This window comes from Petromyzon marinus, chromosome 40, assembly GCF_048934315.1.
Source record: "Petromyzon marinus isolate PM22_M1 ecotype Great Lakes invasive population chromosome 40, UKy_Petmar_22M1.pri1.0, whole genome shotgun sequence".
Classification (NCBI taxonomy): domain Eukaryota; kingdom Metazoa; phylum Chordata; class Hyperoartia; order Petromyzontiformes; family Petromyzontidae; genus Petromyzon; species Petromyzon marinus.
This window is the reverse complement of record NC_133706.1, coordinates 6,001,505-6,145,683: the sequence shown is the minus strand read 5'-3', so window position 1 is coordinate 6,145,683 and position 144,179 is coordinate 6,001,505. Positions and strand designations below refer to the sequence as shown.

Genomic DNA, 144,179 nt, shown 5'->3' with positions numbered 1-144,179 from the left:
CACATTGGACACTATTAGACACATTAGACACTATTAGACACTATTAAACACATTGGACACTATTAGACACATTAGACACTATTAGACACATTAGACACTATTAGACACTATTAGACACATTAGACACTATTAGACACTATTAGACACATTAGACACTATTAGACACTATGAGACACATTGGACACTATTAGACACTATTAGACACATTGGACACTATTAGACACCATTAGACACCATTAGACACTATTAGACACATTAGAAACTATTAGACACTATTAGACACTATTAGGCACATTAGACACATTATACACTATTAGACACTATTAGACACATTAGACACATTAGACACTATTATACACTATTAGACACATTAGACACTATGATACACTATTAGACACTATTAGACACTATTAGACACTATTAGACTCTATTAGACACATTGGACACTATTAGACACATTAGACACTATTAGACACTATTAGACGCATTAGACACATTAGACAGTATAAGACACATTGGACACTATTAGACACTATTAGACACTATTAGACACATTGGGCACTATTAGACACTATTAGACACTATTAGACACATTGGACACTATTAGACACTATTAGACACTATTAGGCACATTAGACACATTAGACACTATTAGACACTATTAGACACATTAGACACTATTAGACACATTGGACACTATTAGACACATTAGACACTATTAGACACATTGGACACTATTAGACACATTAGACACTGTTAGACACTATTAAACACTATTAGACACTATTAGACACATTGGACACTATTAGACACTATTAGACACTATTAGACACTTAGACACTATTAGAAACATTAGACACTATGAGACACTATTAGACACTATTTGACACATTAGACACCTATAGACACATTAGACACTATTAGACACATTGGACTCTATTAGACACTATTATACACTGTTAGACACTATTAGACACTATTAGACACATTGAACACTATTAGATACATTAGACACATTAGACACATTGGACACTATTAGACACATTAGACACATTAGACACATCAGACACATTGGACACTATTAGACACTATTAGACACTTAGACACTATTAGACACATTAGACACTATGAGACACTATTATACACTATTAGACACATTAGACACTATTAGACACTATTAGACACATTGAACACTATTAGACACATTAGACACATTAGACACATTGGACACTATTAGACACATTAGACACATTAGACACATCAGACACATTGGACACTATTAGACACTATTAGACACTTAGACACTATTAGACACATTAGACACTATGAGACACTATTAGACACTTAGACACTATTAGACACTATTAGACACATTGGACACTATTAGACACTATTAGACACTATTAGACACTATTAGACACATTGGGCACTATTAGACACTATTAGACACTATTAGACACATTGGACTCTATTAGACACTATTAGACACATTAGACACTATTAGACACTATTAGACACATTAGACACTATTAGACACTATTAGACACATTAGACACTATTAGACACTATTAGACACATTGGACACTATTAGACACTATTAGACACTAATAGACACATTAGACACTATGAGACACTATTAGACACTATTCGACACTATTAGACACTATTTGACACATTAGACACATTAGACACTATTAGACACATTGGACTCTATTAGACACTATTAGACACTGTTAGACACTATTAGACACTATTAGACACATTGAACACTATTAGACACATTGGACACATTAGACACATTGGACACTATTAGACACTTAGACACTATTAGACACATTAGACACTATGAGACACTATTATACACTATTAGACACATTAGACACTATTAGACACATCAGACACTATTAGACACATTAGACACTATTAGACACATTGGACACTATTAGACACTTTTAGACAGTGTTAGACACTATTAGACACTATTAGACACATTGGACACTATTAGACACATTAGACACTATTAGACACTATTAAACACATTGGACACTATTAGACACATTAGACACTATTAGACACATTAGACACTATTAGACACTATTAGACACATTAGACACTATTAGACACTATTAGACACATTAGACACTATTAGACACTATGAGACACATTGGACACTATTAGACACTATTAGACACATTGGACACTATTAGACACCATTAGACACCATTAGACACTATTAGACACATTAGAAACTATTAGACACTATTAGACACTATTAGGCACATTAGACACATTATACACTATTAAACACTATTAGACACATTAGACACATTAGACACTATTATACACTATTAGACACATTAGACACTATGATACACTATTAGACACTATTAGACACTATTAGACACTATGAGACACTATTAGACTCTATTAGACACATTGGACACTATTAGACACATTAGACACTATTAGACACTATTAGACACTATTAGACACATTGGGCACTATTAGACACTATTAGACACTATTAGACACATTGGACACTATTAGACACTATTAGACACTATTAGGCACATTAGACACATTAGACACTATTAGACACTATTAGACACATTAGACACTATTAGACACATTGGACACTATTAGACACATTAGACACTATTAGACACATTGGACACTATTAGACACATTAGACACTGTTAGACACTATTAAACACTATTAGACACTATTAGACACATTGGACACTATTAGACACTATTAGACACTATTAGACACTTAGACACTATTAGAAACATTAGACACTATGAGACACTATTAGACACTATTTGACACATTAGACACCTATAGACACATTAGACACTATTAGACACATTGGACTCTATTAGACACTATTAGACACTGTTAGACACTATTAGACACTATTAGACACATTGAACACTATTAGATACATTAGACACATTAGACACATTGGACACTATTAGACACATTAGACACATTAGACACATCAGACACATTGGACACTATTAGACACTATTAGACACTTAGACACTATTAGACACATTAGACACTATGAGACACTATTATACACTATTAGACACATTAGACACTATTAGACACTATTAGACACATTGAACACTATTAGACACATTAGACACATTAGACACATTGGACACTATTAGACACATTAGACACATTAGACACATCAGACACATTGGACACTATTAGACACTATTAGACACTTAGACACTATTAGACACATTAGACACTATGAGACACTATTAGACACTTAGACACTATTAGACACTATTAAACACATCAGACACTATTAGACACATTAGACACTATTAGACACATTGCACACTATTAGACACTATTAGACACTATTAGACACATTGGGCACTATTAGACACTATTAGACACTATTAGACACATTGGACACTATTAGACACTATTAGACACTTTTAGGCACATTAGACACATTAGACACTATTAGACACATTAGACACATTAGACACTATTAGACACTGTTAGACACTTTAGACACTATGAGACACATTAGACACTATTAGACACATTGGACACTATTATACACTATTAGACACTATTAGACACTTAGACACTATTAGAAACATTAGACACTATGAGACACTATTAGACACTATTTGACACATTAGACACCTATAGACACATTAGACACTATTAGACACATTGGACTCTATTAGACACTATTAGACACTGTTAGACACTATTAGGCACTATTAGACACATTGAACACTATTAGACACATTAGACACATTAGACACTATTAGACACATTGGACACTATTAGACACATTAGACACATTAGACACATCAGACACATTGGACACTATTAGACACTATTAGACACTTAGACACTATTAGACACATTAGACACTATGAGACACTATTATACACTATTAGACACATTAGACACTATTAAACACATTAGACACTATTAGACACATTAGACACTATTAGACACATTGGACACTATTAGACACTTTTAGACACTGTTAGACACTATTAGACACTATTAGACACATTGGACACTATTAGACACATTAGACACTATTAGACACTATTAGACACATTGGACACTATTAGACACATTAGACACTATTAGACACTATTAGACACATTGTACACTATTAGACACTATTAGAAACTATTAGACACATTAGACACTATTAGACACTATTAGACACATTAGACACTATTAGACACTATTATACACTATTAGACACTATTAGACAAATTAGACGCTATTAGACACTATTAGACACTATTATACACTATTATACACTATTAGACACTATTACACACTATTAGACAAATTAGACACTATTAGACACTATTAGACACATTAGACACTATTTGACACATTAGACACTATTAGATACTATTAGACACTATTATACACTATTAGACACTATTACACACTATTAGACAAATTAGACACTATTAGACACTATTAGACACATTAGACACTATTTGACACATTAGACACTATTAGATACTATTAGACACTATTAGACACATTAGACACTATTAGACACTTAGACACATTAGACACTATTAGACACATTAGACACTATTAGACACTTAGACACTATTAGACACATTAGACACTATGAGACACCATTAGACACTATTAGACACATTAGACACTATTAGACACTATTAGACACATTAGACACTATTAGACACATTAGACACTATTAGACACATTGGACTCTATTAGACACTATTAGACACTGTTAGACACTATTAGACACTATTATACACATTGAACACTATTAGACACATTAGACACTATTAGACACATTGGACACTATTAGACACTATTAGACACATAGACACGATTAGACACATTAGACACTATGAGACACTATTATACACTATTAGTCACATTAGACACTATTAGACACATCAGACACTATTAGACACATTGGACACTATTAGACACATTAGATACTATTAGACACATTGGACACTATTGGACACATTAGACACTATTAGACACTATTAGACACATTGTACACTATTAGACACTATTAGACACTATTAGACACTATTAGACACATTAGACACTATTAGACACATTAGACACTATCAGACACTATTAGACACTATTAGACACATTAGCCACTATTAGACACTATTAGACACTATCAGACACTATTAGACACTATTAGACACATTGGACACTATTAGACACATTAGATACTATTAGACACATTGGACACTATTGGACACATTAGACACTATTAGACACTATTAGACACATTGTACACTATTAGACACTATTAGACACATTAGACACTATTAGACACATTAGACACTATCAGACACTATTAGACACATTAGACACTATTAGACACTATTCACCTGACGCCACTCTTCCGACGACACTCGCCATGCACCGCATGCCCCGCAGTGATGGACCGACACGTGGCGAGTGTCAAGGCCACCACAAGCAGCTTCCCACGTCTCACGTCACATTCGTCTTTCCCGCCGCCCGCAAACACTCGAGCCAGGTGTGCATGCCAAGTGGTCACGGCGTTTTGAGAAAATTCCAAAATTCGGCCAATCGGGCGGGGATGGGTGCCGTGGAGAACACGGAATGGGGGCACGCGACCTTTGACGGCGATGGATCGATGCGTGAGAGTGTTCTGATTTCCCAGTGATGCCCAATCAGAACAGTTGGACACAGGTCGAGAGCTGGGACAATTGAAGCATTTGGCGGGACCCCGGGGTCCCGCAAAAATCAGGTCAATAATAATTATTATTTTTCAGTCCGCCCCACTCGTGATGCCGACATCAACGCGCCGCCCGCCCGTAGACTCGCGCCAACAGCAGCAGCAGCAGGCGGCGATCACCACGATGGGCGCCACCCCACCGGCCAAACGCAAGCCCCGGGGGGCGTCCGCCCGCAGTCGCCCTCCGGTCAGCCGTCGACCCTCAGCTTCTTTGCCAAGGCGAGCCCCACCGCCACCCCCCCAGGCAGTGAATTTAACGTGCTTGTGTAATTTTTCAACTTTTTACGAAACTTAGTGTCCCCGAGTAGCTCTCGACGAGGCCAATCGATTGACCACTAGAGTTTTGTTGTTGTCGGTAAGGCGACAAGACTCGTGTCGCTACGCGGGTTTGTCCTACCCCGGGGCAGCGATGGAACCCCGGGGTCCCGCCAATTGCTTCAATTAGCCGACGCAGTCCATTCATTGACTGAACGGTATTATCCATTATTTGTTATGGTTGGTGACGCGGCCACGTGGCGGCGCGTCCTTCAGCCGCTCAACCGCTCCCTAGCGCGCCGTCAGCCAGCGGCGTGCTAGAGAGTGGGGTGAGCGCCACGTGGCTAGGGGCAGCGAAGCCGCTTAGGCGGCGTGCGTCCGTAGTGCGAGTGAGAAGAGACGAGAGACAACCAACTGTTCCGACGATTTATTCATAAACGATTCAAGTTCATACCGCGTCGGAGCCACTCGTTACATACGCAATGAGATTTAGAATAGAGATGCACGCCAGACATAGATGACATTGATTTGCCCTTTTCTTTTGACTTATAATGTGCGACTCAAATTTGAGCCGATGGTTGACGCATTCCCAAATGTTTCACGAATCGCCTCCAGCCACTCGGGGCCCTGACCATTGGCTTGGTGGGCTTTATGCTTTATAGTTGTTGCCACCACCGACCGCAGATAGGGCATAAGGTAAAGCACAGGAATTTTTCCCAAAAGATTTCAGTGAAGTCAGCTGGCCCAGGGTGTCATCTGCTAAACGCTTACAGTTAAAACTGTCTTTAAAAAATATATTTTCCCCAAATTCTCCATCATGACCCTTTATTCATGGAATTAGCACCTCACTATCCGTTATATATAAAAGACGATTTCCTCCATTGACTTCTATGCCTTCAGGATCATGTTGCGAAATGGCAGCTTCAATCTCTTCTTGCGATGCAAAGAGATCTACCACCAATTCGCTGTCGACTTGTACGCCACAATTCATTCGATTAAACCCACCAGATGACAATACATACAACATTTTCTATCCTCTCCAAGAGTTACAAATTTAAAAGCTGTCCTCATATAAAACAAATACGCCCTGTGACTGTATCACACAACCAAAAAACATAGTAAAATACACACATTGACCGATTTCATTTGCAGCATTCAATTATTCCAAGAAAGATAGCATGCTCTTAACATTTGATTACCGAGACCCGTACGAAGCCGGATCATTTAACTAGTTATATATAAAACGTACAATATATACAAACGCTTAAAAACCATATACCACCACCATTAAACATTGTCATCACAATATTTTTTCACTTGATAACTTTCTTATCGGTTATTAAAAAATATTATCTAATTACACATTTTAAAAAAAACACACACATTGTATTTCTTATAAACCATTGGGAGGGTACATTTTAACAATCAAATGCTTGCGACAATCAGCACCAACCTATACTGTGAAAGGCACCATTGTCAGAGCCGATGCTATGAAGAGAACAACAGCTAAGTGTAAAGTTATTCCCGTACTGCGACGACAAACACCTTTTTTTATATAAATTATGAATACTGCCACTTGTGAATATAACACCCTTTATCCAGGAAAACCCCACTAGTGTTTGGTAATCCCATTGATGAGTGCTATGATTTTCAGGATAAGTTGGACACTAAAGCCTTTCACTGAACCAATGAGAGATGCCTTGAACAGAATAATGGATTGCCCCCCCCCCCATTGCCATATCAATGGGGGGGGGGGGGCGAATATTTCATAGCGAATATGATTATGGCTTTTCTCTTATGTTAAACATAATGTTGATGTGCCCTGACATGTCTACCTGGACTTATTGCATTTGGAAGCACACGTTATTGCACAGCACCAGGCACTGAACCCAGCCATTATTGCCTTCCAGGATTTGTGAGACGTGTACATATTTAAATATTTGATGGATCGCAGTTATGCGCCAGATGTTGCGCCATGGCGCTTGGTTGTACAGCAGAAGCAGGGGGAGTAGCTGACTCTGATGCGGCTGCCATAGTTCATGAGCTCCCATGCCCTGACGCAGCGAGATTTAGTAGATCTGGTGTATTGGCCAAGAATCCTGAAGAGGCCCTGCTGGAATAGAGGACTATGGACTGCAGTACTTTCACCAGGAAGCAGCAGTAAAGATTTTGAGCCGGCAGCGTGAGTGTATTTTGTTTTTGTTCCAACCAATTGTGGCGAATTCATAGTGGTCTCAAGATTTGCCCTTGGATCGAGGAGTAGGCACGTGATAGGAAACTATTCCTGACCTATGATGACGCTTGAGGTGTACGTGGGCCAGATGGAATGAATACCTCCAGTCCACCTGGCCATTTACATATATTCAACCATTGGTTAGCTTCAGCAGTTCTCTCGGATTCCATATGGATGTAGTCATTGGTACCTTCAACTTTACGTGCAAGGTAAGTATTACCCTTTAAAAGATTACTGATTGCTTCAGTTTCTGCACAATTGCCAAACTCCCAGTATACTTTTTGTATATTTTCTACCATTGTCTCCGGACAAGGCATGAATGTGCAACTCGTGAAGAGTGTCACGCATCTAGAACACGGTGGGCACTCGTCAAGTTTCAGATTCAAGTCGTTGTGCTTGTAGGCCTTGGAGGTCACCGTTGGAGGGAATTTTAAAATGCCACTTGCATCTGGGTTGTTTCGTGCGAATGTGACAGCTTGTGCTACGAGTGGATGCCAGTTAAACAGGCAGTTGAGGGCCAACATTATTTTTGACGCTTCTTTTCCTGAAGAGCTCAAGGAGGCTCCCCAGAAAGGCATCGGTGGGGCATTTATAATGTCGTCGCCTTGCTCTTCATCACAGAAACAACTTTGTGATACTACAGTGGCAAAAAAAGGCAGTTTTGGCTTCGTTGGGGAATAAGGCTTCAGAATTCTTTCAGCAAGGCCCTCCAGAGTCGTCTTGATGGCATTGCTGTTTCCAGGACCTTCAGCACGCACGACCTGTGTTCAAAACATATTATGAGAGGGATGGGAGAGTTGATAACGTTACCACAAGTTTAGTTTCAGAACAATGTACAACAAATAACCAGTTAATGTTAGCTCAGATTCTGAATATGTGTGAATGCTTCAATAGCCAAACTGTTTCGTGGTATCTTCTGAAACCCATTAACCTCGTGCTGCCAACAGCTCTGCAGAACCTTTAGCTTTACAAGATAATTATATACACACTCACCATCTCTAGCAGAATCGAGTATGGTGTTGTCCTTGGCACGTGGGTTTTGAATGCATCCGGGGTTGCTGACGAGCGTCTGAATGTCTCAAGTACAGGCATGTCTGCAGGGTTTACGGTGGGTTTGTGGATTTGTCCAAGGAATAAAATGGAATGCCGAACCTGTAAAACATACATTCGGTTTCGCATTTTGTACGTTTAAGTGTTGTCCCACATTTGGCACGGTAGTATTAGCTTAATATGTTAGGAATAATTGCTAAATGGATACTTAAGAAACCCATGTATAGATGCAAAGGCAATAAACCAGTTTTGGGTCCTTTTAAACGTAATTTGGAATATACATTGCATACGAAGTTTCAAACTATACCATATGAAATTATTGTTAAATGTACACGTTTTTAACACTTTCAACATAACAATAACCAACAGGGGCATTCTCAAAAGCCCATTCTCGTATGCGCTATGTAATTTTGGACTGGTTAATATCTTTGGTTAGTTGGCCATTGTTTTCTTTGTTGATATTGTTGCCCTACCATTTTGACCTTATTTCAATGAAATATGCATTTCACATCCATAAGCAAAAAGCTAACTTATTAAACTTTATTCGAAGCTTTCGTGACTGCAGGAATTACTCTTTGGTTCTTTCGGTAAAGTCACGTATGTCTCGTGTGTGTCTCTCTGCATGTGTGTCTGCCTATGCTGTTCCCGTGTCTGTGTTTTATCATTCATTATTACCTGATGATGGTTGCTTGTGTTGCAGCCGAAACGTCGTATTCTATTATTATTTTATTTTCTACGTGACTTCACTGAAAGAACCAAAGAGTATCATTACACTTGTTTACCCAGGAAACCTCACCGAGCCCCATGACTCTTTTTTTCAGGATGATTCCTGTCAAGTTTTCTAATTGGGAGTAAATGATTGATGTCTATATTCTAATTGAGTAATGTTTCAAGTTTGGAAAATTTGGACCACAACACGGACACACAGTTGCCTAATGTTGCGAATGACATCACAGGACCTTTCACGTCCTCTGCGAAGCAGATGGCGCGTATTTTTATTTTTGCAGGCAGTATTAATCAGGGCGGCCGCTGGACTTGAACCGTGAACCTCTGCAACGAGCAGCAAACCCGCAACCACGAGGATAAGTCTCCACCCTAATCAAACTTGTAAAGGATTGGATCACCCAAATAATACGTTGACTACACTTCCAGGTCTTCTGTGGCTTTACAACACAGAGGACTATACATAAGGTAGGCTGATATTGCTTTAGCAAAGCATTCTAAATGCATCTTAACCCTTTCCCATTCCGATGACGTACGCGTACGTACATCATCTGTATGTCATTTATGCGGCACAGAATTGGAATAAAAACCTCAAACAAAATGTATCAGTACCGAGGCTCCTACAATGCCATGCGGGAGGGCGTTTGGCACAGTTTGGCGCCAGGGATCATAGAGTGTGGTCGTGTCGCTACAGTTCTCTGTGGTGAGTACTGCGTCTTTAAAAACAACGGTGGCTACGCCTCTAAAAAATTTTTAACGCTCATCTGCTTACCGAGATTCAGCGGTGAACGAGACAACCCAACCAGCGACTTGCAGTCGCCTTGCAACGGGGAAAGGGTTAATGAGGAAGTAGCAACGTATCTGTTCATGCTTACCTCATCGAGGTACTTGTGGACATCACTGCGCTCGAGTTTTTTTTGGAGAATTGATGCCCTTCCGTAGTCTGACATTTCTTTAAAGAGGGCAGTGTATGTCCGACGGAAATACTCCTTAAAATCTCCGATGTAATTGAAACCGCTTCTTTTCTTCGTCGTTTTGTTCCCTCCTCTGCAAATTATGAAATATGCACACCGCATTTTTTTTTTAAAGATACCAATCCAAAACATTTATTTAGATTTTTAATGTTGAAATATTGCATTATATCTCCATGCACATTTCATACCATTGAACATTTACGAAGACAACATAATTCTCCACGTCAATGACTTTGCGTACAAGGCTCCATCCACACTCTCAGGTTTCCTTCGCAATTGTGCGACTGTATATCATATGAACCCCTAACCTGTGACCCATATGTGATGTAGCACATGTTTTCACCTGTGGGCTACCACATTTGTCATCATCAGAAGCAGCCATGGTCAATCTACTGCTGGATGAAGCCTCCCTAGGCCACTGATATATCTCGAGATCCTGCGATGTAATTATCCATCCAGCACATGCACATGGGCCAATTTCATTATTCCATCTCCTCAAAGGCTGCTTACCCACTCGGGATGTGTTCCATCGCATCAACATGTCTTTATAAACTAACGTTTTTGAAGTACACGCAAGTACAATGCAGTAGCTCATTGCTTATGTGTGGTACCAAATACTGTTTGTGCCTTAAGATGTTTCATTTGCCGTCACGCATGCTTCCTTGCTGAATTTAAAAAGTTTCAACGCACTCTCAGATGCGTTTTCGGGTTGTACCGTGTGTTGTTCAGCATCATGTCTGACGATTTGCTCCTTGTGCTGACAGCTGCTGCGGTGGCTAGGAGATGTTAACTACCTCGCCTGGTATACAGGAGGTCGTGGGTTCGATCCCAACCCTGACGCCTGCTGCTTTATATTTGGAGTTTGCATGTCCTCCCCATGATCGCGTGGATTTTTCTCCGGGTCCTCTGGTTTTTCCCTCCGCATTTAGAATCAACATGCGTTTAAAGAGTGTTTGTCTGCTTATAAATGTGAGCTATCATTTGTGGCAACGTCGCTTCTGAAAGAAAACGATATAGCTCCGTGCGCCTTACCTGGTAAAATAATAAAAAAAAAATCCCCGTTTGAGTTAATTTTTTTATTTAAAGCTTTCGTGACTGCAGGGATTCATATTCTTGGTTCTTTCGGTAAAGTCACGTAGAAGGGAAACAATAAAATAATAAAAAAACATAAAACAATAAAATTCTCACGACGTTTCGACTGCAACACAAGCAATCATCATCAGGTGTGAAAACCACAGCAAGAAAAAAAAACGCCACTTTTTTTCAAATTTTCTAGTTGTGGTTTTCACACCTGATGATGATTGCTTGTGTTGCAGTCTAAACGTCGTGAGAATTTTATTGTTTTATATTTGTATTATTTTATTGTTTCCCTTCTACGTGACTTTACCGAAAGAACCAAGAATACGTTTGAGTTTAGTTTAGTCTCCTCGAAATAACGTGGACAGAGGTATTTGGCTGCTATATGTTTCCACGCGGTAAGCCAAATCGTTGGGCTCATCACTTGTGGCAAGATCGCTTCTGAAAAGGAGCGATATTGTTCAGTGGGCCTTGCCTGGTAAAATAAAAAAAAATTAAGTTCAGCTTCTTCAGGAAATGAGTGGAGAAGCTTTCTGTTCTCCAGTGCACTTGGCAGTATGAGGGAACGTTGGCCAAGTTGCTTAAATACTTTTTTTTTCTCAAAATGACAGCATAAACATGCCTACACAACAAGGTAAGTGAATCTAAAATCTCCTTCTACCCCAACCCATGTAGACTCCCACGGCAGCACGTTTGGAAGTGTTGGAGGATACTTTTCGATTTAAAGGTTTCGTGACTGCAAGGATCCATCTTCTTTGGTTCTTTCGGTAAAGTCACGTAGAATGAGAATAAAATAATAAAATAAAACAATAAAATTCTCACCACATTTCGGCCACAACACAAGTGGCCTTCTTCAGGTGAAAGGGACAGACCTGTTGTGACGACAGAGCTTCAATAAACGCTGTTAGGATTCGTAGCGCCCTTTTAAGCTGCTTGAGCGAAAGTCAGGCACCCAAGCAGTATAATTTAGCATTGAAAAAGGTTGAGGAATTAGCTTGTGACTGGTCACAGAAATGGCTATGTAAATTCAAAGCTTACACAACCACAGAGGCACCTAGTACAAATCAAACAGGAGAATTTAGCATTGAAATAGCTAAGGGGATTAGCTTGTGACTGGTCACAGAAATAGCTATATTAAAGTTTAAGCCTACACATCCACAGAGGAACCTAGTACTGGTCACAGAAGTAGCTTTGGTAAAGTCAAGGCTTGCACATCCACAGAGGTACCTCGTACATGGACGCCAATGGGTGCTGCAACAAATCAACTATCATACAGTAAACTGATGTGAAAAAACCTAAGTCTAACTTACATCAATATAATAAATGTGCTCAATATATTCTTCAATAAGCTGAGCTATTAACAGCAACTGGGTATACACTACACTATATAATGAATACCACATGGTAAACCAATGAAAACGGAAATATAAACTACCTCAATGTTATCAATGAACTCTATATATTCTCCAAACAGCTGAGCTACCAACAATAAGTCGTAATATATCACAATGCTGTATGGCGAAAAATGGGTGGATTCTTATCCTCAACTTCAGCACCACGGAAGGTACGTGCTCCGTTCAGACGGACGAGTCATCCATGGTCGGAACGGAGGAGGGAGGAGGGAGACGGCTGCGAGGCGCTGTTATACTCCATGTTGTACGCCATACCATTGACCGTGGTGTGAGAGGTATTAAGAGTCATTGCCAGCGAAAGAGCTGCGGTCTGAAGGTCATCGTAAAATACAATTAATTAAGAACCGAAATGGTTTAAAACATCTTTCCAGTGGTTACTAAACCAGAATCCATCTTCTCGGTTGAAATTGTCTCTGTGCTTGTATATGTGGATGGCCTCATGAACGAATCTCTCATGGTAGCCGGTTGGCTTGCAAAGAACCTCCGTCTTGGAGAAGTCAATGTCATGTGAGCTCACTGAATTATAACAGTGATCTGCCACGGCAGAGGAGTTCGTTCTGCCGTGTTTTAAGTCTGCTTTATGTTCGCGGATGCGGTCCGAGATATGTCGTTTGGTTTCTCCAATATAGTTACTGCCACAGAGGCACTTTAGTTTGTTAACGCCCGGGTACTGTATGTCTGGAACAGCATCTTTTACAGATGGAACCAGATCACGGATTTTATGTACTGTGTTGAATCGGACCTGGATCTTGTGTTTATTCAGAATTTTGGAGATCTTTTTAGTGACCCCTGCAATGTAGGGCAAGGTGATGGTTTTGAGTGGCTCCACAAAAGGATCCTTAATGAAGTATTAAAGCTTTCGTGACTGCATAAAATTTCTCATTGTTTTTTTCGGTAAAGTCACGTATGTAGAAATACAATAAATTATATTAAAACAAAAAACAATCACGACGTTTCGATCACAACACAAGCGATCTTCATCAGGTGTCAAGAACAGATCACAGAGGTAAATACAACAAAAAGATGAGAGACGAAAATTCAACAAACCTGAAAAAACATTATGTGAAGCACATCCAGTCAGGCCAACAACACAGTTAGACACTTCCTGACGGACCACGAATTTCAGAAGTGTTAAATTTCGTGTTCAACCTTTGGATTGCACATACCAGCATAGATATAATGAAAAATACGAGGTACACGGTCAGTAGAAATACATATACAAGTCCACCAAGAGGTAAAGAGGGAGGAAAGACGGACAGGGAGGAAGATGGAGAGAGAGGGGGGGTCGGAGGGATGAACAGAAGCTTAAATAGGAAATACGGTTGCAGGGGGGGAGGGGCCAGAGCGAGAGCGGCAGCTCAAACACGCACATCTTACACATACAAAACGGCAGCTCAAAAAGGACCACCTCTTGTAAATACAAAACGGCAGCTCAAAAAATGACCACCTCTTGTAAATACAAAACGGCAGCTCAAAAAAGGGCACATCTTACACATAATTACAACGTTAACTTTCATACTTTATTATCACACTTCTACGGGGAAGTTACCGTTGTAATTATGTATAAGATGTGCCCTTTTTTGAGCTGCCGTTTTGTATTTACAAGAGGTGGTCCTTTTTTGAGCTGCCGTTTTGTATGTGTAAGATGTGCGTGTTTCAGCTGCCGCTCTCGCTCTGGCCCCTCCCCCCCCCCCCTCCAACTGTATTTCCTATTTAAGCTTGTGTTCATCCCTCCGCCCCCCCCTCTCTATCTGCCTCCCTGTCCGTCTTTCCTCCCTCCTTACCTCTTGGTGGACTTGTATATGTATTTCTACTGACCGTGTACCTCGTATTATTCATTCTATCTATGCTGGTATGTGCAATCCAAAGGTTGAACACGAAATTTAACACTCTTCTGAAATTCGTGGTCTGCCAGGAAGTGTCTAACTGTGTTGTTGACCTGACTGGATGTGCTTCACATAATGTTTTTTCAGGTTTGTTTAATTCTCGTCTCTCATATTTTTGTTATATTTACCTCCGTGATTTGTTCTTGACACCTGATGAAGATCGCTTGCGTTGTGATCGAAACGTCGTGATTGTTTTTTTTTTATATAATTTTATTGTATTTCTACATACGTGACTTTACCGAAAAAACCAATGAGTAATTTTATGCAGTCACGAAAGCTTTAATACTTTATTATCACACTTCTACGGGGAAGTTACCGTGGTAATTATGTGTAAGATGTGCCCTTTTTTGAGCAGCCGTTTTGTATTTACAAGAGGTGGTCATTTTTTGGGCTGCCGTTTTGTATTTACAAGAGGTGGTCCTTTTTTGAGCTGCCGTTTTGTATGTGTAAGATGTGCGTGTTTGAGCTGCCGCTCTCGCTCTGGCCCCTCCCCCCCTCCAACCGTATTTCCGATTTAAGCTTCTGTTCATCCCTCCGCCCGCCCCCCCCCCTCTCTCTATATCTGCCTTTCTGTCCGTCTTTCCTCCCTCCTTACCTCTTGGTGGACTTGTATATGTATTTCTACTGACCGTGTACCTTGCATTTTTCATTCTATCTATGCTGGTATGTGCAATCCAAAGGTTGAACACGAAATTTAACACTCTTCTGAAATTCGTGGTCCGCCAGGAAGTGTCTAACTGTGTTCTTGACTTGACTGGATGTGCTTCACATAATGTTTTTTCAGGTTTGTTGAATTCTCGTCTCTCATCTTTTTGTTGTATTTACCTCCGTGATTTGTTCTTGACACCTGATGAAGATCGCTTGCGTTGTGATCGAAACGTCGTGATTGTTTTTTGTTTTAATATAATTTTATTGTATTTCTACATACGTGACTTTACCGAAAAAAACAATGAGTAATTTTATGCAGTCACGAAAGCTTTAATACTTTATTATCACACTTCTACGGGGAAGTTACCGTTGTAATTATGTGTAAGATGTGCCCTTTTTTGAGCAGCCGTTTTGTATTTACAAGAGGTGGTCATTTTTTGGGCTGCCGTTTTGTATTTACAAGAGGTGGTCCTTTTTTGAGCTGCCGTTTTGTATGTGTAAGATGTGCGTGTTTGAGCTGCCGCTCTCGCTCTGGCCCCTCCCCCCCTCCAACCGTATTTCCGATTTAAGCTTCTGTTCATCCCTCCGCCCCCCCCCCCCCTCTCTCTATATCTGCTTCCCTGTCCGTCTTTCCTCCCTCCTTACCTCTTGGTGGACTTGTATATGTATTTCTACTGACCGTGTACCTTGTATTTTTCATTCTATCTATGCTGGTATGTGCCATCCAAAGGTTGAACACGAAATTTAACACTCTTCTGAAATTCGTGGTCCGCCAGGAAGTGTCTAACTGTGTTGTTGACCTGACTGGATGTGCTTCACATAATGTTTTTTCAGGTTTGTTGAATTCTCGTCTCTCATTTTTTTGTTGTATTTACCTCCGTGATTTGTTATTGACACCTGATGAAGATCGCTTGTGTTGTGATCGAAACGTCGTGATTGTTTTTTTTTAAATATAATTTTATTGTATTTCTACATACGTGACTTTACCGAAAAAAACAATGAGTAATTTTATGCAGTCACGAAAGCATTAATACTTTATTAAGGATCCTCTTGTGGAGCCACTCAAAACCATCACCTTGCCCTACATTGCAGGGGTCACTAAAAAGATCTCCAAAATCCTGAATAAACACAAGATCCAGGTCCGATTCAACACAGTACATAAAATCCGTGATCTGGTTCCATCTGTAAAAGATGCTGTTCCAGACATACAGTACCCGGGCGTTTACAAACTAAAGTGCCTCTGTGGCAGTAACTATATTGAAGAAACCAAACGACATATCTCGGACCGCATCCGCGAACATAAAGCAGACTTGAATCACGGCAGAACGAACTCCTCTGCCGTGGCAGATCACTGTTATAATTCAGTGGGCTCACATGACATTGACTTCTCCAAGACGGAGGTTCTTTGCAAGCCAACCGGCTACCATGAGAGATTCGTTCATGAGGCCATCCACATATACAAGCACAGAGACAATTTCAACCGAGAAGTTGGATTCTGGCTTAGTAACCACTGGAAAGATGTTTTAAACCATTTCGGTTCTTAATTAATTGTATTTTACGATGACCTTCAGACCGCAGCTCTTTCGCTGGCAATGACTCTTAATACCTCTCACACCACGGTCAATGGTATGGCGTACAACATGGAGTATAACAGCGCCTCGCAGCCATCTCCTTCCTGCCTCCTCCATTCCGACCATGGATGACTCGTCCGTCTGAACGGAGCACGTACCTTCCGTGGTGCTGAAGTTGAGGATAAGAATCCACCCATTTTTCGCCATACAGCATTGTGATATATTACGACTTATTGTTGGTAGCTCAGCTGTTTGGAGAATATATAGAGTTTATTGATAACATTGAGGTAGTTTATATTTCAGTTTTCATTGGTTTACTATATGGTATTCATTATATAGTGTAGTGTATACCCAGTTGCTGTTAATAGCTCATCTTATTGAAGAATATATTGAGCACATTTATTATATTGATGTAAGTTAGACTTAGGTTTTTTCACATCAGTTTACTGTATGATAGTTGACTTGTTGCAGCACCCATTGGCATCCATGTACGAGGTACCTCTGTGGATGTGCAAGCCTTGACTTTAACAAAGCTACTTCTGTGACCAGTACTAGGTTCCTCTGTGGAAGTGTAGGCTTCAACTTTAATATAGCTATTTCTGTGACCAGTCACAAGCTAATCCCCTTAACTATTTCAATGCTAAATTCTCCTGTTTGATTTGTACTAGGTGCCTCTGTGGTTGTGTAAGCTTTGAATTTACATAACCATTTCTGTGACCAGTCACAAGCTAATCCCTCAACCTTTTTCAATGCTAAATTATACTGCTTGGGTGCCTGACTTTCGCTCAACCAGCTTAAAAGGGCGCTACGAATCTTAACAGCATTTATTGAAGCTCTGTCGTCCCAACAGGTCTGTCCCTTTCACCTGAAGAAGGCCACTTGTGTTGTGGCCGAAACGTGGTGAGAATTTTATTGTTTTATTTTATTATTTTATTCTCATTCTACGTGACTTTACCGAAAGAACCAAAGAAGATGTTGGAGGATACGTTTACCAAGCGCTGTTCAGCGTAGACTTTAACTTCGTTTTAAATGGTTTAGAGTGGCACTACATCGTGGGCAGTGCAAAATATATTGTTGTACTGTACTATGCTTTGATGTGCATGCTGCACAGCTTATGGAGGCCCCTTATTCAGCAGTGCAATAACCAAATAAACTGTACGTGGAATTCTCTACCGTTCAGCTTTTTTGCAGTTTGGATTTTTTTGTTGTTTAAGTTGTGAAAGGAAACATGATTTTTTCCACACTTGCATCGCATGCGCACAATTTAACCGAAAGAGTGACGACCCCTTTTGACGCAACATTTCTTACGCTGTGTCCATCGCCGTCGTTGAGTGTTATTCCGTTGTTCTCTTCGTCTTCAAAAACCTGAGGCAGCACCCTGCAATGTGCACAAGACCGAACACACCGTCAGCACCTTGGGAGAGAAAACAAATATCTATGAATTAGTTCCGCGGTTGAATTATTTCGTCATTGCACCCTCCAGAGTTGCAAGCGGTTCAACCGAGCAATTCTCGGGCACAACCGAGAATGGGCGTCTTTGATGCCACTGCAAGCCATTGCGATTACCGCCGACAGTGCCACGCAGCGGTGTTAATTCTGGTCACGAAAATAGTGGCCAAAAAATATTTGTCATCACGAGGAAAATGCACCGACCACGATGATTGCGACTGCCCACCAGAGCATGACTGACGGTGAGACATGAACAGGTCTGAATGAAAGTCGCCGAGTAAAGATGCTGATTGCGACTGCCCACCAGATCATGACTGACGGTGAGAAATGAACAAGTCTGAATGAAAGTCGCTGAGTAAAGATGCTGATTGCGACTGCCCACCAGAGCATGACTGACGGTGAGACATGAACAGGTCTGGATGAAAGATGCTGAGTAAAAATGATGTCACAAGAGACAGCAGTGCACCGAAGAAGCCCAACGATGGTAATTGGCGGGACAGTCCATGGCTTACAAACATTTACTGAGGTCCACAATAGAAGTTTTTTGGATTAGATTGCATGAATGTCAATGTGTCGTTAAACCCACCACCACCCGACACAGCCAATTAGTAAGGGTTGTTACGTAAACAGAACGTGGCCAATTCGTCACTAGTGCAGCACACCGGTGTGTTGGAGAGTCAAGCCACAACATTTACAATCCGAGTACGACGTTTCGCCAGCAATTACAACTAGCTTCATCAGGCCGACAGCCAGATTTGTGTGTTAAATTTACTGAGGTCACCCTTTTGCCTTGGAGAGCGATAGAGTGCACACCCGTCCAACATTTAACGAAGCGCAGAGAAATTTGTCTGACCGCTTGAGTCGACTACTCAAATGAAATGTGCAGGCAAAGACTCGACTAACAACGCACGGCTGCCACCCAATGAAAGGATAACTATGACTAAAACATAATAATCACCACCTTGTGGAAAGATAACAGCGGTTGTTATTTGGATATACTGGGTCCTGTCATAGCAATGTGGATTTTTCACCAGCGGCGGTTCGGACCGAGGAAGGGCAGTGAACTCTTACGGAGTGATCATCAAAAAAAAACAACACGGCAAAGTATTGGTCAAACTAAATTTTAAAAACTTGATTTGAAGCTTTCGTGACTGTAGGAATGACTCTTTGGTTCTTTCGGTAAAGTCACGTAGTTGTATTCTAGATTTGAAGCTGTTGTGTCTATGTTGTGTGTCTCTGTGTGTCTCCGTGTTGTCTCTCTCTCTGCTTGTGTGTCTGTCTGTGTGTTTGTGTTGTGTGTCTCTCTCTGCTTGTGTGTCTGTGTGTTTGTGTTGTGTGTCTCTCTCTGCTTGTGTGTCTGTCTGTGTGTTAGTGTTGTGTGTCTCTCTCTGCTTGTGTCTGTCTGTGTGTCTCTGTGTGTGTCTCTCTCTGTGTCTCTGTATTGTCTCTCTCTGCTTGTGTGTCTGTCTGTGTGTTTGTGTTGTGTGTGTCTCTCTGTGTCTCTGTGTTGTCTCTCTCTGCTTGTGTGTCTGTCTGTGTTTGTGTTGTGTGTGTCTCTCTGTGTGTCTCTGTGTTATCTCTCTCTGCTTGTGTGTCTGTCTGTGTGTTTGTGTTGTGTGTGTCTCTCTCTCTGTGTGTCTCTGTGTTGTCTCTCTGCTTGTGTGTCTGTCTGTGTGTCTATGTTGTGTGTCTCTCTGTGTCTCTGTGTTATCTCTCTCTGCTTGTGTCTGTCTGTGTGTTTGTGTTGTGTGTCTCTCTCTGTGTCTCTGTGTTGTCTCTCTCTGCCTGTGTGTCTGTCTGTGTGTTTGTGTTGTGTGTGTCTCTCTCTGTGTGTCTCTGTGTTGTCTCTCTCTGCTTGTGTCTGTCTGTGTGTTTGTGTTGTGTGTCTCTCTGTGTGTCTCTGTGTTGTCTCTCTCTGCTTGTCTGTGTGTTTGTGTTGTGTCTCTCTCTGTGTGTCTCTGTGTCTCTCTGCTTGTGTCTCTCTCTGTTTGTCTCCGTGTCTGTGTTTTATCTCTCTCTCACATTTAGCAATCATTGAAAGAACGCAATCAACCAGGTAGGGTGTTGACTGTTATGTTAGCCGACTCTCTGTGTGGTATTTCATTGTATTTCTAAGTGTATTCGGTTTGTTTTCTCTTTCATTTGTACCTGATGATGATTGCTTGTGTTGCAATCGAAACGTCGTATTCTATTATTTAATTTATTTTCTTTCTACGTGACTTTACACCTAAAGAACCAAATAATAAATTTACAAAGCCATATATGTCTACATATTAATCTGGAAAATTAATGATCAAACACACGGACTTCCGTAACACAACCAACAATCAATTTGACTTCCTTAACAATGACAAAGATCCCCCGTATAGCCTTAGCAGACTGGAGGGGCAAGTGCAGTTAGCGACCACCTATAAAGGCGGTGGCCAGCACCACGCCCGGCCGCCTTTGTCTCCCCAGTGGCGATGTTTACACACCGCACCGGGCACTCAGTTGATGCTGAGTCGACCTAGGGGAGACGCAGCACCACCGTTCCCCGCTTCGCAATGACACAACAGCAACAACAACACAGGATGTCACCACGACGCTTGTGCCAGGCTATGTGCACGTTGACACACGCACACACACACACATAAACATGTACAATTAACACTCAAGCGTTCAGAAGGGTGCAGAAAGCTATACATGCCTTGTTCTCGTGGTTCCTTGTAAATGGATGGTGGACAAACTTTGAGGAAGTCGCTCTATATATATGGGGTGGTGTGTGGGTGGTGGTTTGCTTTGGCGGAACGAGTAGTGTCTCGTTTCGGAGAAGTGACGGGAGAATTCGTCATCGTTATTGTGAACGAATAAGTGACGACGTTCCCACGGGTTTCGTTCGAGCTGTAAGCTTGTGTCTTCCATGAGATGGCGCCTCTCAACCGGCGCACTTAAAAAATTAATGATTAAAGTGTACGGAGCATCACGAATTCGTGATCGCTGGAACGCTCAAGGCAACGAACGTTTTTTTAAAATAATATTCACGTCAACACCGTAATTATAATATTCAAATATGCTCAAAATGTGCCCCCCCCCCCCCAATATATTGCTATAAAACATTGCTATGCTATGTAAATAAAAATAACACTTGGTTATACCTTGGCCACAATATCTGGATTTGTCTTCATATAAATAAATGCATAGATTTCTGTTTATATGATTGTGGTTATGGTTGTACTTTATTAATCCCTAATCTCTGCCATTACATACAATGAAACAAGAAATGGTACAAAAGAAAAAAAAACAGAGCAATGTAATACAATACACTATTAGACATTATTGTAAAAAAACATATCAAAAGTCCATCACATGTGCTATGAATTTTTTTTTAATGTTTTAGGCAGGAAATTAGTTTTCAAATTTAGATATTTTTCTGGGTTGGGATCCCCAGACACCCTGGAAGATTTGGACCCCCCCCAATGTTGACTCCATGGCTACGGCCTTGATTCACGTATTATACTTTAAAAAAATAATCGCATCCGCACAAACCATTTGATGCAATTCCCACCACTTATTGAACAATCTGTGTTGCGTATATACATTGTTATTTTTTTTGGTGTGGCTTTCACATAAGCCCTCTTGGGTTTCCAACCTCACCTGCGCACTTTTTTTACCTTGTTTTTTTATTTTGCACTGTTTGTCTTTCACTTGGTCTTTTTTGTGCGAATAATAAAAGCAAATTCAATGTCATCCCCGTTGTGCAATTGGCATCACGGCGTGAGACAAAGGACCCGCCAGGATCTCTCCCTGAGCAGTGAGATCCTTCCGTGTACAAGAACCCCGCATGGAAGTGGACACTACAGATCTACCTCTGAGACCTGCTCCATTCCCCCACGGGGCAGCGCCATCCTCCCTACTCGCTCTGCGTGTCATATTGTTGTGACGTTCATCGCACGGCAGTCGACGCGATATGTTTCACTTATCAGGGCTGTAATTTATAAAAAAATAAGTGCACACTCAAATGTAATGTGATGGCTGTTTCTGTGTCGTCATTGGTGACCGGAGCAGAGACCATTAACGCACTGCTGCACTTGAGAACCAAGTTTGGTTCGGGCAACTGAAACCTGCAATGAAAATCCAGGAGATAAGCGGTGCACTCTGGCCCACGTTGGCCATCTTCCCAATTATTTCTTAGTCATTATCCACAGGTTGTACAGGCCCGGCCCAACCACCACCACCACCACCACCACCACACCTCACGGTCCTGCCTAACAACCACCACCATCGCACCTCATGGCCCTGTCAAACCACCACCACCACCACCACCACGCCTCATGGCCCTGTCAAACCACCACCACACGATCCTGTCCCAAACACCACCACACCTCATGATCCTGCCCAACAACCACCACCACCACACCTCATGGCCCTGCACAACCACCAACACCACCACACCTCATGATCTTGCCCAAACACCACCACCACCACCACACCTCATGATCTTGCCCAAACACCACCACCACCACCACACCTCATGATCCTGACAAACAACCACCACCACGCCTCATGGCCTTGCCCAAACACCACCACCACACCTCATGGCCCTGCCCCAACCACCACCACACCTCACGATCCTGCCCAACCACCACCACACCTCATGATCCTGCCCAACAACCACCACCACACCTCATGATCCTGCCCAACAACCACCACCACCACACCTCATGATCCTGCCCCAACCACCACCACGCCTCATGGCCCTGCCCAAACACCACCACGCCTCATGGCCCTGCACAACCACCACCACCACTCATGATCCTGCACAACCACCACACCTCATGGCCCTGCCCAACCACCACCACTCATGACCCTGCACCACCACCACCACCACCACACCTCATGATCCTGCACAACCACCACACCTCATGGCCCTGCCCAACCACCACCACCACTCATGACCCTGCCCCAACCACCACCACGCCTCATGGCCCTGCCCAAACACCACCACGCCTCATGGCCCTGCACAACCACCACCACCACTCATGACCCTGCACCACCACCACCACCACACCTCATGATCCTGCACAACCACCACACCTCATGGCCCTGCCCAACCACCACCACCACTCATGACCCTGCACCAGCACCACCACTCATGGTACCGCCCACCAACCTCAACCCCCTCGTGCACAAAATTGGAACCACCACCACCCCCACGACGTCGACGGCGCCTTCAGTGCACGTGACCCGAGTTGCTCACTCGCTCGAGTGGCGCTGATAGCGGCTGCGGCGTCTCTGTGGTTGTAGAAGCACGTCTGCGTGTACACAAGCACGTCTGTGTACACAAGCACGGCTGCGTGTACAAGCACGTCTGCGTACACAAGCACGTCTGCGTGTACAAGCACGTCTGTGTGTACGAGCACGTCTGCGTTTTGTCCTCACGCCCACCAAGAAAGCCGCGTCCTGAACCTGGAGACAATGCCCGAACATCGGGCAGAATCTTTCGCCACCGCCGACGAGGAGACGCGGCGCAATGGAGGAGGCCACGGGTCTCCCTCGACAGGCGAGGACATTGCTGCTGCTGCTGCTGCTTGCGTGTGATGGTGATGGTGGTGATGATGGTGGTGGTGGTGATGGTGGTGGTGGTGATGGTGGTGGTGGTGATGATGGTGGTGGTGATGGTGGTGGTGGTGATGATGTTGATGGGAGCGGTGCTGGTGGTGATGTGGAAGTGGCTGCTTGTACGTCCAAGGGGGTGCCGCTGGTGGTTGTAGCTTGTAAAATGTGATGGTTGTTGTTGTTGGTGGTGGTCGTGGAAATAGTTTGTTGATGGTGGTGGTGGTAGAGGCTTGGGGAGGTAATGGTCGTGGTGGCGATGGCGCTCGTTGTTGTTGATAGTCGTGGTGTGGTAAACATCTCGCCGTCGCGTGTTATTAGGCATGATGTCCGACGTTTCGTGTCCACTTCGTGAAGAAGCGCCCAGCATTTCGATCACCGCCAGCATCATCACCATCACGCGCGGCCGGCGCGGCTGGAAAGCCCCACGGAGTAGCGGGCACGGTGGCGACTTTTCGGGGTGATGAAGATGTTGATGGTGGTGGTGGAAGCGATGATGATAACGATGTTGATCATGTTGGTGGTGGCTGTGGCCATGGAGGGTCGCAGTTGTTGGTCGTGAGAGTGTTGAAGGGCAGTGCCGGATTAAGCTAGCGCGGGGGCCTGTAGCATACGTTATAAAGAGGCCTAAAAAAACTAATTAAAACACATTTTCAACTTGCATAGTAAAGTAATTGTATTTTTTCATTTGCTATGCAGCCAGATAATACGACAAATCTGTAACATTAAACACCCAGTCGTTCATAAAAGGCGGTATAGTACTATAGTAATAGAGCAAGTGCAGAATCACTGGACCGGAATTGATAGCTTTGAAAGCGTTTAGCGCGGGGCCCTTGAAAGTGCAGGGCCCGTAACTCCTGCATGTGTAGTAGCTACTTTTGCTCCTGCATGTGTAGTAGCTACTGTTGCTCCTGCATGTGTAGTGGCTACTTTTGCTCCTGCATGTGTAGTAGCTATTTTATCTCCCGCATGTGTAGTAGCTACTTTAGCTCCCGCATGTGTAGTAGCTACTTTAGCTCCTGCATGTGTAGCAGCTACTTTAGCTCCTGCATGTGTAGTAGCTACTTTTGCTCCTGCATGTGTAGTAGCTACTTTTGCTCCTGCATGTGTAGCAGCTACTTTTGCTCCTGCATGTGTAGTAGCTACTTTAGCTCCTGCATGTGTAGCAGCTACTTTTGCTCCTGCATGTGTAGTAGCTACTTTTGCTCCTGCATGTGTAGCAGCTACTTTAGCTCCTGCATGTGTAGTAGCTACTTTTGCTCCTGCATGTGTAGTAGCTACTTTAGCTCCTGCATGTGTAGTAGCTACTTTTGCTCCTGCATGTGTAGTAGCCACTTTTGCTCCTGCATGTGTAGTAGCTACTTTTGCTCCTGCACGTGTAGTAGCTACTTTTGCTCCTGCACGTGTAGTAGCTACTTTTGCTCCTGCATGTGTAGTAGCTACTTTTGCTCCTGCATGTGTAGTAGCTACTTTTGCTCCTGCATGTGTAGTAGCTACTTTTGCTCCTGCATGTGTAGTAGCTACTTTTGCTCCTGCATGTGTAGTAGCTACTTTTGCTCCTGCATGTGTAGTAGCTACTTTTGCTCCTGCATGTGTAGTAGCTACTTTAGCTCCTGCATGTGTAGTAGCTACTTTAGCTCCTGCATGTGTAGTAGCTACTTTAGCTCCTGCATGTGTAGTGGCTACTTTTGCTCCTGCATGTGTAGTAGCTACTTTAGCTCCTGCATGTGTAGTAGCTACTTTAGCTCCTGCATGTGTAGTAGCTACTTTTGCTCCTGCATGTGTAGTAGCTACTTTTGCTCCTGCATGTGTAGTAGCTACTTTTGCTCCTGCATGTGTAGTAGCTACTTTTGCTCCTGCATGTGTAGCAGCTACTTTTTCTCCTGCATGTGTAGTAGCTACTTTTGCTCCTGCATGTGTAGTAGCTATTTTGCTCCTGCATGTGTAGTAGCTACTTTAGCTCCTGCATGTGTAGTAGCTACTTTAGCTTCTGCATGTGTAGTAGCTACTTTAGCTCCTGCATGTGTAGTAGCTATTTTAGCTCCTGCATGTGTAGTAGCTACTTTAGCTCCTGCATGTGTAGTAGCTACTTTTGCTCCTGCATGTGTAGTAGCTACTTTTGCTCCTGCATGTGTAGTAGCTACTTTTGCTCCTGCATGTGTAGTAGCTACTTTTGCTCCTGCATGTGTAGTAGCTACTTTTGCTCCTGCATGTGTAGTAGCTACTTTTGCTCCTACGATAATCTGGCACTGGTGAAAGGGGGTGGTGGGTTTACTACCCGCAGTGATGGCGAGGGTGACTTCCACTGTCAGTTGTGGTGTTGCTTATGGAGGTGGTGTTAATAATGGTGGTGTGGTCGTGCTCTCGACCTGGACAAATTCCCATCGGTGAGCTCCTCCGGCAGGCAAGGCTGCGTTGGGCCGGGTCACGTAGCCCGCATGCCCAAAGCAGCTTCTTCTGTTTGGCCGCATAGAGGGGAGCTAAATGGGCACGACACGGGCTGGAGAAGAGATGAAGCTGATGCGCTACGGGCAGGAGGATGTGGAGCTGAGTGGACTTGCCAACTACTGGTACCGGTGGTGTCAAGATCGGCCCCTCTGGAGGAGTCTCTTGAAGGATGCTGCTGCTGCTGCTGGGCAGTTGGAGGCAGTCGCCCTCCAGCAACAACGGGGGGCAGAAGAGCGACGCTCACAACAACGAGCGGAGCGCCGGGCGGATCAAGTACAGCAAGTTGGCACCGTAGGGGGTACAGCTGGTGGTGCATCTACCGTTAATCGCAGCGAGCCTTCGACACTTCACGTGGCTTCAAAGTGCACCTAGCCTGGCACAGGCGCCGTGGTGAATATCCCCGTCACTTTGTGGCGAATGGCGCTGGTTGTTGGTTAATTGGCCGTGCGTTGGTGCTGGCCACCCACCCTTCGTGTGCCGTGCCGGCCTTCATAGGTGCTCGCTAACAGCGCTAGCCCCAACAGTCTGTCACAGACTATTGGTGATAGCAGTGATAGTAGTGATTGGTAATGGTGAAGGTGGTGGCGTCTCGTTGGTTGTCGTTGTCTTGTTAAAGATGATGATGATGGTGGTGATGTTGCTGAGTGTGGGAGAGTGGGAAGGTCGTGGTTATTAATGATGTTGATGGTGGTATTGATTGTAATGGTGTTCGTAATGGCGGTTGTGGTATTCATGGTGTTTTTAATTACTGTATGGTGGTATTTGATGGTGCTGCTGGTGTGACCCCGTAGTATGATGATGGTGGTGGTGATAATAATGCGGATAGTGGTGTTTATTGGTCATGGTGTTGAAGGTAGTGCTGATGATGATGGTGTTGGTATTGATCATGGTGGTAATGACAGTGGTTATATCGATACTGATGAATTAATTGATGATGGTGGTGGTGATGTTGATGGCACCGAGTGATCGTGTTGGTGGTGGTACTACTGATGGTGATAATGGCTGTGATATTGATGGCAATAATGGTCAAAATATTGATGAGGGTGATGATGTTGGTGGCATAGATTGTGATTGATGATGATGATGATGAAGAAAATTATGGTGATGGTGGTATTTGTATCGTTTGTTGTAAATCACTGACCCCCCCCGCCCCCCCCCCGCCCCCCCGCTCCCCGACTTGACATCTGGGAAAAAAAAAAACTTCACAGCTCATTGGATTCCTCCAGTCTAAATGAAAAGATTCTGATTCTCAGTGGTAGCATTAACTGGTGGTGGTTATCGATGGTAATGATAGTGGAGGTACGTTTGACAGTGTGAGCATGATTATTATGGCCGCCGCTGGTGCTATCCTTGCGGTGTGCGCGTTCCACAGAAGCGGGAGTCGCTCCACCACCCCTGCACACGTCCACCAGCAGCCCAGAGAACGACCCGCAGGAAGGCCGTCCGTGCGGGAAGGCAGAGCCCCGTGTCACGAGCCCGAGCCCCCGTCGGATCGCTGACATACCGCTGACCGCTACGGTCCCGGCAAAGACCGATGACTTGAAGATGACGTTGACAGTAAAGTTGAAGAAGCGGAAGATAATACCGGCGAAGGAGGTTGAAAGTCCTGAGAGCAATGGCACTACAGAGACCTCGGGCTCAAGCTTCCAGAGCATCACCATAGACGAGGCTGAGAGTCCGAGCCCAACGCCCAAGCAGGTGGTGCCTAGCACTGGCTGGGGGTTCTTATCCAGGTAATAGAGATATCAACGTATACCTATTGTCCATCCGCTGCTGGATGAGGGCCTCCCCACGCCGTGTTGATCTCGTGGGGCTTGTCTGTGGTGGATGGGCAGGACCGTGGGGTGTGCGGGTTGTCGAAGGAGGGCTGCGTAGATGTGGGTGGCACGTAGTGCAGGTATATATTATTTCGCACACAAACTCGATATGAGTTTAACACGTAGGTTTTTTTGGGTTGGATCACATAAATATAAAAATATGTCGTTAAACCCGCCACCACCCGACACAGCCAATTAGTAAGGGTTGTCACGTAAATCTGGCTGTCGCCTGATGAAGCTAGTTGTAATTACTGGCGAAACGTCGTACTCAGATTCTAAATGTTGTGGCTTGGCTCTCCAACACACCGGTGTGCCGTACTAGTAATGAATTGGCATGTTCTGTTTATGTGACAGCCCTTAATAATTGGCTGTCAGGTGGTGGTGGGTTTAACGACATATTTAGGCGATCTAACCCAAAACACCTGTATTATGGATCAATATGAGTTGCTGTGAAGTGCAAGGGGTAGTGTAATCTTATGAGCAGAACTTGGTTCGAAAGTTCCACGTGTAAATACAAATATTATTTTAGTCCATCAGCCTATTGGCTGCCCGGACAATATTATACAGCAGCACTTGCTTTAGCAAGAAAACACGGGTCGCTTTTGACCACCTTGGTCTCCTCAGCGGAGTCGGCCTTGTTCAACGAAGGCTGCTGGGTTACCAGATATTACGTGCAAGAGCACTCAATCTAAACTATGGGGCCCTGAGGAAGTTGAACTTGATGAAGGACCCTGTGACGTCAACTGATTTCCGAAGTGTCCCAGGTAAAATCCGCGGCTCCTTTATCAGCAGGAGCTTGAGGAGTCCACTCACCGGGCCCGCATGGTGACAGGCGAGTCACGGTGGGGCTACCGTGGGAACGCTCGCCAAGCCGACGTCTATCCCAGTGGTGGTGGTAACACAGCATTGAAGGAAACTGCAGTTTTTCAGCTCCTACATCTTTTCCACTGTACAAACGGAGCCGCGCCGGGTGCTGTGGCAAGCCGGCCTGGCGCGGGTTCAGGAGGCACCAGGTTGTTTTCCACTGCAGTAACCGCGAGGCGTGCCACCGACGTTGCACGCAATGAGCGAGTGGAGATTGCGTGATTGATGACGTGGTGGGATGCCGTGCGCTTCCTGACTGATGTTACGCATCCACGAGACCCATGCCCCCTGAGCCAGATTAAGATAGCCTCTTGTGAGTGCCAGTGGTAGCACGGTTTGGGTCCGGCTTGGCACGGCAAAAAGCCATCAGGAAAGGTATTGTGGGGGCTCCCACGCTGGTTTTGCTTAGATGTGCCAATGGAAAAGATGTATTGAAGACCACCCCATGTCACCCAACTCGTGCTTTTTTGCAGCGGTCTGTTCTCAACAAAACAGAGCGATGACGCTCATGACACAAGCAGCCGAGTTGGAGCCTGGCCCTGGAAGATCCTCAAGAGCACCTTCGGGCACAAGGATTCCACTGCCGGCGGTCGCCAGGTGAAAACGTAAAACCTCTTGTGCCGGGCAAAGTTCGGATCTGTGCTGTTATTCGTATCGATAGAATAGTGATCGCCTTGGCAAGCTGTTGGATATGTTGGGCAATACATACTCGTTGATGGGATTCTACCGTGGTCGAAAGGTTAGCACACTAGACTTGCAATCTAGGTTCTTCCATCTTCTGGGTTCGTTCGGTAAAGTCACGTAGAATGGAGATAAAATAATAAAAATAATAATAAAATTCTCACGACGTTTCGGCCACAACACAAGTAGCCTTCCTGAGGAGTAGCCTGAGGAAGGCTACTTGTGTTGTGGCCGAAACGTCGTGAGAATTTTATTCTGTTATTTTTATTATTTTATCTCCATTCTACGTGACTTTACCGAAAGAACCCAGAAGATGAATCCCTGCAGTCACGAAAGCTTTAAATCGAGGTTCTTCCAATTCGTTCACCCGGTGCAGCAGTTAAAGGAATGGCCAAGTTGCTTAAATCCTGTTTGTCCACCCAGCATTAAAAGTGGGTACACCTCGGTTAATCGGCAGGTCGTGTGTGGTGCAGTAAAGTGTGGGTACACCCACCTATTGCAAGGCTTCTAGCCAGCGTGGCAGAGTAGGACAAACTACCCCTTAGAGCTTCTTATAGTGGAGGCCCTTCCGCCAGCAGTGGCGTGACTAAGCAATTTCAGGGCTGCACCTTTATCTTTTACACTAGATGGTATAATCCTTTGTGGTACAGGAGTTGCGAGAGTGTTTTCGCCAGGCATTTGCGAACTACTGGCGTCACCTGGTATAAATAACCGTATTGAATTGGACCTTCACGTATCATTACACTGGTGTAAGCTGCAAGGTGACCAGAAGATGAAAGAAAAGCAATGGTTTCTCTAATCTGTGTGGGTCTTTTGAGTGTTATCCCCCCATACGTGTTGGTTTTCTCCAGGTTCTTCAATTTCATCCCACATGAAGCCCAAACACTTATTACTGACCAAACATCCCAATGAGGGACCCTCCAAAATATAGTCTTGAAGCTCAGGGAGGTTTTTTCTATCTAATTAAAAGACATTGTGTTATTGCGGTTGTAGGGCTTCATTGCCAGCAGTAGGCACAGCGAAAATTTATATGGTTGTACTGTACTATACTCTCGTGTCTATGCTCCCCACCATCTCTGCAAACAGACGGCATGGCGCTGTATGATCAACACAACGTATGGGTAATCGGTCGACCGATCACTCTTCATCCGTAATTTCTCCCGACGCTGCCTTGCAATCTCTCGTCCGTGTTGTCTCTTGTGGCGGGGAACGAAACCCCCCACCGTTGTTATTGTCACCATTGCTCGCCGTGCGCGCGTGTGAAGAGCGAGCAAGCCGGGCCAGCGGTCGACCATGTGCCCGAGTTGACCTGGCCGAGGCTGTGGCGGAGCAGAGTGGACCTCTGCACGGCTGAGTTCACCTCTGCGGCGACCACCGTGATCGTCCTTGAGCAGCGGCCAAAGTACGGCCCTTGTCTTTTTGTTGTTGTTGTTGTTGTTGTTCTTCGTTCTCCAGATTGTTGCGTTGTGAGTGTAATCAGTCCGGTAATTCACGGTGGCTGCATGTGGATCGGTTGACTGCGCTGGTTGTGATGGTGTTGATGGACCAGTTCAACATACATACATGCGCTTGATATTTGTAATGGGCGTGATAATATGCATAAGGGATTTTGCAGATTTTCTCCATTATTTTGGAATCTCCAAAAAACATGTATCATGTGACGAATTTTTTGACGATATGTGACGTCACTTATAAAGAATATGAAATGTTAAATTCAGTGTATAAATAATGAAATGCACTTAAATGTACATACCAAAATACGTAACAAAATTTGCAATCCGGCCTTAAAAACCGATATCTAAAAATATGTAATCTGAAACTCATCCTGAATATGCATAAATCATGTTATCCGCTCTGTCGATATTGACCTCTGCTTTACGCACTGATTATGTAAATAAGGATTTTGACTTCCCATTATCGGGACGGTGGCGATATAGTCAACTCTCGATCATCTGGAGTGATTGGGGGGGAGGGGTGCCCGGGTAAAACAAAAACAGATAAATGCAAAACACACGTAGCATTAGGGTAGTAAAGCATATGAATTGTTCACCTATGTAGAATGGGGGTGAAGATGTAGAATGTCAGCTTGCTTTTATTGCCCTTCGGAGTAATCGCTTTTTTGGACTTGTCAGCGTGTGTTTGTGCTCACGTGGGTACTCCGTCACGTAGGTAGCCGAGGCCCGGCAAATAATAGAACCAGCGTCCGTAGAGACACAGACGTCCCGAGAGCACGCCGAATCGGGGGGACCGTCCTGGACCCCTGTGTGCTTTGGGGGACCCCTCGCTTTGACTTCACGGTGTCTGATGGTATACTTCCTGTTTAGTTTGAAGGCATGAGGGGTGGACCCACACAGTGTGATTTGCCCTGGGCCCAGCACGCCCCTTTGGATGGCCCTGCGTAGAGAAATGGATATTTTAATTGCAAGCACTGTGAATAAGCAACCCGGATTATCCACCCATGGGTGTTATGTATGTTGAACTTTTTTGCATGGTATGTAGTTAACCGTGCTAATTGAGAGGTGCGGGGGAAGGACAATATACTAAACACAAAAAGCAATAAAAAAAATCACGACGTTTCGATCAAAACACAAGCAATCGTCATCACCTGATGACGATTGCTTGTGTTGTGTTGTCATCACCTGATGACGATTGCTTGTGTTGTGTGTGGAGAAACGCCGGCCTCTCTTTCCTGCAATGTGCAAGTCATGTGCGTGTAAACGTGCGAGCGGCTACAAACGCTTATTGCGTTTGTGTGATTTCCAGTAGGGTCGCTGCGAAATGGAGATACGCCGGTGTATCGTAGAAGATCCGCCACGATAGTCGTACTTTCCGTTTTGCAAATAATGTGGCCATCATGATTACCGTGGCTCATGTTATATTTTAAACATTTAAATTTCCTTACAAGTTATTCACGGCATATTAAACGCAATAATTACATTTCCTGAATAGCTGTTGCCACTTAAGTTAGCGCCTTACAAAGCAGTTGTCTGGAGTAATTGACGTCTCCACTATTATATCACATCATCATTGTTTTAGGTCTTGTTAATTATTTCATTAGTTTTTGTTTGACTGGCAGCATGTGCATTGTGAGAATTACAGATTCTAAATCTGTACTACTCACAAGACTTATGGCAGGCTTGTGTTGACTGAACTGCAGTTGGGAAAACGTTTAAGTACCATAATCTTTATTTGCACTGGGAGCACAGAAAAGTGTAAATGCTACACGACAAAAAATGGGAACTACAATTACAAAGTTATGGAAAACTGATATGGTGAAAATTGTTATATAATGAACATTTATATTGCACTGTATCAAGAAAAAAATATATCGCGGCAACCTTATTTATCACGTGATAATTGAATTGCTTACGCCCGATGTTTTGTGCCACTTAATGTCGGAGTGTAAATAATAATTTATCTGCTTGTATGCACGTGCTGGGTCCCGCAGAAATCTGCCTCCGAAGCCCCTTGCTGAGCAGCAAAGGCACAGAGTGCAGTACGAGGCCATGCTTCGCGAAATACAGAAGCAAGGTACAAGAACGGGCATCTTCACTCGCGCTGCGATTACGACAGGAGGCAAACGGTTCTTCTCGGAGGCATTGTGTGTCCTCATTGCAGGACCAGTTCAGGGGTGGGATGACCCAGCATATCCATTTTCTAAACGCACAGCCCCATTATTTACATAAAGACCAAATTTAGCCGATTCACAGCTTGTAACGTGTGCATTGCTTTCAGGAATTACAGTTGCGAATGCTCTGCTATAAAGAAATATGCAAATATGAATATACATGTCAAAGATTAAAGGCACACTTAAATCATCATAGTGGGTCAAAGGTATATTGTGCTCAAATGAGAATTGAAGCAGTGCTCATCACCTGTGTACAGCCCTGAGCCAGCGGTGGGAATTCTCCATTCCTATGATGGTGGTTGGGGGGGGGGGGAGTCACCTCATAGGACATCCACTGTCAACTTCCGTACAGTGGTACTCATTTTATGGACCCCAGAGGGATGATGGACTAAATCGGGGGGTTGGCCACCAAAATAACAAGAAGGGCCATTTTCTTTGAATTGGGTGCAAAAAAAAAAAAACCCCCAACTCTATTTCAATGGCCGCGATTCAATGTGAATGACGTCACGAAGCGGTCCTTAAAAAGAGAGCCGCGTGCGGATCCGGAGACAGCAGGTTGGCCGCCCCTGGGCTAAGTCAACCCCCAACCAAGATGTGAACTCGCAACCTTTCCGATTGCGAGCCGACGCCCTCAACCCCCCCCCCCAGCCACCTGGCCAGATCCGGTTACCGTGCAGCACGCCCCAAAACTAGGACTGCCTTGGTATGACATTTCCGCACAGCTAACAAAAAGTCAACATTTCTTTGGACACTGGTCAATTCTTCAGCGTAGAGAGTGCGAATTTTGTTTTAGATAATGAGGTGTACCCCAGATCCCACCACCTCCACCGATTCACACGGGATACAATATGTCTAGCCACGTTATTTCGAGGAGAGTAACCTAAACTGTAAGCTTTTTTATTTTACCATTGGTAAGGCCCACTGAGCTCTATAGTTTTCTTTCAGAAGCGACCTGGCCACAAATGAATGCTCATCTATAAGCAGCCAAACACTATATTGTATTGTTTTATATATATTTTATTATTTTATAGTTTCCCTTCAACGTGACTTTACTGAAAGAGCTAAGAATATGAATTACTGCAGTCACGAAGCTTTAAATCAAAATTCAGCCAAACACTCTTTAAACGCTTGTTCATTCTGAATGTGGAGGGAAAAACCAGAGGACCCGGAGAAAAATCCTCGCGACCACGGGGAGAGAGAAACGCGCAAACTCCAAATATACAGCAGCAGGCGTCAGGGTCGGGATTGAACCCACGAACTGCTGTATACCAGGCGAGGTAGTTAACATCTCGCCACCGCGGCGCCCCGGACACTGTGCGGGGTGGGGGATGGCCCCCTTGCGTCTCGCCTTGTCCTCCCTCAGAGGAGCGAGCGTGTGAGCGGCGGCGGCGGCTTGAGGAGGAGCGGTGCCGCCGGGAGGAGGTGGCGACGCGGACGACTGCCCTGTGGAGCCGCGGCGTGCTGCCGCGCTGGCAAGAAGTGTGCGTGTACCACCCCACTGCCACCTGTGTTACAGAATTCCTTAACGTTTCACGACATGCGGTTCTTTCATATAAGAGTTCCCGTTGCAGAGCACAGGCCCAGGGAGGGCCAAATTGGCCAAGCGGCCAGCAACAAACATTAAAGTTGTATTAGATAACAGTTAATAGGTACAGTACGTTGAACTGTAAGAACCTTGGCGAGAGTTGGCGGGAGAGAATTCCAAAGTGGGGAGCAGCGAGAGGGTAGAAGCAGGAAGAGAAGGTGCTTTGTCCTGCGGGTTTGGTGGTTGAACGTCGTGCTGATGAACGCTGTGTTTATGAGACTAAACAGTCTGCTAGTAGAGGGACAAGGCGGAGACTTGCCACCAGTGAGTGAGTGAGTGAATTGATAAGTGCTGGTTCATCGGTGAACATAATTGCGTTATGTGGAACTCTACGAAATACAGCAAGGTAGGAAACTGGGTGCTCCTCCACCCCAGATTTGACAACGGTGTTCCAGCTTTGTCTTTGGAGGTATTTGTTTGCAGTTCGTCATCACAAGTGTTGAGTTATCAGTACGGAAGGTGAAGAAAAAGAACCCTCTCACTGGTGAAACCAGTGGGGGGGGGGGGGCGTGGGGTGGCACGTGCCCCCCCCAATGATCCGATCGCAAACAGATTCTGTCCACGCTTAAAGACTTAAGTTTGTCTACAAAAACTAGTGGTGCTCGGATTACGTTCAAAGTTGCAGCTCGAGAGACGTGCGCGGTAATGTCACGGCGTGGTAAAGAAAGTCGCCCCGGCAACCCGACGGCGTGGGGAGGCCCTCCTCGCCCAGCCGTGTGGATTGACCGATGATAAAAGGGCCGGTGAGTCTGTAGCGCACCGTCACAATAATTGCGAAAATCTTGGTCGTTGCGCGAGGCAATGTGGTGGTGTTTGCTGAACAGGTGCAAGAGCCGCAAGGTGCGCAGCTTGTGGTGGGAGGGCATTCCTCCGAGTGTGCGTGGTTGGGTGTGGCAGCACAGCATTGGCAACCAACTCAACATTACACCTGGTGGGTGGATAGGTATATTGGGTGGGTCGGTTGATATTGATCAAAATTTTTTTTTTTACCAGGTAAGGCCCACTGAGCCCATATAGAGCTCTGTCAAGCTAGCTGGCAACAAATGATAGCAAAATGAAGTGGCTTATCACGTGGACATTGATAGCAACCAAATACTCAAAACGCATGTTTCTAAATGTGGAGGGGAAAAACCGGAGGACCCGGTTAAAAAATCAACGCATCAACAGGGAGAACATGCAAACTCCCAAATATTCAGCAGGTCGGGATCGAACCCACATCCTGTATATCAGGCGAGGTAGTTAACATTTCGCCACCGCAATACATTGGGTGGGAGGGTTGGATATATCGGGTGGCTTGGGCACTGTGTGGGCGGCTGGGTGGGTGGATGTTTGGCCCGCTGCATTTCTCCAGCACCTCTCGGATGGAGTGGCCCCAATGGGAGCTGTTAAGTGGGGGGCCACCGTAACAGTGATCCGCCACCAAGGAGCGTGAACTCGGGTTGGCGCTGGACCCACCAGAGCACCCCTCCCCCACCGAGCGCTGGCACTGGTTTTGGGGGGCCCTCTGTTTATTAAATTGTTTTCCTTTCACAGTTTTAACCATCACCCGTGCCCAATGCCAAACTCCACGATTGTTCACCTTGGTCATTTGAGTTTTAGTTTTTAAATGTTACGTACAAATTGTGCAGCCAAGTCAAAATAAAACTTTTGAAAAAGTTTTCATTTTGGCTTTAACTACTGCGCCTTGGGACTGTTATTAAGTCTGTTTTTTTTTGGGGGGGGGGGCTACATTTCTGAGGCCCTGGGCTACAGCCCTGAAAGTCCCTGCATGAATCCGACCCTGGCTGTGTGTGAATGTTTTTTTCCTTCTCAAGAACTGTACGAAATTTTCCTCGCCCGGTGGAAGGAGCTTGAAGACTCGTGCGGGGACTGCTGCTGCTATATGGATGGTAGCGTGTCGCACGCTCAACACTCTGCCCGATCTCAGCGGAGCTTCAGGCTGTGCTTTGCAGTCTATTCGACGTCTTTTTTTCCCACATTTAAATGCGACTTATTCAGCTTCGTCGTAATCATGGGCACGTTCGATTGAATGATGAAAGCCTCCAAAAGCCATCGCCATCTCTCAAGCTCTCGCTTTGCAACTATCCCGTCTGGTTCCTGCACACGAGCCGATTTCAATTGCTCAATCTCCGCGGTGAATGTACCCTCAGGCACCTTTCGCTCATTTGGCTGTAACTCCATTGTTAGTCTCAACCACCGGCCATCGTTGCTTTATAACAGTGTTCTTCACTCATTTTCAGAGGGGGCCACTTTCACCGATAAGACATTCTCTGTGCGAAGGCCGCCACACATTTGAAACCATTGGGGGTTTGACAGCAGCACGGTGATGATGATGGGTGTTTTCACATTTGTGTATTGTCGGCGGCTGTACATCACGTGCTACACTGAAGGCCGTCAGGGGCCGCTAGTCGCCTGCGGGCCTTGCAATGAACACTTTGTAACAACGTTTTCCTGCCCAATTCCACTTTTATTAACAGTCAATATAACGTCCTTAAGTTGATGTATGGTCTCTAATCCGTGTGCTCCCCTTTCCTGTCTCTGTGTAATTCCAATCGTGTGTATCATATCTCCCTACTTGGCGCATTTGTATCAAACACAAGTTGTGAAGAATCTCAAGGTACTGAACCAGCGGCTCTACGGGTTGTGGGTTCAACTCCCTCGAGCCAGGTGTCTGCAATGGAGCTGATCGTGTAGAAGTCTTGCACCAACACACATGAGCCTGTAGGATGAAACCCTAAGCATAACTGGCAGCAATCTCACGACTCGCTACTACTACAAATCGCTTGGCCTTTGGGGCGTGACCACTTCCTTCGCCAATATTTCTCCCATTGCAGTTTGTCCAAATTAGCCTCTCTGCTTTTTCTGTGCATCGCTGTGTCTTTCAACCGAGCGAGCTTCCATCCCGTCCAGTGATCGATGTTTGACGTCCAACCCAAACCCTCTTCTTACCCCTTGCACCTTCCAGTGTTCCCTGCGTCACAATCCTCTGCAGCCGGTCACCATACTGGCCACGTGTTCGAAAATCTGTTAGTTTCTTGTACCTGACATTCGAGTTTATATTTATACGTAATTAATGTACGGCGTCATGGGATGCAATTAGCATTACCGACGCTATGCGAAATGAAAGTATTATGTAAGCTTATGTTGAACAGAGGACTCAAGCGACAAGGATATTCTCATTTGAAAGAGTTACCTTGAAAGTTATGACTTGGCAGCCTGAAGTTTTGGGAATTCTCCAGATGGCTTTCATTTCAGAGGCATTAATGCTCTTTCTCAAAAGTTACAAGGAAAAAAAATCCATAATGTTTTTATGGTTATATCGCATAAATATATAAATGTCGTTAAACCCGCCACCACCCGACACAGCCAAATTAGTATTCGTTGCTCGTACAGCACACCGGTTGTGTGTTGGAGAGCCAAGCCACAACATTTACAATCTGAGTACGACGTTTCGCCAGTAATTACAACTAGCTTCATCAGGCGACAGCCAGATTTACGTGACAAACCTTACTAATTGGCTGTGTCGGGTGGTGGCGGGTTTAACGACACATTTACGCGATGTAACCCAAAAAACCCGTATTATGGATGATATTGGTCGCGAAAAAGCCTCCCTGTCAAACTTGAGGGGAAAAAATATATAAAAAAAACATTGCTCCAACATTGTCCAAATTAGCGCTCTGCTCCGTAACTGATTGTGACAGAACATTGGCAGAGTGTTTATAGATTTTTTTAATTTACATTTTTTATTGTCATGAAAGGACCCAGAATTCAAAGTAGATTTCAAAAAGAGTGGAAAAAACTGCAGGTAACCCGTAACAAACTTTACGTAATTCACCCTAAAAATTGGGGATTGATCGAGGGCACATCCGGACTCACCGCCCTACCGCGGTAGGGGTAGCGCGGGAGAGTTAACGATCGGGAGCAGTGTATTTAAGGGGAGAGGGGGGAGGGAAGCCAAACAGAACCAGGAATAAAATAACAAACGCGATGTCCAAGTTTTTCACTCTTGTTTTCTCCCAGGAGCAGCGAATTACCGTGTGTTAACGCGGAGTGGGTGGAGCCTCCAGAGTCCATCATCCCTTCTCCCCAGCCCCCATTCTCGCGGCCAGTCACAGCCATACCGTCTATTTTTTTTTAAAACACTTTTTTTTTAAATGTTTAAAAAGATCTCCACTGATAAGAATTCCTTTCTCCCTCCCGGTTGCCATCAGGACTGGGTGCGTCGGTGGCACCTGGAAACCCCCAATTGGAAGCCATGACCCTGGACATTTTGAGCACATTTCCTGACCTCCACATCTTTCAGAAGGTGCGCTGCCAGTGCTCGTAGCGATGTGCCCCCCCCCCCCCCCGCAGCCTGGTTTTGCTCTCCGCCAAGTCGGACAGCCGTTGTCGTATAACGCGCCAAATTTTTTCCTTCCACAGATATCGTCAACGATGGTGTTCTGGTGCGGAGTGACCCCCCTGTTTTTTTAATTGCATTCGCACGAGTTCTGTAGGCGTCGCTCACTTCTCCGGGGTATTGGTGGGGGTGGACAGATAGCCCAGATGAATACACGAGTAACCCGTATTAACGTGTGTTGTTTGAGCTCTAGTGACGGAAGCCCGTTCAGGAAATCAGTAATATATTCCCTTCGAGAGAGAATTGTCCACCCGCAGGTCATGAACGCACAGTCTTAGCCAGAAATTTACAAAATATCCCACAGGTGTCTCCCCTGTATAGCCTTAGCAGACTGTTGGGGAAAGTGCTCTCAGCGAGCATCTATGAAGGCCGTGGGTGGCCAGCACCACACCCGACCACCTTGGTCTCCCTAGTGGCAATATTTTACACACCGCACCAGGTACTCATTTGAGGCTGAGTCGATCTAAATGAGACCCAGGAACGGTTCAGATAATTGTCACTGGTGTTGTCCGTGAGTGAGATTTGAACTCGGGACGACAGGTTCGTAGCGCAGCGTGCTAACCACTCCGCCACCGCCCGCCATACTTATGAATATGTTTTCACACATAATGCCGTTTTCATTGATCCATAATTAACCTGATCGCCTCAGATCGCAGAAGCTCAGCAGGGTTGATCCTAGATAGTCAGTGGATGGGTGCTCATGATGCACAACTGGTTGTTATAGGCTGTGGGACTACGTTATTTGCAGCAGGAGGGACAGTGCAGTAACAGTCATTGTTGTAGTCTACTTTTAAGCTCTCACATCTATTTTCACCAAACCACATGGACCAGCATGGTGAAGTATGCTCAGGTAACCCCCTCGAGCCACCACACATGGCGTGGCAAGGCCCTCATCCAGCAGTGGATTGACAAAGGAACTGTACATGCACAGTATTGTACAGTTTTTTTTCTCTGCAAATGCGATGCGTGGGCCATTGCCACAAAGTGGGTCACCCCGTGACTTGCTTTCTCTTCCGCTTCCTCCCAGAGACTTCTTGACCTCTCGTTAGTCATGACCATAAGTAAACAACAATTTATCAAGATGAGGCTCTATTGGTTGTAGTAACACAACCGTGTTTAGGTCCATTTAAAAATAAAAACCTGTTTGCCTCTTAAGTTCCACCTCACTGTACTTGAGTCCCATTCATTTCGTGTGATTTGCAGACTTGTGTAAATATTGGAATGTTTGAGCCCCATGCTGCCGAGTTGATTCAGAGGCGGTGTTGATGCCCCCTGGTTTCTTTGCTCTGCCCCCCCCACCACCTCACTTGTTGAGCCAGGGAGGACCCTACCATGACTCTCTGCGGAATGTTCTGGGTGCATACGCCACATACAGACCGGACGTCGGCTACGTAGGCCCCCCCCCCCCGCACGGACACTCTCGCACGCCGCCCAGCGGACATCCTGCTTTAGTACAAATTAGGGTTGTCGATTTTACTAAATTCAGCCTTAATATATCATACAGGTTTTTTTGGGTTAGATCGCGTAAATATGTAAATGTGTCCTTAAACCCGCCACCGCTCGATACAGCCAGTTAGTAAGGTTTGTCACGTAAACAGAACGTGCCAATTCGTCACTAGTACAGCACACCGGTGTGTTGGAGAACAAAGCCACAACATTTACAATCTGAGTACAACGTTTCACCAGTAATTGCAACTAGCTTCATCAGGCGACAGCCAGATTTGTGGAGAAATCCTGTTTTGTTCCATAAATAGAGGGGCAGATGTGATGACATGTGAGCACTTTTTGAGTGAAGAGAGGGGTTATTAATGAATGTATATTAATTACAATGGTTATCCATTGCCGGTTGGGTTATTTATATGGTAATCAACCTACATTACGCATGCACATTATGCAAGTCTATTTTGGACCTACTGTCGAATCTGTGCACTAAAATAGCAGTACCTATTATTGTCTGTTCAACGGTAATCCCCATTGAAGTATGGTGACCTGCATAGGCATGCATTTAAACGATGTATTATTTGAGGATTCGCTTCCAAGCAGCATTAAGTCTGTAGCTATCTGAACATTTAAAATTATTTTTAGCCGTTCAACCTGGCGCAGAGGTCAGCAAACCTGCGGCTCTTTAACGACCGCTTCGGGGGAGCTTTGTCTTTTATATGGGTGACAGAGTGGGGAGCACAGGTGGTTCAACTGTCGGGCATCTCAGGTAACCCATAACTCCTGCGTCTGCCCTGTCACCTGCCAGCGAGCATTCGGCACTTCACTTTGTAGCCTCGGTGCACCTAGCCTGGCACAAACGCTGTGGTGATGTCACCGTCACGTAGTGGCGAACGGAAACAGCTGCGCGTGTGTGGCCCAGTGCCGGATTATCCTAGTAGCAAAAGTAGCATATGCTACGGGCCCCGCACTTAGCTCAATTCCAGTTCAGTGATCCTGCACTTGCACTATTACTATAGTACTATACTGCCTTCAACTTTATGAATGACTGTGTGTTTAAGGTTAGCGATATGTCGTATTATCTGGCTGTATAGCAAGTTAAAAATTAGTGTTTTAATATTTGTTATTTTTTTTTATTTTGGGCCGCTTTATAATGTACGCTACAGGCCCCCGCACTAGCTTAATCCGGCACTGGTGTGGCCGCGTCTTGTCAGGCCCCGATGACGTCGTGGCTGGCGGCCATGCTGCTGCTGTACATGGATGCAGTGGAGGCGTTTGTGGTGCTCGCCAATATCCTCAACCAGCCCTGCATGCTGGCCTTCGCGCTGCCTCGCCCGAACCAGGTGCGCAGCACAGCGGCTCCTTCGAGTGGAGGAGGAAGGCCCTTCGTCCAACGGTGACGTGACCAAATCGGCATGGTTGGCTACGTACGGCGCGAAAGAAGTCCAACATTCATAACAGTCATTATCATCGCAATCCATGGGGCAGATAGCTCATAGGTGTCCACCGCACATTTCGCCATTTGCTTCCACTTTCCTCTGTCGTGTGCCAATAAGGTCAAGTAGTGGCCACGTCTTTCTGGCACCAATCTCTTATGTCGCCGTCAAGACTATCTCTGCGAGGTCTTCCGCTTTTTTCCCCGTTCCGTCCATTTTTACCGAACGACACACTTAATATGTTCCTATTATCCATCCTCCAAAGGCGGATGCACCTTTTACCTTTTGTCTACCCGCAGGTGAAAAGGTATCTTGCCACCTTCGATGTATTTTTTGAAGAAAACCTTCCAGGTTTGTTTGCGCATTTCAAGAAAATTGGTCTACTCCCGGACGTTTACCTCGGCGACTGGTGAGCCATCATCTTCCCTTTTTACACTCATCACATTTAGCAACATGCATTGAGATTACTTCGATTATTTTGCTGCGATTAAATTTCCACGTGATAGAAGCCTTCTTTTTGTTGAGCTATCATTTGTGGCCAGGTCGCTTTTGAAAAATAAGTTAATACCTCAGTGGGCTTTACCTGATAAGATAAAACATTTTTTAGTTTTATTTTGTATATTTTTGAGTGATTTGTTTGCCTTTCCTTTCCTTTTGCACTCCTATCGTGTGTTTTTTATTGTTTGCTGTTGTAACCTACTGACCCGCACATACTGGACATCTGTGAAAAAAGAGCTTCATAGCTCATCTGATTCCTCCTGCAGTTGAACTCAAGATTATCATTCTGACGTGACAATTGGCTATATAGTCACTTACTGCCTGACCTTAGCGGGGTGGGAAATGTACAATGCCCCTCGCCAGCATTTATTAACCAAGAGCGGACGAAAATGTTGGACTGTTTCAGTTACGGCTGAGATAATTACTAAGTGGAATCTACAAGGACTCGACTAAAATGCACAGTTTTTTGTCGACTAGATCACGAATATAAGAATACAAATTTAAAGAATGCCGATTAAATTCACAATGCTCAGAATCTAGCCTCTAAAACTAAACTGTACTATCCTATGGTTCTTTCGGTAAAGTCACGTAGATAGAAGAAAAAATAATAACAATTAAATAAGAAAAATTAAAATAAAGTGAATAAAAAATAATAAAAAACATTAGCTATCCCGCCCATCTCTAAGCCTTTATAAACAGCCTTCCTCAGCAGCTTTCCCCTATTTTTTCTCCTGATGGCGATTGCTTGTGTTGCGATCGAAACGTCGTGATATTTTTATTCTTTTTTTATTCACTTCATTTTTATTCTTTTGTTATTTTTTTATATCTACGTGACTTTACCGAAACAACCATATAATATGAATTCCTGCAGTCACGAAAGTTTTAAGTCCAAATTTTAACTATACTAAACATTTTTTGTTATCTCACCAAGTAAGGCCCACTGAGCTATATAGCTCATTTTCAGAAGCGACCTGGCTGTCACAAATGATAGCTCAACGAAGTGGCTTATCATCGCGTGGAAATGTAGAGCAGCCAAATACTCTGAACGTGTGTTGATTCTAAATGTGGAGGGAAAAATCGGAGAAAGCAGAGAGTTATCCACGCGACCATGGGGAGAACGTGCAAACTCCTGCATACCAAGCGAGGGAGTTAACATCACGCCACCATGCGTTTGACCGTGACGTCTGCCAGGACAGAGTCTCGTGATTTTGAAAAATGTATCCATCCGGAGTCGCATCTTATGAACCGAGTGCTGAAAACGTGCTTGTGCTGCTTCCTCTTAGCTCTAGGGTGCAGTATAATGCCTTCAACACTAGGGAGTGAGTCACTTGGCTGGAACGATGTCCGTGTTGGTGTGGCGGCAGGGTGCTCGTCCTGCTGGCGCACGTGCTTCCACTGGAGTGCGCGTGCCGCGCACGAGACGTGTGGTTCCGTGACGGCGAGGAGTTTGCGTTCCGCGCCGCGCTGGGCAGGCTGTCGCTGCTCGCCGACTCCCTGCTGACCCTCGACAAGGAGGGCGCGGCGGCACTCCTGCTCGCGAGGTCGTCTCCCGCTGCCTCGTCCTCCGTTGCCGCCGCTCCCTTTCCAATTCCGGCGACGCAGGAAGAGGCGCTGTTCTCCGCCATCGCCGGCGTCCGCATGGTCAGCCGCCGGCGATCGTGGGCTCAGGTCCTCGCCCTTCAGGGCAGCGGGTGGGGGGGGGAACCCGTGTGACTCGTGACTTTGTGCAGCCTGGGACTTCAATCACACTGCCGTCAACTTTGTCATACAGCCTATGGGCCACATGAGGCCCACAACTTGACTTATCACAGCCTGTGACTTAATTTCATGCGGCTGGTGACCTTCATTTTAGACAACCCGTGACTATCTTTTCAGGAGCTTACGCCTCAATTTCATATGGCCTACGGCCTGGCAGATGTCCTATCGCTTCTAAATGGCCTGCAAATGATATTCATCCATATTCTATGGTTCTTTCGGTAAAGTCAAGTAGATAGAAAAAAAATACAATAGAATAAAAAAATAAAGTTAATAAAAATATCACGACGTTTCGATCGCAGCACAAGCGGCCGCCATCAGGCGCCCATACTTCCGTTGCTGTTGATGCACTTGGGCTGCGCCCACCCCCAAAACTTTATAAACAGCTTGCCTTGAGAAGCTGACTCCTTTGCCTGATGACGACCGCTTGTGTTGCGATCGAAACGTCGTGATATTTTTTATTAACTTTATTTTAATTTTATTGTTATTTTTTCTATCTACGTGACTTTACCGAAAGAACCATAGAATATGAATTCCTGCAGTCACGAAAGTTTTAAATCTATATTTATCCATCCGCGTAAATTAACATGACTGCAACTTTTTGCGTAATTGTGTTAAGGCAGGATTTTTAAAAAAATGTATTCTCTGTGAATTTGTTCAATAAAGACCAAGTAATATCTGTTACTTTCTGCAGAACTCATATTTTGAAAAAGTTGAATTTACTGCCCTCTGTCAATTCACCACTGGATAACCCCCCCGCCAGCCTGCTGTATTGGTCATGGGGGTTGTTTGACCATACTTCACCACACTGGTCAATGCCGATTGGTGATGATGGAGGATCGAGTGGGTTCACATCGGGCTGGAGAGTAATATTTTCTACTTGAAACCTGGGTGTGCAGTCAGGCTATGCACATCGTGACCTGAGTTTTATTTTCATTTTATTTCCTGGCCATGGCTAACATCAGTTGTGAGTGATATCTGAACCAGTTCTCTGGGACCTCCAACCACGTTTAAGGTGAAGTATGGTCAAACATCCCACACATCCGAACCTGCATACAGCAAATTGATTGGTAAAGGGCTCTAAACATGGAACCCCGATCGTACGAGAGAGCGTTGCATTATGATTCATCGTGGAAATATGTGCAAGTCATTGGGTGGCCAGGTCTCGCAAGTACGTAGCGACTTCCAGATTTTGCTGGATGTTCTCTTGATAGTCTGGAAATTTCTATATTTTCTGCATATTTAATATACTTTATTTAATACGCAAGCTAATTTAAAACGCTTGCTAAAAATAAAATCTGCGTATTGTTGTGCAGTTTAACATTCAACATGGTCATTTTACCTTAACATTCACCCCGTTTTAGTCACACCACTCCGACCGTCAATTTTTGGATCGCTCATCTACTTTAATAAAATACCTCGTGCCTCCTTCCCATATTCGTCTGAGTATGAAAACAAATTAACGGTTCAGTATTATTTTTTTGACACAACCCCTATGAAAAGCACATTGTCAGCACCATTTGATTCAGTACGAGCAAACTCTGGACTGTTGTCGACATACGGCGTCTCGTCAGCAGTTGGGCTTACTTTGAACCAATGCTGGTGAACTGCCCGATTTGTACATGGTGGTCCAGATGTATTGTGACCTCCCCTCCCTCCCCCATTCAATTCTCTAAAACGTAATATTTTTAAAGGTTTATTTAAAAAAATGTTTTTATACACAATTGAAAACAATGTTAGGGATTAATTAATTGTGGGATCACGACATCGGTACCACCCTGTATGTAGCGACGCACCCTCCAAAACACGAGTCTTAGATTGATGCATGACTGAATTATACAGAACACGAAATAATTACCTACTAAATTGCATAAAATACATAACTACCACTTTATACAGCCAGGTAGTTGTGGTGTTCTGAACTATTTGCCAACTGCTTTACATTGCCATAATCTCTCCTCTCCAGACTTTAGGGAAAATTCTGGGTCCATGGGACATATGCAGTTTTGCTAAATTCTGTCAATGACATACCATGTCGACCCATACCGTTTACCCGTATTCTTGTACAGGAAAGTTGAGTTTTCAGTTCCATAGAGTGTGCAGCCGTTTCAATATGGGAAAAACTACATGTTTTGTCAGTATTTTTTCACTGGTGATGGGACTTTGTAGGGTGAACGTTGAGATTTATAAGGGCACGGGTTGACCATTAAGGTCTGAATTGGTCTGTAATAAGGTAGGGCACTGATAAAGGGTTGACAGGTATGTGTGTGGGTGGGTGTGTCATACCTGTCAACCCGTCGACCCATACGGTTTACCCCGTAATCTTGTACAAGGAAATTGAGTTTTCAGGTCCACACGACGTACAGCCGTTTCAGTGCTGGCAACAAAAATGTTTCGTCTGTGTTTTTCCCTTGTGATGGGACCTTTGTAGGGTGAACGTTGAGATTTATAAGGGGCACGGGGGTGACCAACAAGGTATGAGTTGGTCTATATTCTTTGGTTATTTTTTTACCTACGTGACTTTACCGAATAGAACCAAGGAATATGGATCCTATGAGTTGGTCTGTAATAAGGTAGGGCACTGATAAGGGGTTGACAGGTATGAAATGATGATGAAGGCGTCATCGCAAGAGACAAAGCAGAGTAACAACTGCAGTAGTACAGTACTTCATATCTACGTCGTGGACGAGCTCTTGTCTTTGCGGAGGACTAAATCGAAACTTTCCAAACAATTAAATGGGGAAGTAAGGCTTCTGAGCCAGTTATTTTTGTCGATAAGTTGTTTACCACATGCAGTTTTACTGTACCCCTAAACTTGGGAACATAGAAAATGCGACCTTGCCACGAGTTCGTGCGGTTAAAACTAGAAATGTAAAGTATTTTGTAACACAACGGGCAAGTTGTTCAAGACAAACCGGTATACTGCACACGTATGGAAGCGCAGTGTACTGCTGCATGCAAAGACCTTACTATAAAATGGTTAGAACTAAGTTGATAGATAACTATTAAATATGACACATACACTGAAGAGGTATTAATATATGTGGCAGTGATTAACAGGTTGATTTAAACGTTAATGTAGTTTACGTTACAGATTGACGTGTACATGGTAGTCCAGATGTCTTGTGACCGCGATTAATTAAGCCCTAACATCATTTCCTTTGCTTAGTCATTTTGGTTTTCACACCGTCATTGGTATGCAAAAATGTTAAGTTTTAGAGAATTAAATGGGGGTCCCAAGACATCTGAACTACCCTGTATAATGTTTTAAAGTGCCTCTGGCACGTGTGCCGTAAAGAAGGGCCATTGCCCAAAACGTTGCCTATTATATATTTTTTTTATTGCCAAAATGTGAGATTGTTCTCTATATAAAGACTTTAATCTGAATGTCTCAAAATACCTCTAGGGTACTTTGCGACAAGGTAGAAATATGAAATTTGGTGTTTAGGTAGCTTTTAGGACACAAACAACAGGAAAATCTGAAAATCCGAAATGTTTCATTTTAAGGCCCCCAAATCTCGATATTAAGTGCCCCATAAACACGTTTGTGCGTGTCATTCAGAAACCGTTCTAAATATGATCGTGGTTTTTTTGTTTTCTGCTGCTGATGATGCTGTTTGCTGATGATGCTGTTTGCTGCTGATGCTGTTAATGATCATGCTTATGATGTTGCTGCTTCTTGGTTCTTTCGGTAAAGTCACGTAGAATGGAAAAAAAAATGAAACATAACATTGTTTTATTTTTGGAAATAAAATAAAATATAACATTGTTTTAGTTTTATTATTTTATTTCCAGTCTACGTGACTTTACCTAAAGAACCAAGAAGATGATGTTGCTGCTGCTGTTGATGACGATGATGATGCTGATAATTATGATGATGCTGGCGTTGCCGTGACGCGATTTCCCGTAAATTGCGTCACATTTACGGGAAAACGCGTCACGCGCCCTGGTCGTCAGACGTTCGCGGACTCTCGCGATTGGTTGAGGCCGGCGGCGGTTGGCGCCTCGACCAATGGCGACACGCGGCACACTTGAGTGACGGCCGCCCCGCCCCCTCGGCAAGCCCGAGTTGCTTGACCGAGCGAGTTGTTGATCAGACGCGGCCACTCGGCGTTGTTGATCGGTACTTAGTTGTAGCTTTATTTGTAACTTCATTTGAGGCTTTCGTGACTCCACGAATCCATACTCTTTGGTTATTTCGGTAGAGGCACGTAGGTAGAAAAAGTAAAATAAAGCAGAAAATAATATATTACGACGTATCGTTCGTGGCCGCTTGCGTTGCGAACGAAACGTGATAAATAATATTTTTGTTTATTTTATTTTTCTACCTACGTTCCTTTACCGAAATAACCAAAGGAAGTGTAGCTTTGTAATTTAAGGTGTAAAAAAAAAGAATCTGTTAAAGAGTGAGGCGGTAGGGCGAGTTTTATCGTCGTTCCTTTGAATCTATTTCGTCGATTAGGGCCTTTTGCGAGGTTGTTTAATAGTTTTTTTTCTTGCTAGGTGGTTTTTCTTAGCTTTGTGTTTAAAATACGCCTGTGCCGAAATGACGACCGAGATGCTGACCCCGCTATCCAAGAGCAGCTTGCGTGTCCGCCCGAACGGGTAAGGTGGCTTCGTCGAGGGGGGATTTTTGTTCGTTCACCACGGAATCGACTTTTAAACGGGACGACGACGACGAACTCGTTCGTGGTATTTGCTCTCAGAAATGGTGACCGCGTCTCTGTTGTTACCAACACCCCCCTCACCCTCTGTCTCCTGCATCGTTCTTGGGTGTCATCGTTAGGGTGAGGGTTCGCCACGGTGTGGCTTTATGAGAGAGACGCTAACTCACTCGCCTGCTACAACACACACACAAAGTCGTCGTTTCGATCCACACCCTTGACGCCTGCTGTACGTTTAAACAATCCTCGTGTGTAATTTCGATTTAAAGCTTTCGTGACTGCAAGGATTCATCATCTTTTGGTTCTTTCGGTAAAGCCACGTAGAATGAGAATAAAATAATAAAATAAAATTCTCACGACGTTTCGGCCGCTTGTGTTGTGGCCGAAACGTCGTGAGAATTTTATTGTGTTATTTTATTATTTTATTCTCATTCTACGTGACTTTAGCGAAAGAACCAAAGAAGATGAATCCTCGTGTGTTTTTGTGTCTCGTCTCAGCCACGTCGGGTTTTTTCCTCCGGGTAATTTCCCATCCCCCCCTCCGCATTTAGAATCGTCGACACGCACGCGGGGTTTTTTTAATTTAAAGAGTCAATTGGCTGCTATACATTTGCTGCGCGATGATAATGTAAAGCCACTTGGTGTTTGAAGCTATCGTTTTGTGATGGCCAGGTCGCCTCTGCAAAAAAAAGAGCGACGGGACAGCTCTGGTAAAGTGAAATAATAAAAGAGTATTGGCGGATGGGGAGGTAAAAAAATATAACAAATTGGCAGCTTTGCCACGTCAAACACTTCCACGTGGGACGTTCATACGGTTCGCGTAGTTGGTGTGTATTGACAAAGTACGTCAATGTGTCGTATATCTTTTGTTTAATATACATCCCGTATAGAGAAATGCGTCGAATTGTGACAACGTGGCGCAAAGATGGATGACGGGCGGGGGCCTTTGGTGGCTCTGCTCGCCAGCGCCTCGGCGTGGCCGAAACTGCGAAGTGAGGCGGAGGAAGTGGAACTTCCCCATTCTGCTTCCACGTGGGGTCGCAGGGCCCCACGGGCTCCGATCCACTGCTGGCTTGAGACGTCCTTCGTCGCAACGTCGAACCTCCTCTTATCCCCCTTAACGCCGTTGTGAGCGCGCACGCACGCACATCGATGTGCTGTAGCATCCCAAATCTCGCGTCCGCACGCGAAGCTGGTCCCATTCGCGCGCTCCATCTCCGCGGGGCACGTTCCGGTCTGGTGGACGGTGGTCGAAGAATGGCTTTGGAGGGAGCGGAGAGGGATCAATTGATGCCGCCAATGGATGGGGAACGTGTGTCCGAGAGGACATGCGGAGAGATTAAATGTAAATGGGCTCGCGTGCAGGCGCCCGGGTCGTTTTTGGGACGTCCTCGGGTGTCGTGATGGGTGGCGACGGCTTTAAGTGATGTGACCTTCGGCCAGCGGTTGATTAGCCGTGACTTGATTGTTTGCTGATGGGAATCACGTGGTCTTCCGAGTCGCAGCGAGACGCTTGTTATACACGAGCCAGGTGCGTGATTCACATACTAATGGACTGTGATACAACCCTTAGGGTTTTTGTTTGTTATCAAGTAGCTTACAGAAGCACGGCTTGGTAATGAAAATGCCTACATTGGATACTATTTACGGGATGAACAAGAGTAAACCTTTCAAAAACCGTCATGAGTATTTTCAGTTTTAATTACGCCTGGGTGCTTTATTTACTCGTTTTATTTCCCTCCCTATGGGTTAAAGCCATGTCGACCACTTATCTTAAAAATCCATACCACACGGTAATGATACATTTGGGGTTTTTTTGTACAAGTTTCTCGGAAATGTCATGGCCGTGAATGTGCAGAATATAATACGTACGTGAGTCATGGAAGCCACAGTGGAATTAACACGAACCGCAAGTTCCCCTTGAATGTTCCATTGGATTAATAAAGCCACGGCTCTTGTGTCATTGTGCAATGCGTGTTTCTCTCCCATAGGAGCTTCAAACTCAGTCGGGTTAGCCAGAGACGCATCACTTACGTGTACATATGGCACTTAAATTGTGTGAACTCGTTGACCATCTCAAATATCTGGACGTTGTCCTAGGTTCCAAAATCAATTTTCCATGCTCACAAAAGAACAATTCGAAGAAAAAAATTGGTCTTTTGTATAAATTCATTAATTGTATTCCCCGCTGTCTCACTAGTGGATAGTGTCCCTCCACGTTTAGAAACGTGCGCGTACAGTGAGGGAAAAAAAGTATTTGATCCCCTGCTGATTTTGTACTTTTGCCCACTGACAAAGAAATGATCAGTCTATAATTTTAATGGTAGGTTTATTTGAACAGTGAGATAACAAAAAAATCAAGAAAAACGCATGTCAAAAATGGTATACATTGATTTGCATTTGAATGAGGGAAATAAGTATTTGACCCCCTCTCAATCAGAGATTTCTGGCTCCCAGGTGTCTTATACAGGTAACGAGCTGAGATTAGTAGCACACTCTTAAAGGGAGTGCTCCTAATCTCAGCAAAAAAGGAGTGGCTCAAGAAGAAGCACATTAAGGTCCTGGAGTGGCCTAGCCAGTCTCCAGACCTTAATCCCATAGAAAATCTGTGGTAGGAGCTTAAGGTTCGAGTTGCCAAACGTCAGCCTCGAAACCTTAATGACTTGGAGAAGATCTGCAAAGAGGAGTGGGACAAAATCCCTCCTGAGATGTGTGCAAACCTGGTGGCCAACTACAAGAAACGTCTGACCTCTGTCATTGCCAACAAGTATCAAGTCATGTTTTGCAGAGGGGTCAAATACTTATTTCCCTTATTAAAATGCACATCAATATATAACATTTTTGACTTGCGTTTTTCTGGATTTTTTTTGTTATTCCATCTCACTGTTCAAATAAACCTACCATTAAAATTATAGACTGATCATTTATTTGTCAGTGGGCAAACCTACAAAATCAGCAGGGAATCAAATACTTTTTTCCCTCACTGTGCTTTGTGCACTACTGCCAATGCACAGTGCTGGATTATCCTCGTAGCTACATATGCTACGGGCCCCGCACTTTCAAGGGTCTCGTGCTAAATGCTTTAAAGCTATCAATTCCGGTTCAGTGATTCTGCACTTGCTCTATTACTATAGTATACCGCCTTCAAATTTTATGAACGACTGGGTGTTTAAGGTTAGAGATTTGTCGCTGTATAACAATGGCTGTCGCCTGATGAAGCTAGTTGTAATTACTGGCGAAACGTCGTACTCAGATTGTTAATGTTGTGGATCAAATACTTTTTTCCCTCACTAAGAGAATTTGGTTGCCCTACATTTCCACATAAGCCACTTTATTGAGCTGTCATTTGTGACGGCTATATAGGAGCTCGGTGGGCCTTATATGGTTAAAATTAAAAAGTATAATTAACCACTGTGATCGTTAAACGTAAACCTGACTCTCCTTGGTACTCAGGAAATTGCGTAATTGGTCATCGTTCAACCTCAAGCTACTCCCAAAACAAATCGAACATTTTCGCCTTTCAGAAGAAGCTCCTCGCCATTTCCGCTTTAACGCGCCCAGAGTGATATTTAGCCATAGTGAAACATTTCGTTTTGGAACCACCTCGCTTTCATGGTTTTCGGCTTAACATCTCTCCCTTTCCTGGCTTTTTAAAATGCTTCCTTCATTTAAGATGTCCCTTGGCGCATGCAGTCGGTGAATCCCTGCGTTATGTAATGTGTTTCTGTGTTGCCTGCCAGTGTTACTTGAATGGTGCATGGCTTGAATTTCCCCCCCTCCACGAATGCGTTTGCTACTCAGTGTCTACAATGCTAAAGATGTATTCGCTGCGGTTTATTTTCACCAAGGCCCTCCTCGGATCAATCTTGCTGAGTGTTTCTTACCTGCGGAAACAAATTCAATAACTCAACTAAAACACAAGAGCCGCCTCTGTTTTGTGTCTGTGGTCACATTTGTAAATAAATTACACATGTCTAATTGAGCCCGAGTGAGAAATGGAAGGGTCATGGTATTGGGTGGTCCACTGCGAGCTGTAGGGATGTAAGCCTGTACAAGAGAACTTAGTGTTTACTTAAATTATTAACAAATTTATTAATAATTGCCGTTTGCCATGAAGTCACAGAATAGGGGTGGCTCATTGCCACACCCAACCGTAATGTTGAGTGATTCACCATTACATTACACAATATATGCTTAGCTCTTTTGGTAAAGTCACGTTGAAGGCAAACAATAAAATAATAAAATATATATAACAATAACAATTCTCATGACGTTTCTACCATAACACAAACGGTGGTCATCAGGTGTGAGAATTTTTATTGTTATATATTTTATTATTTTATTGTTTCCCTTCAACGTGACTACCGAAAGAGCTAAGAATATGAATTACTGCAGTCACGAAAGCCTTAAATCAAAATTACACAATATGTTTGTGAAAATCTCAAATATTATTTTTTCATTTCCTTAAGCATTTTCGGTAACCCCCCCCCCCCTCCAAATGTTTACATTTGAACTACGGCTGCCTCATTTCCGCAAGATAGGTTTATTGTCACCGTACTGTACAACTGGTGTGGCCAAATCTGGCTGGCAAAGGCTGTGTGGTTGGACTGCCGAGTGCGCCGAGACATATATGACATTGTGACAAAGGGCTTCATAGCTCATCGGATTCCTCCAGCCTAAATACATATTCTGATATATTTAGAAATGTTAGATGTTTGGACAAGGGAAAGAAATGAGATGGAGCAGTCGACACGAGATATAATAGTGAGATGAAAGATGAGTGGCACAGAGTCGTACATACTAGTGGTCACATCCGCATCATGCAAACACGCGCCCACCACAACGCCAGTTTTATTGTGGCCCATCAGAAAAATTGCAATTGAACGAAACCTGCTGCACATCTCGTACAATGTGCGTGCCTTTCCGTGTTTCCCGATGCAGGAATAATTTGAAAACATCCAAGAAAGATAAAAAGGTGAACGGGACCAACAAGGACGAGATCAAGGAGGACTTCATTGCTTTGAAGGTTTCGAGAGACTTCAAGACGGAGCTGCGGAAGGTGGTGAAGAAACATAATAACAAGATGCTCCGCCTAAAAAACTGTCCCAACTTCCCATTCACGGTGTGCGGCCAAGAGGGAACCAACTACAGGTGAACACAGCGTAGCGGTGTCTTAGTGTGCATGTCGAGGACCATCAGTGGGGCTGATGGGACTGCGTGAATGGACGCTCTTTGGCAGAATCGAATTCAAGTGTGGGCTCGGTGTACGAGGTGTCCACTAAACCCTTTGAAGTTTGCTGTTCGTGCAGATTGTCGGTGTAAACATGTAAACATGCTTTGTAATTTTGATTTAAAGCTTTCGTGACTGCAGTAATTCATATTCTTAGCTCTTTCGGTAAAGTCACATTGAAGGGAAACAATAAAATAATAAAATATATATAAAACAATAAAAATTCTCACGACGTTTCGACCATAACAAACGGTCGTCATCAGTTGTGTCAGTTTGTAAACCGACACACCTGATGACGACCGTTTGTGTTATGGTCGAAACGTGAGAATTTTTTTATATATATATTTTATTGTTTCCCTTCAACGTGACTTTACCGAAAGAGCTAAGAATATGCTTTGTAATTGTTACCATTGGTGTAAAATTAGGGTTGATGCCACACTCCTGCAAGATGTACATGCAAAGGCCTCCATCAATCCACTGCTGGATGAGGGCCGCCCCACACTATAGAGGTCGTGGACTTTATTTTATTATCATACTTTACGACACTGGTCAGTGTAGGCTGGTCACAATGACTGCATAGAAAAACGACCTTGTTGGTTCTTAGTGCTTGCATTCTGGTAAGACAGAGCCATGAAAGATGCTGGAAAAACTTGGTTGATAATTTCATCGCAATTCACTTGCTCATTCTTGCATCCCGGAATGGACACGGCATAAAAGAGCTGCTTGGTGTGTTTCCTACGCAGGAATATGACTTCGATGATGGACGCCTGGAACAGCCTGTTTCTGGACAAGGAGCAGGACATGACGGTGATCGGCTGCTTGGACAACGTGCCATCGTTGGCATTGGGTCTGCAGTGGGTCGTGCTGGTGACGGAGGACGGTGCCGTGTACGGCTACGAGAATGAGTGCATGTGCAGGTTGGCGAGTAGTGTTAGGGACCTCTTCCTGGAGGGCCCTCGGTTTGGTGGGAAAATGTACGAAATGGACTTGAGTGACATCCCACAGGTGAGAACTATGAGGCTGTACTGTCGTTATTCTCTGGGCCAATTATTGATTTCCAGTTAACTTTGGTCACTACACCATCAAAAGGTTGCTTCTTTGAATTGTCAATTCCATGATCACATTTCCCCAATTTGTAAGTTAAAGGAGTCCTATGTTAACCTAATGGTTTAATACAACTATGTGTTTTAAGCCAGGGTGATCTATTATGGAGGAAAAACAGATTTTTCCACCTTAATGATATAGCCTGTAAAAATGCTATTGTATTTGCAAGGATGTCACTGTTATTACAACTTGTATTTGATTTGTTTTATGTCAATTTGTGCTGTAAATTCTGTTTTAATACAGGATTCTAAGGAGTTTGATAAAGCTTGCCAAGACTTGGGCATTCAATCAAGAGATCCTGAGGTTGAGAAATACATGACAAGTTTAGAAAGTACATTTGGTGAAATGGAAGATTTCTTTGCGTCATTGTGAATCTGATTGAAACGACGTTCTATGCTTCTGACTGACTGTAACCATGAGAAGATAGACACAGCCATCGCATCTGTTTTCTGTCACCATGCAATAAGCAGAATTTCAGCCATCTCCGAATAGATACAACTCGTGGAAACGTGTCGAAGTTAAAACAAAGTCTGCCGAACGTCGCTGCCTGTCAAAACAAACATTGCGACGTGTTTATCACCGATCGTCGGCAAGCTGCAACACGACCTTGCGTGGAAGAGACGCCTGCATTTAACCTCAATAATATGCTCTTTATTCAGGATTGCGTTCGTCACGATTTGATGCACTTTTCAACACAACATATTTGGCCATACTTTTTGTGTCGGAGGAAAATGGGACGAAACTATCCATGGTCGACCTATACAGTCTTTAATGTGGATAATTTTAGTTTTTGCTCACGTTTGCACATTCTCCAGTTTACTGGGCTTTCTTGTAACCGCTGGTTGTAAAATATCTACTTGGCCATGGACCTTACCATCTGAAATAAAGTCTGACTGTCCTTAATATCTTTATATAGTTTTGAATATGCGGTGCTCAACCAGAATTAATGCGCCTTTGGAAAAACGCCTGTTCCTTCGCGCTAATTCTGGCGAGTGTTTTTTTTGGGGTCTTCTCACCCATGGGGTTTTACCCCGTTCTGATTTTTCTCCGACACATTACGGCCAATTGCATTGTGTCCTTGTTTGACCTGTGGGCTGGTGGGCTGGTGGCCAGGTGCGCACGAGGTGGCTCGCGTGCTCAACAAAAGAAAAAATGGATTAGCATTTTGACTGCTCACAGCGCGGGGCCAGAGGGTGATGGGCAATGGGGGGGGCCCATGCCCTTTGTTGGAGGAAATTGGTGAGTGGATGTCACCCAGAGCAGGTGTTTACAGTGTTGATGGGCTGTGTTATTTTGTTGCACTAACCAGAGGGAGACATTGAAGACCAGTATCCCCGTGCTGTCGAGATAAAATCGAGCAATATGCCTGAATTATACTCTGGGGAAAAAAATAATCGAATACTGTGACAGGTGCTTTGAGACTAGGGCTCTGTTAGAGGTGATTAAAATAAAATTTCTTTACTTTGGCTTTTCATGACCAATAGCATTCACAACTGGGTTTTTTGGGTTGAGTCGTGTAAAAAGTGTTGTAAACCTTCCACCCGAGACGGCCAGTCCGTGAGTGTCAAGTGAACAAGCATGACGCTTTTAATAAGTCATTTTCATTTAATACAAGCATGACGCTTTTAATAAGTCATTTTCATTTAATAAAAGTGGTGCAGTGAAGCACGTGATGCTTTTATGAAACTTGGCAAATGAAACGTGCTGAAGCAGTAATGCGCTTTGCACGTGTGTTCACTTGACACTTAGTAATTGGCTGTGTACCGTTGAGTCTACGCCAGGTTTTTACTTACGATCTAACCCAAAAACCAAATTGTGAAACGTAATAAAAGTTATCTGAATGCATTTAGTGGATGCTTTTTCTTTTGTATACACTGTACATAGTCATTGTTAGTGTTATATGAATATTACATCCATGTGTACAGGAAATGACTTCATTTTTATTTTGCAGATGAATAAAATTTGCAAAAATGTCGTGTGCAGGGGAATTTTCTGTCGAGCGTTAGAACTGGTGTTGACCAGTCCATCCCAATAGGTAGCTTGGCATGGTTCACGGAACCCTTTTTGAAGTCGAAATGTGTTCCCTACCTCTCTTTATTTTGTAGCCTAAGTGCTGGGCATTCAAGAGGTTTTACGATAGAACCTATACATCTTAATCCGTAAAAAATATATCTTTACAAATGGACACGAGCATAAACTTAAGAAAAATTAAAAGTGGATTTTTTAATCCTAATATTTGAATGCCGAACTTCTGAATATCTGTCGTGAAGCTTTTAATTGGACAAAATCGTCCTGTCTGCGTCATAGCAGGGCATCGCTCTCTGCCTTGTGTTGGAGAACTGGACCCGGTTGATGTGTCGCCGAGATACATGCGTGCCCTTTATTCAGTAAGGTGATAAAACCCATTGAGCTGACTTCCAGGAGATGTTAACTACCTTGCCATGTACACAGGAGGTGGGTTCAATCCCGACCCTGACGCCTGTATATTTGGAGTTTGTGTCTTACCGTGGTCGCGTGGATTTTCCTCTGGTTTTTCCCTCCACTTTATAAACATGCGTTTATAGTATTTGGCTGCTCGAAATTTCCACATGTTAAGCCACTGCGTTGAGATATATCATTTGTGGCCAGGTCACTTCTGAAAAAGCTATATAGATCAGTGGTCTTTTCCAGGTAAAATAAAAACATGTTTATAGACATTGGTGTAGTTGACAAATTTAAATGTTTTTTTGTTTCCTACCCCAAGTTTAACACGTAGGCTTTCGCGACCAATATTATTCATAATAAAGGTTTTTGGGTTAGATCGCGTTTATTTATAAATGTGTCGTAACCCTCCACCACCCGACACGGCCAATCAGCAAAAAAAAGTGTCACGTTGACAAAAGACAAATAATTCACTACTTCAGCCCACCGGTGTGTTGAAGAGTTAATCCACATTTACAGTTTGAGTACGACGTTTCGCTGGTAAATACTTCCAGCATCATCGGGCAATTCGCCAGAATGGTAAAGCCCTCGCTTGCTCCCGGTTTTATATAGAGCAGCAGGGTGACGTCATCACTTAACTCATCAGGTGCAGTGATTAGAGGCGGAGGGGGGGGTAATGTAATTATATAATCGATTAGTAATCAGTCATTGGTTATGATTAGTAATGAGTTGTAGATTAGTAATTCTTTAAATCAAAATGTAATGTGTATTATTTAATAATACGCTTCCAGGCCGCACTAAGCCGGTAGCTGTCAGAGCGATTAAAGTTATTCTTGTTCCTCTCAATTTCAATGGATTCTCTAATTAGTCTTTGCCAGTAATAATTAGTTTTACACACCACTGCAACATTGTCAAAATCAATTGAGTGTCCTTGTTGACAAGCATGTTCTGCCACTGCCGACAGTTGTGTTTGAGATAATTTAATATTTCTCTGATGTTCTTTTAGTCTTACGCTGATGTTACGTCCCGTCTGCCCAATGTAGCAGCTGCCACATGAACAATTAATCCGATATACACCTTCTGTTGATAGTTTAGGTAATGCGTCTTTAGTGCAAGATACTAGTTTTTGAATTTTGTGTACTGTACCAAATCTTACTGTAATGTTTTGCTTTTGCAAAACGCGGGCTAGTTTGTCAGTTACTCCTGAGATATATGGAATTTTTATTGTTTTAACAATCTGGTCGCTTTCAATAGTATTGCTTTGCGATCGTGATTTGGCATTCAGTGCTCTGTTAATTTGAGCATTATTGTAGCCATTCTGTCGTAGTGCGTCTTTAACGTGTTTAATCCCTCTCACTAGACTCTCACCATCTGACACTGTTTTTGCCCGATGTACGAGCGTCTTGATAAGAGAGGATTTTTGAGCTGGATGATGATGTGATTCTGCATTCAGATAGGCATCAGTGTGCGTTTGCTTTCTGTAAACGCTGTGTTATTTTACCGTTTAGGCCATGTCCAAGCAAAATATCTAGGAATGGGAGTGTGTTATTCACCTCCATTTCCATGGTGAACTGGATGGCCGGGTTTTGTGCATTGAGATGATTTAGAAAATCATTAAGTGTATCTTTACCATGTGGCCAGACAACCAAAGTGTCATCCACATACCTAAACCAAAAGGATGGTTTTAATGTGCTCGAGGCAAGTGCTCTTATTTCAAAGTTTTCCATGTACAAATTTGCTATAGCAGGGGATAAAGGAGAACCCATTGCTGCTCCTTCCTTTTGTTTAAAGAAATCCCCTCTCCATAAGAAGTAAGTGTTATTTAAACAATGGCCAGCAAGTTTCGGAATATCTTTTTGTAAACCGGTATTCTTTACTAGTGTATCAAGTAATTTAAGCGATTCGTCCACTGAACAGAAAGCAAACGCACACTGATGCCTATCTGAATGCAGAATCACATCATCATCCAGCTCAAAAATCCTCTCTTATCAAGACGCTCGTACATCGGGCAAAAACAGTGTCAGATGGTGAGAGTCTAGTGAGAGAGATTAAACACGTTAAAGACGCACTACAACAGAATGGCTACAATAATGCTCAAATTAACAGAGCACTGAATGCCAAATCACGATCGCAAAGCAATACTATTGAAAGCGACCAGATTGTTAAAACAATAAAAATTCCATATATCTCAGGAGTAACTGACAAACTAGCCCGCGTTTTGCAAAAGCAAAACATTACAGTAAGATTTGGTACAGTACACAAAATTCAAAAACTAGTATCTTGCACTAAAGACGCATTACCTAAACTATCAACAGAAGGTGTATATCGGATTAATTGTTCATGTGGCAGCTGCTACATTGGGCAGACGGGACGTAACATCAGCGTAAGACTAAAAGAACATCAGAGAAATATTAAATTATCTCAAACACAACTGTCGGCAGTGGCAGAACATGCTTGTCAACAAGGACACTCAATTGATTTTGACAATGTTGCAGTGGTGTGTAAAACTAATTATTACTGGCAAAGACTAATTAGAGAATCCATTGAAATTGAGAGGAACAAGAATAACTTTAATCGCTCTGACAGCTACCGGCTTAGTGCGGCCTGGAAGCGTATTATTAAATAATACACATTACATTTTGATTTAAAGAATTACTAATCTACAACTCATTACTAATCATAACCAATGACTGATTACTAATCGATTATATAATTACATTACCCCCCCCTCCGCCTCTAATCACTGCACCTGATGAGTTAAGTGATGACGTCACCCTGCTGCTCTATATAAAACCGGGAGCAAGCGAGGGCTTTACCATTCTGGCGAATTGCCCGATGATGCTGGAAGTATTTACCAGCGAAACGTCGTACTCAAACTGTAAATGTGGATTAACTCTTCAACACACCGGTGGGCTGAAGTAGTGAATTATTTGTCTTTTGTCAACGTGACACTTTTTTTTGCTGATTGGCCGTGTCGGGTGGTGGAGGGTTACGACACATTTATAAATAAACGCGATCTAACCCAAAAACCTTTATTATGAATTCCTACCCCAAGTTTACCCTCGTGATATGAGCGTCACATTCATGAGACAAAAATAGCCATTTGAGTCTGACAGCTTTGCAACCGTGTATGGAGAACGGCCAGTAGAAGCGGATATCATAGAACTACCTCAGAAATCCCTTTTGAGTGGCCTCTACACAATAGGGGGCAGCACTTGATGGTCAATCTTTTATGAATACAAAACATGATTGCACTCCTATTGTTTTTTGTTTTGTATTTTAACGTTTATTACCCGCCCCTACTGGACATTGACAAACGGAGTGGTGGGAGCCAATGAGCAAGGTGGGAGGAGAGCCTCGTTTGCCTGCCTCGCCAAAATGTCAGTAAGTGAAGTTGGCACGAACAATGTAATAAAGGCCTGCTGTGTTAGTCTGATAAATGTTCAATTCCAAAACAACATGACGCAGCATTCAAACATTTCCCGAAACCCACGCATATTGTCAACAACTTGAGATGTTGCATATAGATTTATTTAATTCTTCATACATTCATAACCAAAACTCCCACATTCAACCAGATCTCTGAAGCTTGGAATTGAGCCTGGATAGTACTTGGGTGAGTGACCACCACCGTACAGGTGTGTGGGCGTTGTGGGAAGCAGAGGGCACTGCAGCAACATCCACTCTATCCACCAAACACGCAGTGACCAGCATGGTGAAGTATGGTCAGATAACCCTCTGCCCGCGAGGCGTGGGGGTGGGGGCGTCTGCAGTGATAGTCATTAAGTCCGGCCAATGTTTCTCGGGATAGGATTCGTATTTATGAGCGTCTCCAGATTCCAAGTTGCTCAATGCTGCTCTCTTGTGGTTCGAATCTGCAATAGCGGGGTCGTTCATTGTACGATTACAGTGCAGTGTTATACACACGATTTGGTGATTTTGCTGCATTGGCATTAAGCTAGTGTGGGGCCTGTAGCATATGTTACAAAGGGACCCTAAATAAAATCACGTAAATATTAAAACAACGTATTAACTTGTGTAGTAAAGTAATTGTTTAACACGTAGGTTTTCGTGACCAATATATAAATAATCGCCCAACTTTATCCGTGATGAACGCTGTACTTTCCGTCGTTTTCATGCAGGGGGGCAGGGACAGACGTTCGATTACGTTGGAATCGATCTGCAGACGGCTGTCTTCTCGCACGGCCAGCAGCTCTATGTCGCCTGATCTCAATCCCGCAATCCCAAACAGGTGAAAGTGCGCATCGAACCGAACCCCCAGCAAGGCCATCTACTTAATTACGAAAGAAAATTCACACGAAATGGCCTTTTTCAGTTAAGTCTTCCAGATGTAAAATGATATAAGCTTTCAATGAAAAAATAAAATATAATTCAAAGATGTTTCATTTTAAAACATCAAAACGGAGCATCGGGTGCTTGCGTGAGTGCGTCGTTCGTGTGCAAGTTTGTTTGTGACTTTCCTGGCCGAAGGCCGTAAATGGTTGTGGGGGGCGCCCCATGCGCTCCCGAACAACCCCTAGTCCATAATAGAGGTTTTTATGGGTTAGATCGCGTAAATATATAAATGTGTCGTTAAAACCCGCCACCACCCGACACAGCCAACTAGGCAGGGTTGTCACGTAAACAGAACGTGGCCAATTCGTTACTAGTACAGCAACACCGGTGTGTTGGAGAGCCAAGCCACAACATTTACAATCTGAGTACGACGTTTCGCCAGTAATTACAACTAGCTTCATCAGGCGACAGCCATTGCTATACAGCGACAAATCGCTAGCCTTAAACACCCAGTCGTTCATAAAATTTGAAGGCGGTATAGTACTATAGTAATAGAGCAAGTGCAGAATTACTGAACCGGAATTGATAGCTTGAAAGCATTTAGCGCGAGGCCCTTGAAAGTGCGGGGCCCGTAGCTTCGACATATGTAGCTACTATTGCTACGAGGATAATCCGGCACTGTGCATTGGCAGTAGTGCACAAAGTACAACAACAACAACTCAACACAATTGTGTATAACACTGTGGTCTCAAAAGTAAACATAAGAGGCGACTTTTCGGGCAATGGCCCTACTTCATAGCAAATCAAATTGTATTTTTCTTAGAGCTTGTTTACCCAGGACAGCCTCGCTGAGCCTCGTTACTTGAGAGACATTTCGGTAAAATAGAATGTTTACTTTCTAAATTCCAAGTGTGCCCGCAATGTCCGTGTCTGGCTTGTATTGATGATCTATTGCAATAAAATAAAATAAACACATCTTGACATCTTGACTACTATAATTGTTGTTGTTGCAGTTACTGTGTGAACGGGCAGATGGGTCAATTGCAGAAATACTTGATCACAGTGAAGGTAAAGGTTACAGGAATGCAATGTTTTGCTGCCGGTCGAACAAGAGGCCATCTGATCGGTGGCTTTTAACTTCCCACTCAAGTCCAGATGCCACCTGCTGGGTTTGTGCTGTCATCCCAGTATATCACCCACATCCAGAAGAACACCGGCGGACAGAGTGGTAACAACGTGGACGTCCAGAACAGACATTCTCATTCGGGTCCCCATAAAATATCGCAACCCTCCTGGCTTAGGGGTCGTCCATAAATGACGTCACACACCTAGGGGGGGGGGGGGTCAGACATTTGTGACGAGAGGGGGTGAGGGTTTGAGAAATGTGACGTCAAATAAAAATGCACAACTTTAAATAAATATAGACAACACGTTCTACTTAATTAAATAGATTTTTTAATAAATGTTTTCTCCTACAACAACAGAGTGCAGCGCCACATTAAATACGCACTACAATGACAATTGTTTAAAGCGATTTGAAGCATGTTTTATTTTGGTGGTGGGGAGGGGGGCAGAGCTTTGTGACGTCATATTTGAGGGGGGGTCTGACTTTTTGTGACGCCGCGTGACGAAGGGGGGGGGGGTAAAAAAATCGTCCAAAATCGCGTGACGTCATTTATGGACGCCCCTTAGCCCCCAGGGGGTCAGAAACCTGCAGCTCCAAGGGCGCAGGCGGCTCTTTAAGCGCCGCTTCGTGACGTTAATTTACCAACGACCACCGTCTCGCCTTCGTGTACGTGCATTACGGGCTCTTGAAATATCGAGGGAGCGTTTTTTGTTGTTGTTATCGAATTCGAAAATAATAGCTCTTCTTGTTATGTTGGTCGCCGAAATCCTGGCGTAAGACATTCTTGGAAGACACTGGTGGTGTAACCAATGCCGGATTAAGCTAGTGCGGGGCCTGCAGCAAATGTTCTAAAGGGGCCCGAAATAAAAAAAAAACACAAATATTAAAACACACATTTTTAGCTTGCACAGTAAAGTAAGTGTATTTTTTTTTCATTTTCTATACAGCCAGATACTACGACAAATCGCTAACCTTAAACACCCAGTCGTTCATAAAAGTGGAAGACAGTTAGTTTCATAGTTTCAATTGATTTGGTATAGCCCTGTGAGCCATTCGGCTCTTGAATCGGGTGATTTTGTGCATGTGCAAACAGAAAATCCAGGACAGTATAGTAATAGAGCAAGTGCAGAATCACTGAACGGGAAATTGATAGCTTTAAAGCATTTAGCGCGGGGCCCTTGAAAGTGCGGGGCCCGTAGCTACTACTACTACATGTGTAGCTACTTTTGCTACGAGGATAATCTGGCACTGGTGGTGTAACCACCACCCGCAACAGAACGTCGGACAGGCCGATGCGCATATCTCCTTAACGAAAGGACATTTCAATAAAAGCCACAGCGGTGCGACTTGTGACCATGCAACCAAAAACTTTGGGACATTTCGCGGTTTCGAGTTGTTACCTCCCTCGCCTGGTATGCAGGAGGTCGTGGGTTCGATCCCGTCCCTGACGCCTGCTGCTGTATATTTGGAGTTTGGGCTGTCTCTCTCCCCGTGGTCGCGTGGATTTTTCTCCGGGTCCTCCGGTTTTCCCCTGCACATTTAGGATCAACATCACGGCGTTTAGAGTATTTGGCTGCTATAATTCTCCACGTGATGATAAGCCACTTCGTTATCATTTGTGGCCAGGTCGTTTCTGAAAGAATAACTACATAACTCAGTGGACCTTACCCGGTATAATAAAAAAAATAGTTGTTTAGTTTATAGTTGTGATTGAGGAGGAACAGCAAAATTACACGAACACTCTCCTGAAACCCTCTCGTCGTGTCCAGCAGACCTCGACATTGGCGTTTAGATGTTTGAACATATTGCTGTCAAGCGCACGGAGAGAACAGGGCTTCCGGGTGAAATGAGCCACACTTTCGGGAGCTCTAGAGAGGCGAGGAATCGTTGAGCGCACCGAAATTTTGCTCAACCTCGATGGCATTTCGTGACAATCTCTCTCAAGTGTGATTTCTAAGCGTTGATATCTTACCTTGTGTAGTATCGACGGCTCGATGTTAACGTGGCCACGTTATTGAGGGACGACTGCTGTGTGGTGTTGTCTTGGTGTGGTCTGGGACTGTTTTGGTGGTATTCTTGCTGCCTTGCCCAATCTTAATAAAATCGGAATTATAAGATTAATTAGTGTATTTATTATTAACTCTAGCCTCAAGAAGTGGGTTTAAGAGTACAGTTAACAGTGATGCACCAAGCACTGTTAACGACACAACGCAACACATCCGTCAATAACACCGTGACCTTCAAATAAATAGTACGTCATAGGCGATGTTTCGGGCGTTGCCCCTTTATTCACAACAAATGTGACGTGCTCTAAAGAAGAGTAAAGTTCCGAAACCCCGCCTGTCATTGTCTTCTTCTTTTAAGGCTACGGTGTTCTTGACGTAATAGGCGACGTTTCGGGCGTTGCCCCTTTATCACAAACGATCCTTATGGCGGTACCCCAGGGTACTATGTGACCCCGCCATAAGGTTCAAATGTGACGTGCTCTGACGAAGAGTCGTGTACCGAAACGCCGCTTTCATTGCCTTCTTTTAAGGCTATGGTGTTCTCGACGTTTGTGCTAAGTCGTCATACTTTATAATCCATAATATGTGTACGTTTGACCTTATTTGCATGTCTTGATTGGTACTGGGCGCAAGCTTGGGTGCGTCTTATTTGCCGGTGTCTTATAATCCGGAGAATACGATATTATTTAACGTAATATTTGATGCTGCGATTGTCAATTTTAAACTTTGCAAAACTGTGAACGGTGTCAGATAAAGCGCGAAGCAATGAAAGTGACTATCGGCCGTTTTCATTTTAATTATATTGTTAGAAGCTGCTCTCATTAACAATCCAATATAGACACCCACTTCTTCTTCATATGCGTGCACGCGTATCTATATTTATATTCAGTTCCAAGACTCACACTCGCGATGTAACACACCGCACTGAATTAATTCACATTCAGATTATGTAACTCTTTCGTATTGATATAAGTTACCCATATATAGACGCTAACTCATGTAACTCGTTTATGGAGAGTAACTCATGTAACATTTAAAATCTTCAACTTTCTCACGACGTATCATTCACCTCTGCTGTCTTGTCTTCATATTTCATTGTATCGTATTCATCAGCATTGTCATTGACCTCTTCAACGTAATGTCTAGCCTCATATCATCATCAGCATTGACATCTCCAAACTAGCATTCACGATGATCATCATTTGCAACATTCGCATTTTTTTGTAACAATAGAGGTTATTCATTATGACCAAATCACATGCAATGCAACGCGATCTCGTCAGAGCTGGGAATCTGAGCACGGTTGACCCTGAATAGTGCTTGCATGGATGACCACAAGAAGGGTTTTAATCAGATTGCGAGGTTACATGGTGGGCAGCAGAGGGCAGTGCAGTACAAGCCATTGTTATACTGTATGTCTATGCTTCCTCCACAACATTCTATATCCAGTGTATCTTCAAGAGACGTATTGTGACTTGAAAATGATGTCCAATGCATTTCTTTGCCAATGTGGATTTAACAATGTGTGTAAAATATAAATTGGTGCAAATTGCAGCAACCAGGAATGGCACATGCTGCATAAACATTGTATGCACCAATCTTGGGCGGCAAGTTTTTCTTTTTTACGACATCTTACATAATGAAACATGCATTATTTTAAGCGTTAAGGAATAGTTTTCACATTGGTTTGATGAAGTACAGATATGTGGCAAAGTCATGTCTTCAAGGCAATAATCTTTAAATGCAGGGGGGCGGTGGAGCGGTGACGTGGCTTAGCTGTAGCATGCTTCCTGCGTGTTGCAGAGGTTCCACAGTTTTTAGGCCCGCTGGCCGCCCCAGTAAATTCCGCGGATGTCTTTCTCATGGTTCCAATTCGCCATCTGTTTCACAGTGACGTTACTATTCGAAAAAGTGTAGGCCATGTGTGCCAGCATCACGGTCACAAATGTTCCTAATTCGAAAAATTACCTTGCAAATTATCAAATTGTGAAAACAGAGTCGCCGTTGACCCCCTCTACTGGCAAGAAATATTTTCGTCTCTAAAACAAAGCGCCTTGCCTAGTAAATTAAAAGATAGATTAGTAGTTTTTTAACTTCATCACTTGCAAGCATCTGAGCCACATTAATCAGGTACTAGAGACGAATATTTTCGACTTGGAGACACGACTGCAAGGGTCTCTTCATACTTGGTCGATGCGGACATCATTTTTCAAACTATGATTGGATAACGCTGAGTTGTGTGTTAAAGTGTGACCTATCCAAATTATTTGAAAGTCATATTTGCCCCGCGGTAAGGAACAAATGTCCCCACCGATCCTGCACCCTCATCTAGTACGGAGTTAGACTGATGGCCTTAAACGTAAGTTTTCTTGTGGTTGTTGTTGTTGTTGTTTGACTTGCATCCCAATGGGATTTTTTGCACACAGCGTTGGTGTACGGTGCTTTTTTTTTCAGGAATATTTTTGCTGTTTTTTCATGGATTTTCTGTTTGTACAGTCACACATAGTTACTTTAAGATGTTTTCTTGTTCGTGTTTTTGTTTTTTTTGTTTGTTGTGGTTGCACCCGATTCAAGAGCCGAATGGCTCACAGGGCTATACCAAAATAAAGAAACTGAAACTGAAATAGACTTTCCATTATGTCCCTCGCACCCGTCAAATCATACATTCAGGAGGTCGTGGGATCGATCCCGACCCTGATGCCTGTATTTTTGGAGTTTGCATGTCTCTCTCCCCGTGGTCACGTGTATTTTTGTCCGGGCCCTCCGGGGTTTCCCTCTACATTTGAAAATGTAGAGTATTTGGCTGCTATAAAATTCCACGTGATAAGCCACTTCGCTGAGCTATCATTTGTAGCCAGGTCGCTTCTGAAAAAGAGTTATATAGCTCAGTGGGCCTTACCTGGTAAAAAAAGAAAAATCTAGTTTCGTTTAAGAGAACTTGGCTTAGTGTGGCATATAGCCTGGCTTAGTGTGCAGTTGGGCCTGGCATAGCATGAAAGAAGGCCTGGATTTGTGTGAAAGATGGTCTGTCTTGGTGTTGCATGGGCTTTGGCTTAGTGTGAAAAAGGGCTTGGCTTAGTGTTGGATCGGGCCTGGCTTAGTGTGACATGGGGCTTGGCTTAGTGTGAAAGAGTATCTGGCTTAGTGTGGCATGGGGCCTGGCTTAGTGTAGCATGGGGCCTGGCTTAGTGTGGCATGGGGCCTGGCTTAGTGTGGCATGGGGCCTGGCTTAGTGTGGCATGGGGCCTGGCTTAGTGTGGCATGGGGCCTGGCTTAGTGTGGCATGGGGGTCTGGCTTAGTGTGGCATGGGGGTCTGGCTTAGTGTGGCATGGGGGTCTGGCTTAGTGTGGCATGGGGCCTGGCTTAGTGTGACATGGGGGTCTGGCCTAGTGTGGCAAGGGGCGTGGCTTAGTGTGGCATTGGGGCCTGGCTTAGTGTGGCATGGGGGTCTGGCTTAGTGTGGCATGGGGCCTGGCTTAGTGTGGCATGGGGGTCTGGCTTAGCGCGGCATTGGGGCCTGGCTTTGTGTGGCATGGGGGTCTGGCTTAGTGTGGCATTGGGGCCTGGCTTAGTGTTGCATGGGGCCTGGCTTAGTGTGGCATGGGGCCTGGCTTAGTGTGGCATGGGGCCTGGCTTAGTGTGGCATGGGGGTCTGGCTTAGTGTGGCATTGGGGCCTGGCTTAGTGTTGCATGGGGCCTGGCTTAGTGTGGCATGGGGCCTGGCTTAGTGTGGCATGGGGCCTGGCTTAGTGTGGCATGGGGGTCTGGCTTAGTGTGGCATGGGGCCTGTCTTAGTATGGCATGAGGTTTGGCTTTGTGTGAAAGTGTATCTGGCTTTGCGTGGCATGGGGGGTGGGTTGTTCGAGGGAACGCGTGGAGGCGTGACTAACCCTGAAAGGGGCGGCTCTAATCTGGCGGGCGGGGCTTATATTCGAAAGTGGGCGTGGCTGACGTAAAAGGGGGCGGGGTGGTAAGGCGTGGGTCGCCCCCCGCCTCCCCGCCCCCTCGGTGCGCCCCGGCTCCTTACGGCTGCCAGACGCTCCAGAGGGAGGAGGAGGAGGTGGTGCTGGTGGTGGTGGTGGTGTGGGTGGCGTGCGTGTGAGAGCGAGGGAGCGAGAGAAAGCCCCCTTTGTGTTGGAGCGAAGAGGACGCCCGCCCGGCAGGGGCCATGCAGGACGCGGGCGCCAGGCAGCGCAAGCCGGCCTCCAGCGGCGGATCCTCGGGCGCGGACGGTAGGGGAGCTCCCTCCGCCACCGGCACCACCACGGGCAGCACCACGGGCAGCACCACGGGCAGCACCACGTGCAGCAGCAGCAGCAGCACGACGGGCAGCAGCAGCAGCACCACGGGCAGCAGCAGCAGCACGACGGGCAGCAGCAGCACCACCACGAGCAGCAGCAGCAGCAGCAAGGGAGCGCACGTGCTGGGTAAGGGTCGCAGCGCGGTCGTGACAGCGGCAGTGCGGTGGTAGTATGGGAGGAGGAGGAGGAGGTGGTGGTGGTGGTGGCGGGTGGCGGCAGTACTAACGCAGTGCAGTAACAAGGCGCTATGTAGCAACGGCAGGGCTCCAGAATGACAACAACAACAACCCCACAACAAAGCCGCGCAATGCAGTGCGGACGTCGCGGCACGGTTCCAGCAAGGGCACCGCGATCAGCCCGGGGCTTCATTGCAGCCCGGGGCTGAACTCCGGAAAATGTTTTGCCCGCTTTAGCTCCCTAGCCGTTGGGGGTGCTGGACAGCCGCATGCAGCACAGCGCAGCACTGTGTGAACGTGGAACCAATGCAGCAGTGCAGCACGCGACAGCACTGAGAGTGCGTGTGTGTGTGTGTGTGAACGTGGAACAACGCAGCGGTACAACGCTCGGGGAATAATAGCGCAGTGTTTTCTGTATGCAACAGCAGCGGCAGTACGCGGTACAGCTCGCCAGCAATGCAGAGCAGCAGCAGCAGCAGCACGGCAGTGCAGCGCCCTTGCACGGCACAGCAGAGGGGAAGGCAAGCACACAATGAAGCACTAACAGAGCGCAGAAGCAGGCACGGGGCGGCACGCACAATAACAACACACCAATGGGGAGTGCGCAATGCGTTAGCAACACAAGCATAGCTGCAAAACCACTCATCAGCGCCCTACCATATTCGAGACAAATTCAGACCTTATTAGGCACCCCGTGCCCCTTATAAATCTCAACGTTCATCCCACAAAGTCGCATCACAAGGGAGAGAAACGCAAGCAAATAGACGCAACATGATCATTTCTTGCCCGTATTGGAACGGCTGTACGGCGTACGGACCTGAAAACTCAATTTCCCCGTGCAGGAAGAATACGGAGCAAAGCGTGTGGGTTGGCACGGTATGCTCAGGGCAAAGCGGGGCAGCACCACACGGGGCAGCACTGCTACGTACAGCACAGCAGCAGCAGCTCGCGATACAGCGCAACGCAGCCGGGCAGCACATTACGAGCACAGTGAAACTCACTTGCAGTATGGAGCAGCAGCAGCAGCAACAGCAGCACGTGGTTTTCCTCTCCTCTTGCCATACCACGTGATTGTAACACAATGCAGGATGCCACAAGGTGGCGTAGGACGCGCTCCGCCGCGGAGATGGAGCAATGAAATCCCGAGCCCGTGCTAGGGGCTTGGCGGATTGTTGCCATGCAGGACCGTACATTTAGAGACCTTTGTCAATCCACTCCTGGATGGGCCCCCATTGTCGTGTGGGCCACGGGAATGATCTGACCTAACTTGACCATGCTGGTAAATTATGGTCCAAGCACTATCCAGGCTTTAAACCTGCGTAGCTTCCGAGAGCTCGTGAGATTGGGCGCAATTCTGGGTGATTTTCTCGCAAGCCCCAGTACAATATGGGACTGGAGTTTTTCCACTTTTCGCAGCACAGCATGCAAACATGGTGCACCGTGGCTGCTTCGCTACACCACGCTTTGTACGGTACAGCTGTGCCAGCCACTGGCTTTGACACCGGCCATCGAGGTAGCCACCTTGATACTGGCCTTAGCCTAGAGCAGGGTTCGCCAACTAAAGCAACACAAAGAGACATTTATTTTCGAATTCTGTGACAAACCGCCAAATATTTCAAGAGCCACCAATGCGTGTGAATACGAGACGGGGGTCCTTCATAAATAACGTCGCGCAGCAGTCGTTTGAGCCGCATGCGGCTCTGGAGCCCCAGGTCGCCGACCCCTGCCCATGGTGAACTGGACTTCCATTTTAACACGTAGGCTTTCGCGACCAATATTATTCATAATAAAGGTTGTATGGGTTCGATCACGTTATTTATAAATGTGTAGTAACCCTCCACCACCCAACACGGCCAATCAGTTAAAAAGTGTCCCACCGGTGTGTTGAAGAATGAATCCACAACATTTACAATTTTTGAGTACGACGTTTCGCTGGTAATTACATCCAGCACCGATGATGCTTCCATGGTGAACTGGACTCCTATGGTGAACTGGACTCCCATGGTAAACTGGACTCCCATTGTAGACTGGACTTCCATGGTCAGGGATCTGCAACCAAAATAACAAGAATAATTTTCTTTTTTCGAATTTCAAGAGCCGCACTGCAGCCCTTAAAGGATCCGCAGGTTACCATCCCCTGGTCTAGAGGATCTGGCCTCGCCTGGCCATGACACTGACCTCAACCTAAACATCTCCAGGCCGTAGCCTTGGCTTGCGCCTTGTGGCTCCCACGTAGACCTGCTGCCACCGTCACGTTTGTCTGGAGATTGTCCCCTTTATGTCCTGGGAAATCTATAATGAGTCTTCCCCGTGACGTGAAAGGTCTTGCTTTCTGTCCGTTGCGTAAGAATACACCATTCGAGACAATATGTTTACGTGGTTATCCGGTCATCTTGTGTTGTGAGGTATACATCTTTTTTCCCACTGTGTCCCCCCCTCCCCTGTTTTTAACTTCTAGGTGGTAACCCTCACTCATGGCCTTAGCATTGGCCTTGCGGATCCAGGCCTTTAATCCAAGACTGATTTCCGGCCAAAAAGGTCGTGGCACAGCTTGGGAGTCTGTGCAGTTCTATTTTGATCAGATCACCGGGGAAAGAAGGCACGGCAGCGATAGGTGTCCGTGGTTGGCATGGGCACCCCCGGGTTACAACTAATGAAATGGGGATGGTCCCACCGTCCAATTCCCTCATTGCCCCTTTATAGCCTGGTGCCTGGGCACCCTCACCCCTCTCGAGCCGCCCCCCCCCACACCACCGGTAAGCACGCTTGGCTAATGTACGGTGTGAAAGAAGTTCAAACGTACACCCAGCCCGGTGGGGGCTCGGTTAAGTTGCGCCGCATGCACACCGATGTGTGCAGTTGTGATGGGACAAGTTGCGTAAAACATCCCCAAGTATAATTCTGTCGTAATTTGGCAATTTGCCATCATCATCATTTATTATTATTCTTATTCGTGTTATTTATATTTCAGCTGTGCTGTAAGTGGTTAATGTCGCTCAGGGGGGGTTCAGCCACGCTGAGCTGGTGCCACCGTGTACCCAGTTTCGAATCTGTGCAAACAGCCGTGGTGTCTAAACCGGATTCTCAAGTGGAGCCAGTTGATGGTCTCATCCTGGCCACCCTTGACTTCACACGCCGCTACCGCCCCCACCGCCACCACCACCACCACCACCACCCTCATATGAAATTTGTTTTTTGCATTAAATTTGACTACATTCCTCCTCTAAGAATGGAACCAATCAATTTTGATTGACATGCGATGAACACTCCTTGCAAGGCATGTACATGGCGTGGCCCTCGAGTGGGATGAAGTGGCCTTTTGAAGTTGCTTACGAAGAAGTTCTACGACGTCACCCAACGCGGGGTGATGCGCTGCTATCTTCGGATTTCCAAATGCAAAAATGTTGCCCTCTTCGTGACGTGATACTGTTCGGGCAGTTGAAATGTAATTGGGATGGAAAAAAACCCATAAATTTCCACCGTGCTGCTAGTGTCATGATACAAGGATACAAAAACATTCTGCAGTGAGCAGTGCACCACCTTGTGTCAGAGAGTGGGCCCCAGAAAACAGTGTCGCAGAGAGACTTGTTCACCTGTTATTCAGCCAGGTGAAACGCACTTGAATTGATATCCCGCACCTCCAATTAGCACGGTTGGCTACGTCCGGTGCGAAAAGAGTTAAGCATACATATCCCAGATGATAACATGCTGACATTGGTGCAAGTCTGGTGATGGATTTTAAGATTAAGTCAAATGAAAGTTGAATGTATTGGTCATCATTGCCCTTCGTCAGGACTTCCGCTGTGATGTCTTAATTGTTTATTTCCTTGCCAATTCCCATCGGTCACGCGCCATGAGACGAATCGTGCACTTGGAACTCTCGGAGCAGTGCAATCCATCACGGTAGAGATTGTCCCGGGGAAGGAGATACCACAGAGCTAGCTCTGAGAGCCCTTCGAGTGATATGCATATGAGAGTAATGTTCATCGTGTGATGATCAAACCGTTAATTTCATTTGCAGAGCTGGAATTTGGCCAAATTAGTTGCAGTGACGTTTACTCTGATGGGCTTATTTTTGTGCGCAGTGGTTGGTCATCAGGCCGAGTCCCATCAACTGACGACGATTTAGGTCGCCCGTTTGCTCGCGAGCGGCTGGTAAAGCGGATTCGAACCCACGTTCTCAGCGGTGCCGGCTGAGCGCTTTGTCCTCTTAGCTATCTGGCCATCTCGACATTTTTTTTGAAGAATAAAAAGGCCTCGGTGAACCACGGTAAGCAGTTGGTTACGGCCGAGGGCACATTTGCCGCGAACGGTGATGTATAACGAGATAAGAATAACAATGACAGCAGCTTAAAGATCTTTTTCAAGGCCTCTTTTTGTTCAAACCGTCAACAGTCAGGTCAAGTTTTCTCCATACACAGTGAAAGGGAATGGTGGGGCGGCACTTGCCGCCCTTACTAGCGCTCTTCACTCGTTTGCCGGCAGCGTTTCTTTCGTGAGCCGGGCTACTCTTGAAGCCCCGGGCGCAGCGGTGGTGCAGTGTTTAGCGGATCTCGCTTTGAATCCGTTTCCCCGAGTTTGACGACGAGCGATATCCGAGAAAGCCCGGGGTCCCTCTTCTTCGGCGACCAGCACTGACCAGCGTGGAGGAGGAATCTCCAAGACCGAAAGATGGAGCGAGGCCTTCATCCAGCAGTGCATTGGTCATGGCTAATGATAATGATGATGTGCTTCTGTGGCCGTCTTGATCGCTCTTCCTTCCAACAGGAATCCACTGGAGCTATGCACTGTTAAATCATCTGGATTGAAAACACATTTCTTTAGAATTGCTTTTTGGTATTTAACTTATTATCCTTCCCCGCACCCCCGATTAGCACGGTTGGCTACGTACGGTGCGAAAGAAGTTCAGCATAGATACATGCATAACGGTGACGATATAACTCTTTTTATATCAAGTGCTGTACGTTAAATATTGGAGGAGGGGGGGGGGGGGGTGGAAGTAGTGGCGAAGTGGGACAGCGGTCAGCAAAATGTATTTTGACCCTGATGACCTCGGTTCCATTGCCAACCATGGCAAATACTCGTATCAAGTGGCGAGTGACATCCGAACTGGTTCTGCGCCTCCCCACCCACAACTCTCGGAGTGAGGCCTTCGTCTAGCAGTGGATTGGCTAAGTCGTGGACACGTTACACGTCCTGGAGTAGTGCCCACCGGAGTAATGTGACGGTGTGCGAGACTCAACGCTGCGCACTTGCGACACGTCGGCCGTGGTCGCGTGTGGCCGGCGCCTTGCGCAACGCAGGCGACGGTGCTGTCTCTCTCCGTGCGATCGCCCGACTCGGAGAGAGCTTGCAGCACGTGGGGGGGGGGGGGGGGAGCACGGAGCGCCTCAACCCTTCTCGAAGCCACGGATCCCGTCGACGCCTCTCCTTTTCCCATTGACGTTCCTCCTTTTCCCGTCGACCCCTCGCCTTCTCCCCGTTGCTCTGTCCTCCTCCTCCTGCACCTGCGATGCACGTGGCCCAGCTTCACAAAAACTCGGCTGCGATGAATGAAATTGATTCCAAACGACTTTTGATTTTTATTTTTTTGGCAGTCAATAGTTTGGGCGAATTGTCGCCCGGCTTTTGTAACTATGGGAACGTTGCGCACGTCTCTCGGGAGCTGAATTAAATCGCTTTGGCCGACCAGAATTTCACACATTCACCAGGCCTACTCCTAAAGCCGTCCGCTGGCTCACAATCCTTGCCGACCTTAAGAGGTGCTCGCTCACGACACTTTTGTCCTCTGCGGCCTACAACACTGTGTGCTGGTGGGTCTTTGTGGAATGCAGCGTGGGAGGCTCTGTTGGTGGATCCTGTTGGGAGCGTCTAGCTGCAAAAATAACTATTCTATCCTTGGGATTAATCGCGGGGAAATATTAGATAAATGTGCTCCCCTGACTCATGTTATCCGCGAAAATGCGTGGATATACAGTATGGAAGAATTTCCACCCCTGCAGTGACCACTTCTGTAGACGCTTATTGTCCATGAATAGGGTGACTTTGCCTTGCTAATCTTATACTGTAATTAGTAATGATGTGTGTTCGGTGAACTTCTTTCGCACCGTACGTAGCTTGCTAATCGTAGGTGCGGGGGGAACAAACTAAATGATGACAACTTAATAAGAAAAATGTACTACCCTTCGCCAGTCCCCGGATGGATGAAAGGTCTCACTGGGCTCTTTCAGTCACGGGGTGTCGTTTAACCGTACTTCACCAAACTGCTCGGTGCAGATGGGCGAAGGAAGTGTGGATAACCCCAAGACGCATTCAGATCTCACTCGCCACTGATGTTAGCCGTGGCTTGGGATTTAACTCATCGGGACCACCGCCGTTGATTGTACGTATGTTGAACTTCCTTTGCACCGTGCGTAGCCAACCACGCTGGTCAGAGGTGCGACTGTCCAACAACGTGCTGCTCCTTTAATCAACCCAGGAGCAATCATATGGGCCGACATTCGTGAAGATTACTCTATGTGCGTTCTGCTTGTTTGTCATCATCACTATCTTCATCCATGGTCAATCCACTGCTCATTTGCCGCCATCCATCCTTCACGGTACCAAGACGCAACAATAGATTTAGCTAATTACCATTGCATATAATACAAATTGTATACCACGTAGGCGCTCAAGATTAATTTGTGTTATGTATGCTATAGTTTTGCATCAAACTAGGACCGATTGGCACCGTTGGCTACGTACAGTGCGGAAGAAGTTCAACATACATACATAGCTAACACATTCGGTCATGCCTATAGGGCATTTGGCGGTTCACCAGCATTTGTCGAGTCAAGCTGTGAAGCCTCGACTGCTGATGATGATGTTTTTTGTATTCTTTGTAGAGTGGCATTAATACAAATTGAATCGCGCAATTGCTGGGGAACCACATAACAAGCGGGCAAGGCAGCAGCGGCCACGCGGTGAGCCTGCGCTCCCCACAATTGCCCAAGTTCTGTGGTCCTCTACATACGGAATGTCGAAGCCGCTCCAGAGCTGGCCTGTTTAAAACCGATGCTACCGACAAAATTGTCTCCTGGAAAGACTTAAAATAAATTGTTTTTGTTTTGTTTTACACGGAGAGGCAAATATGGGATTGGAGGTGTATCGTCTGCTAATTTCATTTAGTTAAAACAAAATGAACGCAGAATGTGCGGACGCGGCAAAACTGTGTTTGCCACGATTAAAGGGTAAGCAATACATGGCCGGTAATCAATTATTTAGGTTGAGCAACAACAAAGCCTTGTTGCACTTAATGGTGTTGTTGAAAAGCAAAACTGCTCTGAGAGGATTCGTCAGCAGTCCACGGGGAAATGGTTGGGTTGCACGCAAGTTGCACGCAAGTTGCACGTGTGGTACGGGTCACCAGGATTGCGGGCTGTGACGGAACGACGCGAAGCGCAGGAAGCCACGTGGCACGCGAGTCGACGGCGTGTGCCCGCGTGCGGAGCAGCACAGCAAGTAGGTGCTGGCTGACCCAGCTGCCCCCCTGTATCGTGAGGACCCGTCGTCGCTTGCTTGAAGGCTTCTCAAAGGTGGCTCTGCGGTGTCCGTTCCCGCGGGCCGTTTTCTCTTTTTGCGCGAAGGTCGTTGCGAGTCGATGGTTTCAGGGTGGCCGCCAATGACGGCGCAAGATCTCATCGAAATTTGGTTCCGCGTTTAATTTTGGCTAAAGTTCACCTCTGAGAATGAAACGTTTCCGTCTTGACTTGTGCGTGCGTTGCTCTCATGTGGCAAAGCCAGGAGGGCAGTGCTGCCCCTTAGTGTGTGAACCGAAGGTTACTTAGAGAGACCTCGGCAGTAGCTCTGTGAAGTCCACCTCAGGGGAGACCGCTTCTCTAACCAGGGTAGGTTGCACATTCCGCTGCGAGACATCCGAAACGATACTTCGTCTCGTCACGTGACGGGTTTTTAAGTGGCGGGTTTTTAAGTGGGCAAACATTATTTACAAGTAAATCAGTAAGCAGTTTCAGCAGCACAGGCTGTACTTTAACCAAAAGCCGTCTAACCTCGGGGCAAACTTTATTGCATTACAAGATCCACACACGGTGGCATGGCATTAAAGCTGGGAGTGGCTTCTTACATGTTTGAATTTCTGTTCTGAGCGAGGAGTTGTTACGGTGGTGGTGGGTGGTTGTTGGGTGGTGGTGGGTGGTGGTTGGGTGGTGGTGGGTGGTGGTTGCGTGGAGTTGGGTGGTGGTGGGTGGAGGTGGGTGGTGTATGGCTGGTGTTTGGGTGGTGGGGGGTGGTTGGTGGTGGGTGAGTGGTGGGTGGGTGGTGGTTGGGTGGTGGTGGGTGGTGGTATGACTGCACTGGGCATTATGTTAAATACAACACAGAGTACATTGGCAGCCATTTTGCCAAGTTAACTGCTTGATGAAGGCCTCTCCATACCTCACCAGACTGTGTTTAGTGCGGGATGGTGAAGGCAGGTGCATCAACATGGGATTGTAGTAGAGTACAACAAGAGATTCCGCTGCCCCCACACACACACACACGCATCCCTGCATCAGCCTGTAACGCCTGTTCCATGCGTGCCTGTCGCCTGCGCTGTCCAGGCTCAACTGCCTGACGAGATCGGGCACATTCCTGGCGATTTGTTCGGAGGCTCTACAATGTGGGGAGTTGTACAGCGTGTAGACATGTGGCCGCGTGTCCAGACGCGACAGACCTTTGAGCAATGGCAGGCATGTGTATTGTACGGAGCGGTGTTCTTCATCGCAAGGCCCTGCGAGCCACTGACGACCACTGGCGGACCCCTAGGGGCCTTCAGTTCGGGCCTAGACAATTCGCACAGAGTGAAGTCGCCCTCCATCATCATCATCGTCGTCGTGCTGCTGTCAAACCCGGCAATGGTTTCAAACGCGTGGCGGCCCCCACACTGACGATGTCTCATCGGCCAAAGTGCTCCCCCCCTCCGAAAATGAGTTCATAGTTCATAGTTCATTTATTTGGTATAGCCCTGTGAGCCATTCGGCTCTTGAATCGGGTGCAACCGCAACAAACAAAAAACATGAACAAGAAAACATCTTAAAGTGATTATGTGACTGTGCAAACAGAAAATCCAGGAAAAAAATATCAAAATATTCCTGAAATAGCACCGTACACCGTGATGACCACCGGTGGTGTACAGGGAGAAAGCCCGCCCAGTCACAGACAGAAAAATACCACAAGGAACATCGTGATGCGCAAAGCCCAGCAGCAGATTGCGCGGCTTCAGTTGGCGGTCGGCGTTCCAAGTGAGGACCGCGACCCCCCTCAAAGGAACTGCACTGCCCTCATGGTCACCCCCCCCCCCCGTGGTCGCCCCCTCCCCCCCTCGTGGTCGCCCCCCGCGATCAAACGAGTCGCTGAAGACGCCGGTGCACAGCAGCCAAGAGCAGTTCATGCGAACGCCGTCGCAAGAGGTCGCACGATCGGCACCAACGCCCCTTTCCGCTCACTGTGCGGGCACGATGAAGGAATGAACGTCCTGAGCCTGGACTTGTTGTACACTGGGGCAGGGAGTCGACAGCACGGACGGCTGGGAGAAGGGAGTTCTGGACAATGGGGGAGGTTGGGGCAGCAGGGGATAATGAGCCACCTCCCGGATAGCGAAATGGGTTGTAGTGGATTGGGGCGGTGGTAGGGAGGATTCTTGCGGAAGCTCGGGTTTTGGTGGCTGTCGTGCCACCCGGTGAGTTTCGTGCAAAGGTCGCCATTCATCCCTTCGTCTGTGATGTCTTTGTTCCTCCGTTTGTGTCTCTTTCCCCGTCGCCGCTCAGCTCCGTTGATGCTCTCTTGCAGTGTTTTGCGTTCGCGCGGAGTGCTTTGAGATGTCCCGGGCATTTGAGCACCGTTCGGTGAGACGCTATCTTTACCGAACGTAGCCGGGGAAGAGAGATTTCTTTTTTCACAGGAATTCTCCCTTTGGGAATAATTATTACGGAAGTTGCGGGCAGCATAGCATCTTAAAAGGAAATCAGGCCGGTCTTTGCCTCAACTATCGTAGGACCAACCAGAACAGGAACCGGTTCGCTCTGGGCTCAGAAAACCAATATCGTAATTGGAAAAAAAAGTGACCACATTTTTGGACCAAAACTTAAATGCCATCGTGACATTAAATGACGACGAAGAAAATTGTTTATAGTTTAGATCGCTCGGGTTGTTGGGACCCTCTCATGCGCCGCCCGCGCCCACCGTGCTCCCAGAACAAATTAACCGCGACAACCATCGTGGTGAACGCAGTAAGTGGCGAGGCGGGCAAACGTCTCGGGTACATTTGCCAAGGGCCACGGCACCGGGACCGGTCATAAAGAATGTGGCGGTGAGCCGGCCTCACGGAAGAGAGGAAACTGTGTCCAGCAAAAGCACATGCAGTCTCATAATTAATAATAGTAAACACAACTGCAGTGTGCGTCTCCACATGTAAATGACAAATATGATGACGAGTAATTACATATGTGGGTTTATGTATGTATGTTGAACTTCTTCTCGCATCGTACGTAGCCAACCGTGCTAATTGAAGGTGTGGGAGAAGGACAACAAGCTAAACGCAAAAAGTAGTTCTCAAGAAAACGAGTTTTTCATCTACATGTAAAAGTGCAGAGCGTTCCAGACGGCCGCAGAGGTAAATCTGAAAGCGCGCGATGCAGTGCCCATCTTTGTTCAATGGTTAGCCAAAAGCCGCTGCTGCTAGGATGCCCGGAGATCACGTGATGATGGTTTATGGTCCTTGACGAGATCGGTGAGGTATCGTGGTTCATTTGTGGCCAGTGAACTGGGCATGTGGTGTTTTTTCGTGAAACCCTCTGCCACCTGACACAACCCAACAAATAAAATCGTCACGCGTTTAGCACACCGATTGTTGTATTTGTGATTTCAGCCCAGCGGTTAAGTTTCACAACATTTCTGGGAAAATTAACTGAGCAAAATCTTCACAAATTTTTGGTGAGTCTCGTTCTTCAGCTTACCGTCGAGCGGAAGCAATAACAATCGATGCTGGTACACGTGACAGTCAAAATGCATCACCTAGACAGCAGAAATGCGGCTAGAATGCTACAAGGCCTTGCCCAACAAATGTAATTGTGAATTATAATATTGACTGCGCAAATATAAGGGATTCTTTTTTAGTCCACTTGCTTATCAGACCAATGTAGAGTCGCGTAGTGTGGAGACGGAATGACGGAACGGAGTTTTTGTTGCTTATTTTTTTCTTTTGCCAGCAGTGCTCCACATCAACGGATAACGAGCGTGTCTACGTTGCGGCTTTTTTGCGTTGAAGAGGGGCCCCATAGTTTATGTGGAGTGCTCTTGCCACTAACATCTGGAGACCTGCCAGCGTTTGTTTAACACGCCTGACTGCTGATGAGACCCAGGTGGTCGAAACCAGGCCCAGAGTTTGCTTGGCTTAAGCAAACACTGCCTGGTTATGTTGGTCTGAAAAGCCAATTGCCGATGGACTCGGACGCATTTCAGATGCATACCTATATGCGGAGATAAATCACGGAATTCTACTTATATTTGCTGTTACCTACAGTGAGAGAAAAAAAAGTATTTGATCCCCTGCTGATTTTGTACGTTTGCCCACTGACAAAGAAATGATCAGTCTATAATTTTATTGGTAGGTTTATTTGAACAGTGAGAGACAGAATAACAACAACAAAATCCAAAAAAGCGCATGTCAAAATGTTATAAATTGATTTGCATTTTAATGAGGGAAATAAGTATTTGACCCCCTCTCAATCAGAAAGATTTCTGGCTCCCAGGTGTCTTTTATACAGGTAATGAGCTGAGATTAGCAGCACACTCTTAAAGGGAGTGCTCCTAATCTCAGCTTGTTACCTGTATAAAAGACACCTGTCCACAGAAGCAATCAATCAATCAGATTCCAAACTCTCCACCATGGCCAAGACCAAAGAGCTCTTCAAGGATGTCAGGGACAATATTGTAGACCTACACAAGGCTGGAATGGGCTACAAGACCATTGCCAAGCAGCTTGGTGAGGTGACAACAGTTGGTGCGATTATTTGCAAATGGAAGAAACACAAAAGAACTGTCAATCTCCCTCGGCCTGGGGCTCCATGCAAGATCTCACCTCGTGGAGTTGCAATGATCATGAGAACGGTGAGGAATCAGCCCAGAACTACACGGGAGGATCTTGTCAATGATCTCAAGGCAGCTGGGACCATTGTCACCAAGAAAACAATTGGTAACACACTACGCCGTGAAGGACTGAAATCCTGCAGCGCCCGCAAGGTCCCCCTGCTCAAGAAAGCACATATACATACCCGTCTGAAGTTTGCCATTGAACATCTGAATGATTCAGAGGACAACTGGGTGAAAGTGTTGTGGTCAGATGAGACCAAAATGGAGCTCTTTGGCATCAACTCAACTCGCCGTGTTTGGAGGAGGAGGAATGCTGCCTATGACCCCAAGAACACCATCCCCACTGTCAAATATGGAGGGGACAGGACAACTTCACCGCATCAAAGGGACGATGGACAGGGCCATGTACCGTCAAATCTTGGGTGAGAACCTCCTTCCCTCAGCCAGGGCATTGAAAATGGGCCATGGATGGGTATTCCAGCATGAAAATGACCCAAAACACACGGCCAAGGCAACAAAGGAGTGGCTCAAGAAGAAGCACATTAAGGTCCTGGAGTGGCCTAGCCAGTCTCCAGACCTTAATCCCATAGAAAATCTGTGGAGGGAGCTGAAGGTTCGAGTTGCCAAACGTCAGCCTCGAAACCTTAATGACGTGGAGAAGATCTGCAAAGAGGAGTGGGACAAAATCCCTCCTGAGATGTGTGCAAACCTGGTGGCCAACTATAAAAAATGTCTGACCTCTGTGATTGCCACCAAGGGTTTTGCCACCAAATACTAAGTCATGTTTTGCAAAGGGGTCAAATACTTATTTCCCTCATTAAAGTGCAAATCAATTTATAACATTTTTGACATGCGTTTTTCTGGATTTTTTGTTGTTATTCTGTCTCTCACTGTTCAAATAGACCTACCATTAAAATTATAGACTGATCATTTCTTCGTCAGTGGGCAAACGTACAAAATCAGCAGGGGATCAAATACTTTTTTCCCTCACTGTATGTATGAATGCTGAACTTCTTTCACACACCGTACGCAGCCAACCGTGCTAATCAGAGGTGTGGGGGAAGGACAACAAACTAAAAGAGCAGTCCTTAAGAAAATTAGTTTTCAATCAAACCTATAATGTGCCACAGCAGTGCATAAATGAAACGAGCCTGTCGTTGCACCTGCAGGGTTGAGGTTGATCCTCTATCAGTGGATGGAAACTGTGGCGATTTTGGCACACAGCAAACAGTGGAGGGGGGTCATCAGTGCTCTCGTCCACAGTGCGATGCCTCGCGGAAAAAGACGGCGCATTCCCATTGGTCGACATGGCCACTGCCGAGTGGCAGACTGCGCATTCCCATTGGTCAACATCGCCACCGTCGAGTGGTAGACAGCGCATTCCCATTGGTCGACATCTCTACCGCCGAGTGGCAGACCGTGCATTCCCATTGGTTGACATCGCCACACCTGTGTGACGACGTTGCAGAGGTTCGAGGACCGAGGCCTCCCTGGTTAATACCACGATAAATACGTGGTCCGCGTCACAGTGGGCATTATCTGAATGGTCCACATTTTGCCAAATTTTAAATATTGCTCGTGAAAATCACCTATTTGGCTCAGACCATATACATAGCAGCATCGCCCCAACTTCGAAACTACCGTCGACTGTAATAATTTAATACAAACGTAGCGCCTCTGCGACAGCCCTGCGCAATGAGAGTGCAGTGCAAAATACCTTTGATTTATTTTTTTAGGTTCCCGCTAAGATACGATCTCCCTCCCAGCGAGCGTCCCCCCACCCCCTGCCACGTCCGTCTGGAATCGTTAAAGGCCCCTTTTAAATCTCGAAGATTGCACGCCTCGCCTAGCAGAGGTAAACGTTAGCGATTTTTCGCCGCCCTGAATCAGCATTTTGGCAAAGCTCTCGCTATTATATGTAACGCTCGAACGATTCCTTGCACGTTTATAGCGTGCGGAGCCAACGATAAACGTGGCTCCCCCTTGGTTGACCCAGATTCTCTCGGCTCGAGAACCTCCTGGGTAGCGGAGGAGGAGGAGGAGGAGGGGGAGGCCATGGGGTTGGCCTCATGCTGCATCAGATTGACCGCTCGTGTCGAGACTCGGAAGAGAGCTCGCTTGGTGTCAGGAGGGACCCTTAGGAAGGGTGCTCGCTTTTGGGGGCTCTCAGCCAGGAGGGGAACCCTCGGAGTTGAGGCTGGACGAGGGTGGATGCCGCAACGTGCCGTCTCTGCGTAAACTCCCACGCTTATTGTGACTCGGTGCTCTGCTGCATTGGCATGGCAATTGTGAGTTTCGTCCACGCTGCATTGTGGACTAAATTACTGATGTGTTTTTTGTTGTTGTTACTTTATGCTGCAATGCAGTGTCAATTTGCAGGTGTAATTTGCCTAGCAGGAACTGTGACAGATCTTAGATATTTATGTTAATAAGAGGATCGCTTGTTCAAGTGTTGTGGGTAGGTCAAAGGGTCAAGAGGTCATCTAAGCCATTGTTGTTCGCAGAATCAAACTCGGGGTGCCGGGTTCATAGCGCAGAGCACCGACCACTGCGCCACCGCTCCCCCCCCCCCCCCCCATTATGTTATGAATTGGTTTTATCATGGATGTTTAGCCAGATCGTTTACAAACATTATCTGTTTCATGGAGACCCACAGCTGAGATAGAATCTAGACAAATCGCTTTACCGATGTTTACGTTGGGGTATTATTGACCACGGGGTGGTGGCACGCAGGCTGGCTCACTGTTAACCATTTGCCGTCCTTAGTTTGACCGCCGTAGACAGTTGACATAAGTGTCGAGTCATCTGCCTCATCGCTGTAGCCACCACTCCCTCGTGGACTGATAAAGAGATGAATTAGGTAAATTTTTGACTATGCTGGTATGTGGTCGGCGTGGTGGCGGCAGTGGTTAACACGCTGCATCATGGACCTGGAAACCCGCGTTTGACTGCCAGCCATGGCTAACATCGGTGGCCACAAGCAGCCTTCACCAACCCGCACTGACCAGTGCGGGTTGGTGAAGTATGGTCAAACAACCCCCATGACCTACACAGTGCGAGGAGGCCTTCGCCCAGCAGTGGATTAACGATGAAGAGGTCCGAAACCGATTGTCCATATTATTTGACGAATCCGATCATTAATCGGCCGGTGATGGGGCGCGTGCCAGGCGGATTGTCGCAGGATCGCGATGATCGATCGGTGGCGACAGGGCGAGGCAGTCGTCCCTTGCGTGGCCGACGCGGGAATCTCTGATTGCGTGCCGCGTGGCCACGCTGCGTTTTGATCCCACCCACCGTGCCAGCGCACCGCTGCCCCGATGGCGCGCGGGGCAGCATTATCCTCGCGAGCCACCTGGCCCCCCTGGATTATTATCGGCTTTCGTAGGCGGATAACGCGGAGCCGCCGTGGCTCAACGCTTTCAGCCGGCTGGGGCCGTTTCACTTTTTGCCTCTCGCCCGGATCGGCTCGGTTTGCGGGCGCCAGCTCGGAGCCCGAAAGTCACGAATAATCAAAATGTTCTCCCACTGAAATCGATGCAAACCGGATAATGCTCATTTGCCTGTTTTACAACCCCGAGCAAGTGGTGTGTGGAAGTTCCTCACCGCCAAATCACTTTTGGGGGGGGGGGGGGGGGGTGCGACCGTGGCCGTAATCAATTTACATATGTGCACGTGCAGCCCTTTTTTATGTCAACATCGGGGTGTGCTATGCCATGCTCACACCTAGTGCCCGCCATAGGAACGTGGAGTTTCCACCGCTGGCTCGGGGGTTGTCAAGAGGGAAGCCACCCGCAAGAGATGAGTGCCTCCACCGTGCTCGTCGGAGCAGAGGAGAGGGATGGACTCAATTGTCATTGTTGCGGTGGGATTGGTAGAACGAGGATGGAACGCCATGCGCGTGCACGGAAGACGCGTCACCCCCCCCCCCCCCCCCCCCCAGTGCGTTCGTCTTGTGAAGTTTGCAACGAGCAGTTTGGAAGCCGACGGGCAATCGTCAGGGCGAAGCGCATGTTACGTATGTTTGAAAAGTCACTTGAGCGCTGGATTGGGTCTCCCCCCAGTTTTCGTCAAAGCCTTTTGAATACATTTCACAAATTATTTGGTGATGCCGCTGCTTACTGCTGCGTTGGCTGTGGGTGCACAAGCGAAAAACTCAACACATTCCTCAATAACACTGTGGCCTTAAAGTAAAACACATGTAATAGGCGATTTTTTGCGTAATGGCCCTTGTATGTATGATGTGTTGAACTTCTTTTTGCACGGTACGCACCCAACCGGGCTAATCGAAGGCCCTTCTCGATAACGCATCCTGTTTGATCTCACCCTGTTTCGTCGGTTTTGGCCAGTTTTCAATAGGACGAGTCCCCAATATCAACACGATTGTACACTACAGTTCCGTTCGCATTGGATCATCGTTACTAGGGTCATCGCGACCCCACGTGACAGAAACAGACGGAACGACGTACAGATGTACGCACGGCTGGGTTTTTAAGAGGGTTAAGTCCTCATGTGAGCAACACGACTTTTAGCACTGCAGATTAATTAATATTTGGACGAACGTTACAGTTATTAAATAGCTCCTGCTCCCTCCTCGCCCCGTTAGGGACAGATGGGCGGCCAGAGCTGATGCATCAACGCTTTCAACCCGAGTCAGATAAGCATTAAAACCAAAAAAAAAGGTGAGAACGTGTGACAGTGTAAATGATACAGACAGTGGCACGCGACAAAGACATTCCAGTTGGGAGGTCGTCGCTCATTCTCTTTCTGCCACCCCTATAATCTGGAGCTCCCTTTCCCCCCGGCCATCGGTGCTTGTGGACTCTGCTGCCCTGTTCAAGTCCAGGCTCGAAGTCTTTCCTCCCCCCACCGCACACCCCCTCTGCCTGCGACTCTTCGAAAACCAACCGTGGCCGCCGTTGACGCACAGCGCACCCTCGAAATATGTCGCCGCGTTTAGGCGCAAATATATAACGCTGCCTCGCTGGTGCGCGACCCGTTGAGTTGTATCGTAGATTGCATTTTTCGTGGACCAGAGGAAAGAAACGGTACAGACGAGAAAGATGGTACCGACTGAGTACACGGCAAGCGTAAATCAGGAAGCCACTGGAGCTATGCACTTTAAAATGTTGCCCTTCCCCTGCACCTCCGATTAGCACGGTTGGCTACGTACTGTGCGAAAGAAGTTAAACATACATACGTACGTACTCGCACAGACCCATAGACTCTTCACATGGACCCATAAACTAATCACACAGACCCATAGACTCAACACACAGAGACCCATAGACTCATCACACAAAGACTCATAGACTCATCACACAGGGACCCATAGACTCATCACACAGGGACCCAAGGACTCATCACACAGAGACCCATAGACTCATCACACAGGGACCCAGAGACTCATCACACAGAGACTCATAGACTCATCACACAGAGCCCCATAGACTCATCACACAGAGACCCATAGACTCATCACACAGAGACCCATAGACTCATCACACAGGGACCCAGAGACTCATCATACAGAGACCCATAGACTCATCACACAGAGACTGGTAGACTCATCACACAGAGAACCATAGACTCATCATACAGAGACCCGTAGACTCATCACACAAAGACCCGTAAACTCATCACACAGATATCCGTAGACTCATCACACAGAGACCCATAGACTCATCACACAGAGACCCATAGACTTATCACACAGATACCCATAGACTCATCACACAGAGACCCATAGACTCATCAAACAGATACCCATAGACTCATCACACAGGGACCCAGAGACTCATCACACAGAGACCCCTAGACTCATCACACAGACCCGTATACTCATCACACAGACCCGTATACTCATCACACAGAGACCCGTAGACTCATCACACAGGGACCCATAGACTCATCACACAGGGACCCATAGACTCATCACACAGAGACCCGTAGTTTGTTGCCCTTCCCTGGTACCTCTGATTACCACGGTTGGATACGTACGGTGCGAAAGAAGTTCAGCATACATGCAAGACAAGTACAGGCAGCATAAACACCAATTCACCAATTCCAGAATTCAGTCCTGACGAGAGGACCGCGGAAACGTCCTTCGATTCGGCAGTCGTCACGAAGGTCCCGGTCCGAAACGGCCGAAGCTCCAAAACGATCAGAATTGATAAACCCGCGGTGAATTTTAATCACTGTGTGGGTTGGCGGTGGGGAGAAGTTATCCAAGCTGGGGCCTGTGTTGGCAGCCTTGTTTAAAGACCAGTGGCAGTCATCCATGGGCCCTTTGTTTCAACGACAAATAAACCGTGACAAAGGGGACCTTGTGCGTCGGAGCCCTTTACCACTGGAACCGACAGCGGCCGTGCGCTGTTTGCTGAATGGGGCTGCGATGTCGCCCAGCGTTTGTTAAGCCCGGAGCCCTGGGTACATTTCCCCATCCTTCTCAAATGACATTGACGTCCGGTAATTTCCCATTGTCAACCTGACTTTCAAATGCCTCTCAATTCTGCTTCGGTGAAGATAGCCCAGGTCGCCGCACACACGCACACACAACAAAGACAAAGGTACACACACGTACACACAGTACAACAAAGACAAAGGTACACGCACGTACACACACGTACACACACGTACAACAAAGACAAAGGTACACGCACGTACACACACGTACACACACGTACAACAAAGACAAAGGTACACGCACGTACACACACGTACACACACGTACAACAAAGACAAAGGTACACACACGTACACAGACGTACACACACGTACACACACACGTACACACACAGGTACACACACACGTACACACACAGGTACACACACACGTACACACGTACACACACTGTACACACACACGTACACACACTGTACACACACACGTACACACACTGTACACACACTGTACACACACGTACACACACACGTACACACACACGTACACACACTGTACACACACACACGTACACACACGTGTACACACACGTACACACACACATACACACATACACACACACGTACAACAAAGACAAAGGTCCCCTCCCTCTCGTACAGCCTGTAACAGACTGTTGGGGCAAGTGCTGTTAGCGAGTGGCACCTGTGGAGGCAGGCACGGCGCACGAGGGGGCGGGCCAGCACCACGCCCGGCCGCCTTTGTCTCCCCAGTGGCGATATTTACACACCGCACCAGGCGCCCATTTGAGGCTGAGTCGACCTAGGGGTGGCCCTGGACCGGTTCAGATTAATCGTCACGGTTCAGATTAATCGTCACTGGTTGTGGTTGTGGCCGTGAGCGGGAATCGAACCCAGGTCGCCAGGTTCGTAGCGCAGCGTACTAACCGCTACACTACCGCTCCCACACACGTACACACACGTACACACGTACACACACGTACACACATACACACATGTACACACGTACACACACGTACACACATACACACACGTACACACACGCACGGCCGTTGATGGACCTGTGCAATGCTATAGGTGTTTTACCCATGATCCTGAGCGGGCTAAATATTCTTTAAAGAACTTGTTGTAAAATGTGAAGAAGTGTGGTCAAATATACCGTCGCAAGTCTGCACGGTTGTGTTGAGCTCCTCATCCAGCAGTAGATTGATGAAAAGGGCTTTACATGCGAAATGCACTGTTCAAATATTACAACTACAACAGTAGAGGCTGGGTATAAGCCACATCCCTTGGGAGCAAGTCGCCGCTGTGCTACGGTTTGATGCAATCAAAGATGATGGAGGCAGGGTGGTGGCACCGTGGTTAATGCCCGTGCCTCAGAGCAAGAAGGAGCGGCCACGGTGGCTAGGAGATGTTAACTCCCTCGCCTGGTATGCAGCAGGTCGTGGCTTCGATCCCGACCCTGACGCCTGCTGCTGCTGCTGCTGTATATTTGGAGTTTGTGGTGTTTCTCTCCCCGTGGTCGCGTGGATTTTTCTCCGGGTCCTCAGGTTTTTCTCTCCGCATTTGGAATGAACATCACGCTATGATATAACGGCAAGAAAAAGCTGCTGTAGTTGTCCCACCTGATGACGGTTGCTTGTGTTGCGATCGAAACGTCGTGATCTATTAATTTTCTACCTACGTGACTTTACCAACAGAACCAAAGAGTATGGATTCCTGCAGTCACGAAAGCTTCAAATCAAGAATGCGTATATCCAGTTTCTACTTTAATTATAAAACAGCGCTCAAAAGTGAAGTCTGTTCCATTTATAGACTATTTTTTGCCCCCGAAGTCTTACGATTCGATTTATATAGCGTCACAATGCAACCGCATCTCCGGACGCTGCACGGGAAAACGTGAAGCATCGACATTGCGATGGAATCGAAACATTTAAATAAAAGCCTCTTTTAGCCGTACGGAAGAAAGTGGGTCCCCAAAATCTCGACTTGAACAAGGGGGCCAGAGAGCTGCGATTGTCAACGTCGCATCGGCGACGCACATCCTGGTGCGCTCGGTCATTGAACCGCAGCATCGATCGGACGCCCAACCCCGCGCCGCACGATGTTTGCGCACGTGCTGGGGAAAAAAAAAAACACTCGAGCACACGAGCGCTTTAGTTTCGAGAGTGATGCGAGCGCTTTAGAGACGGACAACCGCGGAGACGCTTTCAACCGGCGGAGAGAGACACGCGCATGCAGACGCTCGGGATCAAGCCCCACGGCCGCAACCCGCTCGTTTCTTCCTGCGGCCGCAAGACGACTCCACTTTGGTTCGTGTGGGGTGGCGCTTCCCCCATGCGTCTGTCCGCCGGGAAATGAGAAAGGGATAAACCGCCCCCAGAGGCTTTTAGAAACCAATTTGAGGTCCAAAGGAAAGGTGACGGATTTTTTCCATCGGGAGGTCGCTGGGTGGGAGCAGCGGTGCAGCAGTTAAAGCCGCTGGCCGTGAACCCGGCGGGGCCGAGTTCTCGTCCCGGCCGAGACTAGCGCGTCCGCGTCGGTTGATACCTGGGACCGCTCCTTGCGCGTCTGCCGCTTTCGCTAACCCGCACCGACCAGCGTAGGGTGAGGTATGGTCGAATGCCGCTGCTTCGCCACGCTGGGCCTCGTGATGCCTGTAGCTCCGTCAAGTGTCTGGGGTGGAGCGGTGGCGGAGTGGTGAGCGCACCGTGCAATTCCTTGAGTTTCATTACTGGCCACGGCTGAACATCAGGGGCGATTGATATCTCAACCGGTTCCAGGTAACACTGCAACACTTAACCCGGAGTATTTTCTTTGTCAGGTCAGTATCGGCATCCAAGTCCATCCCGTCACCGAAACCGCGTGTGCCGGCATTGTAGGTTAAAATTTCCCAAATAAAAATAAAAAATGGCTCAACATTTCTGGTCCTTAATTTTAAAATGAGGAATAACAACGTCGCCGTCGTCACCTCCCAACAGACGAATGCTCGCTTGCTGGCCCGGTGTCTCCGTCAACTCGTGCTGCACAGGGGCACCTGTCGTGAGTGGCGGGAGGGGGCCTTTGACATCACGGTATTGAGTTGCGACGCAAGGTGCTTTGAGATGCCGGGGAGGGAGGGGGGTATTTAAGTGCCCAATGAACGGACCTCGGATGAGCACGGTTGGCTACGTACGGTGCGCGTGAAGTTCAGCACGCGCAAGTACACACGTCCTTATCCTTAAACATAGGCCACCATGTGATCGCTTGTCATGCTCACCTGGGTGCGTTGCGATCCCCTCCACGGATGAAACCGCTGTCATCTGTGAAAAAGAGCTTCATAGCTCATCGGATTCCTCCAGTATAAATAAAGCTTTGGATTTGCGGACAACTTGAGGAACCCTACCGGCGACTCTCTTGGCGTCGCCGAATTGGCTGTTGGGATTCTCAGCTGAGCACACCCCCCCTCGCCCCCCCCTCCCTGTCGCCCCCCCTTTGCCCCCCCCCCCCCCCCACAGCTTGCTCTGGCTTAATTACACAACGGCGTGTGATGGCTATTCCGCTAATCTCAAACCTCTCAGGATTAGTCTCCGGTTTCAATTACGCAGGGCCCGCCATCCATCTCAGGCTTTACGGATCGCACAAAGACAAAGAAATATATCTCCCAGTATAGCCTTAACAGACTGTTGGGGCAAGTGCTTTGAGCGAGCACTTATGATGGCCGGAACAGCACACGGGGGGAGGGGGGGGGTGAGTGGCCAAAACCACGCCCGGCCGCATTTGTCTCCACAGTGGCGATGTTTACACACTGCACAAGGTACTCATTTGAGGCTGAGTCAACCTAGGGGAGGCCCAGGACCGGTTCAGATAATCGTCACCGGTGTTGGCCGTGAGCGGGAATCGAACTCGCTCGCGGCTATCAAAAACCAGTGACGATTATCTGATACGGGTCATGAGACTCCCCTCTGGTCAACTCGGCATCAAACGAAGTACCTGGTAGCAGTACGGAAATATCACCGCTGGGGAGACAAAGGCGGCCGGGCGTGGTTTTGACCACTCACCCCTCGTGTGCCATTGCTGCCCTTCATAGGTGCCACTCGCTTAACGGCACTTAGCCTGTTGACGCTCTACGGGGGATCTTTGTCTTCTTCGTAGAGGCTGCGTGCTGGCATCTTCACGGGGGGGGGGGGGGGGGCTCACAGCTGGTCCGTGAGCCCGGGGCGCTAATTGGAACCGCGTAAAAGAGCGCGTGAATTATGAATGTGGTGGTGCAGCAGCAGGAGCAGCAGCAGGAGCAGCAGCAGGAGCAGCAGGAGTGTGTCTGTGTGTGTGGCCGTGCAAGAGGTACAGTGAGGGAAAAAAGTATTTGATCCCCTTCTGATTTTGTACGTTTGCCCACTGACAAAGAAATGATCAGTCTATAATTTAAATGGTAGGTTTATTTGAACAGTGAGAGACAGAATAACAACACCAAAATCCAGAAAAACGCATGTCAAAAATGTTATAAATTGATTTTCATTTTAATGAGGGAAATAAGTATTTGACCCCCTCTCAATCAGAAAGATTTTTGGCTCCCAGGTGTCTTTTATACAGGTAACGAGCTGAGAATAGGAGCACACTCTTAAAGGGAGTGCTCCTAATCTCAGCTTGTTACCTGTATAAAAGACACCTGTCCACAGAAGCAATCAATCAATCAGATTCCAAACTCTCCACCATGGCCAAGACCAAAGAGCTCTCCAAGGATGTCAGGGACAAGATTGTAGACCTACACAAGGCTGGAATGGGCTACAAGACCATTGCCAAGTAGCTTGGTGAGAAGGTGACAACAGTTGGTGCGATGATTCGCAAATGGAAGAAACTCAAAAGAACTGTCAATCTCCCTCGGACTGGGGCTGCATGCAAGATCTCACCTCGTGGAGTTGCAATGATCATGAGAACGGTGAGGAATCAGCCCAGAACTACACGGGAGGATCTTGTCAATGATCTCAAGGCAGCTGGGACCATAGTCACCAAGAAAACAATTGGTAACACTACGCCATGAAGGACTGAAATCCTGCAGCGCCCGCAAGGTCCCCCTGCTCAAGAAAGCACATATACATGCCCGTCTGAAGTTTGCCAATGAACATCTGAATTATTCAGAGGACAACTGGGTGAACGTGTTGTGGTCAGATGGGACCAAAATGGAGCTCTTTGGCATCAACTCAACTCGCCGTGTTTGGAGGAGGTGGAATGCTGCCTATGACCCCAAGAACACCATCCCCACCGTCAAACATGGAGGTGGATACATTATGCTTTGGGGGTGTTTGTCTGCTAAGGGTACAGGACAACTTCACCCCATCAAAGGGACGATGAACTGGGCTATATACCGTCAAATCTTGGGTGAAAACCTCCTTCCCTCAGCCAGAGCATTGAAAATGGGTCATGGATGGGTATTCCAGCATGACAATGACCCAAAACACACGGCCAAGGCAACAAAGGAGTGGCTCAAGAAGAAGCACATTAAGGTCCTGGAGTGGCCTAGCCAGTCTCCAGACCTTAATCCCATAGAAAATCTGTGGAGGGAGCTGAAGGTTCGGTTTGCCAAACGTCAGCCTCAAAACCTTAATGACTTGGAGAAGATCTGCAAAGAGGAGTGGGACAAAATCCCTCCTGAGATGTGTGCAAACCTGGTGGCCAACTACAAGAAACGTCTGACCTCTGTGATTGCCAACAAGGGTTTTGCCTCCAAGTACTAAGTCATGTTTTGCAGAGGGGGTCAAATACTTATTTCCCTCGTTAAAATGCAAATCAATTTATAACATTTTTGACATGCATTTTTCTGGATTTTGTTGTTATTCTCTCACTGTTCAAATAAACCAACCATTAAAATTATAGACTGATCATTTCTTTGTCAGTGGGCAAACGTACAAAATCAGCAGGGGATCAAATACTTCAATTCTAGATTTGAAGCTTTCGTGACTGGTTCCATTCGGTAAAGTCACGTAGGTTTCGGCCACAACACAAGTGGCCTTCAATTACTTGTTTCCCTCACTGTACAAGGGCAATTGCTTTCTCGCTCGCACCGCCGCTCTTGGCGGCTGAGCGGTGAGAGGGACCTCTCGATAATCCCTCTCGAGCGGGGTTCTTCGTTGCAAGGTCCCCGCGGGCCACTGACGACCCCTGGTGGCCTTTACTGCGGCCCCCGACAATCCACACAGAGTAAAGTCGCCCATCGTCGTCGTGCTGCTGTCAAACCCGGCAATGGTTTCATTAGCGTGGCGGCCCCCACACTGACGATGTCTCATCGGAGAAAGTGACCCCCCCCCCCCTCTGAAAATTAGTGAAGAACGCTGCTCTCTAGCACGATGGTGTGCACTGCCCTACCGGTGATCCGATTGGATGCTCGTGACACCGTGAGCGCATTCAGGGTGAAACGGTGGGAAGAAAACACAGAACGTAACAAAACGCCTGCAATGTCCGCCCGTATTCGGCTTGTGCGGTCAGCCATGGCATCTCAGACCACCTCCCTGCGCTGCTGCGGTGGCGTACCGTGGTTGGCACGGGCTCCGGTGTGTCCGTGGCCAGTGATGGACGGCGGCTCCTACCGTGGTGGCCGGAGCGGCGGGCACAGCGGCTAGCGCTGCACTGCGCTCCAAACAGCATGCGCTGTGACTTTGATTCCCGGCCACGGCCAACGTCGGTGGCGAGTGACGTCCCAACCAGACCTGGGCCCTCTCCTGGGTCGACTCGGCCTTAAATGAGTACCTGGTGATGTTGTGTAAACCTCGCCCAGCAATGGGGGTGTACGGTGGCCAGCCGTGGTGCAGAGGATGAGGATTCCCACGTGTTGGGCATTTGAATGGCCTCGGCACCTGACATCTCGACTCATGATAATAGGGTTTTTCCCTTTCTGGCAATAAAACGGTTGTGTTAAAATGTTAAAACACCAAACTGAAACATTTGCAAGGAATCAAGTCTGCATTAACCACATCTACTTGTGGTGAACATGCAAAAAAAAGCATGCTCTGACAGTATGTGCATTGTCTTTGAAACGAATTTGTCCACACGAGGGACAGCTTTCTTTCGGGCCTAGTCTCACCACCAGTGTTAGACCACAGGATGCAAAAGGCGAACAGCACAAAGACAATGCCACTTTCAGGACATTGAGAGCTCGGCGTGAGCAGCTACATCGTGGGACCTCCCTTGCCAGTATTCAATTATGATCATAGGGTTTTCCCCTTTCTGGCAATAAATGAGGTGTCAGTTTCAAAGACACTGCACAATACTGTCAGAGCATGTCGTTTTGGTTGCATCTTCACCGCAAGTATATGTGGGTTAACGCAGACATGGTTCCTTGCAAAGGTTTCAGTTTGGTGTCTTGACATCTTAACACAACCGTTTTATCGCCAGAAAGGGGGGAAGACCCCTATTATCATAATTCAATACTGGCAAAGGAGGTCTCACGATGTAGCATCTCGACTCATCTTTACCATTCGAATTCCAAGACTGCAGTCTCGCACGGTGTACGCAGCACGGGCTGATGCTGGCCACGCTACTCCCTCGTGCGCTGTGGGCCCCACCCATCCTTATTTATTAGATGGTCTCAAACAGCACTTGCCCCCCCCCCCCTCCCGGACAGTCTGCATAGACCACGTGGGGCGTCCTCTTTGTCTCTGTGGTTGCACAGACAAGCTGTTTGGCAAGAAGCTGGCGCACACGCTGGTGCAGACGCGCTCCTGGATGAAGACCGTGCCCACAGACGACTGCGACGTCCTCATGGTCCTGCCAGGTACAGACTTCGTCGTCGTCGTCGTCGTCGTGAGCCATGTTCTGTCCACTGCTGGCTGAAGGGGTTCCCCGCGCCGTGTGGCTGCGCTGTGGCGTGGTGACCCTCTGCGTGGTGTGCCGTTTGGTTGTGGTGTGGTGACCCTGTGTGTGTGGTGTGCCGTTTGGTTGTGGTGCGGTGACCCTGTGTGTGTGGTGTGCCGTGAGGTTGTGGTGTGGTGACCCTCTGCGTGGTGTGCCGTTTGGTTGTGGTGTGGTGATCCTGTGTGTGTGGTGTGCCGTGAGGTTGTGGTGCGGTGACCCTGTGTGTGTGGTGTGCCGTTTGGTTGTGGTGTGGTGACCCTGTGTGTGTGGTGTGCCGTTTGGTTGTGGTGCGGTGACCCTGTGTGTGTGGTGTGCCGTTTGGTTGTGGTGTGGTGACCCTGTGTGTGTGGTGTGCCGTGAGGTTGTGGTGTGGTGACCCTCTGCGTGGTGTGCCGTTTGGTTGTGGTTTGGTGACCCTGTGTGTGTGGTGTGCCGTTTGGTTGTGGTGTGGTGACCCTCTGCGTGGTGTGCCGTTTGGTTGTGGCGTGGTGACCCTCTGCGTGGTGTGCCGTGAGGTTGTGGTGTGGTGACCCTCTGCGTGGTGTGCCGTTTGGTTGTGGTGACCCTGTGTGTGTGGTGTGCCATGAGGTTGTGCTGTGTCATGGTGACCCCGTGTGTGGTGTGCCGTGGTGTGGTTGTGGCTTCACTTGTTTTGGCGACCCTGTGTGTGTGTCGTGGTGACCCTGTGTGTGGTGTGCTGCGTGGTTTCCCTGTGTCGTGGCGACCCCGTGTGTGGTGTGCTGCGTGGCGACCCCGTGTGTGGTGTGCTGCGTGGTTTCCCTGTGTCGTGGCGACCCCGTGTGTGGTGTGCTGCGTGGCGACCCCGTGTGTGGTGTGCTGCGTGGTTTCCCTGTGTCGTGGCGACGCCGTGTGTGGTGTGCTGCGTGGTGACCCCGTGTGTGATGTGCTGCGTGGTTTCCCTGTGTCGTGGCGACCCCGTGTGTGGTGTGCTGCGTGGTGACCCCGTGTGTGGTGTGCTGCGTGGTGACCCCGTGTGTGGTGTGCTGCGTGGTTTCCCTGTGTCGTGGCGACCCCGTGTGTGATGTGCTGCGTGGCGACCCCGTGTGTGGTGTGCTGCGTGGCGACCCCGTGTGTGGTGTGGTGACCCCGTGGTGTGCTGCGTGGTTTCCCTGTGTCGTGGCGACCCCGTGTGTGGTGTGCTGCGTGGTTTCCCTGTGTCGTGGCGACCCCGTGTGTGGTGTGCTGTGTGGTTTCCCTGTGTCGTGGCGACCCCGTGTGACGCCGCGCGTCTCACTGGAATCCGCGTGTGGCCGCCGTGGCCCCCGCGTGCTCCCGGCAGAGAAGACGAGCGACGCCACGCTGCTGTGGCTGCTGAACAAGCTGCGCGTGGGGCTCCCCGAGCTCGTCGTGCAGGTGCGCCACCACCCGTGCACGCGCGCCTACGGCCTCTACCTCACCGCCTCCTACAGCCAGTGAGTGGACCCGCACGCAGGGGGGCCGGCGGTGCTGCCCCGCCGCCCCCCTCCCCCCACACACGCGCCACCACCCCCCCCCCCCTTCTTGCGCCGTGCGTAGCCCTGGAAACTGACCGTTGGGGCGAGCGCTGTTTTGCGAGCGCCTTCGAAGGGCCGCAACGCCGTGCCGGCCCGCCGGCCCGCCGGCCCGCCCGCCTTTGTCTCCCCGCTGCCGATGTTTGCCACGCACCGCGCCAGGCGCTCGTTCGAGGCCTCGACGACCCGTCGCCGTCGTTCGCCGCTGTTTGTCGGTCGCGAGCGGGGAATCGACCCCCGGGTTGCCGGGGGTCGTGGGCGCGGCGCGCCGACCAGCCGCGCTGCCGCTTTCCGCGGTCCGCGCGGATCTCGCGAGCCGCCGCGGAGAGGCGTCCGCGCTCGAGCGGCATTTCCAGCGCGTCCCGGTTTGGCTCGCGAGCGAGGTCGGGGACGAGAGTCGGCCGGTTTCGCGATGGGCGGTGACGCGGCCCGCCGCTTGGTTGCGGCGGTCTGAACGCTGGAGGTCGCCCGCCCGCCCCCCCCCCCCCCCCCCGGGGAATCCCGCGGCCGCGTGCGTGTGTGTGGACGTTCAGAAAAAGATCCCCCGTGTGACGTCGTTCCAAGCTTGCCGAGTTTACTCATTGGTTTTTCCGGTAAAGTCACGTGTGTATAAATACCACAATTATATTAAAACAAATCAATCACGACGTTTCGACCGCAACACAAGCGATCTTCATCAGGTGTCAAAAATAAATAGCGAGGGAGCACACAGGGTGACATCAACGCAACACATAGAGAGCGTTAAACTGCATGGAAGTAAATACAACAAGAAGATGAGAGATGAGAATTCAACAAACATAAGAAAAAATTACGTGATGCAAAACCAGTCGGCCAACGACACAGTTAGACACTTGCCTGGCGGACCACGAATTTCATGCCAGCATAGACAGAGTGAACAAATACGAGGTACAAGATAGCAGAAATACATATACAGGGACACCAAGAGGCAAGGAGAGGAAAGACGGACCTGATGAAGATCGCTTGTGTTGCGGTCGAAACGTCGTGATTGATTTGTTTTAATATAATTTTGTGGTATTTCTACATATGTGACTTTACCGAAAAAAACTGAGTAATTTATGCAGTCACGAAAGCTTGAATTCTTTATTAACACACTTGCCGAGTTTGACAAGTGACCGCAAATGACAAATTGATGCCGGAACACCGTACCTGCCTGCGAAACGTGGCACCTTCATCGTAGCCCTGCGCTATAGGATGACGCAAATACCTAACGTGCTACAATATTATTATTGCGTTTTTGTTATCTGGTTCGACGTCACTTGATGGTATGTGTATCTGTGTGTGTGTATGTATGTCTATATAAGTGTCATGTTGTGTCGCTTTGCCAGGCACGCTGGGGAAAGGCTTGCGGAGCCCCATTGTGGGTTCAGGCCGGGGCGGTCCTGCACGGAAGTCATATTCTCTCTCCGTTCGCTACAGCGGATGCATAGGGAAACCTCCATCTCTGCTTTATCGACCTGGTCAAGGCCTACGATACCATCAATAGGCCAGGCCTCTGGGTTATTCTTCATGCTTTTCGGGGTCCCCTGACTCTCTGCGAGCCTCCGACCTTGCCTGGCACAAGCGCCGTGGTGACATCACTGCCACTTAGTAATGTTGACGTGCTTTATGCGTGTGTTGCTGTGCGTGCCCTCTGCGTGCAGCCTGCTGTGCGGAGTGGAGCTGCTGTCGATCCGCAAGCCTGTGAGGGCCGAGTTTGGGGGCGGCATGCAGCCCTTCATGCGCGACGAGGACATCTTCGAGAATGTTGACAACGAAGCCCTCTTCCTGTCGTCCCAGGTCGGCACGCTCACCGCATGCTCAACGCACGCTCACCGCACGCTCACCCCACGCTCACCCATGCTCACCCACGCTCACCCCACGCTCCACGCTCACCGCACACTCACCGCACACTTACCTGTTGTATATGCCGGGTCTCGAAAATTTAATAAAAATAATAAAAATTTAATGAAATTTTAAAAAAATACGTAATTATCCGAAAATACGTTAATGTATGTCATTATGTGCATAATTTATGCTAATTAAGAAGGTGTAATCGTATTAAGTTATGCAATTGCATGCGATTATGCTAATGCAGGCCGTAATGATAATTGGACCCTGCCTCGTTGTCGAGGGTAGTATTATCAATCGGGATCATACAATTAATTGTATGAAGTTATGCAGGTGTGCTGTAAGTATGCTAGATTAGCTCGGCTTCGTTGTCTAGGGTTGTATTATCAATCGCTATAATACAATTATTCTCGCTTAACATTTACTGATTATGTATTAGTGTGTTATGTCAGGTCTCCAAATTCAAATCTCACCGCAGGATACAGTTCTTATAATTAAGATTATTACGCATGAACTTAGGAAGACACCACGCAGACACTTCTGTGTTAAGCCATTTTAATCTCTAAACAAAAACCTAACACTCTAATATGTGAACTCTTATGCTTGGAATTGTGAACACAGTACTCCTGGGGATGTTCTCCTCATTGATCCGTACGTTTAACCCTCAATGATCACGTTGTTAACTGGGTAGCAGAACAATTGATTACTTCCTCAGAATAACACGAACATATACGGTGATAGGAAAAGTCCTTAAAAATGCATGCAACGATATTCATACGAAGGGCAATAAAGAAACATGTCCCGAAGGCAAAAGTATACGGCAATTAATTCATGGGCAAGATTATGTAATGAACTAAATGTTTGGAACAATGGTGTGCGGCAGTATGCCTGCTTCAGCAAATACTCATCAATTGGCTAAGGCTTCAATAAATTCGCGGGCAGATTCAGTCATCAAAAGAACGATTTCAACACAATATTCTCCCTGTGAGTGTGTAGATTCGTAACGTGGGTTTCTAAACTTTTAGTTTTCATCGATGAATTCATTGATAATATTTATGCAAATAAAAAAGAAACATAACTACTAAAATACTTCTAAACGACCGTTTCCCCGTAACCCAATGGCAGCAATGTTCTTCGTTATCAGTTGATATTTGACGCACGTTATCATGAGTCTTCTTATTAATAGTCCGGGTATGTGTTTATGTGTGGGTGTTGTTTGTCTTCTTGATCAATTCTTTGGGTTAAGCAGATGCCGATGGCAGTAATGTTCTTCGTTATCAGTTGATATTTGACGCACGTTATCATGAGTCTTCTTATTAATAGTCCGGGTATGTGTTTATGTGTGGGTGTTGTTTGTCTTCTTGATCAATTCTTTGGGTTAAGCAGATGCCGATGGCAGTAATGTTCTTCGTTATCAGTTGATATTTGACGCACGTTATCATGAGTCTTCTTATTAATAGTCCGGGTATGTGTTTATGTGTGGGTGTTGTTTGTCTTCTTGATCAATTCTTTGCGTTAAGCAGACGCCGAGGTTGGGCATTCCTTGTATCAAAAATGTGTTTGTTCCCTGCGGAGCGGTGAGGGTGTGAGGGTGTGTGTATCAGCGAGCGATAGTGTAGCGGTTAGCGCGCTGCGCTATGAACCTGGCGACCCGGGTTCGATTCCCGCTCACGGCCAACACCAGTGACGATTATCTGAACCGGTCCCGGGCCTCCCCTAGGTCGACTCAGCCTCAAATGAGTACCTGATGCGGTGTGTAAACATTGCCACTAGGGAGACAAAGGCGGTCGGGCGTGGTGCTGGCCACCTACCCCCTCGTGTACCGTTCCGGCCTTCATAGGTGCTCGCTAACAGCACTTGCCCCTACAGTCTGTTAAGGCTATATGGGGGATCTTTGTCTTTGTCTTGTATCATACGGACAGCGTGGCACTCCCTCTTTCACACGGGCGGCCACAGTTTCTGTCCACAGCTGGATGGAAGGGTCGGCACGACGCTCGCCGTCGGTGCGCGAAGATCCCGTCGTCAGATAGCGCCCGCAGCTCGTCCGCTGGCAGCTGACACCCTTGGCGGCGCTGGCGACGCTGCGGCGTGCTCTCTCTCTTGCTCCGTCTCTCTCTGGCGGGGCCGATTGCGCGCGCAGCTGGTCCTCTGCGATGCTGGCTTGGTCGACGCTTGGCGCTTTCCGCCCGTTCTCGAGGTTGATTGCTTGACGCTGCTCGCCAGTTCAACTCGAGCTACAGCGGCACGCGGGAGCTGGTACTCACTATAAGAGTAGAATAACTTTCAGCGACGCTCTGTCGATCCATGCCGAACTCAGCACAGAGCATCACCTCGCCCCTCTTCTCTGCGATGCACCACTCTCATTGGTGATCTCGAGGCCATGCCCCGGAGCTTGCCGCTTGCTGTACTCTTCTGTCGCCTGCTGTAGTGGCCTCTTGTAAGGTGATCGCCGTGTTGATGGTCGCAGTTGGTCGTCGATGGTCGTAGTGGCTCTGTAGAATAAACTTTTTGAACTCGCACTTGGTGACACATTGCTACTCGGCAAGCCCCGCCATCCTTGGTCAATCGCAGGGCCCTCCCCGGAGCTTGCCGCTCGCCACCCTCTTCTGTCGCTCGCAGAGCAGTCCCTTGCTGAGCTGATCTGTGTGTGTTGTGTCGCTGGTTATATCTGAAAAATCTCTCCTCTCGGTTCGCCTTCTCACAGAGGACCGGAACTTGATTTCGCTTTGTGTTGTGGGGGGGGGGGGGGGGAGTTTGTCCGGCCTGTGTGTGTGTGTTCTTATTTATTGAAGTAATATAAGTTTCATCAAGGCATGGTTCCTGTCGCCTTCCTCAACCCATCCCGCCATCAAAAGGAACCAGATGCTCCAGATTGCCTCCGAGTGCGTCCTTCTTCCCCAACCCTCTGCAATAATTAATCTAGAAGGAGGGGGGGGGGGGTTCCCCTGTCCGGTCGAGTTCTCCTCCCCCCTCTTCTCTTCCCTCCCGGTGTGACATTCTTTGGCCTCTCACAAAGGGGTGTGTTAAGGCTTTTGAAGTTAAACATTTTATTTTACCTCATAGCTTGATACCGTACCACTTTGTAGTTATGATTCTGTACGTGACTCAAGGTATTTTTTGTGGCAGTGTTTTACAGTACTTCCATCGTGGTGTTTGATTTTTATTTTTAAGAGGAGATGCCCTCTGCATGCGTATGCAAATTCTATCACGTGCTGCTGGAAGACAAAGGCGGTTGGGAGACTCTCTTTCTCCATGCAGTACATTTATCTTGGTCACGTGATCGACCCACCTACCTCGCCTCATCTCCCCGGGATGGCCCCCGGTTTAACACTTCATAATTATTATTTGGTTTATGTTTTACAATATTCGTGAATAACTTTAGTATTAAACTCATATATGAGTGTTAATAACCCCCTAATGTAAATTGCAGCCTGGTTTTTAATCGGAGTGAGTGTGTTGGCAGTCTATAATGTCCACTTATTCGTGTCGCTAAGTTTTTTTTGGACTTTCTGTTAATTAAAATAACCTAAAAACTTGTCTGTCCGTTTTTCGCCGCCCTGGAAGCTGCCGAGGCTTTGATGCCGTGTCGGGATTTTTCCAGAATCTCATTAACAATTCTCCCCCCCTTCTCTTTTGTTTTGGGTTTTTATGATATTTTATGGCTTATCTCCGGCTGCCTGTTTCCGAGTGAGAAGGGCAGCTGCTGTGAGGGCAGGGGGGTTCACCTCACCCCCTTTTGCCCCCACGCGACACCACAATTGATAAAAAAAATATTGGCAGAATTATTATTAAAAAGGGCTATACATACAACACACCGCACGCTCACTCCACGCGCACCCCACGCTCACCCCACGCACACCCACACAAACTCACACTCACCTAGGGCCCACCCAGCTCCACCTAACACCACCAATATCCACGGTACTTCACCATGCTCCATCCTACCTCACCACACACTCCAGCGCACTTCAACCATGGCCCTGCCACCAGGGTTGTGCGACGGCGATGATGTGGCCGTGTTGTTATGGCGATTAGTGTTTGTGGCGTTGGTGTTGTGGTTGTTGTTGTGGTAATGTTGGCAAAGTAAGGGGGGGCACAGGTGGTGCTTCTGCCAGTCATCTCAGTCAGTCAACCCGTGGCACCTGCCGGGCCTGTCCCGTGACCTCCTGCCAGCGATCCCACGACACTTCACGTGGTCTCAAAGTGCACCTGGCCTGGCACGGGCGCCGCGGTGACGTCACCGTTGCGTCGTGGCGGTTGTTGCTGTTGTGGTGGTGGTGGTGATGATGCGTGTGGTCGTGTCTCGCAGGAGAGGCAGAGCATCATCTTCACCTGGCTTCAGAACCTGCGGGCAGGGCCTGGGGAGAGGCTGCATGACGTCTTCTTCCTGGAAGGACAGCCCATCGGTGGGCGCACACATTCCCATCGTCGGAAAACAGAGGGGACAAAATACCCGCAAATTACTTTAGAAGTACCGCCTAGAAAATTACTGTTCACGAACTCGCTAGCGTATCTGTATTTTACCAGCTAAGGCCCACTGAGCTATGTTGGTCTTTTTCAGAAGCGACCTGGCCACAAATTATCGCTCAACTAAGTGGCTCGTCACGTAGAAATTGAAGGGTTTTTTGCCATAAAGAAGGATCATTGCCTGTAACGTGACCTATTATATTCTTAGCTCTTTCGGTAAAGTCACGTTGAAGGAAAACAATAAAATAATATATATAAAACAATAAAAATTATCACGACGTTTCGACTATAACACAAACGGTCATCATCAGGTGTGAAAAAACCAACGGCAAGAAACAGTTTAACACGTAGGCTTTCGCGACCAATATTATTCATAATAAAGGTTTTTGGGTTAGATCGCGTTTATTTATAAATGTGTCGTAACCCTCCACCACCCGACACGGCCAATCAGCAAAAAAAGTGTCACGTTGACAAAAGACAAATAATTCACTACTTTAGCCCACCGGTGTGTTGAAGAGTGAATCCACATTTACAGTTTGAAAGAAGTGGCGGTTCACATTTATGTATTTATTTTTAAACGGTGTCTTTATTTCTTTCTAAAAAACGTCAGCGCCAGGTCTGCTTTGTGTTCACGAATGCGGTCCGAGACATGGCGTTTGGTTTCTCCAATGTAAGCAGACCTTAAACACGGTAGGACCAACACCTCGGCCGTGGCAGATCATTGTTATAATTCAGTAGGCTCACATGACATTGACTTCTCCAAGACAGAGGTTCTTTGTAAGCCATCTGGCTACCATGAGAGATTCGTTCATGAGGCTATCCACATATACAAGCACAGAGACAATTTCAACCGAGAAGATGGATTCTGGCTTAGCAATCATTGGAAAGATTTGATAAACTGTTTCAGGTCTTAATTGATTGTTCACGCTTACAGTGGCTTTCAGACAGCATACATTCATTTTTCGTCTCTCCCCTCCTCTTTTCAGAACATAGATGGACTCGTCCTTCTAAATAAATTGCTGCGCGTGGCGTTGACGTTTTTTTTATAAATAAATAAAGACACCGTTCTAAATAAATAAATAAATACAAACCGTCACACCTGATGACGACCGTTTGTGTTATGGTCGAAACGTCGTGAGAATTTTTATTGTTTCATATATATTTTATTATTTTATTGTTTTCCTTCAACGTGACTTTACCGAAAGAGCTAAGAATATGAATTACTGCAGTCACGAAAGCTTTAAATCAAAATATGACCTATTATATATTTTTTCCTTTCAAAGCCGCCATAGTGTTATCGATTAATGTGTTGAGTTTGTTTCTGTGTATATTCATGTATTATGACACAGAGTGCATCCTCACAGCACGTGTGTGTGGTTTCCCCCATGAGCGGTGGCGCAGCGGTTAGCGCACTGCGCTGCGAATCCGGCGACTCAACTTTGATTCCTGCTGACAGCCGCCAACCCCAGTGACGATAATCCAAACCGGTCCTGGCCCTCGCCTAGGTTGACTCGGCCTCAAATGAGGAGCTGATGCGCTGTGTAAACATCGCCACTAGGGAGAAAAAATACGGCCGGGCGTGGTGCTGGCCACCCAATCCCTTCGTGTATCGTGACCGACCTTCATAGGTGCTCGCTTAACAGCACTTGCCCTAAAAGTCGGTAAAGGCTATACGGGGGATCTTTGTCTATGCTTCCCCCGTGCAGTGCTGGAGCTGCTGAACAGGAAGGTGATCGACCAGGTGTTCCCGCTCCACGATCGCAGCACGCTCAAGAAGTTCATGAAGAGCTGGGTCCGGCCGTCCTTCCACCAGCAGCCTCTGGGTGGGTGGGTGTTGGTGGGTTGGTGTTGGTGGGTGGTTGTGGGGGTGTGGGTAGGTGTGTGTCTGGGGGAAGCGGTGGCGCATGGTAAGGGCACTGCGCTACGAAACCGGCGACCCGAGTTCGATTCCCGCTCGTGACCAATAGGTGGTGAATATTTGAACCGGTCCTGGGCCTCGCCTAGGTCGACTCAGCCTTAAACGAGTACCTGGTGCGGTGTGTAAACATCGCCACTATAGAAAGACAAAGGCGGTCGGGCGTGGTGTTGGCCACCCACCCCCTCGTGTGCCGTACCTGCCTTGGTCGCTAACAACACTTGCTCCAACAGCCTGTTAAGGCTATACGGGGTATCTTTGGTTAATACTGCGGGCGTTTTGTGAATGTCAAACGTCCGATGACATTATTCGCCGTGACAGATAGCACAGTTGGAATAAATTGTGAGCAAAGACAAAAACACATTGAACGTATTCAATCTAAGATAAAAGCTTTGTGTACAATAGTAAGATGATGATGAGTTCCTGAGAGTTGACGATATATTGTGTATGATTGAGAGACATATGGGTGCTTGTGTGCCAGCGTGCAATTGATTAATTGGGTGCCACGGTAGCGAGATGTTAACTCCCACGCCTGGTACACAGGAGGTGGGCCTGGGTTCGATCCCAGCCCTGACACCTGCTGCTGTCTATTTGGAGTTTGCGTGTCTCTCTCATCATCACAGTGGCTAGGAGATGTTAACCGCCTCGCCTGGTATACAGGAGGTCCTGGGTTCGATGCCGACCCTGCCTGCCGCCTGCTGCTGTATATTTGGAGTTTGCGTGTTTCTTTCCCCGTGGTTGCGTGGATTTTTCTCCGGGTCCTCCGGTTTTCCCCTCCACATTTAGAACGAACATCACGCGTTGAGAGTATTTGGCTGCTCAACATTTGCACGTGATGATGATAAGCCACTTCGTTGGGCTATCTCAATTGTGGCCAGGTCGCTTCTGACAAAGAGCAACGCAGCTCAGTGGACCTCACCCGGTCAAGCAAAACAATTGTGCACTTTAATAGTAAGAAAAATTCCGTGAATTATTGGGATGATATCGTGGATTAACAAAAAAGTAACTTGGCCATGGGACGTGCATGCACTCATCCAGCTCGGCGAAACATCCCTGGGTGAGCTTTTCAAATTTGGAAGCGTTCATCAGCAGCAGGAGTGGCGTCGCCAACGTGCATTTGCTTCCGCCCCTCCCGTGGTGTCCCGCAGATGAGGTGTGCGAGTACTTTGGCGTGAAGGTGGCCATGTACTTTGCCTGGCTGGGGTACTACACGTCGGCGCTCGTCTATCCGGCCGTCTTGGGCCTCCTGCTCTGGGTCTACTGCTACACCACGCAGGTGCTGGGGAATGAGTTGAAGCACTGGTTGCACTGCCCTTGCTCCAGCGATTGTCGAGAGACGCCAACAGAAGCCGGTCAGTCAGTCCATTGTCTAGAGGCTCAATCAGAGGTCGGTCAGTCAGTGTATTGTCTAGAGCAGGGGTCCCCAGTCCCGTTCCGGTCCGCGGACTGGTAGGAACCGGGCCGCACAGCAGGAGGTGAGAGCGGTGAGTCCACGCGTCGCCCGCCCCCATTATTTTATTCACCACTTCCGTCCGCGCCTCTTTCCCGCACTGCGCACTTCACAGTGTTGGTAAGCCCACAAGCTAACCCCTAGTAGCCACAATGAGTAATAATACAAACGTCTAGAGGATCAATCAGAGGTTGGTCAGTCAGTCCATTGTCTAGAGACCCCATCAGAGACCGGTCTGTCAGCCTATTGCCTAGAGACTCCATTAGAGACCAGTCTGTCAGTCTATTGTCTAGAGACCCCATCAGAGACAGGTCTGTCAGTCTATTGTCTCGAGACCCCATCAGAGACAGGTCTGTCAGTCTATTGTCTAGAGACTCCATTAGCGACCGGTCTGTCAGTCTATTGTCTAGAGACCCCGTCAGAGACCGGTCTGTCAGTCTATTGATTAGAGGCCCCATCAGAGACAGGCCTGTCAGTCTATTGTCTAGAGACGTCATCAGAGACCGGTCTGTCAGTCTATTGTCTAGAGACCCCATCAGAGACCGGTCTGTCAGTCTATTGTCTAGAGCCCCCTCAGAGACCGGTCTGTCACTCTATTGTCTAGAGACGTCATCAGAGACCGGTCTGTCAGTCTATTGTCTAGAGACGTCATCAGAGACCGGTCTGTCAGTCTATTGTCTAGAGACGTCATCAGAGACCGGTCTGTCAGTCTATTGTCTAGAGACCCCATCAGAGACCGGTCTGTCAGTCTATTGTCTAGAGACCCCATCAGAGACCGGTCTGTCAGTCTATTGTCTAGAGACGTCATCAGAGACCGGTCTGTCAGTCTATTGTCTAGAGACGTCATCAGAGACCATTCTGTCAGTCTATTGTCTAGAGACGTCATCAGAGACCGGTCTGTCAGTCTATTGTCTAGAGACGTCATCAGAGAACGGTCTGTCAGTCTATTGTCTAGAGACCCCATCAGAGAACGGTCTGTCAGTCTATTGTCTAGAGACGTCATCAGAGACCGGTCTGTCAGTCTATTGTCTAGAGACCCCATCAGAGAACAGTCTGTCAGTCTATTGTCTAGAGACGTCATCAGAGACCGGTCTGTCAGTCTATTGTCTAGAGACGTCATCAGAGGCCGGTCTGTCAGTCTATTGTCTAGAGACCCCATCAGAGACCGGTCTGTCAGTCTATTGTCTAGAGACCCCATCAGAGACCGGTCTGTCGGTCTATTGTCTAGAGACCCCATCAGAGACCGGTCTGTCAGTCTATTGTCTAGAGACCCTGTCAGAGACCGGTCTGTCAGTCTATTGTCTAGAGACGTCATCAGAGACCGGTCTGTCAGTCTATTGTCTAGAGACGTCATCAGAGACCGGTCTGTCAGTCTATTGTCTAGAGACCCCATCAGAGACCGGTCTGTCAGTCTATTGTCTAGAGACCCCATCAGAGACCGGTCTGTCAGTCTATTGTCTAGAGACGTCATCAGAGACCGGTCTGTCAGTCTATTGTCTAGAGACCCCATCAGAGAACAGTCTGTCAGTCTATTGTCTAGAGACCCCATCAGAGACCGGTCTGTCAGTCTATTGTCTAGAGACACCATCAGAGACAGAAAAGAGAGCCAAGCTTCTGCAATCCCTCTTTAGCCATTATAGTAATACATTCCTGGACAGGTCAGATGAGATTGTTGTGCCAAGGCCGCTGAATGGCGTTACAAGGGCTAAGAACAACACTGATGAATGTCACGGGGCATTACCCCCGCGAGCCACCTGGCCCGGCGATTCATCGGCCTTCGTCCACGGATCACACGGAGCAGCGTGGCTCAACGTGGCCAGCTGGCTGGGACCTATACCAGTGGGGGCCGTGCCAATGTTGGGGGCTGTTTAGTCATCGCGCGTCACAAAGATGTCCTGAACATATTTGTCATGCGCAAGAACAGAATTATTCTTGTTATCAGGGGGTGTGGATGAGGGCAATTTTTTAGCGGCAAATGGAAACATGAGGGGGCAAGTGACTCGATTGGGAAGACGCTTAGCAACGTTTATTCATCACACGTCACAAGGACAAAGTGGTGTGGAAAGTGCTGTTAGCGAGCACCTATGAAGGCCGGAACGGTACACGAGGGGGTGGGTGTCCAGCACCACGCCCGACCGCCTTTGTCTCCCCAGTGGCGATGTTTACACACCCCACCGGGTACTCATCTTAGGCTGAGTCGACCTAGGGGAGGCCCAGGACCGGTACTTCAGATAATCGTCACCGGTGTTGTCGGCCGTCGGCGGGAAATCGATCCCTGCTCGCCGGGTTCGTAGCGCTAACCGCTCCACCACGGCTCTCCACGCGTGCGTGTGTGCGTGACAGTCCAGCCAGGACGCGGGTTTCGTGCTCTTCTCGCTGTGGAACGTCGTCTGGGCCTCCGTGTTCCTGGGCGGCTGGAAGCGGCGTGGCGCCGAACTGGCGTACCGCTGGGGCACGCTCGACGCCGCCGACGACCTGCTGGAGGAGCCGAGACCCCAGTACCAGGTGGGGGGGAAGGCGTACGGGGGGCGGGGGGGCGGTGCTGTTGGGCAGCGCACGGGAGGGCGGCACGGGAGGCAACATTGGGGAGACTCGCGTGGGGAGGGCAGCACTGGCAGCATGGGGGGCAGCGCTGGGGACACTCGTACGGGAGACTTGACCATGGTCGCCCCTCCATCCACCTTCATCCATCGATGACATCTCTCGCCGCGCGTACAAGTCGCACACGCACGTGCCCCCCCCCCCCCCCCCGAGTCTCCCGCTCTCTGTCCCCCCACCCTCCCTCCTCTCTCTCTCTCCCTCCCCCCCTCCCCGTGCCGCCGCCGCGCAGGGCGAGAAGCGCGTGAGCAACGTGACGGGCCGCGAGCAGCTCTACTACCCGAGCTGGAAGCGCGAGCTCTTTCGCTGCTTGGTGAGTGTGCCCGTGTGCGTCGCCGGCCTCGCCCTCGTCTTCGTCACCATGCTCGCCTGCTTCCAGCTGCAGGTACCTGGGGGGAGGGAGGGAGGGAGTGAGCGGGGGGTGGGGGTGGGGGGCAGGGAGGGTGGGAGGAGGAGTGAAAATCGCACGAAGTTTAATTTTCAAGAGCAGAATAAACGATGCTTGAACCACGCGTCGTTTTGTTGATAAGTCAAGCCGACCGCCTGCAAAACGAGAGCCGATTTCATCGCTCCATCTCCGCTTGCGACGTCTCTCTCCGTCGTTGGGAGTCTCGACCAGCGGCCATTGCCCCGGCCACGTTGATGTCCTGCCCAAGCCCATTTCACCAGAATCAGGATTTGTATTTATACTGGAGGAGGAACCCCATGAGCTATGAAGATCTCTTACACATGTTCATTAGGGGCAGGTCACAATGTTACAACAACATAACAATACACAAACACGTTAGGAATGCAAAGTATAGGAAAGGTAAACAAATCACTCGTAAAAAATATACAAATAAAAAGAAACTATTTTTTTATCGTACCAGGTAAAGCCGACTGTGGTATTAACTGATTTTACAGAAGCGACCTGGCCACAAATGAGAGCTCAACAAAGTGGCTCATCATGTGGAAATTTATAGCGGCAAAATAATCTCGATATTTGAAAGATGGTGCCACACGTCTGGCTTCTGTTCGTGCTATGAATCCGAGTTATTTTCGTTAATGATGCACCTCGTCCAACCCCCTTCTGGGATCACGCCGCTGCTGCTGTCACTATCCTAGCATTTCACCCAGACCCAGATGAACGCTGCTGCTGCTCTCACCATCCTAACATCTCACCCAGACCCAGAAGAACGCTGCGAGCGAACGGAGTGGAACATCGTAGACGTCCAGAATAATCGCCTCATCCCAGACCGAAACGTCAAACCTCCTCCTGCCTTTGACATTCCTCCGGGAAGACGCTGGTGGTGGTGGATCCTTCATCCCCATCAGAACATCACCACCAAGCCTATGATGCACACCTCTCCCTCCTTAGTAGAACACCACAGCAGTGCGTTTTTACCATGCAATCCAAGCTATGGACCACGTGGTAAACCACTGTCGCCTACGCTCCTTAAACGGAGGGGGAACAGCAAAACTACACAAAACCATCTCCTTGAAGCCCTCTCGTGGCTATAGCAGACCGCAACATTGGCATCGATCTCCTGAACATATTTGTCATACGCAGGAAAATAATTATTCTTGTTATCAGGGGGTATGGGTGAGGGCAATTTATCAGCGCCAAATGGAAACATAAGAGGGCAAATTACTTGATTGGGAAGTCTCTTAGCAACGTCGACCCCTACCGGCAGACCAAAGCCCGCTTTGCGTCCTGTGTTGATGGTGCCACACAGGGCCAGCTTTCGGCTAGACTGCCACAAGGCGTCTCCGGATGTAGTGCACGACAGAAGCGGTGTAAATACGATGTGGTGGTGGTGATGATGATGATGATGATGTTATATTCTTGGTTCTTTCGGTATTGTTTCCCTTCTACGTGACTTTACCGAAAGAACCAAGAATATGAATCCCTGCAGTCACGAAAGCTTTAAATCAAAAGATGATGATATTGTTGATTGCGGTCGTTAGCTGCTGTGTCTCTGTGTTTGTCTTTGTTTATTGTGCTGGAATATTGGGTGATGGTAGAGTAGTGGTTAGTGGGCTGCGCTCCGAACCCGGCACCCCGAGTTCGGTTCTCGCTCGCGACCAATAACACATGTGAATGTCTTATTCGGTTCTGGGCCTTTCCTAGGTCGACTAGGCCTCAAATGAGTACCTGGTGCGATGTGTAAACACCGCCATTGGGCAGGCAAAGGCAGCCAGGCGTGGTGTTGGCCACTCACCCCCTTGTGCGCCATGCCAGCCTTCATAGGTGCTCGCTAACAGCACTTGGCCCAATGTTCTGTGAAGGCTATATGGGTAATCTTTGTCTTTGCTGTGTGCTGGAGTGGACGTGCAAGTCGTTAGCGTGCTGCACTACGAACCCGACAACCCGAGTTCGAGTCTCGCTCGCGACCAAATAACAGAGGCGAATGTCTTAACCAGTTCCGGGCCCTGCCTAGGCCGACTTATTTGGTGCGGCTTTTTGTAAACATCAGCACTGAGGAGACAAAGGCGGCCGGGCGTGGTGTTGCCCACCCACCCCTAACTGCGCCGTGCCAGCCGCCATAGGTGCTCACTTAGCAGCGGTTGCCCCGACGGGTCCGTTTTAAAGGCCACGCTGGGGTTCTCTTCGCCTGCATTGCAGGACTACCTGCTGAGTGTGGAGGGCGTGTCGGACTGTGTGCACTACCTGCCCAAGGTGCTCCTCGCCGTCATCGTCACCCTCCTCAACGACGTTTACAACAGCATCGCCTACTGGCTCAACGACAGGGGTGCGTTCCACAGCTCCGGCAACGTCAATCGGTGCCGAGATGTTAACTACCTCGCTTGGTATGCGGGGGGTCGTGGGTTCGGTCCTGACGCTGACGCCTGCTGCTGTTTATTTGGAGTTTGCGGTGTCACTCTCCCCGTGGTCGCGTGGACTTTTTTCCGGGTCCTCCGGTTTTTCCCTCCACATTTTAAATAAACATCATGCGTTTAGAGTATCTGGCTGCTTGAAATTTCCACGTGATAAGCCACTTCGCTGAGCGATCATTTGTGGCCAGGTCACTTCTGAAACAGCGCTATATAGCTCAGTGGGCCTTACCTGGTAAAATAAAAACAATAGTTTAGATTAAACAACAATCCATGGTCTATTCACTGCTTGATGAATGCCTCCCCATGCTGTCATCTTCGTTCAAACGTCATGAGTTACAACCTCAAATCCATTAGCAGCCTCTTTCCAGTTGCACAGGGCCGGTGCTTGATCAAGAGTTCGAGTGGATGGCCCATGGCGTAAGGTGTAACTCTTCCGCCCGTGCCTGTGATTAATCCGCCGGGCTGGGCTATCTATTCTCCTGCGATGTTCCGGCAGAGGAACGACTAATGAGTTCATGGAGCCATTAACTCTGCTCAAATAATTATTGGACGCGCGCCAACGCACGTCCACGCACGCACGCGCGTCCCACATTCTCTGAATGTGCTGCGATGTGTCGCCCACACGCACGCGTTGTTCCGAACGCCAAGGCGTTTTTATTTAAGCCGTCGTCTTGTTGTTTATGCCGGTCTTACTCTCGGCACCATGCCCAGCGACAAGACGTCGAGCTCCTGCGCACGAGCTTGCTTGTTCCTTGTTTGCAGCGAGAGACATCCTCAATATTCCGCTTTTGCGTGTCCGCCACTTTGGCCGCCGCTCTTCCATTAGTCTCGACCATCGGATCATCATCATTCCTCGTCGCCGTGACTTGACCTGCCCAGAGCCCACTTAAACTTTTTTTTTAGCAGTCCAATTGAGGTTCCCCTGATGCATTCCTACGCCAATCCACCTGCTCCGCCTCCTGCCTCTCGGTGTTATTCCACCGGTGTGTTTCTCTCTGCGCTTCTTTCGCGCACCTCGATTAAACACCGTGATGTGTCCCGCCGAGGTCCGCTTGCACTTTCTCGACGGTCCACGTGACGTCCCTGTCTTGCGTTTGTTCTCCGGCCCGTGCCCGCCACTTTCTGTGCAATTGCAGGGCATCCGCCTCTCCGCGCTTCTTTCGCCCACCGTTCAGTTTTCGCTCCGCTTTTTTTTCTTCCTTCCGTCGCAGTCTTCACCTTTTTGACCAATGTCTCGTAGTTGCCCACGTACTGCTCTTCGTTAAGTCGGGTTGCTTTGCAAGGTCTTCTTTTAAATGAACAAATTGCTCCAATCCGCTCGCTCGCTCCGTCACGTTTTAATTTTTCTCGCGCAGAAAACTACCGGCTGCAGACGACGTACGAAGCCCATCTCATCATCAAGCTGGTCATGGTGAGAATAAAAAGGAATTATCGGGAATATTTTACCGTGAAATGGATCTTAACTCGCGACCCTTTAACCCGTGGCATTGAACGGGGAGTAGAGTCAAGGAAAAATCGGGAGCAAAAAAAAGTGTGAGGTGAGGAGAGGTGAGGAGAGGTGAAGATGGGCAGGCAGAGGTGAGGGGAGATGAGGAGAGGTGAGGATGGGCAGGCAGAGGCGACACGAGGGCCTCAACGCTGTTGTACGCAGCGGCGTCCGGGAGAGGGGGGAGGGGCTCGGAGTGGTGGGGTGGTCACAGCAGAAGTCACGTGATTTACAGGAACGCTTGAGCTGATTTAGGTATCAGCGATGAATGTTTACGGATTAATGTCCATTCACAAGCTGTTGTTTTCCAGTTTCAGTTCATAAATTCCTACCTGAGCCTGTTCTACATCGCCTTCTACCTCAAGGACATGAAGAGGCTGAAAGAGGTGCGTCTCCACCTTTCTTCGCAGCACTCTCTCTAAATTCATGACACTTACGGGGCCTAGTACAAAATACATCAGCTTTTGGTGCTTAAACATTTGTAAACAAAAAATACATTTGATTGTTAATCACAACCCAATTTGTGCTCGTCAGGCCCATGCTAATGAATATTAATGGGTTTTAATGAATGCTTCCCAACAAATACGCATATCGTTCACAACTTTGACGGTGCCGTTCGTTGCTGACCGTTTGACGTTTTGGAACCTGCGCTCGGCAATCTGTGATTTTATTTTCACCATGCCGCATTCCCCGCCGTCGCCCGGGCAGATGCTGGCGGCGCTGCTGATCACGCGCCAGCTGATGCAGAACCTGCGCGAGGCGCTGCAGCCGTACGTCATGGAGAAGCTGCGCCGCATGGACCTGGCGCGGAGACCCCGGGACGCGACGCACGCGCCGGAGCCGTGCGAGGGCATCTCCCTGCACGAATACTCGGACGCCTCCTCCTCATCGTCACCCCCACCCTCGTCCTCCTCGTCTACCCCCGCCGACTCCTCCTCATACTCGTCATCGGCCGCGGCGCCCGGTGTTGGTGAAACCGGCAGCGATGATGACCGCAACCGTGGTGGTGGTGGTGGCGGCGGCGGCTTCGGGCAACTGACCGTGGGCTCCGTGTACGGCCACGAGGACGAGTGGGGATTCTCCGAGCTCGGCGGCGACGGAGACGGCGGCGCCGAAGAAGCGACGGCGGAGGAGGACGAGGCGGAGGGCGAGGTGGGAGGAGACGCGGCGCAGGAGTCGGACGTGCCGGTCGGCGGTGGCGTGGAGGTGCCGGGGGCCAGGGAGACGCGGGGAGAACGGGGGCTGTCGGAGAGTGGGGGGGCGGCGGACTCGGTGAGGTCGCGGGCAGCCAAGGCGGGGGCAGCTGATGGCACCGCTGCTGCTGCTGCTGCTGCTGCTCAGACCCGGGGGCAGCAGGAGGCTGGGGGACGAGGTGGGGAGGAGCAGACGAACGAGGGGGAAGAGGATCATCCTCCCATCGCCCAGGCCGAAATGGAGAGCTGCATGGACCAATACAAGGCGAGCGGGCGTGGCAGTGCGATGCTGCGATGCTTCATAATGGCACCGTGACGGTGTTCACGGAATGCACGGCCCAAATACAAACGGCTCGTCTTGTAGATATCGGTAACTGTCCGTCATCATTGTCCGGGTTGCGGGTTTACCGTGCTTGTGAAGAGAGGGAAATGAATAGCAGAGGGGGGAAGGGGCATTGCTGCACGCTCGTCCGCATGTGTTACGTGCTCGCTGCTTCTCTTGCGTGCACTCTGTGACAGATTTCTGTGCAAAAACATTTATACACTCCCAGAAGGCCATGCAGCCGAAGGGCGTGTGTATAAATAAAATGCCTTTATTTTGAGTGTGGCGGGGGACAGCTATGTGAAGAAGGAGACGGTGGTATTGTCCCCTAATATTTATCGAGAGACTGGAATTGTCCACAGCGACGCCGCTGATTATTCCGCGTTGGTCACGGCGCGGCAGTAAAAGCCGCCGCGTGCTGTTTGGCGACTCTCCCCTTCCCCCCGGCGCGTGTCCCCCTAGGACACGATCGAGGACTACCTGGAGATGTACGTGCAGTTCGGCTACGTGGTTCTCTTCTCCTCGGCGTTCCCGCTCGCCGCGCTCTGCGCCCTCGCCAACAACCTCATGGAGATCCACACGGACGCCTTCAAGCTGTGCACGGGCCTGCAGAGGCCCTTCGGGCAGCGTGTGCGCAACATCGGCCTGTGGCAGGTCCAGCCCCCACGCGCCCCCACAGGAGCCAGCCGGCGACACGTTACTTGAGCGGCGGGTGTGGAAGTTAGGGTGATGGGGGGGCGGGCACCCTTGGGTTGTCAGCTTTTTTGGTTTTGGTTTAGGCATGGGAGAACTCAAAAAGAGGCCAGGGGGTAGTCCACATTGGCATGAACTCTACGTATGTATTCTTTGGTTCGTTCGGTAAATTCGCGTAGAAAGAAATTGAATGAAATCGAAACGTTGTGGTCGATTATTATTTAATTTACTTTATTTCTACGTGACTTTACCGAAAGAGCCAAAGAGTAATTCCTGCAGTCACGAAAGCTTTGAATCTAGTTTCTACGTATTTATGTTCAATTTCTTTGGCGCCGTACGTAGCCAACCGTGGCTGATCGCAGGTGCGGGGGAAAGGACAGCAAATTAAACACACAGAGCAGTTGCAAAGACGCGGGTTTGTCATTCTATATGATGACTTCAAACTGCATACAGTGAGGGAAAAAAGTATTTGATCCCCTGCTGATTTTGTACGTTTGCCCACTGACAAAGAAATGATCAGTCTATAATTTTAATGGTAGATTTATTTGAACAGTGAGAGACAGAATAACAACAACAACATCCTGAAAAACGCATGTCAAAATTGTTAAATATTGATTCGCGTTTTAACGAGGGAAATAAGTATTTGATCCCTCTGCAAAACATGACTTAGTACTTGGTGGCAAAACCCCTGTTGGCAATCACAGAGGTCAGACGTTTCTTGTAGTTGGCCACCAGGCTTGCACACATCTCAGGAGGGATTTTGTCCCACTCCTCTTTGCAGATCTTCTCCAAGTCATTAAGGTTTCGAGGCTGACGTTTGGCAGCTCGAACCTTCAGCTCCCTCCACAGATTTTCTATGGGATTAAGGTCTGGAGACTGGCTAGACCACTCCAGGACCTTAATGTGCTTCTTCTTGAGCCACTCCTTTGTGGCCTTGGCCGTGTGTTTTGGGTCATTGTCATGCTGGAATACCCATCCACGACCCATTTTCAATGCCCTGGCTGAGGGAAGGAGATTCGCACCCAAGATTTTACGGTACATGGACCCGTCCATCGTCCCTTTGATGCGGTGAAGTTGTCCTGTCCCCTTACCAGAAAAACACCCCCAAAGCATAATGTTTCCACCTCCATGTTTGACGGTGGGAATGGTGTTCTTGGGGTCATAGGCAGCATTCCTCCTCCTCCAAACACGGCGAGTTGAGTTGATTCCAAAGAGCTCCATTTTGGTCTCATCTGACCACAACACTTTCACCCAGTGTCCTCTGAATCATTCAGATGTTCATTGGCAAACTTCAGACGGGCATGTATATGTGCTTTCTTGAGCAGGGGGACCTTGCGGGCGCTGCAGGATTTCAATCCTTCACGGCGTAGTGTATACCAATTGTTTTCTTGGTGACTATGGTCCCAGCTGCCTTGAGATCATTGACAAGATCCTCCCGTGTAGTTCTGGGCTGATTCCTCACCGTTCTCATGATCATTGCAACTCCACGAGGTGAGATCTTGCATGGAGCCCCAGGCGGAGGGAGATTGACAGTTCTTTTGTGTTTCTTCTATTTGCGAATGATCGCACCAACTGTTGTCACCTTCTCACCAAGCTGCTTGGCAATGGTCTTGTAGCCCATTCCAGCCTTGTGTAGGTCTACAATCTTGTCCCTGACATCCTTGGAGAGCTCTTTGGTCTTGGCCATGGTGGAAAGTTTGGAATCTGATTGATTGATTGCTTCTGTGGACAGGTGTCATTTATTAAGGTAACAAGCTGAGATTAGGAGCACTCTCTTTAAGAGTGTGCTCCTAATCTCAGCTCGTTACCTGTATAAAAGATACCTGGGAGCCAGAAATCTTTCTGATTGAGAGGTGGTTAAATACTTATTTCCCTCATTAAAATGCAAATCAATTTATAACATTTTTGACATGCTTTTTCTGGATTTGTTGTTGTTATTCTGTCTCTCACTGTTCAAATAAACCTACCATTAAAATTATAGACTGATAATTTCTTCATCAGTGGGCGAACGTACAAATTCAGCAGGGGATCAAACACTTTTCCCCCTCACTGTAGCTCCCGGTGTGCTTCCTGTCATCGGAACGAAAGAGCGTTCCAGACGGCCAGCGAAACTGATACGTCACGGCGGTCGCCCGCAACGTCGCTGAGCTGCCGCTTTCTCGCCGCGCAGGACGCCATGGAGTTGATGGTGTCGGTGGCCATCATGGTGAACTGCGCCCTCATCGGCCAGAGTGGACAGCTCAAGAGTCTCTTCCCGTCGTTCAGCTCCGAGGGGATCGTCCTCGCCATCGTCCTGCTCGAGGTTTTGCAGCAGCTCCCCCGGTGTCTGTGTCTTGCTCTCGGTCTCAGTCTCTCTCTTTCTCTCGGTCTCTCTCTCTCGAGCCCACGTGGAGTTTGTCCTCACAGTACAGCCGAATGCCATTGGCCCGGCAAACCACACATTAGCAAAGACAAAGATGCCCTCGCACAGCCTTGGCAGACTTGTTTGAGGCGACTGCTGTTAGCGAGCAGCACCTATGAAGACTGGCACGGCACACGAGGAGGTGGGTGGCCAGCGCCACGCCCGGCCGCCTTTGTCTCCCCTGTGGCAGCGTTTACACAGACACACACCTCCGTCACTGCAAGAGGCCCTGGCAGTGACACAGGCGATTGAGTGCGCTGTTATTAGAAGCGCATTGTTGTTGGCCACCCACCCCCTTCGTGCATCGTGCCGGCCCTCGTAGGTGCTTGATATCGGCACTTGCCCAAACAGTCTGTTAGAGGCTATATGGGAGATCTTTGTCATTGTCTCGTTGTGCTTCTGTGTGATAGGAGCTCGCTAACGGTACTTGCCCCCAACGAGCTTTACAGGGGCTTTATGTCCCCTCGTAGCGCGTGCACACAGAATCATAATATTTATCTATACTGGAGGAATCCAATGAGCTATAAAGCTCTTTTTCATAGATGTCCAGTATGGGCACGGGGTCATAACGTTGCAACAACAAACAATACAAAAAGCGATAGGAGTTCAAAGCATAGGATTGGTTATCAAATCGCTTTAAAAATATATATACAAATAAAGCTAAACAATGTTTTTTTGTTACCAGGCAAAGCCCACTGAGCTATTAGTGTGTGCGTGCCTGCGCGTGCGTAGCACTGCGGGCTTTTGCTGAAGTACACCATCCTCAAGTTGATCCCGGACGTGCCCTCCTGGGTCGCTGAGGAGATGGCCAAGCTGGAGTTCCAGAGGAGAGAGACTTTCAAGGTACCACCACCACAACCACCACCAACAACAACGACAACCGCCATTCGCCACTAAGTGGCGGTGACGTCACCACGGCGCTTGTGCCAGGCAATGTGCACGTTAAGGCCACGTGAAGTGTTGAACTCCTGTCGGCAGGAGGTCACGGGACAGACCCAGGTGCCATTGGTCGACTGACTGAGATGACTGGCAGACGCCACCTGTGCCCCCTACTGTGCCAACCTGCTGTGCTTTAGCCGCCCGGCGTTTTTGTGAGCGTCGCTCCTCTGCCCTCCGTTGTTGCTGGAGGGCGACTGCCTCCAACTGCCCAGCAGCAGCGTCCTTCACGAGCCTCCTCCACAGAGGCCGATCTTGACACCGCTGGTACCAGTCATCAGCAAGTCCACTCGGCTCCACATCCTCTTGTACCACATCACTCCACCACGACCACTACCACCACCGCCACCACCACACTCCGCCTTGTCACATGCCTGCATGAGGCCTGCTCAGGAAACAGGGAGAGCTCCACTCCCAGATATGTCTTTAAGACACTTTTACATGGTTCAAATAATTGCTTTTGCTCATTCGTATGTGTGTTTGGGTTTTGGCCACTTGTAGTTTTATGCTGCAATTCCTGTCATTAACCCCTCCACCGTCATAAAACAAGATTGTCATCTCTACTCGGATATTTTTTTTTCTAATACATTGCCACGTATATTTGCGTTGGTGGCAAGATGTTAACTACCTCGCCTGGTATACAGGGGGTCGTGGGTTCGATCCCGGCCCTGACACCTGTATATTTGGAGTTTACGTGTTCTCCCTGTGGACGCGTGGATTTTTCTCCAGGCCCTCTGGTTTTTCCTTCCATATTTAGCATCAACGTGCGTTTAGAGTATTTGACTGCTATAAATTTCCACACGATAAGCCACTTCTTTGAGTTATCATTTGTGATAGCCAGGTCGCTTCTGGAAAAGAGCTACATAGTTTAGTATTGATCATATTCTGACCAATAAAGTTATATCATCGGTGGCTTAAGACTTTTAACGACTGAATTCAACGTCAACGTACGACTACGTTTTGCTCAGAATATTTTTTGGCTTTGCTTTGAGCTTCATCCGGCAGTGAACTGAAATCGAGTGAGATGCATCGACTGCCTCGGTGCTTTCGTTGTGCTTGGCTATGAAAAGTTTTAAGTTAAGTGCCTTTTCTCTGCAGCCGATTTGGTGACATGACCTCGTGTTGAAATACAAAACCTGGAAAAGGGACGTCATCGCTCACCCAATAGCACAGCATAGCAATCGATTAACGATGGCGCGTTCACCAGCGGTGTGATGGCGCGTTCACCAGCGGGGTATGATGATTCGGTCGTCAGCGGTACGATTGCGCGTTCACCAGCGATACTATCATGCGTTCGCCAGCGGTACGATTTCACGTTCGCCAGCTGCATGATCGTTCGTTCATCAGCGGTACGAGCGAGCTGCGCAGCTGCGGCGGCAGCAGAAGGAGGAGGAGGAGAGGCGCGAGCAGCTGCGAGAGGAGAGGGCCGCTCACCTCCGCGCCAAGGACGCCGCCCGCGAAAGCAGCAAGGCGGACGAGCGAGCCGGACACGGCTCGGCGCAGGGCGCGGGCAGCACGCCAGGATCGTCCGGGTCCACGCACGGCGGCGACAGGCAGCAGCAGCAGCAGCACACGAGCGGCAGCAGCGACAAGCCCCGACGGCCATGCTCGCTGCCCAAGAGCATGAAACTCAAGCAGATTATCCCCATGCAGGGCCGCATGCTCTCTCCCTCGTCCCCGACGACAACGACAACATCGTCCGCGTCCGCGACGGCGGCGGTGGCGCCGTCTGCTTCAAAGGCGGCGCAAGCCGTGGCGGGCGCAGGCGAGGAGAGGACGGTGTCCGGTGCCACCAAGACGCCCGCCGCCGCGCAGTCGCCCAACGGCGAGAGCAAGCTGCCGGGCTTCCTGAGCCGGCGCTTCCTGCGCTCGCCCTCGGCGGAGAGTCGCGCGGCCACGGCGGCGGGCGCCGCCGCCGTGGCCGCGGGCGCCGCCGCCGGGTCGGGCCCCGAGCGAGCGCAGTCGCCCACGAAGCTCGGGAAGCTGTTCGGCTTCGTCCGCGCTGACGGCGGCGGCGGCGGCGGCAACGGGAACGGCGCCGGCGCTGCCGAGAAAGAGGAGGGTTCAGGGGATCAGGTTTTGACGTCTCCAACCGTGTCGGCGTCGTCGTCGTTGTGCTCGGCAGCTCCGGTCGTCGCACGGCCCGAGGGGGCTGGCGGCTCGTCCCAGATTTCGGTGCGGGACGGCAAACACGAGGAGGCGTACTCGGAGAAGGGAGACTGAGACGAGTGTCGCCGGGCCGTCGCCGAAATCCGGCAGCGCGAACCGCGTCCTCTCTGAATTCGGTTCCTGAAGAGGGTCGCAGCACATGAAGCGAAGCGTCGGACAGCGCGTGCGGTACGGCCCCGATGCAATACATCGGAGCGATATTCGGCCCGACCGTGGAAAACTGCCATTGTGGTCTTCGCAGCGTGACCGTCTCTCTCTCTCTCTCTGTGTGCTCTAGCACTGGCGGCTCGACGACTCTGTGGTTGAGAGCGAGTTTTATTTATTACGTTCTTTGCGGTCGTGTCATTTTAGGTTTATATCCATGTGCTTTGCAATGGTGTGGTTGACTGAATGAGAAGAGCATATGCAAGTGTGGGTGTTGACCCTCACAGGGAGTGTGGGGGAGGAAAGAGGGGGCGCTGTTATTGAAATAGGAATTATCTCAGAGAAGCGGGTGGAGAGAAGATTGTGCGTGCTATTTTGCCAACTGGAGATTTTGATGACGCGAGACTCCGCGAGGTTGCTGCTGCTGCTGCGAAACAGAGACACTAAATTGACGCCGTTTCGATTCGTCATCGAAACGATCGCGATCCACGGCAGCCGCAGCGTTCCATATTCTCGGCGACCATTAACGTGTTCGCGGCTCCCAGCATGCACCGTGGCGTTGTGACAAAGTGAGGGGCCAGGAGTGGAGGGGAGGGAACTTCAGCGTGGCTGTGGATGCCAGCAGATGGCGCTTTAGCGACGTGACTGTTCCTTAACATTATTTTGTTTCGTCTCGAACGACTCATGCCGGGCAGCCCCTAGGGTGTGTCCCAGAGACGAGAGACCTTTATTGTTTATTTGCTTTTTTTGTTAAGAAAGAAAAAAATAGAATTACTCACTCCGAGCCTTGGGAACGTTAACAAACGACGTAATGTCTGCATTGCAAGATGCTCCACAAAGTATGACACACACACACACCTACCGCGCACGTAAGACGCATGCCCCAACTTTGGCTTGAATATAAAGGGTGGGCGAAATATTTGTCTGGTGATGTGGAGAATACGGTTTGGGTTTTTGCCATCATTTAGTTATTTTTTTCCCTTTAATTCCAACCTGGACAGAGGGACTTGCCAAACCATGCTGCTGGGTTACCAGAAATAATTCTGGTGGTGCAATAGTCCAGGGGGTGGTGGAGTTGGGGCCAAATGAGGTGGAGCGGCACGGTTGAAGCAAAAAATCAGGTCAAGTGACCTTGTGGAAAGGGGACAAACGCTGGCCGTGGCTATGTACATATGTATGTTGAACTTCTTTCCCACCGTACGTAGGCAACGTTGCGGCTCTATGCGGGCGCAGTTCGTTCGCCGCTGGGATAAGAGGGCCTCCCGACACCTTGCGAATCCCTGAGCGATGTTGATCATGCTTCGTCACCACATTGGTCAGTGCGGGTTGTACGTGCCGTACGTACGTTGAACTTTTTCGCATCGTACGTAACCAACCGTGCTTATCGGAGGGTTGGTGAAGTTCAGAGCGGGGGAGTACAACTGCCCACATCACCCACTACCCCTGTTGGTTGTGCACGGTGACGGTCACCCATCCAAGCGCTATGCAGGCTAAACTCATGCTTAGCTCCTGGGATCTAACGAGATTGGGCCCATTCCGGGTGATTTGGTCATTTGAAATGGAGTCCGTTTTATGATTTTCCGGCAATTTGTAGAGCCAGCTCCAGAGGTGGTTGTTGTCAGAGACTCTCATCCAGCCAAGTGTAGAGCCTGGGTTCGATTCCAGGCAGCCACCTGCGATTAAACCGAGTCTTCGCACGTAGTGAATTGACGATCTCAATGGCTGCAGAAAAAAAAGGATCCCATCCATTACGAGTCGGGTTTTCACTTCATTTAGTCTTGACCAACCCTACAAAACAAATCTAGTTTGTTTGTTGACACGTGGTGAGACCGGCTTCACCAGAGCCGTCCTGAGCCGTGCCAGCAGGTCGCTGACCGCTCACACGCGATGAACACTTTGAGATGCGCCTAGATGGTGCGGCGGATGCAGTCTTCACGCACGCTTCGTGACGAGCAATCACGCACGACGAATGGGTCGAGAGGCGTACGTAGGTAACGTGACGATGCAGCGTCCCTGCAGTGACGTCACACGCAATGATTGCATCATTGGCACTGCCCCCCACATGGCCCCGCTTGGCCCCGAGCTAAATTCAGATACCTTTGTGATGTCAGTTTCCTGGTTTGGTTCCGGATGGGCAAAGCAAATCTCCTGGACAAATGCGAAAAAAGAGCTTCATAGCTCGTCGGATTCCTCCAGTCTAAACAAATATTCTGATTCTGAATAGCCAGTAGGAAAAGAGAAACGAGTTTTCCCGTCTACGGTAAGGGGCTTTTTTATATATATATAGCGACGATGGTAGAGAAATTCCAGCTTGTCTAACCAAAACAGCTTTGACCGACGGTGAACTTCTTGTCACCGCAAGGGAGCGCAGGGTCCCCCCTCGGGCATTAGCTCCACACCGATGATGATGATGATGATGTTGTTGTCCACACTGATGCTGTTGCGCGTAGTGTTGCGTTCCAGGCCGAACCTGGCCGTTGCCCGATGCGTATTTCACGTGGCTAAGCACAGCGCGCCGTCCTCAACGTTACGTGGCGCGGCCTCCAAAATGTCCGGGCGAGCTCAGGTGGTGGCGAGTGTCCCTGCGTCGAGCGAAGATCGAATGTCGCCCCTTTTGCTAAAGCTCGTAATGTCCAAGTAGTTATTTATTTTTTAAATTACAACAAAAATATTTTTTGGGGGGGGGGGGGGGGGTGGGGGGGAGGGAAAGCAGTGTAAAACAAAAATGTTATGGAAACATTGAAACACACCGCGGGTGCTGCCGGTAAAACCACGAGTCGCAAATTCTGCATCGCTCGAAGGGGCAGCCCAGTGCTGGAGGAGTCCCAGCGCTGGTTCGAGACTCGGCCGCACAAACGGAGTCGTTGGCGTTGCTTCGAATGTTTGGGGGGGGGGGGTAAATGGTTGCTCGATGTTCGAGAGCTCTATGGACTCCGTCCGTATCTATGGGACCCTTTTTGTCAGCGTCAAGATATATTGAATGATTGAAAAAAAGGCTTTACCCTGGTGTAGGCCAATCAGCTTCAAGGACAGAGACTATATATTATCAAAGCATATTCGTTTAAAACATGTTTTACCACAAAGGGGTCGTCCATAAATGACGTCACGCACCTAGGGGGGGTCAGACATTTGTGACGATGTGTGATGGGGGGGGGGGTTTGAGAAATGTGACGTCACGTGAAAATGCGCAACTTTAAATAAATGTAGAATTGCTACAACAACACTCCTACAACATCAGAGTGCAGCGCCACATTTAATACACACTACAATGACAATAGTTTAAAGCCATTTGAAGCATGTTTTATTTTCAAAATGGAAATATGGTTTTGTGGGGGGGGGGGCAGATCTTTGTGACGTCATATTTGAGGGGGGGTCTGACTTTTTGTGACGCCGTGTGACAAGGGGAGGGGGGTCAAAAGTCGTCCAATATCGCGTGACGTCATTTATAGACGGCCCCAAAGTCCGAGTGGCGAATGCAGACTTGATGATGCCTTGTATGTTAGGCGTCTTATTTTGGCGTTCGAACATCTTGACACCGCCTGTATTCATGGCCTTTCATTTTAATCGTTCAAATCGCGTTACAGTTGTATAGAACAATGTTCGCGCTTTGACTTTGGGGAGTGCCAATTTTATTTTTCTGCCTTCCCCCCCCCCCCCCCCTTCAATCTTCAGTGACCCACCCCGTCACCCCCACCCCCTCACCCCCCTCCCCTCCCTGCGTGATCTCCCGGGACGCGTCGTGGTACCGAGCAAGCGACGTTGACATCGCTCGGCCCGCTCACGCGCACGGCGCGGCGGTAGCGGCCACCGTTGCCGGCAGCGGCGCCGGCCCCCTCGGCACCACCGTCGATCTCCCTCTGCGGGGCCCTCCGGGGCGAGCGCGCAAGGAGAGCCCTCGATTGGCATCGCGACGTTCGTCACCACGTTCGTCACGACGTACGCCAACGTCTCGTTTTTCGTTAACAAAGGGGACTAACTGTAAATGTGTCAACATTTTACGTGCTAATTTAAGCAAATTAAATTTCAGATTTTTTTTTTTACAATTTACGTTTTGCTAAAACTGTAGCTTTGTGTTGAAATTATTATTATTTCCAGCTGTATCCAGAGCTTAATGTCTCCATAAAACAAGCGACCAAACATCTCCGCAGCTTGCGATGCTTTAATCGGGTCGTGCCGCGTATTGGTCGGCGTGACGTCCGACGTTTCGCGACATGCTGGGAGCTTCCGCAAAACGAAAAACCCAAAAAATGTTCCCACCTTCAAAGTTACTCGCAAAGCAGGATGCTGGAGCGTAGCGTCGGGACACCGTGCCAAACGGCGGAGTACGGCGCGACCCGAAAGCCCATCGGAGAGCTGCTGGGCAGCACTACCGCGAAACAAACCCACCCAGCACTGAATTACAAACCCATCCAGCACTGAATTACAAACCCACCCAGCACTAAATTACAAACCCACCCAGCACTGAATTACAAACCCACCCAGCACTGAATTACAAACCCACCCAACACCGAATTACAAACCCACCCAGCACTAAATTACAAACCCACCCAACACTGAATTACAAACCCACCCAACACTAAATTACAAACCCACCCAGCACTGAATTACAAACCCACCCAGCACTGAATTACAAACCCACCCAACACCGAATTACAAACCCACCCAACACTAAATTACAAACCCACCCAGCACTGAATTACAAACCCACCCAGCACTGAATTACAAACCCACCCAACACCGAATTACAAACCCACCCAGCACTAAATTACAAACCCACCCAACACTGAATTACAAACCCACCCAACACTAAATTACAAACCCACCCAGCACTGAATTACAAACCCACCCAGCACTGAATTACAAACCCACCCAACACTGAATTACAAACCCACCCAACACTGAATTACAAACCCACCCAACACCGAATTACAAACCCACCCAGCACTAAATTACAAACCCACCCAGCACTGAATTACAAACCCACCCATCACTGAATTACAAACCCACCCAACACCGAATTACAAACCCACCCAACACCGAATTACAAACCCACCCAGCACTAAATTACAAACCCACCCATCACTGAATTACAAACCCACCCAACACTAAATTACAAACCCACCCAGCACTAAATTACAAACCCACCCATCACTGAATTACAAACCCACCCATCACTGAATTACAAACCCACCCAGCACTGAATTACAAACCCACCCAACACTAAATTACAAACCCACCCAGCACTGAATTACAAACCCACCCAACACCGAATTACAAACCCACCCAGCACTGAATTACAAACCCACCCAGCACTAAATTACAAACCCACCCAGCACTGAATTACAAACCCACCCAACACCGAATTACAAACCCACCCAGCACTGAATTACAAACCCACCCAGCACTGAATTACAAACCCACCCAGCACTAAATTACAAACCCACCCAGCACTGAATTACAAACCCACCCAGCACTGAATTACAAACCCACCCAGCACTAAATTACAAACCCACCCAACACTGAATTACAAACCCACCCAACACTGAATTACAAACCAACCCAACACTGAATTACAAACCCACCCAACACTGAATTACAAACCCACCCAGCACTGAATTACAAACCCACCCAGCACTGAATTACAAACCCACCCAACACCGAATTACAAACCCACCCAGCACCGAATTACAAACCCACCCAGCACTGAATTACAGACCCACCCAGCACTAAATTACAAACCCACCCAGCACTGAATTACAAACCCACCCAGCACTGAATTACAAAACCACCCAACACCGAATTACAAACCCACCCAGCACTAAATTACAAACCCACCCAGCACTAAATTACAAACCCACCCATCACTGAATTACAAACCCACCCAACACCGAATTACAAACCCACCCAACACCGAATTACAAACCCACCCAGCACTAAATTACAAACCCACCCATCACTGAATTACAAACCCACCCAACACCGAATTACAAACCCACCCATCACTAAATTACAAACCCACCCAGCACTGAATTACAAACCCACCCAACACTGAATTACAAACCAACCCAACACTGAATTACAAACCCACCCAGCACTAAATTACAAACCCACCCATCACTGAATTACAAACCCACCCAGCACTGAATTACAAACCCACCCAACACCGAATTACAAACCCACCCAGCACTGAATTACAAACCCACCCAACACTAAATTACAAACCCACCCAGCACTAAATTACAAACCCACCCATCACTGAATTACAAACCCACCCAACACCGAATTACAAACCCACCCAGCACTGAATTACAAACCCACCCAACACTAAATTACAAACCCACCCAGCACTAAATTACAAACCAACCCAACACTGAATTACAAACCCACCCAACACTGAATTACAAACCCACCCAACACTGAATTACAAACCCACCCAGCACTGAATTACAAACCCACCCATCACTGAATTACAAACCCACCCAGCACTGAATTACAAACCCACCCAACACTGAATTACACACCCACCCAGCACTGAATTACAAACCAACCCAACACTGAATTACAAACCCACCCAGCACTAAATTACAAACCCACCCAGCACTAAATTACAAACGGGCGTTCGAAACTTTGTGCGGCGTGACGTGTGGGTGTCGGGGGAGGGAGGAGAGTGGTGCTCCAACCAGGACCGTTCAGAGGAGGTGGGGGGAGAGGGAGAGACTGGCGGACAATTAGCAAATACCTCTGAGTGGTTCTGGGCTACAACAAAAGGGGGTGGGGGGGGGGGCGAATGGTCAGTTCCAAACCATCTAGTGTGTGAGAAGGGATACCATCTTTCATTGGCGTCGGATGAATACCTGACAGTTTCGTACGCCCTGTCTTTGATCACCTTGTTTAGGATGTTTTAACTGAAAAATGAATTGACGACAACAACAACAACAACAAAAAGTGACAGATCTGGATAAAGAGCGGAGACAATCCACAGGCAAATTTCGAGAGAGTTCCACTCGGCACTCCTGCCTCAGTGCCTTCCACCGAACGGATCTCTCCCTGGGAGAGTGAAGCGAGTTGCGATTGAGCATGTCAGTGCCACGCGCGGGTCGAGGGACCTATTTGTGACCGTACTTCACCCCACTTGCCCTCTGCGGCTTGGTGAATGCCGCAGCGAGCATAGACGCCCGGAGCATAATACGGTGCAACGTTGCATCTTGCTGCCCCCGCTGCCCTTTTGCCGATAACTTAACTCCGCGGCGGTGGCAGCAGCTGCTCGATACACAGTGGCCGGCCCATCCAAGCGCCGTCCAAGCTCACCTCGGCTTAGCCTCCGCCGAGTACCGATGGGATTCCAGGTGGTGCGGTGAGAGCATGCAACCTCAGAACAACGGCTACATTCTTCGATTCTTTCTGTAAAGTCACGTTGAAATAAAATAAATAAAATAAAATAATACGACATTTCGATTGCAACACAAGCAGTCGTCATCAGGTAGAACTAAATTTGAGAGAGATACAAAACACAGACACACACAAGTGTGTGTCTGTGTTGTGTGTCTCTCTCTGTGTGTGTCTATGTTGTGTGTCTCTGTCTCTCTCTGCTTGTGTGCCTGTCTGTGCGTCTCCGTGTCTGTGTTTTGTCTCTCTCTCTCTCTCTCACATTTAGTTCTCCCTGATGACGACTAGCTTGTGTTGCAATCGTAACGTCCTATTCTACTTAATTTCATTTTATTTCTACGTGACTTTACCGAAATAACCAAAGAGTAATTCCCGCAGTCACGAAAGCTTCAAAAACAACGGGCTACGCCTTGCGTAACGGCTCCCTCTGCATTCCAGCTGCGCTGGCTCGGGCCATTCACGAGGTGGGGACCTGCCCCTTGCGTTCCGCCGTCACGGCCCGTGCACGCTTGGCTCCCAGCGGCATTCTCGCTGTTTGACGGCGACTTCGCTACGATTTGAAAGTGGGTAACAACCCCCCCCCCCACCCCTATTAACCCGGGAGGGAGGGGTGGGGGATGTGCAACCAAAACAACAAGAAGAACCATATTTTTGGTCCTTTCGGTAAAGTCACGTTGAAGGGAAACAAAATAATAAAATATATAAAACAATAAAATTCTCACGACGTTTCGACTGCAACTGTGTTACAGTCGAAACCTCGTGAGACACAAACAGTCATCATCTGATGATGAAACGTCGTGAGAATTTTATTGTTTTATATATATTTTATTACTTTATTGTTTCCCTTCAACGTGACTTTACCGAAAGGACCAAGAATATGAATCACTGCAGTCACGAAAGCTTTAAATCAAAAGAAGAACCATTTTTATTCGGTTAAAAAGAAAAACCCCCTCAATGTTTCAAGAAGCCGCCGAAGCACGTGACTACGAGGCGGCGGTTGCTTAATCAATCGCCGCCACGATGGGGCCCTTAGCGAGCCGCGGGTTGCCGACCCCCGGTGTAGAAGGACAGAGAACTTCCAAAATGTCGATGCCACTCCCCCGCGCCTCCGATGCGCGCGGTTCGCAACGTACGGCGCGAAAGAAGTTCCACGTACTGTGCATGCACACCAGGGACGTGCGGTCAGGGGAGGCAGAGCCTCGACTGTCATACTCCAATGAAAATAGCTGTTAAGAAAACAAAAATATTAAGATTTTTCCACTGATCTGTGTTATAAATGTCATATCTGTACGATTCCAATCATTTTTATCGTCAAAGTCGCCAAATTTGCGGAGCTCCGCTGAAAATACAGGGAGAGACGAGAGGTGAGGCAGCGACGAGCTCAGCCTCCCCTCTGATTGTGCAACCCCTCAGTAACTGGATGGAGCGTGGGCAATAAGCGCGTGCCTGTTACTATCTCAGTATGTCACCAATGTAATGTTTGTAGACCCCTTCATTTCATGTCCTCGCCTTCCATACTCCAGGTAACTTATTTCACGTATGTGTATAAAGATATTTAGGCTCGCTGGTCTCGTCATGAAACTGCAATGAAAAAGCACCAGGGGAGGCAGCTATCACATCTGCCTCACTGAGGGGGACGTGTCTAACACGCCCCCCCTCAGTGAGGCCACGCCCCTCCGTGAGGCCACGCCCCCCTCCGTGCGTGAATCTTTGCTCTGACACAAGCCAGTGCCTCCCCAGCCATTGACCTCACCGCACGTCACTGGTGCACACAAACTTTCCGTCATTCTTTCCCAGCAGGTTTTGCGCCATTCAAACTCGATGGAGTTCCCCGCCCTCAATGGGTCACATTAGTGAGTTGGTTCAAAGTTGAGGGGCCACATACGCCTGAGATTCACCGCGCGGTTTTTGCAGGTTCTGCACACTCTATCCATGCCACTGGTTCAGCGGTCGAAGATTTTTTCCGGTAGGTTTGTTACCGTGTCTCCTCCCGTTCCGCCCGTGGACATTGTTTGTTAGACTGGCCGGGCGGTGGAGTGCCTTGCAGTCTACTGCCACCTGACACCGCTGCGTGACATCTTGAGACGCCGTGTCGAGACGCGACGTTTTACCTTTTAAGGAACAGCAGTGATATTAATATATCATTACGTTTAACTTGCCATGCAGGCGGCGGCCAAGCACCCGGTCTGAAATACAGCACAGGTCGAGGCGAGGGTTGGTGAATCGCACAAAGCTTGTGAAGCTCCCTTGCTGCCAAGGTCTGGCTCACGGGGGAAAGTAGCAGTACAGCAGGTGGATTCATTGCCGTCTGTACAGGGTCTGAGTGTTGCCCTCTCTCCCAACCACACGCCGTCTTCACATCCACGTGCGCGTTTTCTCCACGTGCTCGTCCCCCTTTTGTACCACATGTATCGTGACTCATGGAGTTGAGCAAACATCTCGATACAGGGCCACGGAGCTTGGGCAATTGCTGGCGGGATCCGTTCTGGCCGCCTGCTGTTACCCGCGTCTCCGATTCCATGGAAGGTCGCGCTCCTGACAGATACGTGACCTTAGCTTTGTGTTCGCTCCTACGATCGCCATCCCTGAGAATGTGACGTTTACAAATTGCGGTTTAATCTTAACAGGTGGCTTTAATCTTTCCCCTGCTGCGTCCTTATACAAAAGTTAACTTTGGATCCGGCTCCCCATATCGATTCCAGATGAACGTTTTATTTTATTTATAAATGTATCCGTTTTGTATTTATTTATTCTTTAAAAGGGCAGCGGCATTCCCCACGACGCAATTTGCCATCCGCGGTGGCTCTGTCGGTGCCGTCACCGGTGACGCGGAGAAAATCGCCACTGATCTCGGGGACATCTTAAGGGCCCGGTTCCATTCCTTGCCGAGGAGGGGGGGCGGGGGGGGGGGCGCTGCCACCGTGCATTTTGGCCGCCCGCCGTGGACTTGCAAATCCTAAGGGCGACGCCCCCGCGTTTTTTCCATCTCCCCGGAGCGGCGGTTGAAATCTAGGGAGGTTATTTCTGAAATCCCACCGCCACCCCGCCAGGCGCCTCTGGATCAAATCAACACAAGTGCGTCGATCGATTGATCGATCGGCGGGGGAGGTTTCCGTTCCCGTCTGGGTGGTGGGGCAAAGTGTGGGCCGCTCCCACCTCGTCCGAAGGACGTCTGAGCAGCGTGGGAACACCGGGACAAAATACCCCGTCGAGGGAGGGGGCGGGGGGGCTCTGAAGCTCCCTCGTGGGGAGGGCCTTCCGCATAACAGTGGCGTGAGCGGTCACTTGCAGGACTGCGCCTTTACCTTGAGTACATTTAACGTCTCTTGAAGGACTTTAACACCGCAGACTCGCTGAACTCTGCAGCCGTTTGTTTGTTGCCAAAAAGGCTGCCGTGGTAGTTTTTTTTTTGTACAATTTTGGCACGCCGATGGCTACGCCACGCGCGCCAACTCGCCACTGGCCGCTCGCTCGCACACGCCACGTGGGCCAGGATGTTGCCAGCAGCCTACGGGCCAGCGTGCTGTGAAGTGACATTGTCCTGAACGGGGTGTGGGTGGGGGTCACCTCGTGCCCCCCCCCCCCCCCACAGGGGTCGACGTTCTTGAGTCCCGGCACCCGCTGAGACTCTGAGTTCCGGTCCCAGGTTTTATCCGCACGGTGATCAATGACCGGGGCCTCTTACGGCGATGTTCTCGGCTTTGATCGCCAATTTTGGCTACACCCCCCCCCGTCTCCCCCCCCCCCTTTCTCGGTTGCTGTATTAAAAAATATTGATGTCGCTGTTACCCAGCCGTGGTCAGACGCGCGACCTCAAAACAACAGCTACGTTTTACGTAACATCTGCCTCTTGCATTCCAGCGGTGCGGTGCGCTGGCTTCAGTGGGAATGCCGTGCTCGTGACGATTCTGCCGTTCATCACGGACGGGCTTGCGAGTAGCGTCGTAAAACGGACGGGCTTGCTCCCAAGTATTCACATTACAGTAAAGTGTACTATGCGGTACACTTCACTCAGTCGTGAATATCGTATACGTGTACCCGTTAGCAATATTTTAATTTGGCTTTCGACTAGCGGACCTGTGCAAGTATGAATGTACGCGGGTATTGGTTTCACAATCTCTTTGGTTCTTTCGGTAAAGTCACGTAGGTAGAAAAATAACAGATCCCGAAGTTTCGATCGCAACACAAGCAATCGTCATCAGGTGGGACAACCACAGCAAGAAAAAACTGCTAAAACTTGCTGTGGTTGTCCCACCTGATGACGGTTGCTTGTGTTGCGATCGAAACGTCGTGATCTGTTATTTTTCTACCTACGTGACTTTACCGAAAGAACCAAAGAGTATGGATTCCTGCAGTCACGAAAGCTTCAAATCAAGATTGCTTTCACATTCTCGTGTGTTTCTTTCAAGGCCCGGTTCAAATTTCCATTAAGCCTGCTCTGGCGAACACCCTGATACAAGCAGTGAGCTTCGTTCCAATTTAGCACGCAGTAGGCTTTCGCGACCAATATTATCCATAATTGGTTCCGTGTTCAGCACGCCGGTGTGTTGAAGACTTCACCCACAACATTTACAATTCGAGTACGACGTTTCGCCGGTAATTGCAACCAGCATCATCAGGCGACAGCCAGAATTGTGGATAAATCCTCCTCCTGTTTAGGTCTTAAATCGTTCTGCAAGCGGTTCCTTGCAACGTGGCCACACGAGAGCGATATCAATTTGAGTGTCTTGCGATGAACATTTTCTCTGAAGTCAGGTAGGATGTTGTTAAAGGAGCAGTGCCCTCGCGGTATGTTGATGACACTGGCCGCTTGATGGGATCTCAGAAGTTGATTCTGCGATGTCCGCTTCCGTGGGCCGTTCTCCGACACGAGGTTGTGATGCATCGGTCTGGATGGATTTGTTCGTGTCGTTGCACGGCGGCCGATTGCACGGTCGCGACATGGGGCTAATCGCGACACAACCTCTGCAACTTCCCATTTGGCCAAATGTCACCTCGAGTCAGCTGCTCGTGGTTTTGGAGCTTTCCCGAAAATTAGCGATATTGTTCAGGCTATAAGGTCCCTTAAATTGTCCCTTAAATTTTAAAGCAAAACTTTGCTTTGGAAGGGTAGGGGGGGTGACTTATCCGATAGGTGTGTGTGCGTGCGTGTACGAGAGACCGGATTTGTACACGTTTTTCTGTTAATGCCTTACTTTCGGGAGCATCTTATAATCTCCAGAATTACGACAATATGTTGAGACCCGTCCGGCACGTTTCACAATTGTCGTTCGCCATTCCTTAATCTTCAGCTGGACGGGGAGACCGCGTTACGCTGGCCGAGGTCTGGCCGCACTCTCGGTGCTGCGTCACCTGCGAGGCAGTGCGGCCGCGACACGTCCGCTGATTTCCGTGGCTCCATCTCCGCTTTGGTCGTTTCCCCACGCGTCATTCGCCCTCTGTCTTGCCGAGACGTCACGGGAGCCTGTCAGTTTGCCTGGACAAGCTATGCACTGTGCCTAAAGTTCCCCCCCCGAATTTATCTGGCAGCGATTCAAGGTACTTACAATGTACGTCTGTGTAATTTAATGTTTTACCGCTGCAACCGCGACTGCGACGTGGGATTTCCCGGTTGTGCCGTAGAGATTGATGCGTTGTCCGGGGGTTCCGCTGCGCGACCCCGGGAGATTCCTCGACCCAGCGCTTGCAGCGAGGCGTCGGGCGTCGCTCCGAACGGCGCGCAGTGGAGGCCTGAAAACGACGCATCGGAGAGCAATCTATATTTACATTTCGCCGCCACTGTCTCGCGGGTCACTTTGAAGTGTGATCCTTCCCCTGCTTTGGTCCGCGTCGTCTAGTTTTATTTTGCCGGGAGGGGGGGGGGGGTGCGGGGGGGGTGCGGCCCCGCGTTTGTGATGTTTATCGCGCCTCCCCCCTTTAATGCGGCGGCCGTGCAATGCTGCCAATGCTGGCCAAAGGAGCTGGAGGCCCATTGGTGGCCGTTCCATCGGGGCATGGGCCCTGAAGCAAGGGAATTGACGCTCCCCACCGTGCTCCCCCTGCTCTCCCCCCAGTACCCCCCCCCCAGTCCAAAGCCTGGCACCTGGGCCTCTCTGGACCGTGTGCCCCTGGTGCACCACCTGCACACTCGATTAGCTCATGGTACAAGCGACCGGCGTCAAAGCCCGTCCGTGCGAGCTGACACACACACGTGCGCGCGCGATAGGGGGTGGCCTGTTCGTTTTCATGCTCAGGGACAGCCTTGGGAGGTAGCCGCGGTCCTTGCCCAGCGGCGGCGAGTTTTATGCCGTTCCGATCGGTGGAGGTCATTGCTCGCTCCCCGAGTGTCGCGATTGTGAATTGTTTTGGTGGTGTCGGTGTGCGGCAGAGCTGTCGAGTGTTCCAGACGGTGCTGCTGCTGGTGATGATGATGGTGGTGGTAGTGCACCGGGACCCGTGGGTTGGAGGGTGCCCAGGCTCCGGGTTGCGAAGAGCGCGGTGGGAGATTGGAGAGGGAGAGAGACCCCCCCCCCTCCTGCTCCATCCACTCCCCTCCTATTTCATTCCTTGCACCACTCAGGGACCCGGCCAAGGTGAACCGCCGCCACCCGTGTGGCCGCTTTGCAGATTTGCGCAGCGGCTCACCGTGTGAAGTTGTCCCGCCAGGCTTAGCGCCGAGGAGTCGCTTGGTTTTAGAATTTGCGTTCGCCGATGAAATTTTGACAAAAAAAAAGTCCCCTCTCGTTTGTTTTGCGTCCATTTAAACGTTTGATCATTTAGCAATAAAATAGTTTGATGCAGATTAACGATCCTCCTCTTGTTGTTGTTGCCGCTGTTCTGTTGGATTTAAGTGAATAAAAAGCTATTTTACATTTAATCATTTCCTGTTAATAAAATGAAAACGATTGACTCATTCATGATGATGTATTCTTTTTTTTCATTTCGCGAAACCGATTCTCAATCGGGAACGCTCGCGGAGCGGTAACGGAGCACCGAGCTCACCGAGTGGACAGAAACCAGATGAACACACACACACACGTGCGCACGATACTTGCTTGCAATATGCGGCAGATTACAAACAACAACCACATGGGGCAAGGTTTACATCTGAACTCAATGCTGGATTGAAGGCCTCCCCAAGCCGACGCAGTTTTCTCCGCGATGTCTGAGAAGAGTTTTTTCCCCTTTTTTTCTGGCAACAAAACAGTTGTGTTCAGATGTTAAAGCACCGAACTGAAACATTTGACAAGGAATCATGTCTGCTTTAACCACGATGCTTGTGGGCGGAATGGAAACAAAAAATATACTCTGATAATATGTGCATTAAATTTTGATTTAAATTTTCTTGCTGTAGTTTTCACACCTGATGATGATTGCTTGTGTTGCAGTCGAAACGTCGTGAGAATTTTATTGTTTTATATTTTTATTATTTTATTGTTTCCCTTCTACGTGACTTTACCGAAAGAACCAAGAATATAATATATGGCATTGTCCTTGGAACTGATTGGTCCAAACCAGAGACAGCTTTCTTTCGAGCCTCGTCTCAAACAGTTTTAGACCAGAGAACGCCAAAAGGCGAACAGCACAAAGACAAGGCACTATCAGAGTGATGAGTTTCAAAGACAATGCACATATTATCAGAGTATGTTTTGTGTTTGCATTCTGACAAGTATTGCGGTTAATGCAGACATGATTCCTAGTAAAAAGGTTTCAGTTTGGTGTTTTAACATCTTAACACAACTCTTTTGTTGCCAGAAAAAAGGGGAAAACCTATTATCATATTTTGGTATTGGCAAAGGAGGTCCCATGACCTCTGCGATGTCATCGCGCCGCCTCCGTCACCACACTCTTGCCCATGGGCCCAAATCCCCCCATTGTGGATTACAAAGCCAAAACCACGTCGTCAGCGGCATTGGCAACAGCAGCCGTGTTCTCTCCACTGCTGGATGAAGGCCTCCCTCCTCCCGCTAAGTGCGTCGTTGCCCGCCGAGCCACGAAGCCATCGCCTTCAGGGGTCAAACAACAACAACAAACAACAACGTGCCACCATTGGTGGGAGTAGTGGTGGGGTAGCGTGGCGAGATACTGCCAACCAACCGTTGGGATATTTGCTATTGGCACTGTTCCTGTCTGGCTAGGCCAGGGGGTCGGCACCGTTCTGGCTCTGGAGCCGCACGCGGTGGCTTTCTCACGCTGTGCGTATTTGTCGCGCAGTTGCGGCTCTTTAAATATCGAGTTTTGTGCCGAATTCGAACATCAACAACAACATCAACAAATGTCTCCCTCCTGTGAATGTGGCCTTCACGATGCCGCCACGTGTCGCGCAGAAGGACGCGTGTTTCGAAAGCGAGTCTGCTGGTGAGACCCTGAATGTTGAAACCGGTCCACAGATTGTGCTTTTATTACACCAAAGCTACTAAAGAAAAAATCACTCCCGTATGGTTGACGGGATGTGTCAAGAATAACTTTAATTTTTGTTTTATGTGGAGACAGAATATGGGAAGGAGTCAAATTGTCTGCTTATTTATTTTGTTATTGAAAACGGCTAACGCAAGTGGTTTGGTTCTTTTCGTCTTGTGAGCGGACCCCAATTTCAAAAATAATTCATGGAAAAAAATGCACTTCCTATGAAGCGAAGAAGGTTCTGAAATCGTTCTGAATTAAACCCTTCCAAAAATAATAATCATCACGGGTTTGGAGGAGTGCAACAGCGCATTTATAATATAATAATTTTGTATATTGCAGTCTGTGACCCGATCATTTGGGACTGCCTTCGGATCTTGTCAACAGCTGAGCAGAATTTAGCCTGGTGAATGATCGGATGGGTGACCGCCATGCACAGCAGCAGGGTTGTTACAGGCGGCTGTGGGCCTATGTGGCCTGGCAGCAGCGGGCGATGGGAAAACGCTGCCCTCTACAGTACTGTGTGGACCAGAGGGTCACTTGAAGGGATCTCGAAGGTGGTTCTGTGGTGTCCACTTCCACGGGCGGTCTGAGTGCACGCGGTGTACTTCCAACCTGCCAATAGAGACGCTGTTGGCAGACACCGTTCAGCTGACTCAGCGACAGAGCGAGAGGCTCACAATGGGAAGGTTGACTCTGCCCATCTTCCCTCTGGGGCCGATATAATAAAGACCACATCGTGACGAAGTCAACAGTGGTTGTCTTACGGATAGGCTCTTGCCCATGCCATAGGAATGTGGAATTCCCACCGCTGCTCAGTTGAGCATAAAATCACTTTGACTTTTGACTTTGAGCAGAGCGATGTGGGGCGGGGGGTGGAGGGTGCATGTGGCTCAACTCTCCTACTCTGTGGAAAACATTACACACACTACGCCAACCGGCACGCCATGGAAATGGGCACCCGCTTACTGCCAGCTTGGCTTAGAGGTCAGCGTCTTGACGCTCGTCGATTGCTGTGGCCGCACCCTAAACAACGTCCTGGCAAGTTTCAGTTCCATTTATTAGGTGTAGCCCTGTGAGCCATGCGGCTCTTGACTCGGGTGCAACCGCAACAAACAAAAATATGAACAGGGAACATCTTAAAGTGACTACACGCAACAGAAAAATCCAGGAAAAAAAAGCAAAGTCTTCCAGAAAAACACCATGCGTTAATTGTGTTTTGACCGACCCTCTGTGCTGCATTATATTGTTTCCAAATTTTACTAAATCTTGTTCAATTTGATGTGCTTCTCCATCTCCCTGTGTTTCCTCTCTTAAATTTAGCTTTTTTATACCTGATGATGATTGCTTGCGTTGCAATCGAAACGTCGTATGCTATCATGTAATTTTATTTTATTATTATTTCTTATTTCTACGTGACTTTACTGAAAAAAAAACAAAGACATTCCTGCAGTCACGAAAGCACCAAATCAAGATGTACGACCAAACTTTGCAGCCATAGCTGGCAGCATGAGTCACTCCATAACAGCAGGAGTATCAGTAGGAGTATCAACATTTTTCAATGCACCTTTAAAGATCAGCACACTATAATAAAAAACTCAAGATCATACTTTGCAGCGGTCATCCGGAGCGATACATTTGATTTCAGGCCACTGAATAGGCAGTGGCAGCTAGGGGTGTACAACTCCTCAAGAGCAGTTTTGAGTGAAGATCTCACAGGTAGTGATCCAAGTTGCAGTTTATTGAGGGACACAAATTAAAAGTCCTTGCAGACTTCCAGGGGCGCCTGGAGTTTGCATGGTGGCGAGATGTTAATTACCTCGCCTGATGTACGGGAGGTCGTGGGATCAATCCTGACCCTGACGCCTGTATATTTGCAGTTTTCACGTCTCTCTCTCCCCATGGTTGCATGGATTTTTCTCCGGGTCCTCCGAGTTTTCCCTCCTCATTGAAAATCAACGTGCCTTTGGAGTATGTGGCTGCTGCTATGCATTTCCACGTTATTTGAGCTTTCATTTTGTGGCCAGGTCGCTTCTGAAAAGGAGCTATATAAGCTGAATGGGCCTTACTTTGTAAAATAAAGAAAATAGTTTTATAGTTTATAAACTTGTGAAATGTTCAGTGGAACGGTCATCCATTCGAAACTTTCCGACAGTCTGCATTGATGTGGATGGTGATGAGGGTGGCAATGGTGAGTATAATGGCAAATCTAGCGAGTTATGCATGTGATTGCATGTATTTGTGTAATAAGTGTGTATGCGTGTAGAAATTAGTGTGGTCTATATGTCTAATAGGTGTGTGTATGTGTGTATATGGTTGTGTGTGTGTAAGAGTGTTGGCATTGTGAGGAGGACACATCGTGCATCTGCCTATCATCTCAGTCAACCCTATAACACCTGGGTCTGTCTCGTGACCTCCCGCCAGCGAGCCTTTGACATTTCCTTTGGCCTCAAAGTGCACCTAGCCTGGCACAAGCTTCGTGAAGTCACAACCACTTGGTGGCGTATAACAGCTGTTTTGTGTAGGTGAGTGTGTATGTTTGTAGGCACTCCCTACAGACATACACACCAACCCACACAAAACAGTTGTCTGTAGTGAGTGGTAGTGTAGCCGTTAGCGCGCTGCACTACGAACTTGGCGACCCGGGTTCGATTCCCGCTCACGACCAACACCGGTGAAGATTATCTGAACCGGTCCTGGGCCTCCCTTAGGTCGAGTCAGCCTCAAATGAGTACCTGGTGCGATGTGTAAACATCGCCACTAGGGAGACAAAGGCGGCCGAGCGTGGTGTTGGCCGTCCACCCCCTCGGGTGCCGTGCCAGCCTTAATAGGTGCTCGCTAACAGCACTTACACCTACAGTCTTTTACAGGCTATACAGGCTATACAGGGGATCTTTGTCTCTGTATGTCTGTATGTATGTGTAGTGTCAACGATTCAGAGACAGAACTTATAGGAGGCACCTTCTTTATGAACAACTTCCACGGTCTCGTCCGCATACTCTCCACAGTAGCTCAGCCCAGCCTGTACACAGCACGAGCCGTCTAACACTGACGGCGCTGACTGAGATGGCCAACTGCTATCCTTGGCAGCGCAACATCTAGCGGAGACGTTTAGCGACGGCGGGACGAGTCCACTCCCCGAACCGGCAGCCTCGAGCCCCCCGCTTTCGGCCCCTTTTATGCTACCAGCGTGGCCCTGGCCCCGCCCTGACCACGCCTCCCTTCTCGAACCCACCAGCAGGTTCCAGGGGCCTCCAGACGGGGCCCTCCGCGACCCTTGCCCCAGTTCCTCCGCCCTGCCAACACACCGTGCACACTCTCACCGGCGTGTGTGCTGTTTGTCCACCACAGTTGCTGCTGCTGTCCACCAGCCGGCGCTATTACACTACACTTGTGTGCTCGCTTACAGGATTTGCCCCAAGAGCCGGTTTCAGGCCAAATGGGGGATCTTTGTTTTTGTGCACACATTGCTGGGCCACTGGTCATCCGAGTGAGCTCCAGGTGTTCGTGCTCCCCCAGTTCAGGACACACATTTACACCTTCTCATGTAAGCGGCAGTGACATTGGAAACCCAGGGCAGGTCACCTCCCATGGGAAAACAACCCTCACAACAACAGATTTGAGCCGCCAACAACAACAAACAAACAAATGGCTTCAGAGACGCGTTTTTCCGAACAAATCAGCTGTGCGATGTATTTATTTGTGTCCGGTCACCTGCTTTGGCACGATCAACGCGAACGGCATTTATCGATAGCCGCTCACGTATCCTACCACTGCTGCGGCGGGGCCTATTTAGAAAACGTCATCCATCACATTGACCCGGTGACCTCTGGATTGCCAAATCCAGTCTGTGATTGACCATCAAGTCCAGTGTGTGATTGACCATCAAGTCCAGTCTGTGATTGACCATCAAGTCCAGTGTGTGATTGACCATCAAGTCCAGTCTGTGATTGACCATCAAGTCCAGTGTGTGATTGACCATCAAGTCCAGTCTGTGATTGACCATCAAGTCCAGTGTGTGATTGACCATCAAGTTCAGTCTGTGATTGACCATCAAGTCCAGTGTGTGATTGACCATCAAGTCCAGTGTGTGATTGACCATCAAGTCCAGTGTGTGATTGACCATCAAGTCCAGTGTGTGCCTGGTCATCAAGTCCAGTGTGTGTTTGACCATCAACACCCTCGGCTATCTTATCTATATCCCCACCCGCTTTTGTGGTCGCTCGCCTCTCTTCATCTCGCCGGACAAATCAAGTTTCCTCGCCAAACCTCGACCACACGAAGCACCTCGCCCACATTCTCCGATCAGCACAGTCGGCGTTCGCAAGGGGGCGAATATGGCCAATACCGTCCGGGCCGCCTTTGTCTCCCTCGTGCTGCTGTTTACACGCTGCACCAGGTGCTAATTTAAGGCTGAGTGTGGTACGTGACAAATGCGTACATTCGCAATTCCGTCCCACTGGCTCTCTGGAACTCATTACACGCCATGTGACTGCAATTTGTCGTTGTATTTAAGATCATGTCAGCGAGCCCTCTTGCTCTCGGATATCTGCCACCGCTGCTCGCTGTCGGTTCGCCTCGCGGCACGTCTAGACGATTTGTCAACAACTCTGGACAAATTATGAAATTACTGCCGGTGGGATGGAAAGAAAACAAGCAGCCCACGTGTGTATGGCTCGCGCATCTATATGGGAGGTGGGTGGTAGTGGTGGTGGTGATGGAGGTGGTGGGTGGAGGTTGTGGTGGAGGTGGTGGTTGGTGGTGGGTGGTGGTGCAGGTGGTGGGTGGTGGAGGCGGTGCTGGGTGGTGGTGGGTGGTGGTGGGTGGGTGGTCGTGATGGTGGTGGTAGAGGTGGTGGGTTGTGGTGGGCGGAGGTGATGGGTAGTTGGTGGTGGTAGAGGTGGTGGGTGGTGGTAGTGGTGGTAGTAGAGGTGGTGGGTAGTGGTGGTTGTAGAGGTGGTGGGTCGATGGTGGTGGAAGTGGTGGGTGGTGGTGGGTGAGTGGTGGTGGTGGAGGTGGGGGGTGGGGGGTGGTGGAGGTGGTGGTGGAGATGGTGGTAGAGGTGGTGGGTGGTGGTGGGGGGTGGGGGGTGGTGGAGGTGGTGGTAGAGGTGGTGGGTGGGGGTGGTGGGGGGTGGAGGTGGTGGTAGAGGTGGTGGGTGGTGGTAGAGGTGGTGGGTGGATGGTGGTGGAGGTGGTGGGTGGATGATGGTGGAGGTGGTGGGTGGTGGGTGGTGGGTGGTGGGGGGTGGTGGGGGGGGGGTGCTGGTGGTGGAGGTAGTGATGGGCGGGGGGGGGTCGAGGCCCCGTTGGTTGTGCACCCTGGCATCTGCACAGGACACAGACAAACAGCTTCTGGTTGCACCGAGCAATCATCAACCCCCTGCCAGCAGACTGAATGCCCCCCCCCCCCCCGCTCTTGCAGGACCAGGGTAGCCGTGTCCCTGTGCCACACGGGGACAACTGGCATTCGCGGTGCGCCCGTGACAATGGGCTGAGGAGAGGCCGTAGCCATGGAGTCAACATTGGGGGGGACCAAATCTTCCAGGGGGTCTGGGGGTCCCCCCTC

The 144,179-nt window shown here is 48.1% G+C and overlaps 3 protein-coding genes and 2 long non-coding RNA genes across 5 annotated transcripts; 3 read left to right on the top strand and 2 right to left on the bottom strand.

The window, feature by feature from the left end:
• Positions 1 to 6,444: 6,444 nt before the first annotated feature.
• Positions 6,445 to 21,994, bottom strand: LOC116950784 (uncharacterized). The gene is made up of 5 exons (XR_012946468.1): positions 21,742 to 21,994; positions 18,915 to 18,984; positions 10,914 to 11,085; positions 9,259 to 9,417; positions 6,445 to 9,026 (listed from the first exon to the last, which is right to left on the bottom strand). It is a non-coding gene; the product is annotated as an uncharacterized LOC116950784 (long non-coding RNA).
• A 2,235-nt stretch (positions 21,995 to 24,229) lies between these two features.
• On the top strand, positions 24,230 to 45,880 carry LOC116950777 (TBC1 domain family member 14-like). The gene is made up of 13 exons (XM_032968836.2): positions 24,230 to 24,594; positions 28,468 to 28,828; positions 30,250 to 30,373; positions 31,723 to 31,859; positions 33,906 to 33,988; positions 35,449 to 35,566; positions 36,495 to 36,601; positions 37,485 to 37,559; positions 39,882 to 39,976; positions 41,389 to 41,460; positions 42,724 to 42,852; positions 43,245 to 43,354; positions 44,808 to 45,880. The coding sequence occupies exons 1-13, from the start codon at positions 24,510 to 24,512 to the stop codon at positions 45,154 to 45,156; spliced, it is 1,845 nt and encodes a 614-aa protein (XP_032824727.1). The 5' UTR covers positions 24,230 to 24,509; the 3' UTR covers positions 45,157 to 45,880.
• A 3,398-nt stretch (positions 45,881 to 49,278) lies between these two features.
• LOC116950594 (uncharacterized) lies at positions 49,279 to 58,169 on the top strand. Its single transcript, XM_032968495.2, has 4 exons — positions 49,279 to 49,803; positions 54,804 to 55,013; positions 55,836 to 56,097; positions 56,440 to 58,169. Exons 1-4 carry the CDS (start codon positions 49,745 to 49,747, stop codon positions 56,566 to 56,568), a joined length of 660 nt encoding a protein of 219 aa, XP_032824386.1. The 5' UTR covers positions 49,279 to 49,744; the 3' UTR covers positions 56,569 to 58,169.
• Positions 58,170 to 63,070: 4,901 nt separating this feature from the next.
• LOC142930522 (uncharacterized) lies at positions 63,071 to 68,305 on the bottom strand. The gene is made up of 3 exons (XR_012946467.1): positions 66,012 to 68,305; positions 65,440 to 65,570; positions 63,071 to 64,241 (listed from the first exon to the last, which is right to left on the bottom strand). It is a non-coding gene; the product is annotated as an uncharacterized LOC142930522 (long non-coding RNA).
• A 1,131-nt stretch (positions 68,306 to 69,436) lies between these two features.
• On the top strand, positions 69,437 to 137,123 carry ANO8 (anoctamin 8). The gene is made up of 17 exons (XM_076073059.1): positions 69,437 to 70,473; positions 96,712 to 96,813; positions 98,194 to 98,326; positions 100,066 to 100,201; positions 104,562 to 104,658; positions 106,426 to 106,542; positions 107,783 to 107,910; positions 110,428 to 110,589; positions 110,915 to 111,067; positions 113,288 to 113,414; positions 114,855 to 114,910; positions 115,297 to 115,371; positions 115,694 to 116,443; positions 116,963 to 117,154; positions 119,364 to 119,495; positions 120,327 to 120,437; positions 121,878 to 137,123. The coding sequence occupies exons 1-17, from the start codon at positions 70,215 to 70,217 to the stop codon at positions 122,751 to 122,753; spliced, it is 3,606 nt and encodes a 1,201-aa protein (XP_075929174.1). The 5' UTR covers positions 69,437 to 70,214; the 3' UTR covers positions 122,754 to 137,123.
• The last annotated feature ends 7,056 nt before the right edge of the window (positions 137,124 to 144,179 follow it).

Coding starts and splice junctions, on each gene's coding strand:
- LOC116950777 (XM_032968836.2), top strand. CDS start 24,510: ATGCCCGAACATCGGGCAGAATCTTTCGCCACCGCCGACGAGGAGACG. Junction 28,829..30,249: donor GGCTGGGGGTTCTTATCCAG/GTAATAGAGATA, acceptor GCTTTTTTGCAG/CGGTCTGTTCTCAACAAAAC. Junction 41,461..42,723: donor ACAGACCGGACGTCGGCTAC/GTAGGCCCCCCC, acceptor GCGTCTTGTCAG/GCCCCGATGACGTCGTGGCT.
- LOC116950594 (XM_032968495.2), top strand. CDS start 49,745: ATGACGACCGAGATGCTGACCCCGCTATCCAAGAGCAGCTTGCGTGTC. Junction 49,804..54,803: donor TTGCGTGTCCGCCCGAACGG/GTAAGGTGGCTT, acceptor TTCCCGATGCAG/GAATAATTTGAAAACATCCA. Junction 55,014..55,835: donor CAAGAGGGAACCAACTACAG/GTGAACACAGCG, acceptor TTTCCTACGCAG/GAATATGACTTCGATGATGG.
- ANO8 (XM_076073059.1), top strand. CDS start 70,215: ATGCAGGACGCGGGCGCCAGGCAGCGCAAGCCGGCCTCCAGCGGCGGA. Junction 96,814..98,193: donor CGTCCTCATGGTCCTGCCAG/GTACAGACTTCG, acceptor TGCTCCCGGCAG/AGAAGACGAGCGACGCCACG. Junction 116,444..116,962: donor GCTGCATGGACCAATACAAG/GCGAGCGGGCGT, acceptor GTGTCCCCCTAG/GACACGATCGAGGACTACCT.